The sequence below is a fragment of the Dendrobates tinctorius genome, unplaced genomic scaffold (assembly GCF_039654945.1).
Source record: "Dendrobates tinctorius isolate UK_male_01 unplaced genomic scaffold, ASM3965494v1 ptg000142l, whole genome shotgun sequence".
In the NCBI taxonomy this organism is placed as follows: domain Eukaryota; kingdom Metazoa; phylum Chordata; class Amphibia; order Anura; family Dendrobatidae; genus Dendrobates; species Dendrobates tinctorius.
Window position 1 is genome coordinate 349,972 of NW_027361809.1, and position 144,179 is coordinate 494,150.

Below are 144,179 nucleotides of genomic sequence, written 5' to 3' on the forward strand. Positions count from 1 at the left end.
CTCCCTCCCTTGTATATATGGCTCCGCTCCCACTCTCCCTCCTGTGTATATGACTCTGCTCCCATTCTCCCTCCCTTGTATATATGGCTCCGCTCCCATTCTCCCTCCTGTGTATATGGCTCCGCTCCCATTCTCCCTCCCTTGTATATATGGCTCCGCTCCCATTCTCCCTCCTGTGTATATGGCTCCGCTCCCACGCTCCCTCCTGTGTATATGGCTCCGCTCCCATTCTCCCTCCCCTGTGTATATGACTCCGCTCCCATTCTCCCTCCTGTGTATATGGCTCCGCTCCCATTCTCCCTCCCCTGTGTATATGACTCCGCTCCCATTCTCCCTCCTGTGTATATGGCTCCGCTCCCATTCTCCCTCCTGTGTATATGGCTCCGCTCCCATTCTCCCTCCCCTGTATATATGGCTCCGCTCCCATTCTCCCTCCTGTGTATATGGCTCCGCTCCCATTCTCCCTCCCCTGTGTATATGGCTCCGCTCCCACTCTCTCTCCCTCATATTTATGGCTCCGCTTGGCTCTCCCATCCCCCCCATCATACTTACCCTCACGTCGCTGAACTTCCTTCCTGTCGCTGCACGTCCCTGCATCTCGCGGTGCTTCAGCTTCTTCCTGTGCGGAGCGGTCACGTGCTACCGCTCATTAAGGTCCATGAATATGGATGCCACGCCTATGGGAGATGAGTGGCGTCCATATTCATGACCTTAAATGAGCGGTAGCACGTGACCGCTCAGCGCTGGATGAAGCCGCCGCGGGATGCAGGGTGAGTATCAGCTGCTGCACCGCCCCCCGGCTCCCCTTGTGTCCGCGGACCGGCAAGGGCACTGCAACGGCCCGGTGCTGGGCCGCGGACCGGCGGTTGGGGACCCCTGGTGTAGACAATTGTGGCGGACACACAAAACTTTGCCACATTTGGGCCATAGTGGTCTTGCCTTGTGCTGAGGCGCTGCCTCTGCTCCCTCTTTGTGCCGAGTTTCCTCCAATGGGTCGAAGCACAGAGGTGCTTTGTAAAGCACTAACACCACTGCTGTCGGGTGGAATGGAAAACATGATGGCCTGCACCAGTGTGTCTTGGTACTCCCTCTGTTTACGCTCCCGGTTCAACGTTGGTATGTGGGTTTGCAAGTTGTCCCGGTAGCGAGGATCTAGGAGGGTGTACACCCAATAATCAGCCATGGAGAGAATGTGGGCGATGCGGCGGTCGTTTCTCAGGCACTGCAGCATGAAGTCATCCATGTGCTGCAGACTCCCAACTGCCAAAGAACCGCTGTCCCCTGCTTGAGGCGTGATCTCTGCCTGCTCTTCATCACCCCACCCTCGCTGTACATACTGACTAGAGCTTTGTGTACCTCCCTCCTCTGGACAGATGTCTTCCTCCTCCATTGACTTCTCCTCATCCTACTCACAAAGTGTCCCCTGCCTAGGCCTTTGTGAGGAAGCACGTAGCGCAGACTGTCCAGAAGCAGATGGCATTTGGGACTCCTCATCCTCCACTTCTTCCAAAACCTCCTCCCTTAGTGCTTGCAGTGTTTTTTGAAGCATGCAGATAAGGGGGACAGTCATGCTGACTAGTGCATCATCTGCACTCGCCATCCACGTGGAATCATCGAAGGCACGCAAAACGAAGCAGATGTCCTTCATAGAGGCCCACTCAGTGGTGCTGAAGTGTGACCGGCGCACATTGCGATTGTTTGCGCCTGATGCAGCTGGTACTCCATGACTGCTGCCTGCTGCTCACACAACCGCTCCAACATATGTAACGTTGAATTCCACCTGGTGGGCAGGTCACATATGATGCGATGTTCCGGAAGGCGTAATGGGCGCTGCAGAGCAGCAAGGCGCAATCTTGCCGTGCTGGAACGCCACAAGTGAGCGCACTCTATGCGGACCTTGTGCAGCAGTGCATCAAGATCTGGATAGTCCCTCAGAAAGCTCTGCCCGACCAAGTTGAGCACATGTGCCAGACATGGGATGTGAGTGAGGTTGCCAAGGCCAAGAGCTGCCACCAGATTTCGGCCATTGTCACACACTACCAAGCCCGGCTGGAGATTCGCTGGCAGAAACCACACGTCGCTCTCCTGCTTGATGGCATTCCAGAGCTCCTGCGCTGTGTGGCTTCGATTCCCCAATGAAATGAATTTCAGTACGGCCTGTTGACGTTTGGCCACGGCTGTGCTCATATCGGTCGTAACAGGCTCCTGCTGCGCTGTTTCAGAGGAACTGGAGTAGGAGGAGGAGTCAATGTGTACAGACTGGATTCCTGCAATCCGTGGAGTTGGCAGAACATGTAGAGCGCCACTCTCCAGATCTGTACCCGGCTCCACAACATTGACCCAATGGGCAGTGAGGGAAAGGTATCGTCCCTGCCCATGGTTACTGGTCCATGCATCGGTGGTCAGGTGGACCTTGCTACTGACAGCGTTTAGTAGTGCATGTTTTATGTTTGCCTCTACATGTTTCTGCAGGGCAGGGACGGCTCGCCTGCTGAAATAAAAGCGGCTGGGCACAGTGTATTGTGGGACTGCCAATGCCATGAAGTCCCGGAAGGTGTCAGTCTCCACCAGCCTGAATGACAGCATTTCAAGGGCCAGTAGTTTGGCAATGCCAGCATTCAGAGCCTGTGCTCGGGGATGGTTTGCCGAGTATGGCCGCCTTTTCTCCCATGCCTGTGCTACCGATGGCTGCCGAGTGGCCTGGGAGTGTGAGGATGACTTGGAACGTGGTGCTGTGGGTGGAATGTCACAGGGTCTCCGGACAACAGTGCCAGAGGTTCTTTCTTGGCGATCCTGTGAGGAAGCCGAACCAGCTGTGTGTGAGCTGGAGGAAGAGGCCCCAACACGAGCTGAAGAGGTGGTAGGTGGTGCTGTACGTTGGCCTACATCTTCAGTGTGTCTGTGTAGCTCCAGCTCGTGCTTGGTCCGCACATGTTTCCACATATTAGTGGTATTGAGGTTGCTGACATTTTTCCCTCTTTTGACTCTCTGATAACACAGCTTTCATTTGACAAAGCAAATGTCATCTGCAACTGTGTCAAAAAAGGACCACGCACTGCAAGTCTTGGGAGCACCCTTTTTGCCTTTTGAAAGTGGAATGCACCTAACGCCGAAGTGGAGGCTACAGGCAACCAAGTCTGCCCCCTCCCTCTCCCTCCGGTTTTGGCCGTTCGGGGAATCTCTTCCTCAGAGCTGCTCCCACCACCTTCCTGTTCCTCACGCCATGATGGGTCAAGGACCTCATCATCTACACTCCCCCTCTTCAAACACCTGCTTCTCCTGGGTTGTCTCGCCAGCACCGTATGCACCAGAAAGTGGTAACTGAGTCTCGTCATCATCTGATGCGTACTGAGGTGTGCTGACCATAGGCACTGGCCCACCCGCCTCTTCAGATTCAGAGGGACAAAGAAGTTGCGCATCACTGCATACTCCCTCTTCTTCACATTCTGGAATGCTGCTTGGCTGGCCCCCTCTTTCCAAACCAACAGATTCCGAGAACAGAAGTAGAGACTGTGATGGCCCCTGTCCAGGGGTCTCTGACTGCCTGGGCACTTTGGCAGGTGGTGAAGAGACAGATGGTTGCTCTTCGGTGCTCTGGCCCTGAGAGGATGTGGAAGTAATGGAAGTCGATGCGTTAGCTGCCATCCATTCGACAACGGCTTTAATTTGTTCCTCCCGCAGCAGTGGGGTACGGTGAGGTCCTACAAAGCTGCGCATAAAGGACTGTTGCCTGCTAAAACTGGGGGATGCTGACTCACTGGTGCCAACAGCAGGCACAGAATCCCAATGTCCTCTCCCTGCATAATCCCCACGTCCTCTCCCTGCTGAAACTCCACGCCCACGGCCATGTGCCTTAAGGCCCCGTCTCACTAAGCAATCTCGGTAGCGAGATCGCTGCTGAGTCACAACTTTTGTGACATAACAGCGATCTCACCAGCGAGATCGCTGTGTGTGACAGCGATCAGCGAGCGGCCCCCCTGCCGGTATCGCTGATCGCTGGAAGAAACCTCTGGACATTTCTTTGGTCGCTGGTCTCCCGCTGGCCAGCACGCATCGCTGTGTGTGACAGTGGGAGACCAGCGATCAGGTGTAAAAAAATAATAAAAAAAAAATAAAAAATATAGTTATTCTCACCTTCCGATGTCCCGTTCAGCCATCCTGCCTCTCCATGCTCCGGTCCCAGTGATCCTTTGCATGAATGACCGCGAGACTTTGTTATCCCGCGAGACCGTGACATCTCGCAGTCATTCGTGCAAAGGATCACTGGGACCGGAGTGTGGAGAGAGGCAGGATGGCTGAACGGGATGTCGGAAGGTGAGAATAACTATATTTTTTATTTTGATACTATTTTCTACAGCGTAATACTTAGGAGAAAGAACATAAGAGCACGCAATAAATTCCATATAGAAAAAATATAAATTTTATTATTATTAAACAGTTTACAAAAAACGGATAGAAAAAGATGTGCTCATAAACAATCTGGACAATAAATCCCATGTACCGACCAAATCCCCTCAAGATGGAAAACCAGGTGAGAATATACTGAAGGCCTCAGATCAACTCCAAGAAATAAGTATCGCCCCAGCAGATGTGAAATCCATAATCATGGTAGCGGTGACTGGTATTACCAGTATCAATACACGGGATAGTTTTCAATTCAGCGGGATCAGATATCGCCCTGGCTGCGCCAATGTCCCGCACATGTTCACGTGTCCGCACCCTCAGCTCTCTCGTGGTAAGGCCCACATAAATTTTGGGGCACGGACAAGTTGCATAGTAGATAACGTTAGACGTCCCACATGATATCCGTTGTCTAATTGTGAACTCACTATTGCCATCAGAGGAGCTGAAGGTGGAACAGCGCAGGACATTAGCGCAAGCCAGGCAATGTCCACACTGAAAAGATCCCCAGACCGGGCCACTTGTCCCAAAGAAATTTCTGGGGGTGGGTACATAATGGCTCCGAACCAAGAGATCCCTTAAATTCCTGGATCTACGTGGCTGTATGACAGCTCACCAGCGATCACATAGCGACTTACCAGCGATCCTGACACCTTCATATCGGTGTCGGGATCGCTGGTGAGTCGCTTAGTGTGACGGGGCCTTTACTCCCTGCCTTCTTCATCTTGCTAGACTGAGAAAGATAGGCAGAAAAGTACAAAGGGGGGCCTTAGTGTGCTTATTCCTGAACAGCTGGTTACAGGTATAAGAAACACTAATTTTATGAAGTGTGTGTGTCGACTACACTTTAATAGGAGATAATGTGGCCTACACAACTTTCAAATGTAGTGTTTGGTGAACTTTGTTGTTTTTTTGGGGGGGAAAAAAACTATAAGGATGTGACCAAAGATTTGAAAGTCAGAGTATCATCAACTTTCTGGAGCTATTACAATGCAGGCAGGTAACCTACAATGCAAAAGATGAGGCTCCAAAAAAATTGGGTAATACTAATCTGGCTGCAGCTGAAGGACACAAGCAAGAAAAAAGGCTCCTCTATCTACTCCTATGTAGTGTTTGCAACCAACCAATGTAGATGGATATGGATGGATGCACACTAATAGGAGAAGAAAAAATGAGCCGCAATTAAAGAAATATATGTGTGAGGCAGTGACGCACGCTGAGCGGCCTACAACCAGACGTAGCTGCAGGACACTCTACTCAGCGTGAGCTGCACTCACACACAGTCAGAGACCTCTCAGACAGCCGTGAACAGTGCAGCTAAGTGGGCACTAGCACTGAAAGGCTGCAGAAAGGCTCCGCTGTCTACTACTAGTGTTTGCAACCAACGTATATGGATACGGATGGAAGCACACTAGATATAATTTTTTTAAAATAAGCAGCTCAAAAAGAAAAATATGTATGAGGCAGCAGTGAGGCACGCTGGGCGGCCTACAACCAGACGTGGCTGCAGGACCCACTCCACAGCGTGAGCTGCACTCACACAGCCCTTGCAGACAGCTGTGAACACTGCTGCTAGGGAAAAGGAAGCTACAGTGGTGGTTTATGTAGCCTGGGTTAAGCACTATATTGTTTTGAGAATCGCTATTTCTAACTGTCCCTCACAGTCTTCAACAGCAGCCTGTCCCTAACTGAATTCACAGCAGAGTGACCAGAAATGTCGGCGGCAGTGGCTTTTATAGTGCATCATGACATCATTTCAGCAGCCAATCACAGCCATGCCAATAGTTAACATGCCTACATGCCTAACAGGATGTGCCCACACTTCTGAGGAATCCCATTGGCTGAATCAAAGCGAGCGGGCTGATAGCATTATGGGAACTTCCGATTCCAGTATCCGATATGAAAAAAGTATCGGAAGTCAGTATCGGAATTCCGATACAGCTAATATTGGCCGATACCGATACTTGCGGTATCGGAAAGCTCAACACTACACGTGATTGCACAAAGGTGAGAAAGGGTACCGTATCACCGGATAACATGTATGGATAGTATAGTTTACACATTAAAAATATAAGTCTATAGATCAGGAGGCAGGCTCAGACGGTGTCAGGCCCAGTATGGATTTGACAGCCCAGACTACACAGCGGAGGCGCAGGGAGAGGTAAAGATTGCAAATGCTGGGGCCCTGCCCAAGCAAGGGGGGCCCACTCGTGGGCATCGGTACTGGCACTGGGCCCCTCATAGTATGGCGGTGTGTCTGACGGCGGGTGTGCACCCCCACCATCAGAGACACTTGATTGCACTATGAGGGACCCTGTGTCAGTGCCCGTGCCCAAGTGTCGGCCTACCCACCTGTCCAGGGCAACGGCACTCGCACGGTTGCGTGCGCTCGGTGGTGACCCCGGCCATGTGGGGGGGGAGGCAGCCCAGTTAGGGAGCTTTACAAAGTGGCATATGTTGATGTTGGACATTCAGCTGATGCAAAAGGCAAAATTGGTCACGTCCCAGGAAGAGGAGGACCAAAGCAAGCCATTTTTCTGTCAACCTATGTGTCATCAGGGGAAGGTGGGACAAAATCCTTGGAAACCCATGCATGGTTCATTTTAATCAAGGTTAGATCATCCACATTTTGGGTCGACAGACGGGTCCTTTTTTCTGTCAGGACTGATCCAGCTGCACTGAATACTCTTTCCGATAGCACACTTGCAGCTGGGCAAGCGAGCTCCTGTAACGCATATTGTGCCAATTCAGGCCAGGTGTCCAGTTTAGCGGCCATATAGTCAAAGGGGAATGACCTGTGAGGGAGAACATCGACATGGGAGGAAAAGTAGTTTGTAACCATAGTTGAAAAGTGCTGTCTCCTGTCACTTTCCATCGATGCAGTATTACCAGTCGTGTGACTTGAAAAATCAGTCCACAACATGGTCATGAAACCCCTGTCTCCAGTGCCACTTCTGATGTGTGCACCACGAACACCTCTTCAAAGCTGCCCCCAGCCCCTACGGCTCGTGTGAGAACCATCACCGCTGCTGTGTGCTGGGAATGCCTCAAGCAACCGGTTTACCAGAGTAGTTTGTTTGTTAGCCAATATTAGGTCAAGGTTCTCCTGTGGCATGATGTTTTGGAATTTGCCTTTATAGCGTGGATCCAGGATGTTGGCCAACCAGTAGTCATCATCATTCATCATTTTGGCAATGCGGGGGTCCCTTTTTAGGATCTGCAAGGCATAATCTGACATGTGGGCCAATGTTCACGGTGTCAATGATGCACTGCGAGTGCTGGGTGGAGGAGCACTTTCTGGCAAATCCACATCCCTCCAGTCATGCACAAACCCAGTACCAGACCTTGCAAAGCCAACATTTTCTCTTGCCCCACGAGAAGCAACCTCCTCCCCTAAATCATCCCCATCATCCTCCTCCTCCTCTTCTTCTTCCACCTCGTCCACGACAGTTCCCTGACCAGACAATGGCTGACTGTCATCAAGGCTTCGTTCCTCCTCTTCCTCCTCATCAACCTCGGCTGCAGACGCCTTCTCCTTAATGTGCGTCAAAGTTTGCATGAGCAGACACATAAGTGGGATGCTCATGCTTATGATGGCGTCGTCTGCGCTTACCAGCCATGTGCATTCCTCAAAACACTGAAGGACTTTACAGAGGTCTTTCAGCTTTGACCACTGCACACCTGTCAACTCAATGTCTGCCCTCAAAGTGCCTGCCCGTGTATCCTCCCACAAATGCATTACGGCCTGCCTTTGTTCGCACAGCCGCTCAACCATGTGCAGGGTGGAGTTCCACCTTGTTGCAATGTTGATAATTAGGCGGTGCTTGGGAAGGTGGAGCAATCGCTGCAGCTTATGCATACGACTGGAGGGTACCGGCGACCGGCGGATGTGTGAGCACAGTCTTCGAACCTTCTGGAGCAGGCCTGTTAACTCCGGATAATTAGTGAGGAAGCACTGCACCACCAGGTTCAAGGTGTGAGCCAAGCAAGGTATGTGTCTGAGTTTTGAAAGGGCTATGGCTGCCACAAAATTCTGGCCGTTATCACTAACTACCTTGCCTGCCTCAAGATGTAGACTGCCCAGCCATGACTCAGTTTGTCGTTGAAAGTATTCGGCCAGTACCTCCGCGGTGTGTCTGTCGCCCAAACACATCATCTGCAACTCAGCCTGCTGACGCTTTCCACTAGCTGATCGATAGGGGGACACCTCGTTTGCAACACTGTCAGCTGCGGATGCAGTGCTCATGCGACTGCTCTCTGTGGACCAGCTTTCGCTTCTGGAGGAGGAGGGTCGAAAGCCTACAGCCAACTGTTTCCTATACCATGGGCTAGGCAGCACTGTGCCACCACCGCTGTCCCCTGTGGACCCTGCATCCACCACATTAACCCAGTGCGCAGTGATGGACACGTAACGGCCCTAGCCATGCCTACTGGACCATGCATCAGTTGTGAGGTGCACCTTTCCACTCACTGACTGCTTGAGTGCATGGACAATGCGGTCCTTCACATGAAGGTGGAGGGCTGGGATGGCTTTGCGAGAAAAGAAGTGGCGACTGGGTAGTTCATGGAAAGCTGCGCTTTCAACCAACCGATAGGGCATCATCTCTAACGAGATTAGTTTACCAATGTGGGTGTTCAAACACAGTGTACGCGGATGAGAGGATGAGTACTTTTTTGTCCTACTCATAGTCTCTGGTAGGGTGAGCTGAACTTGAGAGCTGCATATGGTGGAACTAGCGGTGGACATGGCAGACTGAGAGAGGGTTGATGATGGTGATGGAGTTGGTGTTCTTTCTGATGGCCTAGATTCAGTCTTTTGTTGCAATAACAGTGTGATTCCCTGACTGATTTGCCCTTGCGACGACAACTCAACATTTGCTGCTGGTGGTGTGCTAACCGGTGGACTTACAGTGGGGGAAACAACGTTGCGTTGCTGACTACCTTCTTTGGGAGCAGTAGCACATGTGGTAGTAGTCCGTCCACGCTTGCAAGTGCATGGTGGTTAAATATCTTAGCATGCAACTGGTATTCAAATTTCTCAGATTTTTCCCTCAGCTAAAGGAATTTGCGCACTTCTTACAGATAACCTTTGCCTGATCATTAGGATTTTGTTCAAAAAAGTGCCACACTGTACTCTTCCTACTAGGTAAAACAGATTGAGGCCTTGCACGCTGTGCTATTTTGACCGTCTGGCCAAGCTGTCCTGCAATTTTTTGGGTTTTTGTAACCCGTTTTTGGACTGCTCCGGGCCTGCCATGTCGATGCCCGCTGTGGATGCTCCTCCTCCTCTTCTGAGCTATTGACTGTGGCACACTCTACCCCCAATGGATGCCAATCTGGCTCAACAACTGGGTCATCCATCACCTCCTCTTCAATGTCATGTGCACCTTCCTCTGTGTCACCGTGTATGGTGGTATAGTATGCGGGAAGGGGCACCTGAGTTTCATCTGGATCAGATTCTGGCTCAGTACACAGCGAGGACAATGTAGTGCTCTGAGTGAAAGTACCAGCAGAATCATCTATCAGTGGCTGTGCATCAGTGCACTCCATGTTAGATTCATCTTTGCCTGGGTAATTCACGATTTGACTTGATAACCTAGGCATGGTATGTGAAAACAGCTCCATGGAGTAATCTGTAGTGTGGCCTGCCGCATCCTTCAATTTTGGTAGGGGTGAAGGACACAAGGAAAGGTGTGGTTCATGACCATGAGCCTCCAATGACGACTCAGTGCTTTTATTTTTTAAAACTTCAGAAGAGGAGGCGATAGAGCTGGAGGCTGAGTCAGCAATGTAAGCCAAAACTTGTTCTTGAAGCTCCGGCTTTAGAAGCGGTTTACCTACTCCCAGAAAAGGGAGCCTTCGAGGCCTTGTGGAGCCAGACAATGATGCAGGCTCAACACCTCCTGCATTAGGTGCTATTTTGCTTTTGCCACTACCAGCAGATCCATCACCAACACTAACACCATCATTACCAGCTGCCAACCCCCGCCCACTTCCACAGACTCTTCCACCACAATTCCTCATTTTTTGGAAAAATGTACCCAAATTTCCACCAACTCTCTGGTACTTTAAAACAAGGTACAAGGTGTATATAGGACTGTGGAGAATTGGAATGTCTCTACACTTCAGGACACTGTTAGATTCAGTCAGGCCCTGTTTATTTAACACCGCAATGTGACCGGCATAAATTGCCTAGTGTATAACAAACTACAAGGTGTATATAGAATTGGGCAGAACTGGAATCTCCCTACAGTGTAGATCTGTAAGAACGGAACAACTCCTCGACTTATCCTTACAGAGTCACACACTTAGCTTCAATTTGGCCGTGATAACAGCCGTTACACGGTACTGAGAGTGGAGCGTGCACGCACACCGCTGTCCGGTGTATGTAAAATTGTCAAGCTCCGTGTTTTTGTATACGGGCTGACACACGCTGTCTCTATATAGTTTTGAATGTAATCAAACAGCAAATATACTAAACTGTTTGAAAACCAGACAAAACTATAAGGTGGAGGTCTGTAAGAACGGAACAAATCCTCGACTTATCCTTACAGAGTCACACACAGATAGCTTCACTGTGGCCGTGATAACAGCCATTACACGGTACTGTGTGAGGAGCGTACACCGCTGTACGGTGTGTGAAAAATGAATGCTCAGTAACTCACAAGGACAAAACAATAAAATCTGGATTGCTTTGAAAAAGCAGTTTGCTCAGCAGTGTGCACACAGCAATGCAGCTACCAGGTAGCCTTAAAAGGCAGCCTAATAACCAACAGAGCTGATGCACCAAAATATAGCCTCCCCTTGCACTGCACAGTGACTGGTGTGTTGTACAGGCAAAATCGCTAGCAGCAGAATCAGTTTTTGGTATCTTCTTCGCTGCCTAACGCTCTCCCTACAGAATCACCAGCAGCAGCGGCTCTCCCTATTCTGAGATCAGCATGAGTAACATGGCGGACGGCGTCCCCGCCTTTTTACACCCCCTGTGATGCCCCACAAAGCAAGCCAATCACTTGCATGCCCTTCTCCAAGATGGTGGTGACCGCTGCCTATGTCATCACGTTGCCCACAGTGTCCGTTCTTCCTGATTGGTTGCAAAAAGGGCGCTCAAGCATCTTTTGAAACGCGACTTTGGCACTAAAGTCGCCGACCTTGTGGTCGACCTCACGCTAAGGTCGGGTTTCGTTTCATAAAACCCGACTTTGGCGAAAGTCGGCGACTTTTCAATTTTTTCGACCCGTTTCGCCCAACTCTAGTGCAGAGTGTACATTAATGAGAAAAAAAAATGAACTTTTTTGAAATTGCCAAATGACTGCAAAGAAACAAAGAGTGAAAAATATAAAGTGGTCTGAATAATTTCCGTACCCACTGTATAGTACACCTACAGAACCCAGCAATTACCGTAACAAAACTTTAAAGCAATTTCCCTAAAAAACAAAAACTCCACAAAAACAGTGTTGGATACCTCCTCCCGCACTTCTTCCACTTACACTGCCACATCCATCTACACCTCTTCACTTTGGCATCTGCCTCCTGGTTCAAGATAATTATTATATTTTTTTATTCTCTGTAATTTTAAGTGAAATTGCTATCCACATTTGTTTGCAGAGCAGCTGTCCTGCTCCTAACCCAATTTTACTTCCTTTTGCAACCCCCAACCACTTTCAACCATCGTTTTACAGCAAAAAAAGTGCAGGCCTACACTGGCTTATACTGCAAGTGAGCTGGTCTTATTATGCTGGGAAGGGCCCAATAACTATGGTGCTTCACATCCTATTAATTTCAGCTCACAGTTGTCTGCTTTGCCTTTTCTAGTTATTACAAATAAGGTGGGATCCTAAATAATAAGAACAGCTCACCTTCCGCCACCAAGGATGGTTGAAATGAAGACTGTCACCAATACTGATTGCAACACCTGTGACTCTTTTATAGCAGAGCCAGCAATCACACCTGCATTATAATCATGTGCACTAAACAAAAGAAACTAGAGTGCAATGACGCTCACCACCACCGGGGGGAAAACGTAGAACAAACGACACACAGTGCAATAATCCTAATGGCCACCGGGGGCAAAAACACCTTAAGCACAGCCTAGGGAAAAAAAAAGGTTACCTGTGCTTTATATCAGTCATGATCCAGCATGGATCATGACACCATGCACATGAAAACCGCACTTGATATCTGCATTTAAACATACTGGTTGATGACCGGATCATGCAGCTTTATATGAAAACCCCTATTTATTATAATGGCTGGACCTGAAATAAGTGCTTCTCACCTATGTGCCCCTCCCAATTCCTTGTAGATTGTAAGCTTGCGAGCAGGGCCCTCACTTCTCCTGTATTGATAATTAATGACATGATAGGGTATATGATAATACAGACCAAGTGAGCATGCCACAAATCCAGCACGCGTTTCGCTTCCGCTTTGACAGGACGTGTGGTGGAGGGGTATCGGCTGGCTAATAAAGTGCGAATACAGCTGCTGCAAATGGGTCATCAGGGAAAACGTCACCTTATTGAGCGCTGCCGCGTGCGCATGGGCATGACATCTGCTGCCGGCCGGCAGCAAGAAGCGCATCAATGAAGTGCAACAATATCACGGCTCATGATGTGGGACCAGCTAGCCAGTCAGGACAGTGCACAACAATCATGGCCGCCATCTGTAACATTGGAAAAAGAGTTGGTGAAGATATTTGTGATAATATGGCTGCTGATGACTATGAACAAAGGGGAATAGTGATATTTAATGGGAAGGGGAATTGGGAGAAAGATATTGTGGAAAAAAGGAAAAATGTGACTGTAAGTGATAATGATAGTGAAACAACCTAGTAACAAGGTAGAAAGGAGAAAAGTTTCTATGTGAATATGAACCGTAAGTGCAAATGAATAAAAATGCAATTAAAGTGGAAAACAAAATAATAAAAAGAAAAAATGTGTAAAGAATGTTGGAAAAAGTCAATGACTGAATGTGAGAATGATTATTCTCCCAAATGGGAACACATTTCTGTTGTATAAAAGGACATAAAATATAATAAATGTGAGTATGTGAAAAAAAAGTGTTTTTTCCTTTTTGAGTTATTTTTCTTCTTTCCTTTTCTTTCGTTTGTATATTCTTATTATATACATTGGGAACGTTTAGTGGATGAGCCCCAATTGTGACATCACTCATGTGTAGCCCCGCCCCATGGTGTCACTCATGTGTAGCCCCGCCCACCATGATGTCACTATTGGGTTCCAGCTGTGATGTCACGGAATGCTTGGTTCTAACCAGCGATGTTGCAGTCAGACCCTTTGTCTGGAGAAGCTGATTGTGCCGCACACAGTAAGCGATATTCCTCCAGGCTCCAATGCTGCTTAGACTACGTCTAGTTCTCAGCGTGCTATTAGCACCCGCGGAAGGTGCTCCCATCTTTATCCGCAACCCTCGATCACTAGAGCAGATCAGGATTAACGAAGGTACGTGCATTACCAGATATACTCTGACTGCGGGGTTAACCCCTTCCCTTCTGCAGCCAATTTTCGTTTTTGGGCTTTTTTTCCTCCTCTCCTTCTACCAAGAGCCATAACTTTCTTCCCTTCATATGGCCGTATGAGGACTTGTTCATCTTTTTGCGGGACGAGTTGTAGTTGTGAATTACATTCTTCATTTTACCATGTAATGTGAAATTGGGGAAAGAGGCCGTTTGGCTTCCAGGGTCACATAGAGGAGACGCCGAGCATTAATCCTGTTCTCTCCGGGCTGGAGGCACCGACTACTACATGTAGCAGAAGGCGCCCACAAGAGACCGGCGATCAGCAGCTCAGAAATCAGATCTGTCCCTCACATGGAACCTTTCACCTCCGGCCCCAGACACTATTAGGATCCATGATTAGGGCCCGGTGTATGAGCGTCAGGCTCCGGGTCATTAGGGGTTCTGTCACTTCTCTTCTGTGACTGGAGAGTTAGATGACGTCACATCATACATGGAATGGAGGATTCTTCATGTGTTACTTGTAATTACAGGTGTCGTCTCCCATCATGTGTTTGTTCCCTATTCCAGAAATATAAAGGAGCAGATCTCTGTATTGTCCATTATATATTGATATGACATAAAAATAATCCACCATTTTCCACACTAAATTCCCCTCTGTTAATAGTCATACTTGGCTCCTCAGGCCGCCCGGTCCAGGGATTTGGTTCCACTTCTGAACACATTCCAGCTCTGGTTACCTGATCACTTATGTTCTTTCTCTTTTTAGAGAATGTCACCGTGCCTCCAGAACCATCTGAGGATGCCGTCTATAGGATGGTTATACCTGCCGCCATTCTCTTCGCCCTCGCAGTATTCATGCGTCCCATTGCTCTCATCTATGGGTAAGTATAGTAAGTCATGATTTATGGGCTACACAGGAGTCTGTAGAGGAAATGTCACATCTTCAGGTTACTCCAGTAATGGGAATACTTTAGTGTAGGCCTCATGTGGCTCACACACACGTCACCCTGGAGCTGTGCCCTGCGGGTAACTGATGGGCATATATTAGACTTTGTAGGGGTTCACGCTCCCAGATAGGCATTAGGTACCATTCACATAGTCAATGCTGTTCGGGTCAAACCGGTGCAGTTTTATTGCTTTCACAAAATTCCAAGGGATTCCAAACCAAAAACATCCTCTTCTAGGCACAAAGGTGTCACAGCAAATAATTCATGTAGCAGGGCCCATATGTCAGTGCGAGCTCACCTGAACAGATTACAGTCCTTTCTCCAAAAGCAAACTTCATACATAGAAGAGGCACGATCCCACCAGTCTTGGTATCCCCTTCAGTACGAGTTCCAGCAGCCTCCAGTGCCAAACAGAAGTGTTCAAGTCCTGGGCCCGGTTCATACTATACAGGCTGCAGCTGACGAACGGTTCTCTGCCGCTCCTGCACACAGACTGCTCAGCTTTCCTAGCTGACCCATGCTGTCTCCATTCACAGAGAGATCCCGGCACATCTTCCTCTCAGCTATAGCTCAAATGTTGGCTGAACACTCACTAGCTCCAGTACACTCGACTCTGCTTCATCTAGCAGACACAAATAGTGAACAGAGGTCCTGGCTGTAGTAAAAAAAAAAAGCTAAGTGGGTGCATGTAATCAAATCCTACAAAGCTCGGACTTAACCCTGTCCTACCTGGCTCTGCTACAACTTGTATATACTTTATTAAAATAACTTGTTGATTGTCCTAGACACCACAATGACTGACTGGTGATCTCTCTACAGATAGGACTAGATAACAGGTTTCATTCTTACATTCTGCAGAATACAGACATGTTTTACTTTGTGATTTACATTGTGATTTTTATTTTTTCATTATTATAGTTGTCTGAAAAAGAAGAAACCGATGAAAGATGTTGAAAGTCAAACTTGTGCCAACGACTTTATAGAGAACAACACCAATCTAAATGGTAACTGCAGCCGGATGAATCTGCAAAACTGAATCAGAGGGAGAGAGGGCCAAAAAATTACAGCAACTTACACTAAAAAAGACCCTCCTACTATATATAACATTTATATTCAAAATTATCATAAAAGGGGGGACTTATAGATATAATAGAGTCACAGGAGGGAAGTGGGCCTGGCCCTAAAGCAGCCTAAAAAAATGCCCCTACCTTTCTGCGGAGGTTCACCCCCTAATATTGTGATATGGCGCCCCCGCTTCTTGCCGGCTCTCCCTCCCAGACCCTATTATGCACCAGAAAAGTGTGATGAGGTGACAGTAATAATGAAAACAGTAACAATGTCATTTTCACGTCACAAAAAAAGAGGCCATTAATAAGATGGTTTTTGAGAATCAGCACAAAAAATTTGCATTTGGTCACGGTTACAAAAGAGGAGCAAGTTATCTCCAATAGATAAAAAATACTAAAGGGCCATAATCCCAAAAGATGGTGTTAGAATCCTTCCTGTTATAGCAATATATAGAGGAATACGGCTGATATTACTGGATAGTTTACATTTTCATGTAATACCCTGAGGATTGGGACTATAAAGGGGACAGCGCAATGCAGGATCTAAGCGCAATATTCAAAAGAGCACAAAGAAAAGGGCAAAGCTGCTGCGCTCCCCAGATTTAGGATGAAGGAACAGCGTGTTGGCCCTGGAGGAATCCCAACCAAAGTCCTGGTGACTCGGTCTGCTGCTCGGCTTCTGGCCCATGAGGTGATCCTCAATCGTCCGCAGGTGAAAGTAGAAAAGATGCAGAAAACCAGTCTGGTGCCGGTGCTCCCGAAAATTATATCACGGGTTAAAATGGCTTATTAAAAAGTTTCTGTTCTACTTATACCAAGTATAATTCACCTGATGAAGGCTTTTGCTCTTTTCAAGCAGAAACGCATTGTTTTTATACTTGGTATACGTAGAATAAAAAAACTTTCAAAAAGCCATATGAGCACATGACATAACTTTCGGGAATGCCAAATATCATCTGTCTACATATAAATAAGCATTATACCTGATGTTTTTTCAGAACATGATAAACTGTAGCTTCCAACGTGTTTCCCCCTCTATTTCAAAGGTTTCATCAGGGGTAAAGGTTTCACATTAGTGACCAAAACGATCAGAACATAGCTTTCCCTCCACTGGATTCCACTGGAAATCAGTGTCACTTCATAGTCCAGTAGACAGGCCCCGTGCTGAAGGACAGGTTTTTATGACAATTTTAGGTAAAAGTTTTGTATATACTAGGAGGTTCTTTTTTAGTGTAAGTTGTAGCTTAGCAAATCTGACATTCCAGAAGCTCTCCAGCTGCACATGTATTGTCTAATCCCTTCTAGAGATATCAGTACTTTAGTGTACAGGTGATAAAATACTATTTGCAATCTACTCTGTTTTCCAGCGCCATTCTAGTCGTCTTCTGAACCATATGACCGCAATTCAGTTTTGTCGGCTCACAAAATGTCTTATGTGTGGTTGTGGTAGTGGTTTCCTATGAGACTCAGTGTGAGGTTCCATATACTTATAATGAGAAAGCAGCTTCCAGTCCACACATAAGAAAGACATTGTGATAGCCCTAGACATAGAGAAACATGATGGAAGCTTTTATTTTAGAAATGTTGATTTCTATGTTCTGTGTTACAGGAAAACGTGAGGACTACAAACCGATTACCATTAGCGATTTGCTTCATGGACCCGGGAATGAACAGAGAGACGTCCTCACAGGCCACAAGATCTCAGTGCCTGGACCCCCTGATGTAATAATCGATATGAGCCCATATGAGGATGAGGTCACCTCCTCTGACAGTAAGTTCTCAGGGCATTCACGAGAAACATGATGGAAGCTTTTATTTTAGAAATGTTGATTTCTATGTTCTGTGTTACAGGAAAACGTGAGGACTACAAACCAATTACCATTAGTGATTTGCTTCATGGACCCGGGAATGAACAGAGAGACGTCCTCACAGGCCACAAGATCTCAGTGCCTGGACCCCCTGATGTAATAATCGATATGAGCCCATATGAGGATGAGGTCACCTCCTCTGACAGTAAGTTCTCAGGGCATTCACGAGAAACATGATGGAAGCTTTTATTTTAGAAATGTTGATTTCTATGTTCTGTGTTACAGGAAAACGTGAGGACTACAAACCGATTACCATTAGCGATTTGCTTCATGGACCCGGGAATGAACAGAGAGACGTCCTCACAGGCCACAAGATCTCAGTGCCTGGACCCCCTGATGTAATAATCGATATGAGCCCATATGAGGATGAGGTCACCTCCTCTGACAGTAAGTTCTCAGGGCATTCACGAGAAACATGATGGAAGCTTTTATTTTAGAAATGTTGATTTCTATGTTCTGTGTTACAGGAAAACGTGAGGACTACAAACCGATTACCATTAGTGATTTGCTTCATGGACCCGGGAATGAACAGAGAGACGTCCTCACAGGCAACAAGATCTCAGTGCCTGGACCTCCTGATGAAATAATCGATAACAGCCCAGATGAGGATGAGGTCACCTCCTCTGACAGTAAGTTCTCAGGGCATTCGTGAAATAGATTTAATAGACAAACAACCTAATATATAAATTAAAAAATGGTCTTCTATAGGAACTTGTCAGTGAACGAGCCGTTAATATATTGATAGCTATAGAGACTCCGCCCTTCTGTTGTCATAATTCAATGTATCATTCTAGGGGTGATAATATCAGATATCTGTAGAAAACATATTTTGCAGAGCTAACCAGTGACCACATGGAGAGACTTGACAAATCTGGTGCTGTCCCAAGCTGGCATCTCCTTGACTGACAGGTCTCTCCCATATCTTTCATTAGAGTAGACCTGTCCAGCAAGTGCAGCAGCGCAGGGGGAAGCCGACTGGGAGCCGCGTTGGGCCAGTCAGGTCTCACTTTAGTCCCGGGTGGCTCTTTAAGCTTTGCTTTCTCTGAATTGCTGGAGCTTTTCTCTGGGGATTGGGTCCCTCTTTTCTCCGTCTAATATACTATTTAGAAGTTATAATAACCTGTAAGTGTTAATAATCTTAATCACACAGAATTTTGTATTTTATTAAATCTAATTTCAATATTTTGCGTTACAGGAGAATCTGACATTTTCTGCACATCTGGAGACATTACAATGCTGCACAAGGCCAGTATAGTGGAGGTGAAAGAGTCCAAGATTAATCCGGACTTAGATGGCTACAGACAGACACCTCCGTCTATTCTAAAAGGAAGAAATCCCATGAAAAACAAAAGCAAAGGGAGAAATGTTTCCTTTCAAGAATCGGAGGATCGATATGTTTATATCTATGATTCTGAGTCCTCACAACCTGGACGACAAATGAGATATTTCCGAAACAAAGAAGGATTCTATAAAAAGAAGTAAGTGTTTTACTATCTCAGCTCAAAGTTTATCAGAAGATCATCTTAGATTTATTTCAAAAGGATTTAGGGTCCCGATTTATCAGCTCATTTACCCCAGTATTCTGACATTACAAAGCTTTGAAATGTCACAACATTTTGGTGAAACTACAGGCTGCGCTAAAATATTGTGGCTTTTGGCATTCTCACGCCATTTTCGCCCAGTTCTGATAAAGTGCCAGAGCTTGGGCAGGTTGGGTGGCGTGGCAGCCTCAGCTCGTCACATTCATGATGATCGGCGGCATTTGTTAAGCCACGAAACATGTTCCCACCATTGTGATGGGAATAGGTTCATTGATTAAAAGACTGGGGTCTTGGGTGAGGAATTATTACAGCCACTAATAGGGGGGATTTCATGGTATTTAAGGTGCAGTGTACGTGTTCTGCAAATACTGTCTCTTGTTAAATGGCTGACGTGCAATGCTTCATCGCTGTATTCCAGCAGGCCACAGGATCTAACTATTGCTGCCCTGTCCCATTATTTGGATGATTACACTTGATACAGTAAAGAAATGAGTTTGTAATTTCTTCAGTGCTTTATCTACAGTACTTAATTCTATTCTTTTTATTTTGAAAAGGAATCCAGCAGGAGGGGACAACTCCACTACAACTCCTTTACATGGTGGCTACCATGTGAGGATCAGGCAACCAGTGATGAAGCAAAACAGACACAGATTCCAGGATTGGTCTCTGCATTCACCCATGGATGTGACACTTACCAGCGTTTCTGCAGCCAGACATGTTCACGGACAAGAGACTTACCTGCTGCACAACGGGGTAGATTCCGGGATCGGTCTCTACTCTCACCCATGGATGTGACATTTACTGGACTTTCCGCAGTCAGGTGTGTTCACGGACAAGTGAATTACCTGCTGCATAAAGAGGCAGATTCCAGGCTTGGACTGCTCTCACCTATTGATATGACACTTACCGGACTTTCCACAGTCAGACGTGTTCACAGACAAGTGACTTACTTGCTGCATGAAGAGGCAGATTCCAGGCTTGGACTGCTCTCACCTATGGATATGACACTTACCGGACTTTCCACAGTCAGGCATGCTCACAGAAGAGTGACTTTCTTGCTGCATGTAGAGGCAGATTCCAGTCTTGGACTGCTCTCACCTATGGATATAACACTTACCGGACTTTCCACAGTCAGACGTGTTCACAGACAAGTGACTTACTTGCTACATGAAGAGGCAGATTCCAGGCTTGGACTGCTCTCACCTATGGATATAACACTTACCGGACTTTCCACAGTCAGACGTGTTCACAGACAAGTGACTTACTTGCTACATGAAGAGGCAGATTCCAGGCTTGGACTGCTCTCACCTATTGATATGACACTTACCGGACTTTCCACAGTCAGACATGCTCACAGAAGAGTGACTTACTTGCTGCATGAAGAGGCAGATTCCAGGCTTGGACTGCTCTCACTTATGGATATGACCCATACCGGACTTTCCACAGTCAGACGTGTTCACGGACAAGTGACTTACTTGCTACATGAAGAGGCAGATTCCAGGCTTGGACTGCTCTCACCTATGGATATGACACCGGACTTTCCACAGTCAGACGTGTTCACAGACAAGTGACTTACTTGCTGCATGAAGAGGCAGATTCCAGGCTTGGACTGCTCTCACCTATTGATATGACACTTACCGGACTTTCCACAGTCAGACATGCTCACAGAAGAGTGACTTACTTGCTGCATGAAGAGGCAGATTCCAGGCTTGGACTGCTCTCACTTATGGATATGACCCATACCGGACTTTCCACAGTCAGACGTGTTCACGGACAAGTGACTTACTTGCTGCATGAAGAGGCAGATTCCAGGCTTGGACTGCTCTCAACCAGTCGTATGACATTTACCAGACATTCAGCAGCCAAGTGTACCCACGACACAGGTGAGGTATCGGCTGTAAAAAGAGGCAGATTCCGGGCTCGGTCTCTGTTCTCACCTATCCACAGCCCAAGGGAAGGGCACTCCTTTAACCTTGGTTCCCTAGAGGTTTCCTCCACTGGGGGTTTTTCCTCTCTTGTTAAAGGACGACTCTTCAGGAGTCAAGGACCCATCATCATCAGGGCCAAATTTAAAACTACTGTCCTGACTTCTAATGGAAACTTCCTCAATATCCAACTTGAATAAAGTAATTAATGAAGTCAGTGTATATCATGTATATTTGAGCTTTCTTTTATGGATCATTACAATACAGCAGAAAATACATAGCACTGGACAACTTTGTATAGTCATTACCATTACACATGGCTGCTGATCATCCCTTTTTATTGCACACATGTAAACAAGGGTACAAGTAGTGTTGTGGTTAAAAACAATATATCCCTTTCTTGACATGCAATCTAAATGTATGTCACATGTCTAATGCACTTCTATGGAGAGAGTTCTGGAGCATAGCCCAATTCATATACTTTGGAATATAAAAGTTTGGGCACTCCTGGTCAAAATTACTGTTATAGGGAACAGTTAAGTAAGTTGAAGAGGAAATGATCTCTAAAAGGCCTAAAGTTACACATGACATATTTTCTTTGCATGTTAGGCAAAAAAATATATATAATCATCATTTACATTTTAAAAATTACAAAATTTTTCCTTGGAAAATTCTTCCAGCTTTGTGAGATTTCTGGATCGTCTTGCATGCACTGCTATTTTGAGGTCTTGCCACAGATTTTCAATAATGTTCAGATCAGAGTGCTGTGAGGGTCATTGTAAAACTTTCAGCTTCTGCCTTTTGAGATAGTCTATTTTGGATTTTGACATGTGTTTAGGATCATTATCCATTTGTAGAAGCCATCCCCTTTTAACTTCATCCTTTTTACAGATGGTGCAATGTTTCCATTAAGAATATGTTGAAATTTAATTGAATCCATTCATCCCTTTACTTGTAAAATCTTTCCCATGCCATTGGCTGCAACACAACCCCACAGCTTGATTGATCCACTCACATGCTTAACCCCTTTACCCCCAAGGGTGGTTTGCACGTTAATGACCGGGCCAATTTTTACAATTCTGACCACTGTCCCTCTATGAGGTAATAACTCTGGAACGCTTACATGGATCCCGGTGACTCTGACACTGTTTTCTTGTGACATATTGTCCTTCATGTTAGTGGTAAAATTTCATTCATATAACTTGCATTTATTTGTGAAAAAAACAGAAATTTGGCAAAAATTTTGAAAATGTTGCAATTTTCCAAATTTGAATTTTTATGCCCTTAAATCACAGAGATATGGCACACAAAAAACTTAATAAATAAAATTTGCCACATGTTTACTTTACATCAGCACCATTTGGGAACCAAAATATTTTTTGTTAGGAAGTTATAAGGGTTAAAAGTTGACCAGCAATTTCTCATTTTTACACCATTTTATTTTTAGGGACCACATCACATTTGAAGTCAACGGGTCTATATGATTTGAAATACCCAAAAGTGACACCATTCTAAAAACTGCACCCCTCAAGGTGCTCAAAACCACATTAAAGAAATGTATTAACCCTTCAAGTGCTTCACAGGAATTTTTTGAATGTTTAAAAAAAAATTGAACATTTAACTTTTTTTTCACAAAAAAATTACTTCAGGTCCAATTTTTTTTATTTTACCAAAGGTAACAGGAGAAATTGAACTGCAAACGTTATTGTGCAATTTGTTCTGAGTACGATAATACCTGATATGTGGGGGGAAACTACTGTTTCGGTGCATGACAGCGCTCAGAGAAGGGAAGGACTTTTTCAATGCAAAATTGGCTGGAATTCAGATCGGACGCCATGTCACGATTGGAGAGCCCCTGGTGTGCATAAACAGTGGAAACCCCCACAAGTGACCCATTTCGGAAACTAGACCCCCCAAGGAACTTATCTAGATGTGTGGTGAGAACGTTAAACCCCCAAGGGCTTCACAGAAGTTTATATGATACAGCTGTAAAATTAAAAAATCATATTTTTTCCACAAAAATGATCTTTTCACTCCCAATTTTAATTTTACCAAGGGTAAGCAGCGCCATTTGACTTTTTTGGCTGGAATTGAGATTGGACGCCATGTCGCATTTGGAAAGCCCCTGATGTGCCTAACCAGTGGAAACCCCACAGAAATGACACCATTTTGGAAACTAGACCCCCCCAAGGAACTTATCTAGATGTGTGGTGAGCACATTGAACCCCCAAGGGCTCCACAGACGTTTATGACGCCTTGGCGTGAAAATAAAAGAAATCAAATTTTTTCCACAAACATGATCTTTTAGTCCCCAATTTTTTTATTTTCCCAAGGGTAACAGGAGAAATTGGACCCCATACATTGTTGTTCAATTTGTCCTGAGTACGCTGATACCCAATATGTGGGAGAAATCTACTGTATGGGCACACATAGAGGCTTGGAAGGGAAGGAGTGATGTTTGGAATGCAGGCTTTGATTGAATGGTCTGCGGCTGTCATGTCGCGTTTGGAGAGCCCCTGATAAGCCTAAACTGTTGAAACCCCCCACAAGTGACCCCAATTTGGAAACTAGACCCCCAAAGGAACTTATCTTGATGTGTTGTGAGCACTTTGAACCAACAAGTGCTTCACAGAAGTTTATAACGCCCGGGCGTGAAAATAAAAAAATAATTTTTTCCACAAAAATGATATTTTAGTCCCTAATACTTTTATTTTCCCAAGGGTAACAGGAGAAATTGGACCCCAAAAGTTGTTGTACAATTTGTCCTGAGTAGGCTGATACCCCATATGTGGGGGTAAACCACTGTTTGGGCGCATGGCAGAGCTTGGAAGGGAAGGAGCACCATTTGACTTTTTCAATGCAGAATTCTCTGCAATTGAGATCAGACGCCATGTTGCATTTTGAGACCACCTGATGTGCCCAAACAGTGGAAACCCCCCCAATTCTAACTCCTACCCTAACCCCAACACACCCCTAACCCTAATCTCAGCCCTAACCATAACCCTAACCCTATCCCTAACTCCAAACCTAGCCCAGACCCTAACCCTAATGGGAAATTGGAAATAAATACTTTTTTTTAAATTTTATTATTTTTCCCTAGCTAAGGGGGTGATAACGGGGGGTTTGAATTACTATATATGGCGGTTTTTATGTTTGGCAGCTGTCATACGCTAAAAGACACTGTTTATTGTAAAAATAGTTTTTGCATCACCACATTTTGAGGGCTATAATTTTTCCATATTTTGACCCACAGAGTTATGAGAGGTCTTATTTTTTGCAGGACGAGTTGACGTTTTTATTGGTGCCATTTTCGGGCAGATTACATTTTTTGATCGCTTCTTATTCTGATTTTTGGGACGCAGAATGAACAAAAACCAGCATTTTAAGAATTTCTTTTGGGGGGTGCGTTTACACTGTTCCGCGTGTGGTAAAATTGATAAAGCAGTTTTATTCTTCGGGTCAGTACGATTACAGCGATACCTCATTTATGTCTTTTTTTATGTTTTGGTGCTTTTATGCTATGAAAACTATTTTATATAAAAAATAATTATTTTTGCATCACTTCATTCTGCAAGCTATAAATTTTTTATTTTTTCGCTAATGATGCTGTGTGGCAGCTAGATTTTTGCGGGACAAGATGACGTTTTCAGCGGTACCATGGATATTTATATCCGTCTTTTTGATCGCGCGTTACTACACTTTTTGTTCGGCGGTATGATAATAAATCATTATTTTTTTGCTTCGTTTTTTATTTTTATTTTTTAAGGGGTTTGCTTAAGGGGTTAACTATTGGGACAGTTTTATAGGGCGGGTCGTTATGGACGCGGCGATACCAAATATGTGAACTTTTATTGTTTTTGTTTTTTTTTTTCCAAAAAATGAATTTATTGGGGAATATTTTTTTTTTTAATTTATTTAGCGATTTTTTTAAAATTATTTTTACACTTTTTTTTTTTACTTTATTACAATGTCCCAGGGGGGACATAACTGTCCTGTGACAGATCGTGGATCTGTCACATCACAGATCACTGTGACAGATCAGCGATCTGTCACAGGCAGTCCAGAAAGCTTCCTCATGCCTGAGCTTCCTGCAGGCCCCCGGAGGTCCCTGCCGCCATATTGGATCCGGGGACCTGCAGGAAAGGAGACCCCCGCAGCAGCGCTGCACATTGCGCTGCCATGGGGGGCTCAGGGAAGCACGGAGGGAGCCCCCTCCCTGCCGATGCTTCCCTTTAACCCCCGATACACCGCGATCGTGTTTGATCGCGGTGTGCAAGGGGTTAATGTGTCGGGAGCGGTCCGTGACCACCCCTGACACATTGTGCCGAGTGTCAGCTGTGATAATCAGCTGACACCCGGCCGCGATCAGCGGCGCTCACCACGTGGGCACCGCTGATCGCTGTGACGTAATATTCCGTCCATGGTAATTAGGTCCAGGGTCACATGGACGGAATATTACGTCCATTGTAGGTAAGGGGTTAAATTCTCCAATAGCTCCAAAAACGGACAGTATATTACTCCATACAGTATTATGGCCACCACATAGTGCGCTATACAGAGTAATGAGGCCCATCTATTTCTCCATACAGAATCATTGGTCCCATATAATGTTTGAAACAGTATATGATGAGCTCCACATAATGCTACAGTATATGTTGGTCCCCATGGATGAAGCTCCACTGTCTTATGTGCCCAAATAATGCTCCAAACATAATGGGCCCCATTTCTAATGCTCTAGTGTATAATGGGCCCTGTAAATGCTGCTCCAGTGTCTGATGTCCACCTTTGGAATGTTCCAGTGTATGGTGGGCCCCATCTATCATTCTCCAGAGTAATAAATAATAATAATAATAATAAATTTTATTTCTATAGCGCCGGCATATTCCGCAGCACTTTACATTTCAGAGGGGATTTGTACAGACAATAGACATTACAGCATAACAATAATCACATACAGTAGATTATAACAAATACCAAGAGGAATGAGGGCCCTGCTCGCAAGCTTACAGTCTATGAGGAAAGAGGGAGACACGAAAGGTGGGTGGTAACAGTTGCCCTGATTGTATGGACCAGCCATAATGTTAAGTGTGTAACAGTACAGACACAGAGGGCTAATGGATGCATAAAGCATGTAGGAACATGATGCTGGGAACCTGGTTATGGTAAAACTTTTGGCTCTGCCACACAGGGATAGGTTAGGTTAATGTGTTGAGGCGATAGGCCAGTCTGAATAAATGTGTTTTCAGGACACGCTTAAAATTGTGGGGATTGGGGACTAATCGTATTGACCTGGGAAGTGCATTCCAAAGAATTGGCGCGGCACGTGTAAAGTCTTGGAGACGGGAGTGGGAGGTTCTGATTATTGAGGATACTAACCTCAGGTCATCAGCAGAACGGAGGGCATGGGTAGGGTGGTATACTGAAACAAGGGAGGAGATGTAAGGTGGTGCTGAGCCATGGAGGGCTTTGTGGGTGAGGGTAATAAGTTTATACTGAATTCTGGAGTGGATGGGTAGCCAGTGTAATGACTGGCACAAGGTAGAGGCATCGGTGTAACGATTGGTGAGGAATATGATCCTGGCTGCAGCATTCAAGACAGATTGGAGAGGGGAGAGTTTGGTAAGAGGGAGACCGATTAGAAGAGAGTTACAATAGTCGAGACGAGAATGAATAAGAGAAACAGTAAGAGTTTTTGCAGAGTCAAAAGTAAGAAAAGGTCGAATTCTAGAAATGTTTTTGAGGTGCAGATGACAAGAGCGAGCCAGTGATCGAATGTGGGGGGCAAAGGAAAGCTCGGAATCAAGTATGACCCCAAGACAGCGGGCATGTTGCTGGGGAGTAATAGTGGAACCACACATGGAAATGGCAATGTCGGGTGTAGGTACATTAGTAGCGGGAGGAAACACCAGGAGTTCAGTCTTTGACAGGTTCAGTTTCAGATATAGTGAGGACATGATATTAGACACAGCGTTTAGACAATCGCCAGTGTTTTCTAGAAAGGCTGGCGTGATGTCAGGAGAAGAAGCGTATAATTGGGTGTCATCAGCATAGAGATGGTACTGGAAACCAAATCTACTGATTGTTTGACCAATGGGGCAGTGTACAAGGAGAAGAGGAGGGGGCCTAGAACCGATCCTTGAGGAACCCCAACAGTAAGGGGAAGGTGAGAGGAGGAGGAACCGGCAAAAGAAACAGTAAAGGAGCGGTCGGAGAGATAGGAGGAGAACAAGGAGAGAACGGTGTCGGAGTATAGTGCTCCCCAAAAATTGCTGTCCCAACATTGAAAACAATGAAATAAGTCTCCTCGCTAGGGAATCCCTGTACTAGTCTGGACTCCTCGTCGTCCCCATCTTCCATCTCACTGCCCTTGGCTGTTTAGGCAGAGGGCGTACAGACGTGATGTCATTGCGCTCTCTGATCAGAATATCACTGTCAGGAAACGCGGAAGACGTCATGGCGGTAGAGCAGGGAGAGGTAAGTATTTCAACCTTGCAAGTGCTGTGATCCTGAGCAAGCAGGGGGGCCCACTCGTTGGTGACGGCACTGGCACAGGGCCCCTGATAGTTCGGTGGTGTGTCTGATGGCGGGTGGGCCGAACCTGCACTTTCAACTGCAGCTTCCTCTTTGTCACCGTGTAAGGTGGAACAGTATATGGGAAGGGTAACCTGAGTTTCATCAGGGTCAGATTCAGGCCGTGTAGCGTGCGAGGGGAATGTAGTGGTCTGGGTCAATGTACCAGCAGATTCATCGAGCAGTGGCTGGGCATCAGTGCACTTGTGGCTCCCCCAGGAGTACGGTCACCACAGTGGCATTACCTTCCTCCTAGGGAGTGTGATGTCATGCTTGGGAGCAACGAAGGATCTCTCTCGCAGGTTAACTGATTGGGCGGCGTTATTCTGACCTCTGCTTTGCCTGACTCTGAGTTTTCTTCCTCCTCTGAAAGCAGGACGCTAAGCCCCGCCCCCTTGCAGTCACATGACCGTTCACATGACCGTAGGTCCTGTGCCTGCTTTCTTAACTTCTACATTCAGGTCCCGTGCATCTTGATTTTCCGGCTGTTCTTGTCCCCAGGGGTCCCTACGGTGCGGGTGAGTCCCTGCTTAGTGGAGGCTGTACGCCAGCGCTGTCAGGACCCTGACATTATAACTGACCATTAAGTTTTTTGGGGGTTTGTTTGTGCAGAGAGTTATGGATCCCATACAGTCTCTGGCTGACCGGATGAAAAGTCTGAGTCAGATGTTTCAGGGTTTATCTCTGGAGCAGCAAGCTCTGGCTCGTTCTCAGCAGCAGGATTCTGAGACAGTGCGGGAGGCTTTAGCTGCTGGGTCTCTGGGGGCTGGGTCGAGTGATGTTGTTTTGGTGTCCCCAGAACCACCTGTTAAACTGCCTGACTTTTTTTCTGGAAACCAAAAGAAGTTCAGGGTCTTCATGGAGGGGTGCAAACTCTTCTTTAGTTTGAGGCCACGTTCCTCTCGGGACGAAATCAGAAGGTCGGGGTTGTTATGTCTCTTTTAAGAGGGTCCCCACAAGCTTGGGCTTTCTCCCTTTCTCCCACTGCCCCTGAGAGAGTGTCCGTGAATGCATTTTTTGAGGCCCTCGGGCACATTTATGATGAGCCTGACTGAGTGCGATTGGCAGATGACATGGTGATGAGTGTCTGTCAGGGGAAACACTCGGCTGAGTGGTTTTGTACTGAGTTCCACCGCTGGGCGGCAGAGGTCTCCTGGAGCGACGCCGCACTCCGAGGATTCTTTCGCAGAGGCTTGTCCGAGCGGCTGCAAGATGCCTTGGCGTTACATCCCCCACCTAACTCTCTCGAGGACGCCATGACCCAGGCCGTCCGGATGGACCGCAGGCTGTGGGCCAGAGGGGTGATGCAGATGGAAACTCCATTGTTGCCCAGAGGAAAAGAGACTGCCCCTGAGCTCATGGATGTAGGCGCCCTCTCCCTGAAGGATACGGAGAGGAAACGCCGGAAGGACAAGCAGTTATGCTTTTACTGCGGTAAAACTGGACATTGGAAAAGGGAGTGTCCTGATTGCCCATCTTCAAACCCGGTCGGTGGGAAACGACTAGGTCTGGGTAGTCAACGGGGAGACTGCCCAGACCCTCAGGTACCCTTTTCCTCGTTTTCTAAAGTGTTACTGCCTGTGGAACGGTTTGTAGACGGTAGTTCTTTTTCCTCTACAGCCTTCGTGGACTGCGGGTCATCGATTAATCTCATTGACTCCCAATTGGTCACACACTGCAAGATAGGGACAGTTAGGCTCAAGGTTCCGATCAAGGTGATGGCCATTGACTCCTCTCCCCTCACTAAGGAGGGAATTCTCTTTATATCTGACTCGTTTTCGCTCAGAGTGGGCGCTACTCATGTGGAAAACCTAAGTTGTTTTGTGCTGGACAATCTACCTGCAGGGTTGGTGTTGGGCATGCCCTGGTTACAACGCCATAACCCAGTTATTAACTGGAAAACGGGGGAGATTGTTCAATGGGGGTTTAATGATTTTGAGTTATGTGATAAATCCGCACTGCTGGTTGAACCTGTTAAATCTGTGCCTTTATCATCTGTCGAGCTGGAAGGTATTCCGGAATGCCTGAAGGACTTCGAAGATGTATTCTCCGAAAGCGAGGCCGAGACGTTACCGCCACATAGACCCTTTGACTGCGCTATTGAGCTGGTCCCGGGGGTTAAATTACCTAAAGCCCGTCTGTTTAATTTGTCCGGTCCTGAGCGCTTGGCTATGAAGGAGTACATTGCTGAAAGTCTGTGCAAAGGACACATACGTCCTTCAGTCTCACCTGTGGCAGCAGGTTTCTTTTTTGTAAAGAAAAAAGATGGCGGGTTACGTCCCTGTCTCGACTTCCGGGAGCTTAATCAAATTACTGTACGGAATACGTACCCCCTTCCGTTGATTCCCGATTTATGTAACCAACTATCAGGGGCAAAGTGGTTTTCTAAACTGGATCTTCGGGGGGCATATAATTTGATAAGGGTCCGAGAGGGGATGAATGGAAAACCGCGTTCCTCACGACCGAGGGACTATTTGAAAATTTAGTCATGCCGTTTGGTCTTACCAACGCCCCCGCCATATTTCAGAATTTCATCAACGTGGTATTCTCGGATCTCATTGGTCGTTTTGTCGTTATCTATTTAGATGATATTTTGATATACTCCACCGACAAGCATTCTCATTTGGAACATGTACGAACAGTTCTCCAAAGACTGAGAGAAAATCCTCTGTATGCCAAATTGGAGAAATGTGTATTCTGTGTGCAAGAATTGTCTTTTTTGGGGTTAATTGTATCCGGGGAGGGTTTTCGCATAGACCCCAAGAAGGTGCAGGCCATTGCGGATTGGGTGCAACCCCGAGATCTTAAGGGTCTTCAGCGCTTCTTGGGGTTCGCCAATTATTACCGCAAATTTATCCGGGGGTTTTCGCAAGTGGTCAAACCTCTCACGGATCTAACATGCAAAGGTGCGGATGTGAGAAATTGGTCCTCACTCGCAAAAGAGGCCTTTGCGACACTGACAAAATGTTTTATATCTGCTGCTGTCTTGATACAGCCAGATCCTTCCAAGCCATTTGTGGTGGAGGTGGATGCGTCCGAGGTGGGGGTGGGGGCGGTGTTTTCTCAAGGGCCTGCCACTCTAACCAAACTCAGGCCATGTGCCTTCTTTTCCAAGAAGTTCTCTGCTGCTGAAAGAAATTATGATGTAGGCAATAGAGAGCTTCTTGCGGTTAAGTTGGCATTTGAGGAATGGAGGCACTTTTTGGAGGGGGCAAGTCACCCGGTTACTGTGATCACTGATCACAAAAATTTGTGTTACATCGAGTCTGCTAAAAGATTAACGCCCAGACAGGCCCGTTAGTCACTTTTTTTCTTATTTCCAGTTTACTATTACATTCCGTCCAGGGTCAAAGAATGTCAAGGCTGACGCCTTATCTCGTAGTTTTCACCCTGTGTCTGCCCCTGAGCCACCGTCCTCCATTCTGCACCCTGGGGTGGTGTTAGCAGGGATCTCGTCTGAATTGGAACGGGAAATTGAGGGGGCCCAGTCGCTGGCTCCTGCGGCCAAGCCAGGGGGCAAGTTGTTTGTCCCAGAGCAACTTCGCTTTAAACTCTTGCAAGAGTTCCACGAATCCAAGTTGTGTGCTCACCCTGGTATATCAGCCACACGACTGGCGGTTGCTAGGATCTTCTGGTGGCCTACTCTGGGTTCTGATAAAAAAAAGAAATTCATTTCTGGTTGTGGGGTCTGCGCTCGTTCTAAAAGCTCCCATAGCCGGCAGGCGGGGGAGCTGATGCCCTTGGAAGTTCCCGAAAGACCGTGGACTAGAGTTGAGCGAAACGGGTCGAAAAATTTCAAAAGTCGCCGACTTTGGGCAAAGTCGGGTTTCATGAAACGAAACCCGACCCTAGGATGAGGTCGGCCACGAGGTCGGCGACTTACGCGCCAAAGTCGCGTTTCAAAAGTTTGTTTTGCGCTCTTTTTCAGCCAATCAGGATCCACGGACACTGTGGGCAACGTGATGACATAGGCAGGGGTCACCACCATCTTTCAGAAGGGCATGCAAGTGATTGGCTTGCTTTGGTGGGCGTCACAGGGGTTATAAAAGGGCGTGCACGCCGACCGCCATCTTACTTCTGCCGATCTTAGCATAGGGAGAGGTTGCTGCTGATTCTGTAGGGAGAGCGTTAGGCAGGGAAGAAGAAAAAACTGCTTCTGCTGCTAGCGATTTTGCCTGTACAACACACCAGTCACTGTGTGTGCAGTGCAAGGGAAGGCTATATTGTGGTGGATCAGCGGTGTTGGTTGTTAGGCTGCCTTCTAAGGCTTCCTGACAGCTGCATTGCTGTTTACCCACTGCTCTGCAAACTGCTTTTTTAAAAGCAATCCCAATTTTTTTTTTTGTCCTGCTGAGGTACTGAGCGTGCATTTTTTCACACCATACAGCGATGTACGCTCCTCACACAGTACCGTGTAACGGCTCTTATCACAGCCACAGTGAAGCTATCTGTGTGTCACTCTGTGAGAATAAGTCGAGGACATGTTCCGTTCTTACAGACCTGCACCTACTAGTTTTGTCTAGCTTTCAAACAGTTAAATATATTTGCTGTTTGATCACATTCAAAACTATAGAGAGACAGCGTGTGTCAGTCCGTATACTTAAAAAACACGGAGCTTGACAATTTTACGTACACCGGACAGCCGTGTACGTGCACGCTCCTCTCAGTACCGTGTAACGGCTGTTATCACGGCCACAGTGAAGCTGTGTGTCACTGTGGAAGGATAAGTGGAGGACTTGTTCCGTTCTTACAGACCTACACTCTAGGGAGATTCCTATTCTGCCCAATTCTACATACACCTTGTAGTTTGTGATACACTAGCCAATTTCTGCCTGTGACATAGCGCTCTGATATTCAGTGGGCCTCACACAATCCAAAAGTGTCCAGTGTCCACTAGTGTGTGCAGAAATTCAAAATCTCCCTTATCCTGTAGTCACTTTTTTCACACCTGTGCCATCGAGCCTGTGACATAGCGCTCTGATATTCAGTGGGCCTCACACAATCCATAAGTGTCCAGTGTCCACAAGTGTGTGCAGAAATTCAAAATCTCTGTGATCCTGTAGTCACTTTTTTCACACCTGTGCCATCGAGCCTGTGACATAGCGCTCTGATATTCAGTGGGCCTCACACAATCCAAAAGTGTCCAGTGTCCACTAGTGTGTGCAGAAATTCAAAATCTCCCTTATCCTGTAGTCACTTTTTTCACACCTGTGCCATCGAGCCTGTGACATAGCGCTCTGATATTCAGTGGGCCTCACACAATCCAAAAGTGTCCAGTGTCCACTAGTGTGTGCAGAAATTCAAAATCTCCCTTATCCTGTAGTCACTTTTTTCACACCTGTGCCATCGAGCCTGTGACATAGCGCTCTGATATTCAGTGGGCCTCACACAATCCATAAGTGTCCAGTGTCCACAAGTGTGTGCAGAAATTCAAAATCTCCCCTGTCCTATAGACACCTTGTACCTTGTTTTACATTACTATATAGTTTGTTGGATTTTGTCTACAGTTCTACAAAAAATGAGGAAGGCTGGTGGAAGAGGCCGTGGAATTGGGTGGGGGTTGGCAGCTGGTAATGATGGCGTTGGTGGTGGATCTGATGGTAGTGGCAAGAGCAAAATAGGACCGAATGCAGGAGGTGTTGAGCCTTCCCGCACACTATACCACCATACACGGTGACACAGAGGAAGGTGCACATGACATTGAAGAGGAGGTGATGGATGACCCAGTTGTTGACCCAGATTGGCATCCATTGGGGGAAGAGGGTGCTGCTTCCAATAGCTCAGATGAGGAGCATCCACAGCAGACATCGACATCGCAACAGCTGTTATCTGGCAGGCCCGGAGCACTCCAAAGACAGGTTCCAAAAATCAAAAGAGTTGCTGGACAGCTTGTCCAGAGGGTCAAAAGATCACAGCATGCTAGGCCGCAAAATGTCTGCCAAAGTAGGAAGAGTGCAGTGTGGCACTTTTTTGAACAAAATCCTCATGATCAGGCCAAGGTTATCTGTAAGAAGTGCGCAAAGACCTTTATCCGAGGGAAAAATCTGAAAAATTTGAATACCAGTTGCATGCTTAGACATTTAACCACCATGCACTTGCAAGCGTGGACACAACACCAAACCTCAAGTGCCACATGTGCAACTGATCACAAAGAAGGTAGTCAGCAACGCTACATTGTTTCCCCCACTGTAAGCCCACCGGTTAGCACAGCAGCAAATGTTGAGGTGTCGTTGCAAGGCCACAGCAGTCAGGGAATCCCACTGTTATATCAACAAAATACTGAATCTAGGCCATCAGAAAGAACACCAACTCCATCACCATCATCAACCCTCTCTCAGTCCGCCCTGTCCACCGCTACTTCCACCATATGCAGCTCTCATGTCCAGCTCACCCTCCCAGACACTATGAGTAGGTCAAGAAAGTACTCAGTCTCTCATCCACGTACACTGGGTTTGAACGCCCACATTGCCAAACTAATCTCGTTTGAGATGATGCCCTATCGGTTGGTGGAAAGCGCAGCTTTCCGCGAACTCATGGCCTATGCAGTACCACGCTATGACCTACCCAGTCGCCACTTCTCTCGCAAAGCCATCCCTGCCCTCCACCATCATGTAAAAGACCGCATTGTCCATGCACTCAAGCAGTCAGTGAGTGGAAAGGTGCACCTCACAACTGATGCATTCGTCCAGTCGGCATGGCCAGGGCCGTTACGTGTCCATCACTGCACACTGGGTTAATGTGGTGGATGCAGGGTCCACAGGGGACAGCGGTGGTGGGACAGTGCTGCCTAGCCCACGGTAAAGGAAACAGTTGGCTGTAGGCGTTCGACCCTCCTCCTCCTCCTCCAGAAGCGAAAGCTCGTCCACAGAGCGCAGTCGTACGAGCACTCCATCTGCAGCTGCCACTGTTGCACACGAGGTGTCCCCCTATCGAGCAGCTAGTGGAAAGCGTCAGCAGGCTGTGTTGCAGATGATGTGTTTGGGCGACAGACACACCGCCGAGGTGCTGGCCGAGTACTTGAAGCGACAAACTGAGTCATGGATGGGCAGTGTACATCTTGAGGCAGGCAAGGTAGTTAGTGATAACGGCCGTAATTTTGTGGCAGCCATAGCCCTTTCAAAACTCAGCCACATACCTTGCTTGGCTCACACCTTGAACCTGGTGGTGCAGTGCTTCCTCAAAAATTATCCGGAGTTAACAGCCCTGCTCCAGAAGGTGCGAAGACTGTGCGCGCACATCCGCCGGTCACCTGTACACTCCGTTCGTATGCAGAAGCTGCAGCGATTGCTCCACCTTCCCAACCACCGCCTCATTATCGACATTGCAACAAGGTGGAACTCCACCCTGCACATGGTGGAGCGGCTGTGCGAGCAGAGGCAGGCCATAATGCATTTGTGGGAGGATACACGGCCAGGCACTTTGAGAGCAGACATGGAGTTGACAGGTGTGCAGTGGTCGAAGCTGAAAGACCTCTGTAAAGTCCTTCAGTGTTTTGAGGAATGCACACGGCTGGTAAGCGCAGACGACGCCATCCTAAGCATGAGCATCCCACTTATGCGTCTGCTCATGCAAACTTTGACGCACCTTAAGGAGCAGGCGTCTGCAGCCAATGTTGACGAGGAGGAAGAGGAGGAGGGAATCCTTGATGACATTCAGCCATTGTCTGCTCAGGGACCTCTCCTGGACGAGGTGGAGGAAGAAGAGGAGGAGGAGGATGATGATGGGGATGATTACTTAGGGGAGGAGGATGCATCTCGTGGGGCAAGTGAAAATGTTGGCGTGGCAAGGTCTGGTACAGGGTTTGTGCGTGACTGGAGGGATGTGGATTTGCCAGAAAGTGCTCCTCCAACCAGCACTCGCAGTGCATCATTGACACCGGGAACATTGGCCCACATGTCAGATTATGCCTTGCAGATCCTAAAAATGATGAACGATGACGACTACTGGTTGGCCAGCATCCTGGATCCACGCTATAAAGGCAAATTACAAAACATCATGCCACAGGAGAACCTTGACCTAATATTGGCTAATAAACAAGCAACTCTGGTAAATCGGTTGCTTGAGGCATTCCCAGCACACAGCAGCGGTGATGGTTCTCACACGAGCCGTACGGGCCGGGGGCAGCTTGGCAGAGGTGTTCATGGTGCACACAGCAGAAGTGGCGTTGGAGACAGGGGTTTCATGACAATGTTGTGGACTGATTTTTCAAGTACCACTCACACAACTGGTAATACTGCATCGATGGAAAGTGACAGGAGACAGCAGTAGTCAACTATGGTTACAAACTACTTTTCCTCCCATATCGATGTTCTCCCACACAGGTCATTCCCCTTTGACTATTGGGCCGCTAAACTGGACACCTGGCCTGAATTGGGGCACAATATGCCTTACAGGAGCTCGCTTGCCCAGCTGCAAGTGTGCTATCGGAAAGAGTCTTCAGTGCAGCTGGATCAATCCTGACAGAAAAAAGGACCCGTCTGTCAACCCAAAATGTGGATGATCTAACCTTCATTAAAATGAACCATGCATGGGTTTCCAAGGATTTTGTCCCACCTTCCCCTGATGACACATAGGGTGACAGAAAAATGGCTTGCTTTGGTCCACCTCTTCCTGGGACTTGACCTATTTAACCTTTTGCATCAGCTGAATGTCCAACATCAACATATGCCACTTTCTAAAACTCCCTAACTGTGCTGCCTCCCCCCCCCATGGCCGGGATCACCACCTAGCGCACGACACCGTGCGAGTGCCGTTGCCCTGGACAGGTGGGTAGGCCGACTCTTGGGCGCGGGCACTGGCACAGGGTCCCTCATAGTGCAATCAAGTGTCTCTGACGGTGGTGGTGCACACCCGCCGTCAGACACACCGCCGTTCTATGAGGGGCCCAGTGCCAGTATCGACGCCCACGAGTGGGCCCCCCTTGCTTGGGCAGGGCCCCAGCATTTGCAATCTTTACCTCTCCCTGCTCCTCCGCTGTGTGGTCTGGGCCGTCAAATCCATACTGTGCCTGACACCGTCTGAGCCTGCCTCCTGAGACATATATTTTGAATGTGTACGCTATCCATACATGTTATCCGGGGATATGGTACCCTTTCTCACCTTTGTGCAATCACGTGCAAGCCATACTGGGCCTAACACCGTATGAGCCTGCCTCCTGATGTATAGACATATATTTTGAATGTGTACGCTATCCATACATGTTATCCGGGGATACGGTACCCTTTCTCACCTTTGTGCAATCACGTGCAATCCATACTGGGCCTAACACCGTCTGAGCCTGCCTCCTGATGTATAGACATATATTTTGAATGTGTACGCTATCCATACATGTTATCCGGGGATACAGTACCCTTTCTCACCTTTGTGCAATCACGTGCAATCCATACTGGGCCTAACACCGTCTGAGCCTGCCTCCTGATGTATAGACATATATTTTGAATGTGTACGCTATCCATACATGTTATCCAGGGATACGGTACCCTTTCTCACCTTTGTGCAATCACGTGTAATCCATACTGGGCGTGAGAACGGCTGGCGAGCTGTTAAGCAAGCTACAGCACCTGTGGTTTGCACACGTAAGTTTTTCATTTTTTCAGGAATGACGGTTAGGTCTAATTCCGGAACTGCGGTTGACCTGCACTTACTGGGAAATCATCGTTCGCGGGTAATAATTGTAATCAGTGATCCCCATCACTAACGTTGTTCAGCGGGTTATCTGCACCTGTAAGCGACAAACGCTGGCCTTTTCAGTGTAGCGCACATGCAGCCACGGACATGTAAGGGCATGACACACCAGTTATTGGCCAATCTCATGTGCCAGAGCCTCACGTGTCCCTCTAGTAAGCCGGACTCGGACCGCGGGGCATGACGGAGTCTCGTTCGTTAACGGAATTAAGCTTGCAATGTGTGCATCTTTTCTGTAGCTGGCATGGTTGAGGTTTCCCAGGTGGAGTCGAATTTAACCGTAGGCTCTACTCCTGGTGGTGCCCTTCTGGACATTCCTTTAAGGTTCAGCTTTGCAACTATACTGCCCACGTAAAACAAGCAATTTGCCTTCATGAACGCTGTTTGGAGGGTCATGACTCGTGGGAATAACGCCGCCCAATCAGTTAACCTGCTAGAGAGATCCTTCGTTGCTCCCAAGCATGACATCACACTCCCTAGGAGGAAGGTAATGCCACTGTGGCGACCGTACTCCTGGGGGCGACACAAGTGCACTGATGCCCAGCCACTGCTCGATGAATCTGCTGGTACATTGACCCAGACCACTACATTCCCCTCGCACGCTACACGGCCTGAATCTGACCCTGATGAAACTCAGGTTACCCTTCCCATATACAGTTCCATCTTACACGGTGACAAAGAAGAAGCTGCAGATGAAAGTGCAGGTTCGGCCCACCCGCCATCAGACACACCACCGTACTATCAGGGGCCCTGTGCCAGTGGCCGTCGCCAACGAGTGGGCCCCCCCTGCTTGCTCAGGATCACAGCACTTGCAAGGTTGAAATACTGTGCAGTGAGATGGAAGATGGGGACGACGAGGAGTCCAGACTAGTACAGGGATTCCCTAGCGAGGAGACTTATTTCATTGTTTTCAATGTTGGGACAGCAATTTTTGGGGAGCACTATACTCTGGAGAATGATAGATGGGGTCTACCATACACTGGAACATTCCAAAGGTGGACATCAGACACTGGAGCAGCATTTACAGGGCCCATTATACACTAGAGCATTAGAAATGGGGCCCATTATGTTTGGAGCATTATTTGGGCCCATAAGACAGTGGAGCTTCATCCATGGGGACCAACATATAATGTAGCATTATGTGGAGCTCATCATATACTGTTTCAAACATTATATGGGACCAATGATTCTGTATGGAGAAATAGATGGGCCTCGTCATGAGATGTAAAAAGTGAAGTATTTTTCATTGTACTATACCGCTATTTCTCTGCCGTATCGGAGCATGATGAGTTGTGGTATGTGTTAAAGGGGCGCTCTTTCGCCCAGGGCACATGAAAACCTGGAGCCAGCCCTACCCCCCCACAACTTTAGCCAAATAACCCCCATTTTTCAGTGCGTAACTTGTATTATGAAGTTAATTAAGGTTGACAAGCTTAAGTAAGAAGAATTGATGCTTTTGGCATTCAAATGGGCACTGTAGGTGTGTTTCCTGTCCTCCTCTCACTGCCGACTTTTATTCCCCATTGACTTACATTGGGTTTCGTGTTTCGGGACGACCCCGACTTTTCCCTATAATCGGCCGATCTTGCTCGTCCCGACTTTTGGAAAAGTCGGGTTTCACGAAACGAAACTCGACCCTAAAAAACCAAAAGTCTCTCAACTCTACCGTGGACCCATCTGTCCATGGATTTTGTTACCAATCTCCCTCCATCTAAGGGTAATACAGTGGTATGGGTAGTGGTGGACAGATTTTCTAAGCAGGCTCATTTTGTAACCCTGTCCGCATTACCTTCTGCTGAGATCTTATCCAGATTGTTTGTGCAGCATGTGTCCGCTTGCATGGGGTACCCCTGAATGTGGTGTCTGATAGTGGTGTGCAGTTTGTGGCTAAGTTTTGGCGTGCTTTCTGTAAAAAATTAGGGACATATCTGTCCTTTTCGTCTGCATACCATCCTGAGAGTAATGGTCAGACGGAACGCACTAATCAGTCTCTGGAACAGATCCTCAGATGTCTGACTTCTGCTAGACAGAATGACTGGTGTGATATACTGCCGTTGGCTGAATTCGCCTTCAATAGTCGGGTGAGTCAATCCACTGGTATGTCCCCTTTCTTCATCAACTATAGGTTCAGTCCTCATTTTGGTGAGTTTTCTCGTTTGGATTCGGGGTGCCCCGGGGCTGAGGACTCTGTTCAGCGGTTAAAAGATACATGGGCAGAAATCCAGCGGCGTATATCTAGGTCTCAAGACAGGTATAAGTTTTTCGCGGACAGGAAACGAACACCTGGTCCCATGTTTTAGGTGGGAGAGAAAGTTTGGCTCTCCACGCGAAACATTAAGTTAAAGGTTCCGTCAGCCAAGTTGGGCCCCAAATTCATTGGCCCGTACAAGATTGTGGAAAAAATCAACCCGGTAGCATACAGGCTGTGCCTTCCACCCTCTTTCAAGATCCCAAACGTCTTCCATAGATCTCTACTGAAGCCGTTTGAAGCAGTCCGGGGAGAATCCGAGTCTGCTGCTTCTCCGGTTTCGGTTGAGGGACATGTGGAATATGAGATTGGTCACATTGTAGATTCTAGGTTGGTACAGCGGTCAGTACAGTACCTAGTTCATTGGAAGGGGTATGGGCCGGAGGACAGGTCCTGGGTGCCGGCCCGGTTGATGCATGCGGATCGTCTGGTTTGGGCTTTCCATGCTAGGTACCCGGGCAAGCCTGGGGGTCCAGAGGCCCCCCGTTGAGAGGGGGGTACTGTCATGATACCAGTGCTGGGTGACCGGCACTTCTGGGGTTAATGTTCTGATCGCAGTGCAGACTCTCACCTGCACACCTGGGACCTATTAGGGTGACCTCTCATTGGTTCTGGGGAGGCTTCTTATAGCCTCAGGACGCTCCCATCCCTGTCAGTTATACTTTCGCCCTTGGCATTGTGTGGTGACCCCTGAGTGTGTTAGTGCTGTGTTCTGGTTGCTTGATTCCCTGTGTATGACTCGGTCTGTTCTCTGGATATCGCTTTGGATTCTGCTTGGTACCTTCTATGTCCGTTTGGTTTTTGATCTCTGCTTGGCCCTGATTGTCCGTTCTGTCTCATTCCTGGTACTGTATTGATATCTTGTGTATGACCTTTGGCTTTGTCTGATCTCCCGTCTGTTTATCCCTCCTGTACCTCACTTGCCTGTATTGTGCCTGACCTCTGCTTTACCCGACTCTGAGTTTTCTTCCTCCTCTGAAAGCAGGATGCTAAGCCCCGCCCCCTTGCAGTCACATGACCGTTCACATGACCGTAGGTCCTGTGCCGGCTTTCTAATCTTCTACATTCAGGTCCCATGCATCTTTATTGTCCGGCTGTTCTTGTCCCCATGGGTCCCTACGGTGCGGGTGAGTCCCTGGTTAGCGGAGGCTGTACACCGGCGCTGTCAGGACCCTGACATTTGCCTTCTCAAAGCTAAGTTTGCTCTGCTATTGATCATATGAGTTTTGGTCTGGTTACTTAGGTTTTTGTGTTCAGCCAGTCCCAGCTAGGGCTGTGCTGAATTCCCATTTTTGTCTCTGATTATTTCAGTTTGTTTTTGTCCCTGATCAGTTGATCTCTTTTGCTCAGTCTTCAGAATATACCTGAGTGCTGATATAGGGATTTGAAGTCTAGCGACTTCAGGGCTTTTTCCTATCAGACGTGTTGGACATCTATTTGGCAGGGTTTTTTTGGATTGCAGACAGCAGCTTTCCTTTCCTATCCTTTCTAGTTAGTATGGGCCCCACCGTTTGCTCAGCCTATCTTTCTATCTGTGTTTGTGTTTTCATCTTGTTTCACCGATAATACATGTTGGGGGCTGTCTATTGCTTTGGGGTCTGCTCTGGGGCAGTTTAGATTTTCCCTTTCTTTCGGCTTATTTAGTTCTCCGACCGTGACGAGGCGTCTAGGACCACCATAGGCACGCTCCACGGCTACTGCTAGTTGTTGTGGATAAGATCAGCGGTCTGCAATCTGCTAGTTACCAACCTCTCTGGTTTTCTGGGCTTAGCTTGCTTTTTGTTTTTCCTCCTCGGTGACTCATTCATAACACAAGCCCTACACAGCACCAAAGACAAGCCTGTTATGAGCTCATTTTCTGCTCCACCAGTTGAGAGTTCCCCTTCCGTTCTCCCTCTGGTGGTGACGGGAGGTGGTGAGGTTGGTTTGAGTAGTAGTGATCTGCCACCTGGTGAGGAAGATAGTGATTGGATCTCTGGAGTATCAGACTGGATATAAGACAGCCGACACCCTATCCTGTTGCTGGTGATTCAGTCTGTTTCTCAGGTCTAGGACTCAGCTCTGCTACAGTCTTCTAAAGATAAGTTTGTTTTTTGCTAATGTTCACACTTGCTCTTGTTGGTCTTTTCAGTTTTTTGTGTGGTCAACCAGCCCGGCTGGGCTGTGCTGAATTTCCACTCTTATTTGCCAAATTGCCTTTTTTTTGTCCCTTATTAGATTGGCCTCTTTTTGCTCTGTCTCAGAATATTTCAGAGTGCTGATATAGTGGGAGAAGTCTAGTGACTTCAGAGTTAATTTTGCTATCAGTTGTGTTGGACATTTTGTAGGGTTTTTTGGCAGACTGCAGACAGTGTCTTTCCTTTCCTGTCCTTTCTAGTTAGTCTGGCCCCATCGTTTGCTTGGCCTATTTTCCTGCCTTTGTTTGTGTTTTCATCTTTTTTCACCGTCAATACATGTGGGGGGCTGTCTCTCCTTTGGGGTCTGCTCTGGGGCAGTTAGTTTTCCCCTTTTCCTGCTTTAAGCTTTAAGCTTATTTAGTTTCTCCGGTTGTGACGAGGACTACCGTAGGAACATTCCACGACTGATGCTAGTTGTGTGTTAGGACCAGGGGTCTGCAGTCTGCATAGTTACCAACCTCTTTGGTATTCTGAGACTTAGCTTATGTTGTTTTTTATTTCCTCCTCGGCTACCCGTTCATAACAGAATCACCAACCATACCGCAGATTCTAGGGTACTCAAAAGCAGGGGAAAAAAAAGTGTCAGAATTTTTTTATATGCATTTTTTTCCTCTTTTTTTCTGGGGCCGTAGGAGGATTTTTTCCTTAATGGAGATTAAGCAATTGTCTGATCGTGTGGCGCAGCTCGCTGCTGAAGTGCAGGGAATTTCCGCCTATCTCGCTTAATCACATGCTGTTGAACCCAAAATCCCCACTCCTGATGTGTTTTCTGGCGATCGGTCTACATTTTTGAATTTTAAGAATAATTGTAAATTATTTCTTGCATTGAAGCCTAACTCATCGAGAAGCTCTGCGCAGCAGGTTAAAATTGTCATCTCCTTGCTGCGCGGCGATCCCCAGGATTGGGCGTTTTCTCTGACACCTGAAAATCCTTTTCTGACTAATGTGGATGCATTTTTTCAAGCCTTGGGGTTGTTGTATGATGAACCTAATTCCGTTGATCAAGCTGAGAGAACCCTGTTGGCATTAAACCAGGGTCAGGATCCTGCAGAGTTATATTGTCAAAAATTCCGAAAGTGGGCGGTCCTTACTACATGGAATGATAGTGCATTGGCAGCCCTCTTTCGGAAGGGTTTATCAGAGACCGTAAATGATGTTATGGTGGGATTTCCTGTTCCCTCTGGTCTGGATGGCTCTATGGCATTAGCCATTCAAGTTGATCGGCGTTTACGTGAACGTAAAAATACACGGGAGACGCTGCCACCTTTTGAACAAATGTCTGAACCTATGCAATGTGATGGGTTTTTGTCTAGGGCGCAACGTCGGGAGTTTAGAAGGTGTAATAAGCTGTGTTTTTTCTGTGGAGACGCCTCTCATACTATTTCTGTCTGCCCTAAACTAGAGAAACGTTTTGCACACACATTTGCTGTGGGCAGTATACAACCTAAGTTCCTTTTGGCAATTACTCTGATCTGCTCCTTGTCCACATTTTCCACTAAGGCTTTTGTGGATTCAGGAGCAGCTCTGAATCTGATGGATTTGGACTTTACTAAATGTTGTGGTTTGTCCCTGATGCCTCTGCAGACGTCTATTCCTTTGAGGGGTATTGATGCCACTCCGTTGGCGGAGAATAAACCTCAGTTATGGACCCAGGTGACAATGCGAGTTGCCCCTGACCACCAGGAAAATTGTAAATTTTTGATGCTGCATAATTTGCATGACACTATTGTTCTGGGGTTCCCCTGGTTGCAAACTCATAACCCAGTTTTGGATTGGAAATCTGTCTCTGTGGTGAGTTGGGGTTGTCAGTGTGTTCTTAGGGACACTCCTGTTTTCTTCACCTCTCCTCAGTCTCATGATGTTCCTGATTATCTGGCTGAATTCTCTGATGTATTTAGTGAGAGTAAGTCTGCGTCTTTGCCTCCTCATAGGAGTTATGACTGTGCATTTGAGTTGATGCCTGGGTGTAAATTTCCAAAGGGTCGGCTTTTTAACTTATCTGTACCCGAACATGATGCTATGCGATCCTATATTAAGGAGTCATTGGAGAAGGGTCATATTAGACCATCCTCATCACCTTTAGGTGCTGGGGTTTTTTTTGTGGCCAAGAAAGATGGTTCATTAAGACCGTGTATTGATTATCGTTCCCTTAACAAGATGACGGTTAAATATCAGTACCCGTTACCACTGATGTCTGATTTATTCTCCAGAGTTAATAGTGCCTGCTGGTTTACTAAGCTTGACCTCAGGGGGCATATAATCTTATTCGAATCAAGCACGGGGATGAATGGAAGACGGCGTTTAATACTCCGGAGGGACATTTTGAGTACCTGGTGATGCCTTTTGGGCTCTCCAATGCCCCTTCTGTCTTCCAGTCCTTTATGAATGATATTTTCCGAGACTTCGTGGATAAGTTTTTGATCATCTATCTGGATGATATTTTGATCTTTTCTATTGATTGGGATTCCCTTGTGGAACATGTTCGGACTGTGTTTCGGATTTTGAGGGAGAATTCCCTGTTTGTTAAGGGATCGAAATGTGTCTTTGGTGTACAGAGGATTTCATTTTTGGGATTTATCTTATCTCCATCGACTATTGAAATGGACCCGGCCAAGGTACAGGCCATTTATGATTAGGCTCAGCCTACTTCTTTGAAGACTCTTCAGAAGTTTTTCGGTTTTGCTAATTTCTATCGTAAATTTATAGGTAATTTTTCTAGTATTGTCAAACCACTGACTGATCTGACCAAGAAGGGAGCTGATCTGCTGAATTGGTCTCCTGAGGCTGTCTCAGCATTTCAGGAGCTTAAGCGGAGGTTTACTTCAGCTCCAGTTTTACGGCAACCTGATGTCTCACTTCCATTTCAAGTGGAGGTAGACGCTTCTGAGATTGGTGCAGGAGCTGTTTTGTCCCAGAAAGACCCTGTGACTTCTAAGATGAATCCCTGTGCCTTCTTTTCTCGAAAGTTCTCCCCATCTGAACGCAACTATCACGTAGGGAATCGGGAATTGTTGGCCATGAAATGGGCATTTGAGGAGCGGAGACATTGGTTGGAGGGAGCTAGACATCAATTTGTGGTCCTCACCGATCACAAGAATCTGACTTATCTGGAGTCGGCTAAACGCCTGAACCCTAGACAGGCTAGGTGGGCCTTGTTTTTCACGCGGTTTAATTTTGTGGTCTCTTTTCTTCCGGGCACTAAGAATGTTAAGGCAGACGCCCTTTCTAGGAGTTTCTTTGCTGATTCTCTTAATGTGACCGAGACTACTACTATCCTAGGTGAGGGGGTAGTTCTTTCTGCCATTTCGCCCGAATTGAGACGGGCCCTGGAGTAATTTCAGGAGGATAAACCTGAGCGTTGCCCTATGGGAAGATTGTATGTTCTGGACCAGTGGAGAAAGAGAGTGATGTCTGAAGTCCATTGCTCCGCATTGGCTGGTCATCCAGGTATTTTTGGTACCAGAGATTTGGTGAGTCGGTCGTTTTGGTGGCCTGTCTTATCTTGTGATGTCAGGAATTTTGTACAGTCCTGTGGGACTTGTTCTCGGTCTAAACCCTGTTCTCATTCTAGTGGGTTGCTGATGCCCCTGCTGGTGCCCAAGAGGCCATGGACCCATATCTCAATGGATTTTATTTCTGATCTTCCTGTCTCTCAGAGAATGACTGTTATCTGGGTAATTTGTGGTAGATTTTTGAAGATGGTCCATCTTGTACCACTCCCAAAGTTGCCATCTTCCGCTGAGTCGGTACCCTTGTTTTTTCAACAGGTGGTTCGGTAACACGGGATTCCTGAGAACATTGTGTCCGATAGAGGGGTCCAGTTTGTTTCCAGATTTTGGAAAGCCTTTTGTTCCAATCTGGGAATTCAGTTATCCTTCTCCTCCGGGTTTCATCCCCAGACCATTGGGCAGACTGAGAGACTGAGAGAACAAACCAGACCTTGGAGTCTTATTTAAGATGTTTTATATCTGCTGATCAAGATGATTGGGTCTCATTTTTGCCCTTGGCCGAATTTGCTCTGAACAATAGAGTTAGTTCTGCCACCTTGATGTAACCCTTTTTCTGTAATTTTGGGTTTCATCCTTGATTCTCTTCAGGGCAAGTAGAATCTTCGTCCTGCCTAGACCATTGGGCAGACTGAGAGAACAAACCAGACCTTGGAGTCTTATTTAAGATGTTTTATATCTGCTGATCAAGATGATTGGGTCTCATTTTTGCCCTTGGCCGAATTTGCTCTGAACAATAGAGTTAGTTCTGCCACCTTGATGTAACCCTTTTTCTGTAATTTTGGGTTTCATCCTCGATTCTCTTCAGGGCAAGTAGAATCTTCGTCCTGCCCAGGTGTGGACACTATGGTTGTGAGAATGCAGCAGATATGGGACCAAGAGGTGGATAAATTGTGTCTCTCTCAGGAAAAGGCCCAGCGTTTTTCCAACCGGCATAGGACCACTGGTCCCCGGTTTAAAGTGGGTGATATGGTTTGGTTGTTGTCTAAGAATATTCCTATGAAGGTTGCATCTCCAAAATTTAAGCCAAGATTTATTGGACCTTATAGGATTTTGGAGATTCTTAATCCTGTTTCTTTTCGATTGGCTCTTCCAGTTACGTTCAAAATCCATAACGTATTTCACAAATCACTGTTGAAGAGGTTTGTTGAGCCAGTAGTTCCTGTGGCGGGACCTCCTGACCCTGTCTTGGTTAAAGGCAATATGGAATATGAGGTAGAAAAAATATTGGATTCTCGTTTGGTTAGACGGAGACTCCAGTATTTGGTCAAATGGAAGGGTTATGGCCAGGAGGATAATTCTTGGGTCTCTGCCTCTGATATTCATGCCAATAAATTGGTTTGTGCGTTTCACAGGACCCATCCTGATCGGCCTGGTGGCATGGATGAGGGTTCGGTGACCCCTCCTCAAGGGGGGGTACTGTTATGAGCTTATTTTCTGCTCCCCCAGTGATCTGCCACCTGCTGAGGAAGATAGTGATTGGATCTCTGGAGTATCACACTGGATATAAGACAGCCGACGCCCTATCCTGTTGCTGGTGATTCAGTCTGTTTCTCAGGTCTAGGACTCAGCTCTGTTCCAGTCTTCTAAAGATAAGTTTGTTTTTTGCTCATGTTCACACTTGCTCTTGTTGGTCTTTTTAGTTTTTTGTGTGGTCAGCCAGCCCGGCTGGGTTGTGCTGAATTTCCACTCTTATTTGCCAAATTGCCTTTTTTTTGTCCCTTATTAGATTGGCCTCTCTTTGCTCTGTCTCACAATATTAGGTCAAGGTTCTCCTGTGGCATGATGCTTTGGAATTTGCCTTTATAGCGTGGATCCAGGATGCTGGCCAACCAGTAGTCATCATCGTTCATCATTTTAGCAATGCGGGGGTCCCTTTTTAGGATCTGCAAGGCATAATCTGACATGTTTGCCAATGTTCCCGGTGTCAATGATGCACTGCGAGTGCTGGGTGGAGGAGCACTTTCAGGCAAATCCACATCCCTTCAGTTACACTCAAACCCAGTACCAGACATTGCAAAGCCAACATTTTCTCTTGCCCCACGAGAAACATCCTCCTCCCCTAAATAATCATCCCCATCATCATCCTCCTCCTCTTCCTCTTCTTCCTCCACCTCGTCCACGACAGTTCCCTGACCAGACAATGGCTGACTGTCATCAAGGCTTCCCTCCTCTTCCTCCTCATCAACCTCGGCTGCAGACGCCTGCTCCTTAATGTGCGTCAAAGTTTGCATGAGCAGACGCATAAGTGGGATGCTCATGCTTATGATGGCGTCGTCTGCGCTTACCAGCCGTGTGCATTCCTCAAAACACTGAAGGACTTTACAGAGGTCTTTCAGCTTCGACCACTGCACACCTGTCAACTCCATGTCTGTCCTCAAAGTGCCTGCCCGTGTATCCTCCCACAAATGCATTACGGCCTGTCTTTGTTCGCACAGCCGCTCAACCATGTGCAGGGTGGAGTTCCACCTTGTTGCAACGTCGATAATTAGGCGGTGCTTGGGAAGATGGAGCAATCGCTGCAGCTTATGCATACGAATGGAGTGTACCGGCGACCGGCGGATGTGCGAGCACAGTCTTCGAACCTTCTGGAGAAGGTCTGTTAACTCCAAATAGTTAGTGAGGAAGCACTGCACCACCAGTTTCAGGGTGTGAGCCAAGCAAGGTATGTGTCTGAGTTTTGAAAGGGCTATGGCTGCCACAAAATTCCGGCCGTTATCACTAACTACCTTGCCTGCCTCAAGATGTAGACTGCCCAGCCATGACTCAGTTTGTCGCTGAAAGTAGTCGGCCAGTACCTCCGCGGTGTGTCTGTCGCCCAAACACATCATCTGCAACAAAGCCTGCTGACGCTTTCCACTAGCTGATCGATAGGGGGACACCTCATTTGCAACACTGTCAGCTGCGGATGCAGTGCTCGTGCGACTGCGCTCTGTGGACCAGCTTTCACTTCTGGAGGAGGAGGAGGGTCGAACGCCTACAGCCAACTGTTTCCTATATCGTGGGCTAGGCAGCACTGTGCCACCACCGCTGTCCCCTGTGGACCCTGCATCCACCACATTAACCCAGTGCGCAGTGATTGGCACGTATCGGCCCTGGCCATGCCTACTGGACCATGCATCAGTTGTGAGGTGCACCTTTCCATTCACTGACTGCTTGAGTGCATGGACAATGCGGCCTTTCACAAAAAAGTTGGAGGGCTGGGATGGCTTTGCGAGAAAAGAAGTGGCGACTGGGTAGTTCATAGCGTGGTACTGCGTAGGCCATTAGTTCGCGGAAAGTTGGGCTTTCAACCAATCGATAGGGCATCATCTCTAACAAGATTAGTTTGGCAATGTGGGCGTTCAAACACAGTGTATGCGGATGAGAGGATGAGTACTTTTTTGTCCTACTCATAGTCTCTGGTAGGGTGAGCTGGACTTGAGAGCTGCATATGGTGGAACTAGCGGTGGACATGGCAGACTGAGAGAGGGTTGATGATGGTGATGGAGTTGGTGTTCTTTCTGATGGCCTAGATTCAGCCTTTCGCTGCAATAACAGTGTGATTCCCTGACTGATTTTCCCTTGCGACGACAACTCAACATTTGCTGCTGGTGGTGTGCTAACCGGTGGACTTACAGTGGGGGAACCAATGTTGCGTTGCTGACTACCTTCTTTGGGAGCAGTAGCACATGTGGTACGTGAGTTTTGGTAGTCCGTCCACGCTTGCAAGTGCATGGTGGTTAAATGTCTTAGCATGCAACTGGTATTCAAATTTCTCAGATTTTTCCCTCGGCTAAAGGTCTTTGCACACTTCTTACTGATAACCTTTGCCTGATCATTAGGATTTTATTCAAAAAAGTGCCACACTGCACTCTTCCTACTAGGGAAAACAGTTTGAGGCCTTGCACGCTGTGCTATTTTGACCATCTGGCCAAGATGTCCTGCAATTTTTTTGGTTTTTGTAACCCGTTTTTGGACTGCCCCGGGGCCTGCCAGATAACAACTGTTGCGATGTCGATGCCTGCTGCGGATGCTCCTCCTCCTCTTCTGAGCTATTGACTGTGGCACACTCTACCCCCAATGGATGCCAATCTGGCTCAACAACTGGGTCATCCATCACCTCCTCTTCAATGTCATGTGCACCTTCCTCTGTGTCACCGTGTATGGTGGTATTGTATGCGAGAAGGGGCACCTGAGTTTCATCTGGATCAGATTCTGGCTCAGTACACAGCGAGGACAATGTAGTGCTGTGCATCAGTGCTCTCCATGTCAGATTCATCTTTGCCTGGGTAATTCACGATTTGACTTGATAACCCAGGCATCGTATGTGAAAACAGCTCCATGGAGTAATCTGTAGTGTGGCTTGCCGCATCCTTCAATTTTGCTAGGGGTGAAGGACACAAGGAAAGGTGTGGTTCATGACCATGAGCCTCCAATGACGATTCAGTGCTTTTATTTTTTAAAACTTCAGAAGAGGAGGTGATAGAGCTGGAGGCTGAGTCAGCAATGTAACCCAAAACTTGTTCTTGAAGCTCCGGCTTTAGAAGCGATTTACCTACTCCCAGAAAAGAGAGCCTTCGAGGCCTCGTGGAGCCAGACGATGATGCAGCCTCAACATCTCCTGCAATAGGTGCTATTTTGCTTTTGCCACTACCAGCAGATCCACCTCCAACACCAACACCATCATTACCAGCTGCCAACCCCCGCCCACTTCCACGGACTCTTCCATCACACTTCCTCATTTTTGGGAAAAATGTACCCAAATTTCCACCAATTCTCTGGTACTTTAAAACAAGGTACAAGGTGTATAGAGGACTGTGGAGAATTGGAATGTCTCTACACTTCAGGACACTGTTGGATTCAGTCAGGCCCTGTTTATGTGGCGCCCCCAGGAGTATGGTTGCCACACTGGCTTTGCCTTCCTCCAGGGGAGGGTAATGCCAGGCTTGGAAGCAGTGATGGGTCTCTCCAGCAGTTAACCTAATGCATGCAATACTGTTCCACTCCGGGCCACCAGGGGGAACTCTGAACCAGGATTCTGGAAAGGAGTGTCCTCTGAGGGCCAGGAGGAAGAAGAGGAAGAAGGTTCAGATAGTCTGCGGAGGGCGAAGTGTGCAGACGGGAGGTGCGAAGCTGAGAGGTTGAGCTGCAGAAGGCGAGCTCCCTCAGCTTGAGAGCGCACAGAACTGGAGCCTGGTCTCCACGGTGGTACGGATACTGACGGTCCTACCACAGATACCAGAGGAGTAGGAGGCTGTAAATGCCCTGCTCTCACCAAAGACTTGGGACACAACAGCAATTGAATAGAGAGCCAGGACTCAGGAGAGGAGTCCCCGAGAGAGGCTACAGCTGTCTGTCATACAAGTATAGTTCTAGGAACATCTGAAGAGAGGCATTTCAGAGTAACTAAGTACTGGAGTGTTTCACACCACAAGGAGCTAGAAGGAGACTGCACAGCCCTTCTGCTGAGAGAGAATCCTGATCTGCTTCCAGGCTAACCTGCTCCAATACCATCTGTAATCAGGACTCTGGACTGCATATACTCAGTAAAGGTACAGAAACTACAACCGCTGTCTTGTCTGTTCCCTACGCTTTCGGCACTGCTACATCCCTGTGCCAGCTACATCTACACTGCCCTGGGATTACAGCTGCACCTGTGGGGAGCTTTACCATCTAAGCTGCACATACCATCAGTCCCAGTGGATCTGTATGCAGCGTTGGCCTAACACCATATTTGCCAAACACCACGGGTGGCGTCACAAACTATTCTACCATTAACTAGATCTCCCATTGCTTAGGTGCCCAGGGCCTTGGACCGGGTCACCGCTGCTTTGACACATCCCCCTGACACCGGCCCGGTACCGAGTAACCCCACAGCCCTGGGAGGGCGACCCATTTATTTAACACCACAATGTGACCAGCAGAAATTGCCTAGTGTATGACAAACTACAAGGTGTATATAGAATTGGGCAGAACTGTAATCTCCCTAGAGTACAAACAAAAAGCACAGAATGGCAAATGTGCAAAAATACCTTGCAATAAGACATATAGCAGTAAACAACAAGTGCTGATAAAAGGTAATAACAAACACAGGGTATTTAGTCGATACTTTTTTTGCAAAAAAATGTATGCCAAACTGCTTCACCAACGTCAAGGTAACCCGTATTGAAGCAGCCCCTATCTAATGTATTTAAAACCTGAACATATGAACAGTGTCTAAATGAGCAGGATTAAGACAGGCGCTTTCTAGTATGGGCACATGGTGCAAGACAGCTCCTTATGTGCATGTCACACAAGAGAGGGGTGGGGTCTCTCAAATCATGCATAAGCATGAAAAAAACTGGATTAAAAACACACATGTGACATGCACAATGTGAACAAGTCTGTTGGACCATGTTCACACCACCCTGACTGAAACACAAACAAAAAGCACAGAATGGCAAATGTGCAAAAATACCTTGCAATAAGACATATAGCAGTAAACAGCAAGTGCTGATAAAAGGTAATAACAAACACAGGGTATTTAGTCGATACGTTTTTATGCAAATCTTTTTATCTCCCTAGAGTGTAGGTCTGTAAGAACGGAACAACTCCTCGACTTATCCTTACAGAGTCACATACTTAGCTTCACTGTGGCCGTGATAACAGCCGTTACTCGGTACTGAGAGAGGAGCGTAAAATTGTCAAGCTCCGTGTTTTTGTATACGGACTGACACACGCTGTCTCTCTATAGTTTTGAATGTAATCAAACAGCAAATATACTAAACTGTTTGAAAACCAGACAAAACTATAAGGTGGAGGTCTGTAAGAAAGGAACAACTCCTCGACTTATCCTTACAGAGTCACACACAGATAGCTTCACTGTGGCCGTGATAACAGCCGTTACATGGTACTGTGTGAGGAGCGTACACCGCTGTACGGTGTGTGAAAAATGAATGCTCAGTAACTCACAAGGACAAAACAATAAAATCTGGAGTGCTTTGAAAAAAGCAGTTTGCTCAGCAGTGTGCACACAGCAATGCAGCTACCAGGTAGCCTTAAAAGGCAGCCTAATAACCAACAGAGCTGATGCACCAAAATATAGCCTCCCCTTGCACTGCACAGTGACTGGTGTGTTGTACAGGCAAAATCGCTAGCAGCAGAATCAGTTTTTGGTATCTTCTTCCCTGTCTAACGCTCTCCCTACAGAATCATCAGCTGCAGCAGCTCTCCCTATTCTGAGATCGGCATGAGTAACATGGCGGTCGGCGTCCCCGCCCTTTTATACCCCCTGTGACGCCCCACAAAGCAAGCCAATCACTTGCATGCCCTTCTCCAAGATGGTGGGGACCGCTGCCTATGTCATCACGTTGCCCACAGTGTCCGTTCTTCCTGATTGGCTGCAAAAAGGGCGCTCAAGCATCTTTTGAAACGCGACTTTGGCACTAAAGTCACCGACCTCGTGGCCGACCTCACGCTAAGGTCGGGTTTCGATTCATGAAACCCGACTTTGGCGAAAGTCGGTGACTTTTCAATTTTTTCGACCCGTTTCGCTCAACTCTAGTGCAGAGTGTACATTAATGAGAAAAAAATGAACTTTTTTGAATTTGCCAAATGACTGCAAAGAAACAAAGAGTGAAAAATATAAAGTGGTCTGAATAATTTCCGTACCCACTGTATAGTACACCTACAGAACCCAGCAATTACCGTAACAAAACTTTAAAGCAATTTCCCTAAAAAACAAAAACTCCACAAAAACAGTGTTGGATACCTCCTCCCGCGCTTCTTCCACTTACACTGCCACATCCATCTACACCTCTTCACTTTGGCATCTGCCTCCTGGTTCAAGATAATTATTATATTTTTTTATTCTCTGTAATTTTAAGTGAAATTGCTATCCATATTTGTTTGCAGAGCAGCTGTCCTGCTCCTAACCCAATTTTACTTCCTTTTGCAACCCCCAACCACTTTCAACCATCGTTTTACAGCAAAAAAGTTCAGGCCTACACTGGCTTATACTGCAAGTGAGCTGGTCTTATTATGCTGGGAAGGGCCTAATAACTATGGTGCTTCACATCCTATTAATTTCAGCTCACAGTTGTCTGCTTTGCCTTTTCTAGTTATTACAAATAAGGTGGGACCCTAAATAATAAGAACAGCTCACCCTCCTCCACCAAGGATGGTTGAAATGAAGACTGTCACCAACACTGATTGCAACACCTGTGACTCTTTTATAGCAGAGCCAGCAATCACACCTGCATTATAATCATGTGCACTAAACAAAAGAAACTAGAGTGCAATGACGCTCACCACCACCGGGGGGAAAACGTAGAACAAACGACACACAGTGCAATAATCCTAATGGCCACCGGAGGCAAAAACACCTTAAGCATAGCCTACGGAAAAAAAAAGGTTACCTGTGCTTTATATCAGTCATGATCCAGCATGGATCATGACACCATGCACATGAAAACCGCACTTGATATCTGCATTTAAACATACTGGTTGATGACCGGATCATGCAGCTTTATATGAAAACCCCTATTTATTATAATGGCTGGACCTGAAATAACAAGTGCTTCTCCCCTATGTGCCCCTCCCAATTCCTTGTAGATTGTAAGCTTGCGAGCAGGGCCCTCACTTCTCCTGTATTGATAATTAATGACATGATAGAGTATATGATAATACAGACCAAGTGAGCATGCCACAAATCCAGCACGCGTTTCGCTTCCGCTTTGACAGGACGTGTGGTGGAGGGGTATCGGCTGGCTAATAAAGTGCGAATACAGCTGCTGCAAATGGGTCATCAGGGAAAACGTCACCTTATTGAGCGCTGCCGCGTGCGCATGGGCATGACATCTGCTGCCGGCCGGCAGCAAGAAGCGCATCAATGAAGTGCAACAATATCACGGCTCATGATGTGGGACCAGCTAGCCAGTCAGGACAGTGCACAACAATCATGGCGCCATCTGTAACATTGGAGAAAGAGTTGGTGAAGATGTTTTGTGATAATATGGCTGCTGATGACTATGAACAAAGGGGAATAGTGATATTTAATGGGAAGGGGAATTGGGAGAAAGATATTGTGGAAAAAAGGAAAATGTGACTGTAAGTGATAATGATAGTGAAAAAACCTAGTAACAAGGTAGAAAGGAGAAAAGTTTCTATGTGAATATGAACCGTAAGTGCAAATGAATAAAAATGCAATTAAAGTGGAAAACAAAATAATCAAAAGAAAAAATGTGTAAAGAATGTTGGAAAAAGTCAATGACTGAATGTGAGAATGATTATTCTCCCTAATGGGAACACATTTCTGTTGTATAAAAGGACATAAAATATAATAAATGTGAGTATGTGAAAAAAAAGTGTTTTTTCCTTTTTGAGTTATTTTTCTTCTTTCCTTTTCTTTCTTTTGTGTATTCTTATTATATACATTGGGAACGTTTAGTGGATGAGCCCCAATTGTGACATCACTCATGTGTAGCCCCGCCCCCATGGTGTCACTCATGTGTAGCCCCGCCCACCATGATGTCACTATTGGGTTCCAGCTGTGATGTCACGGAATGCTTGGTTCTAACCAGCGATGTTGCAGTCAGACCCTTTGTCTGGAGAAGCTGATTGTGCCGCACACAGTAAGCGATATTCCTCCAGGCTCCAATGCTGCTTAGACTACTTCTAGCTCTCAGCGTGCTATTAGCACCCGCGGAAGGTGCTCCCATCTTTATCCGCAACCCTCGATCACTAGAGCAGATCAGGATTAACGAAGGTACGTGCATTACCAGATATACTCTGACTACGGAGTTAACCCCTTCCCTTCTGCAGCCAATTTTCGTTTTTGGGCTTTTTTTTCTCCTCTCCTTCTTCCAAGAGCCATAACTTTCTTCCCTTCATATGGCCGTATGAGGACTTGTTCATCTTTTTGCGGGACGAGTTGTAGTTGAGAATTACATTCTTCATTTTACCATGTAATGTGAAATTGGGGAAAGAGGCCGTTTGGCTTCCAGGGTCACATAGAGGAGACGCCGAGCATTAATCCTGTTCTCTCCGGGCTGGAGGCACCGACTACTACATGTAGCAGAAGGCGCCCACAAGAGACCGGCGATCAGCAGCTCAGAACTCAGATCTGTCCCTCACATGGAACCTTTCACCTCCGGCCCCAGACACTATTAGGCTCCATGATTAGGGCCCGGTGTATGAGCGTCCGGCTCCGGGTCATTAGGGGTTCTGTCACTTCTCTTCTGTGACTGGAGAGTTAGATGACGTCACATCTTACATGGAATGGAGGATTCTTCATGTGCTACTTGTAATTACAGGTGTCGTCTCCCATCATGTGTTTGTTCCCTATTCCAGAAATATAAAGGAACAGATCTCTGTATGGTCCATTATATATTGATATGACATAAAAATAATCCACCATTTTCCACACTAAATCCCCCTCTGTTAATAGTCATACTTGGCTCCTCAGGCCGCCCGGTCCAGGGATTTGGTTCCACTTCTGAACACATTCCAGCTCTGGTTACCTGATCACTTCTGTTCTTTCTCTTTTTAGAGAATGTCACCGTGCCTCCAGAACCATCTGAGGATGCCGTCTATAGGATGGTTATACCTGCCGCCATTCTCTTCGCCCTCGCAGTATTCATGCGTCCCATTGCCATCATCTATGGGTAAGTATAGTAAGTCATGATTTATGGGCTACACAGGAGTCTGTAGAGGAAATGTCACATCTTCAGGTTACTCCAGTAATGGGAATACTTTAGTGTAGGCCTCTTGTGGCTCACACACACGTCACCCTGGAGCTGTGCCCTGCGGGTAACTGATGGGCATATATTAGACTTTGTAGGGGTTCACGCTCTCAGTGAGGCATTAGGTGCCATTCACATAGTCAATGTTGTTTGGGTCAAACCGGTGCAGTTATTGCTTTCACAAAATTCCAAGGGATTCCAAACCAAAAACATCCTCTTCTAGGCACAAAGGTGTCACAGCAAATAATTCATGTAGCAGGGCCCATATGTCAGTGCGAGCTCACCTGAACAGATTACAGTCCTTTCTCCAAAAGCAAACTTCATACATAGAAGAGGCACGATCCCACCAGTCTTGGTATCCCCTTCAGTACGAGTTCCAGCAGCCTCCAGTGCCAAACAGAAGTGTTCAACTCCTGGGCCCGGTTCATACTATACAGGCTGCAGCTGACGAACGGTTCTCTGCCGCTCCTGCACACAGACTGCTCAGCTTTCCTAGCTGACCCATGCTGTCTCCATTCACAGAGAGATCCCGGCACATCTTCCTCTCAGCTATAGCTCAAATGTTGGCTGAACACTCACTAGCTCCAGTACACTCGACTCTGCTTCATCTAGCAGACACAAATAGTGAACAGAGGTCCTGGCTGTAGTAAAAAAAAAGAAAGCTAAGTGGGTGCATCTAATCAAATCCTGCAAAGCTCGGACTTAACCCTGTCCTACCTGACTCTGCTACAACTTGTATATACTTTATTAAAATAACTTGTTGATTGTCCTAGACACCACAATGACTGACTGGTGATCTCTCTACAGATAGGACTAGATAACAGGTTTCATTCTTACATTCTGCAGAATACAGACATGTTTTACTTTGTGATTTACATTGTGGTTTTTATTTTTTCATTTTTATAGTTGTCTGAAAAAGAAGAAACCGATGAAAGATGTTGAAAGTCAAACTTGTGCCAACGACTTTATAGAGAACAACACCAATCTAAATGGTAACTACAGCCGGAAGAATCTGCAAAACTGAATCAGAGGGAGAGAGGGCCAAAAAATTACAGCAACTTACACTAAAAAAGACCCTCCTACTATATATAACATTTATATTCAAAATTATCATAAAAGGGGGGACTTATAGATATAATAGAGTCACAGGAGGGAAGTGGACCTGGCCCTAAAGCAGCCTAAAAAAATGCCCCTACCTTTCTGCGGAGGTTCACCCCCTAATATTGCGATATGGCGCCCCCGCTCCTTGTCGGCTCTCCCTCCCAGACCCTATTATGCACCAGAAAAGTGTGATGAGGGGACAGTAATAATGAAAACAGTAACAATGTCATTTTCACGTCACAAAAAAAAGAGGCCATTAATAAGATGGTTTTTGAGAATCAGCACAAAAAGTTTGCATTTGGTCACGGTTACAAAAGAGGAGCAAGTTATCTCCAATAGATAAGAATACTAAAGGGTCATAATCCCAAAAGATGGTGTTAGAATCCTTACTGTTATAGCGATATATAGAGGAATACGGCTGATATTACTGGATAGTTTACATTTTCATGTAATACCCTGAGGATTGGGACTATAAAGGGGACAGCGCAATGCAGGATCTAAGCGCAATATTCAAAAGAGCACAAAGAAAAGTGCAAAGCTGCTGCGCTCCCGAGATTTAGGATGAAGGAACAGCGTGTTGGCCCTGGAGGAATCCCAACCAAAGTCCAGGTGACTCGGTGTGCTGCTCGGCTTCTGGCCCATGAGGTGATCCTCAATCGTCCGCAGGTGAAAGTAGAAAAGATGCAGAAAACCAGTCTGGTGCCGGTGCTCCCGAAAATTATATCACGTGTTAAAATGGCTTATTAAAAAAGTTTCTGTTCTACTTATACCAAGTATAATTCACCTGATGAAGGCTTTTGCTCTTTTCAAGCCGAAACGCATTGTTTGTATACTTGGTATATGTAGAATAAAAAACTTTCAAAAACCCATTTTAGCACATGATATAACTTTCGGGAGCGCCGGCACCAGACTGGCTTTCTGCATCTTTTTTAGATAGTTTAAATGTCAGTGGTAAATCTGGTACAAACATCAAATAGACCACCTCAATCAGGTCAGATGGTGCCGATACCTCCTATATATTCAGCCAGCAAAATGCACTGTAACCAAAGGAGATTCCAGGACACAAAACAGGCAGAACACAGGATTTAGTGGATGTCGTATACTCCCACCTCCAATCTAAATATTAAGCCGGGAGGCACATGCACCATCACTTAGGATGTAATAGAAGTAAATCCGCTCCTCAGACACCTAACCATTATTAGTAAGTCTCCGGTGTGGAGGTTTGTACTCACTCGGCTGCGGTGGAGGTCGGCATAGGAAGCGGTATGGCTGAAATGTCCGGGCAGGTTTATTTAAATTGCATAAACCGCTGAGGATAGAAAGCAAAAGAACGGCCTCTTCTGGCATAAAGTGAGAGCATAAAGTAAAAAGTCCACACATCATGTAGCGGGTCCGCCCGCTCAGGAGAGTGTCCGGTTATTGAGGCTTTAGCACAGCCCAACAAACAGGAGATCCACACATCTCCGGCTCCAGACACTGAATGAGACACTCGGCCTCCATTTTATCTGCAAAACCACACCCCGGGGATGAGGATATGTGAGCGGTCATTCCCACCCATCTCTTATGACTGCTCCTAACTCCCGGCCCTGTAATAGCCTAAGAACTCTGGCAGCACTATATGTGCTGGAGCATGCTTCCGAGATCACATCACTGCGACTACGAACCGCAATGAGATATATCTCCCCTCAAGGACCCGTCCGGCGGCCATTTAACACCAGATGCAAACACAAAGAGAGACAAAGGGATAATATTCCCTAAACCTCAGATTAATGATCACTGGTTTTATGCAGATGAGTAATCAAAAAACAGTGGTGCATATATAGCATAATATAATATCATCTGTCTACATATAAATAAGCATTATACCTGATGTTTTTTCAGAACATGATAAACTGTAGCTTCCAACGTGTTTCCCCCTCTATTTCAAGGGTTTCATCAGGGGTAAAGGTTTCACATTAGTGACCAACACGATCAGGACATAGCTTTCCCTCCACTGGATTCCACTGGAAATCAGTGTCACTTAATAGTCCAGTAGACAGGCCCCGTGCTGAAGGACAGGTTTATATAACAATTTTAGGTAAAGTTTTGTATATACTAGGAGGTTCTTTTTTAGTTTAGGTTGTAGCTTAGCAAATCTGACATTCCAGAAGCTTCCAGCTGCACATGTTTTGTCTAATCCCTTCTAGAGATATCAGTAGTTTACTGTACAGGTGATAAAATACTATCTGCAATCTACTCTGTTTTCCAGCGCCATTCTAGTCGTCTTCTGAACCATATGACCGCAATTCAGTTTTGTCGGCTCACAAAATGTCTTATGTGTGGTTGTGGTAGTGGTTTCCTATGAGACTCAGTGTGAGGTTCCATATACTCATAATGAGAAAGCAACTTCCAGTCCACACATAAGAAAGACATTGTGATAGCCCTAGACATAGAGTAAAACATGATGGAAGCTTTTATTTTAGAAATGTTGATTTCTATGTTCTGTGTTACAGGAAAACGTGAGGACTACATCACAATTACCATTGATGATTCGCCTCATGGACCCGGGAATGAACAGAGAGACGTCCTCACAGGCAACAAGATCTCAGTGCCTGGACACCCTGATGTAATAATCGATATGAGCCCATATGAGGATGAGGTCACCTCCTCTGACAGTAAGTTCTCAGGGCATTCACGAGAAACATGATGGAAGCTTTTATTTTAGAAATGTTGATTTCTATGTTCTGTGTTACAGGAAAACGTGAGGACTACATACCGATTACGATTAGTGATTTGCTTCATGGACCTGGGAATGAACAGAGAGACGTCCTCACAGGCAGCAAGATCTCAGTGCCTGGACCCCCTGATGTAATAATCGATATGAGCCCATATGAGGATGAGGTCACCTCCTCTGACAGTAAGTTCTCAGGGCATTCACGAGAAACATGATGGAAGCTTTTATTTTAGAAATGTTGATTTCTATGTTCTGTGTTACAGGAAAACGTGAGGACTACAAACCGATTACCATTAGTGATTTGCTTCATGGACCCGGGAATGAACAGAGAGACGTCCTCACAGGCAACAAGATCTCAGTGCCTGGACCCCCTGATGAAATAAACAATAACAGCCCAGATGAGGATGAGGTCTCCTCCTCTGACAGTAAGTTCTCAGGGCATTCACGAGAAACATGATGGAAGCTTTTATTTTAGAAATGTTGATTTCTATGTTCTGTGTTACAGGAAAACGTGAGGACTACAAACCAATTACCATTGATGATTTGCTTCATGGACCCGGGAATGAACAGAGAGACGTCCTCACAGGCAACAAGATCTCAGTGCCTGGACCCCTTGATGTAATAATTGATATGAGCCCAGATGAGGATGAGGTCACCTCCTCTGACAGTAAGTTCTCAGGGCATTCTGTTGTGAGTTCATTTTTCCCTTCACCGTTGAGGTCTGATGAACTCCCTCCTCTGGTGAAGGAAGGTAGTGAGGCTGATTACCAAACACCTGGGCAGCTAGATGATGACTGGGTGGCTGGAATTGAGGACTGGATATAAGGCAGCCGACGCTCTTCTGCCTTGCTGGTGATCCTGCTGGATTCTTGGAGACCAGTCTGATTCCTGCATCTCAAAGCTAAGTTTTTCTGCTCTGCTTTGTACACTTCAGTCTTGTTTTTGTTTTGCCTTGTTTTTTGGGAGTTCTGCCATCCCCGGGAGGGGATGAGCTGAATTCCATTTTTGTCTCTGATCTGTTGATCTTTTTCTCTCTCTTCAGAATATACCTGAGTGCTGATTTAGTCTTCTGAAGCCTAGCGACTTCAGGGCCTGTTTTTCCTATCAGTCGGTTGGCACATTTTGGATAGGGTTTTTGCGGATGGCAGACAACAGCTTTCCTATTCTGTCCTATCTTAGTTAGCTTGGGCCCCATCATTTGCTCAACCTATCTTTCTATCTGTGTTAGTGTTTTCATCTTGCTTCACCGTCATTATATGTTGGGGGCTGCCTATTGCTTTGGGGTCTGCTCTGGGGCAGTTTAGTTTTTCCCCTTTCTGTCTTTAGGCTATGTAGTTCTCCGGCTGTGATCGAGGGGTCTAGGGCACCGTAGGAACCCCCCACGGCTACTGCTAGTTGTTGTAGATAGGTTCAGGGGTCTGCAATCCGATAGCTGCCAACCTCTCTGGTTTTTCTGGACTTAGCTTGTATTTTGCTTTTTCCTTCTTTGGTGACTCATCATAACAGCATTCACGAGAAACATGATGGAAGCTTTTATTTTAGAAATGTTGATTTCTATGTTCTGTGTTACAGGAAAACGTGAGGACTACAAACCGATTACCATTAGTGATTTGCTTCATGGACCCGGGAATGAACAGAGAGACGTCCTCACAGGCAACAAGATCTCAGTGCCTGGACCCCCTGATGTAATAATCGATAACAGCCCAGATGAGGATGAGGTCACCTCCTTTGACAGTAAGTTCTCCGAGCATTCGTGAAATAGATTTATTAGACAAACAACCTAATTTATAAATAAAAAAAATGGTCTTCTATAGGAACTTGTCAGTGAACGAGCCGTTAATATATTGATAGCTATAGAGACTCAGCCCTTCTGTTGTCATAATTCAATGTATCATTCTAGGGGTGATAATATCAGATATCTGTAGAAAACATATTTTGCAGAGCTGACCAGTGACCACATGGAGAGACTTGACAAATCTGGTGCTGTCCCAAGCTGGCATCTCCTTGACTGACAGGTCTCTCCCATATCTTTCATTAGAGTAGACCTGTCCAGCAAGTGCAGCAGCGCAGGGGGAAGCCGACTGGGAGCAGCGTTGGGCCAGTCAGGTCTCACTTTAGTCCCGGGTGGCTCTTTAAGCTTTGCTTTCTCTGAATTGCTGGAGCTTTTCTCTGGGGATTGGGTCCCTCTTTTCTCAGTCTAATATACTATTTAGAAGTTATAATAACCTGTAAGTGTTAATAATCTTAATCACATAGAATTTTGTATTTTATTAAATCTGATTTCAATATTTTGTGTTACAGGAGAATCTGACATTTTCTGCACATCTGGAGACATTACAATGCTGCACAAGGCCGGTATAGTGGAGGTGAAAGAGTCCAAGATTAATCCGGACTTAGGTGGCTACAGACAGACACCTCCGTCTATTCTAAAAGGAAGAAATCCCATGAAAAATAAAAGCAAAGGGAGAAATGTTTCCTTTCAAGAATCGGATGATCGATATGTTTATATCTATGATTCTGAGTCCTCACAACCTGGACGTCAAATGAGATATTTCCGAAACAAAGAAGGATTCTATAAAAAGAAGTAAGTGTTTTACTATCTCAGCTCAAAGTTTATCAGAAGATCATCTTAGATTTATTTCAAAAGGATTTAGGGTCCCGATTTATCAACTCATTTACCCCAGTATTCTGACATTACAAAGCTTTGAAATGTCACAACATTTTGGTGAAACTCCAGGCTGCGCTAAAATATTGTGGCTTTTGGCATTCTCACGCCATTTTCGCCCAGTTCTGATAAAGTGCCAGAGCTTGGGCAGGTTGGGTGGCGTGGCAGCCTCAGCCCGTCACATTCATGATGATCGGCGGCATTTGTTAAGCCACGAAACATGTTCCCACCATTGTGATGGGAATAGGTTCATTGATTAAAAGACTGGGGTCTTGGGTGAGGAATTATTACAGCCACTAATAGGGGAGATTTCATGGTATTTAAGGTGCAGTGTACGTGTTCTGCAAATACTGTCTCTTGTTAAATGGCTGACGTGCAATGCTTCATCGCTGTATTCCAACAGGCCACAGGATGTAACTATTGCTGCCCTGTCCCATTATTTGGATGATTACACTTGATACAGTAAAGAAATGAGTTTGTAATTTCTTCAGTGCTTTATCTACAGTACTTAATTCTATTCTTTTTATTTTGAAAAGGAATCCAGCAGGAGGGGACAACTCCACTACAACTCCTTTACATGGTGGCTACCATGTGAGGATCAGGCAACCAGTGATGAAGCCAAACAGACACAGATTCCAGGATTGGTTTCTGCATTCACCCATGGATATGACACTTACCAGCGTTTCTGCAGCCAGACATGTTCACGGACAAGAGACTTACCTGCTGCACAACGGGGTAGATTCCGGGATCGGTCTCTACTCTCACCCATGGATGTGACATTTACTGGACTTTCCGCAGTCAGGTGTGTTCACGGACAAGTGAATTACCTGCTGCATAAAGAGGCAGATTCCAGGCTTGGACTGCTCTCACCTATGGATATAACACTTACCGGACTTTCCACAGTCAGACGTGTTCACAGACAAGTGACTTACTTGCTGCATGAAGAGGCAGATTCCAGGCTTGGACTGCTCTCACCTATGGATATGACACTTACCGGACTTTCCACAGTCAGGCATGCTCACAGAAGAGTGACTTTCTTGCTGCATGAAGAGGCAGATTCCAGTCTTGGACTGCTCTCACCTATGGATATAACACTTACCGGACTTTCCATAGTCAGACGTGTTCACAGACAAGTGACTTACTTGCTGCATGAAGAGGCAGATTCCAGGCTTGGACTGCTCTCACCTATGGATATGACACTTACCGGACTTTCCACAGTCAGGCATGCTCACAGAAGAGTGACTTTCTTGCTGCATGAAGAGGCAGATTCCAGGCTTGGACTGCTCTCACCTATGGATATGACACTTACCGGACTTTCCACAGTCAGACGTGTTCACAGACAAGTGACTTACTTGCTGCATGAAGAGGCAGATTCCAGGCTTGGACTGCTCTCACCTATTGATATGACACTTACCGGACTTTCCACAGTCAGACATGCTCACAGAAGAGTGACTTACTTGCTGCATGAAGAGGCAGATTCCAGGCTTGGACTGCTCTCACTTATGGATATGACCCATACCGGACTTTCCAGTCAGACGTGTTCACGGACAAGTGACTTACTTGCTGCATGAAGAGGCAGATTCCAGGCTTGGACTGCTCTCAACCAGTCGTATGACATTTACCAGACATTCAGCAGCCAAGTGTACCCACGACACAGGTGAGGTATCGGCTGTAAAAAGAGGCAGATTCCGGGCTCGGTCTCTGTTCTCACCTGTCCACAGCCCAAGGGAAGGGCACTCCTTTAACCTTGGTTCCCTAGAGGTTTCCTCCACTTGGGGTTTTTCTTCTCTTCTTAAAGGACGACTCTTCAGGAGTCAAGGACCCATCATCATCAGGGCCAAATTTAAAACTACTGTCCTGACTTCTAATGGAAACTTCCTCAATATCCAACTTGAATAAAGTAATTAATGAAGTCAGTGTATATCATGTATATTTGAGCTTTCTTTTATGGATCATTACAATACAGCAGAAAATACATAGCACTGGACAACTTTGTATAGTCATTACCATTACACATGGCTGCTGATCATCCCTTTTTATTGCACACATGTAAACTAGGGTACAAGTAGTGTTGTGGTTAAAAACAATATATCCCTTTCTTGACATGCAATCTAAATGTATGTCACATGTCTAATGCACTTCTATGGAGAGAGTTCTGGAGCATAGCCCAATTCATATACTTTGGAATATAAAAGTTTGGGCACTCCTGGTCAAAATTACTGTTATAGGGAACAGTTAAGTAAGTTGAAGAGGAAATGATCTCTAAAAGGCCTAAAGTTACACATGACATATTTTCTTTGCATGTTAGGCAAAAAAATATATATAATCATCATTTACATTTTAAAAATTACAAAATTTTTCCTTGGAAAATTCTTCCAGCTTTTGTGAGATTTCTGGATCGTCTTGCATGCACTGCTATTTTGAGGTCTTGCCACAGATTTTCAATAATGTTCAGATCAGAGTGCTGTGAGGGTCATTGTAAACCTTTCAGCTTCTGCCTTCTGAGATCGTCTGTTTTGGATTTTGACATGTGTTTAGGATCATTATCCATTTGTAGAAGCCATCCCCTTTTAGCTTCATCCTTTTTACAGATGGTGTAATGTTTCCATTAAGAATATGTTGAAATTTAATTGAATCCATTCATCCCTTTACTTGTAAAATCTTTCCCATGCCATTGGCTGCAGCACAACCCCACAGCTTGATTGATCCACTCACATGCTTAACCCCTTTACCCCCAAGGGTGGTTTGCACGTTAATGACCGGGCCAATTTTTACAATTCTGACCACTGTCCCTCTATGAGGTAATAACTCTGGAGCGCTTCCATGGATCCCGGTGACTCTGACATTGTTTTCTTGTGACATATTGTACTTCATGTTAGTGGTAAAATTTCATTCATATAACTTGCGTTTATTTGTGAAAAAAACAGAAATTTGGCAAAAATTTTGAAAATGTTGCCATTTTCCAAATTTGAATTTTTATGCCCTTAAATCACAGATATGGCACACAAATAACCTAATAAATAAAATTTGCCACATGTTTACTTTACATCAGCACAATTTGGGAACCAAAATATTTTTGTTAGGACGTTATAAGGGTTAAAAGTTGACCAGCGATTTCTCATTTTTACAACACCATTTTATTTTTAGGACCACATCACATTTGAAGTCACTTTGAGGGGTCTATATGATAAGAAATACCCAAAAGTGACACCATTCTAAAAACTGCACCCCTCAAGGTGCTCAAAACCACATTCAAGAAATTTATTAACCCTTCAAGTGCTTCACAGGAATTTTTTGAATGTTTAAAAAAAATTGAACATTTAACTTTTTTTTCACAAAAAAATTACTTCAGGTCCAATTTTTTTTATTTTACCAAAGGTAACAGAGAAACTGAACTGCAAACGTTATTGTGCAATTTGTTCTGAGTACGATAATACCTGATATGTGGGGGGAAACCACTGTTTCGGTGCATGACAGCGCTCAGAGAAAGGAAGGACTTTTTCAATGCAAAATTGGCTGGAATTCAGATCGGACGCCATGTCACGACTGGAGAGCCCCTGGTGTGCATAAACAGTGGAAACCCCCACAAGTGACCCATTTTGGAAACTAGACCCCCCAAGGAACTTATCTAGATGTGTGGTGAGAACTTTAAACCCCCAAGGGCTTCACAGAACTTAATATGTTACAGCCGTAAAATTAAAAAATCATATTTTTTCCCCAAAAATGATCTTTTCACTCCCAATTTTAATTTTACCAAGGGTAAGCAGCAATATTTTAACATTTTTGGCTGGAATTGAGATTGGGCACCATGTCGCATTTGGAAAGCCCCTGATGTGCCTAACCAGTGGAAACCCCACAGAAATGACACCATTTTGGAAACTATACCCCCCCAAGGAACTTATCTAGATGTGTGGTGAGCACATTGAACCCCCAAGGGCTCCACAGACGTTTATGACGCCTTGGCGTGAAAATAAAAGAAATCATATTTTTTCCACAAACATAATCTTTTAGTCCCCAATTTTTTTATTTTCCCAGGGGGAACAGGAGAAATTGGACCCCATACATTGTTGTTCAATTTGTCCTGAGCACGCTGATACCCAATATGTGGGAGAAATCTACTGTATGGGCACACATAGAGGCTTGGAAGGGAAGGAGTGATGTTTGGAATGCAGGCTTTGATTGAATGGTCTGCGGCTGTCATGTCGCGTTTGGAGAGCCCCTGATAAGCCTAAACTGTTGAAACCCCCCACAAGTGACCCCAATTTGGAAACTAGACCCCCAAAGGAACTTATCTTGATGTGTGGTGAGCACTTTGAACCAACAAGTGCTTCACAGAAGTTTATAACGCCCGGGCGTGAAAATAAAAAAATAATTTTTTCCACAAAAATGATATTTTAGTCCCTAATACTTTTATTTTCTCAAGGGTAACAGGAGAAATTGGACCCCAAAAGTTGTTGTACAATTTGTCCTGAGTAGGCTGATACCCCATATGTGGGGGTAAACCACTGTTTGGGCGCATGGCAGAGCTTGGAAGGGAAGGAGCACCATTTGACTTTTTCAATGCAGAATTCTCTGCAATTGAGATCAGACGCCATGTTGCATTTTGAGACCACCTGATGTGCCCAAACAGTGGAAACCCCCCCAATTCTAACTCCTACCCTAACCCCAACACACCCCTAACCCTAATCTCAGCCCTAACCATAACCCTCACCCTATCCCTAACTCCAAACCTAGCCCAGACCCTAACCCTAATGGGAAATTGGAAATAAATACTTTTTTTTAAATTTTATTATTTTTCCCTAGCTAAGGGGGTGATAACGGGGGGTTTGAATTACTATATATGGCGGTTTTTATGTTTGGCAGCTGTCATACGCTAAAAGACACTGTTTATTGTAAAAATAGTTTTTGCATCACCACATTTTGAGGGCTATAATTTTTCCATATTTTGACCCACAGAGTTATGAGAGGTCTTATTTTTTGCAGGACGAGTTGACGTTTTTATTGGTGCCATTTTCGGGCACATTACATTTTTTGATCGCTTCTTATTCTGATTTTTGGGATGCAGAATGAACAAAAACCACCATTTTAAGAATTTCTTTTGGGGGGTGCATTTACACTGTTCCGCGTGTGGTAAAATTGATAAAGCAGTTTTATTCTTCGGGTCAGTACGATTACAGCGATACCTCATTTAGGTCGTTTTTTTATGTTTTGGTGCTTTTATGCTATGAAAACTATTTTATATAAAAAATAATTATTTTTGCATCACTTCATTCTGCAAGCTATAACTTTTTTATTTTTTCGCTAATGATGCTGTGTGGCAGCTAGATTTTTGCGGGACAAGATGACGTTTTCAGCGGTACCATGGATATTTATATCCGTCTTTTTGATCGCGCGTTATTACACTTTTTGTTCGGCGGTATGATAATAAATCATTATTTTTTTGCTTCGTTTTTTATTTTTATTTTTTAAGGGGTTTGCTTAAGGGGTTAACTATTGGGACAGTTTTATAGGGCGGGTCGTTATGGACGCGGCGATACCAAATATGTGTACTTTTATTGTTTTTGTTTTTTTTTTTCCAAAAAATGAATTTATTGGGGAATATTTTTTTTTTTAATTTATTTAGCGATTTTTTTAAAATTATTTTTACACTTTTTTTTTTTACTTTATTACAATGTCCCAGGGGGGACATAACTGTCCTGTGACAGATCGTGGATCTGTCACATCACAGATCACTGTGACAGATCAGCGATCTGTCACAGGCAGTCCAGAAAGCTTCCTCATGCCTGAGCTTCCTGCAGGCCCCCGGAGGTCCCTGCCGCCATATTGGATCCGGGGACCTGCAGGAAAGGAGACCCCCGCAGCAGCGCTACACATTGCGCTGCCATGGGGGGCTCAGGGAAGCACGGAGGGAGCCCCCTCCCTGCCGATGCTTCCCTTTAACCCCCGATACACCGCGATCGTGTTTGATCGCGGTGTGCAAGGGGTTAATGTGTCGGGAGCGGTCCGTGACCACCCCTGACACATTGTGCCGAGTGTCAGCTGTGATAATCAGCTGACACCCGGCCGCGATCAGCGGCGCTCACCACGTGGGCACCGCTGATCGCTGTGACGTAATATTCCGTCCATGGTAATTAGGTCCAGGGTCACATGGACGGAATATTACGTCCATTGTAGGTAAGGGGTTAAATTCTCCAATAGCTCCAAAAACGGACAGTATATTACTCCATACAGTATTATGGCCACCACATAGTGCGCTATACAGAGTAATGAGGCCCATCTATTTCTCCATACAGAATTATTGGTCCCATATAATGTTTGAAACAGTATATGATGAGCTCCACATAATGCTACAGTATATGTTGGTCCCCATGGATGAAGCTCCACTGTCTTATGTGCCCAAATAATGCTCCAAACATAATGGGCCCCATTTCTAATGCTCTAGTGTATAATGGGCCCTGTACATGCTGCTCCAGTGTCTGATGTCCACCTTTGGAATGTTCCAGTGTATGGTGGGCCCCATCTATCATTCTCCAGAGTAATAAATAATAATAATAATAATACATTTTATTTCTATAGCGCCGGCATATTCCGCAGCACTTTACATTTCAGAGGGGATTTGTACAGACAATAGACATTACAGCATAACAATAATCACATACAGTAGATTATAACAAATAACAAGAGGAATGAGGGCCCTGCTCGCAAGCTTACAGTCTATGAGGAAAGAGGGAGACACGAAAGGTGGGTGGTAACAGTTGCCCTGATTGTATGGACCAGCCATAATGTTAAGTGTGTAACAGTACAGACACAGAGGGCTAATGGATGCATAAAGCATGTAGGAACATGATGCTGGGAACCTGGTTATGGTAAAACTTTTGGCTCTGCCACACAGGGATAGGTTAGGTTAATGTGTTGAGGCGATAGGCCAGTCTGAATAAATGCGTTTTCAGGACACGCTTAAAATTGTGGGGATTGGGGACTAATCGTATTGACCTGGGAAGTGCATTCCAAAGAATTGGCGCGGCACGTGTAAAGTCTTGGAGACGGGAGTGGGAGGTTCTGATTATTGAGGATACTAACCTCAGGTCATCAGCAGAACGGAGGGCACGGGTAGGGTGGTATACTGAAACAAGGGAGGAGATGTAGGGTGGTGCTGAGCCATGGAGGGCTTTGTGGGTGAGGGTAATAAGTTTATACTGAATTCTGGAGTGGATGGGTAGCCAGTGTAATGACTGGCACAAGGTAGAGGCATCGGTGTAACGATTGGTGAGGAATATGATCCTGGCTGCAGCATTCAAGACAGATTGGAGAGGGGAGAGTTTGGTAAGAGGGAGACCGATTAGAAGAGAGTTACAATAGTCGAGACGAGAATGAATAAGAGAAACAGTAAGAGTTTTTGCAGAGTCAAAAGTAAGAAAAGGTCGAATTCTAGAAATGTTTTTGAGGTGCAGATGACAAGAGCGAGCCAGTGATCGAATGTGGGGGGCAAAGGAAAGCTCGGAATCAAGTATGACCCCAAGACAGCGGGCATGTTGCTGGGGAGTAATAGTGGAACCACACACAGAAATAGCAATGTCGGGTATAGGTACATTAGTAGCGGGAGGAAACACCAGGAGTTCAGTCTTTGACAGGTTCAGTTTCAGATATAGTGAGGACATGATATTAGACACAGCGTTTAGACAATCGCCAGTGTTTTCTAGAAAGGCTGGCGTGATGTCAGGAGAAGAAGCGTATAATTGGGTGTCATCAGCATAGAGATGGTACTGGAAACCAAATCTACTGATTGTTTGACCAATGGGGCAGTGTACAAGGAGAAGAGGAGGGGGCCTAGAACCGATCCTTGAGGAACCCCAACAGTAAGGGGAAGGTGAGAGGAGGAGGAACCGGCAAAAGAAACAGTAAAGGAGCGGTCGGAGAGATAGGAGGAGAACCAGGAGAGAACGGTGTCGGAGTATAGTGCTCCCCAAAAATTGCTGTCCCAACAATTGAAAACAATGAAATAAGTCTCCTCGCTAGGGAATCCCTGTACTAGTCTGGACTCCTCGTCGTCCCCATCTTCCATCTCACTGCCGTTGGCTGTTTAGGCAGAGGGCGTACAGACGTGATGTCATTGCGCTCTCTGATCAGAATATCACTGTCAGGAAACGCGGAAGACGTCATGGCGGTAGAGCAGGGAGAGGTAAGTATTTCAACCTTGCAAGTGCTGTGATCCTGAGCAAGCAGGGGGGGCCCACTCGTTGGTGACGGCACTGGCACAGGGCCCCTGATAGTTCGGTGGTGTGTCTGATGGCGGGTGGGCCGAACCTGCACTTTCATCTGCAGCTTCCTCTTTGTCACTGTGTAAGATGGAACTGTATATGGGAAGGGTAACCTGAGTTTCATCAGGGTCAGATTCAGGCCGTGTAGCGTGCGAGGGGAATGTAGTGGTCTGGGTCAATGTACCAGCAGATTCATCGAGCAGTGGCTGGGCATCAGAGCACTTGTGGCGCCCCCAGGAGTACGGTCACCACAGTGGCATTACCTTCCTCCTAGGGAGTGTGATGTCATGCTTGGGAGCAACGAAGGATCTCTCTCGCAGGTTAACTGATTGGGCGGCGTTATTCTGACCTCTGCTTTGCCTGACTCTGAGTTTTCTTCCTCCTCTGAAAGCAGGACGCTAAGCCCCGCCCCCTTGCAGTCACATGACCGTTCACATGACCGTAGGTCCTGTGCCTGCTTTCTAAACTTCTACATTCAGGTCCCGTGCATCTTGATTTTCCGGCTGTTCTTGTCCCCAGGGGTCCCTACGGTGCGGGTGAGTCCCTGCTTAGTGGAGGCTGTACGCCAGCGCTGTCAGGACCCTGACATTATAACTGACCATTAAGTTTTTTGGGGGTTTGTTTGTGCAGAGAGTTATGGATCCCATACAGTCTCTGGCTGACCGGATGAAAAGTCTGAGTCAGATGTTTCAGGGTTTATCTCTGGAGCAGCAAGCTCTGGCTCGTTCTCAGCAGCAGGATTCTGAGACAGTGCGGGAGGCTTTAGCTGCTGGGTCTCTGGGGGCTGGGTCGAGTGATGTTGTTTTGGTGTCCCCAGAACCACCTGTTAAACTGCCTGACTTTTTTTCTGGAAACCAAAAGGAGTTCAGGGTCTTCATGGAGGGGTGCAAACTCTTCTTTAGTTTGAGGCCACGTTCCTCTCGGGACGAAATCAGAAGGTCGGGGTTGTTATGTCTCTTTTAAGAGGGTCCCCACAAGCTTGGGCTTTCTCCCTTTCTCCCACTGCCCCTGAGAGAGTGTCCATGAATGCATTTTTTGAGGCCCTCGGGCACATTTATGATGAGCCTGTCACGTCCGCCATGTCTGCCATGTCTGTTTGTCTCAAGAACTCCTGGAGCGATGTGCATGCGCATGTTTTGTCTGCTGTCCTGCATGTTCGCTAGAGCTGTGTGCAGACTCACCTCATGTCTGAGCTGCAGGATCCCTGCGTTTCTGCTCTGCCTTCTGTGATCTTCTCGTCATGTCTGGAGTCCTTGATCATGTGACGTTTCTTAAGATCCTGCACTGTCTGGTTCTGCAATCATCTCGTCATGTCTAGAATCCCGGATCATGTGTTCTTCCTAGGATCCTGCACTGGTTGGTTCGGTGATCATCTCGTCATGTCTGAAACCCTGATCATGTGACGTTTCCTAAGATCCTGCACTGTCTGGTTCTGCTATCATCTCGTCATGTCTAGAATCCCGGAAGTTCTCCCCTGGTCCTGACCTGGAGGAGGAGGTGCTATGCCCTATATCAGGCCGCCTCTTCCTATGCTCAGGGCCTGATTATTGTGTTGCTTCCCTGCAAGGCTCTGGGTCTGTGGGGTTGCTCCCTCTATTCTGTGCCCTTGCACTTTGCTCTGTAGTGCGTCTCTGCACATGCTCCGTGCTCGTATTCCGCCTCTTGTCTTGTGCCATGTCTTGTGTTGTCTCTCGTGCCATGTTTGTCTTTGCCTTGTAGTCCTTCTGCTGTTCTTTGTCTTAGTCTGTTTTGCTATGTCTCGCCTTAGCTATGCTTTGACTTGTAGTCCTTCCTTTGTTCTCTGCCTCGCCTGTTTTGCCATGTCTTGCTTTTGCTATGCTTTGACTTGTAGTCCTCCCTGTGTTCTCTGCCTTGCTATTCCTTGCTTTGTGTTCCTCCCTATGGTCTCAGTCTTTGCTTGCTCTGCCTCGCTCTCTCCTATGGTGCTCTGTAGTGCTCCCTGGCACACGCACCATTTCTCCTCTCCTTAGTGCTCGTTTCTTTGTCTAGTCCCAAGGTCTTCCCTTGGCCCGGCTCTGGGCTTCTGCCTACGCTCCGCTGCTAGACTCTGTCCTCTCTCTGACCTGGCTCTGTTTCTGCCTGTATTCCTTGCCTTGTTCCCTGCCTTGTCCTTGCATTGAACCCCGGCGTGGGTTCCCCTTGGCCGTCTCCTGTGCCGTGGTAAGTGCCACGTGTTTGTGTACAGCCGTGTGTACTGGCCAGTGTGGCGTGCCCCCTGCGTGGCTCCTAGCACGCAGCCCTTCCTTGTGCCCTGGCGTGGCTCCTAGCACGCACCCTGCCTTGAACCCTGGCGTGGCTCCTAGCACGCACCCTGCCTTGAACCCTGGCGTGGCTCCTAGCACGCACCCTGCCTTGAACCCTGGCGTGGCTCCTAGCACGCACCCTGCCTTGAACCCTGGCGTGGCTCCTAGCACGCACCCTGCCCTGAACCTGGCGTGGCTCCTAGCACGAAGGTTCCTTTGCCCCCTCCTGTGCCTTAGTCGTGCCTCGTGCTGGAGTTACAGCCGTGTGCATTGGCCAGTGAGGTGTGCGTCCCTGCGTAGCTCCTAGCACGCAGCCCTGCTCTGAACCCTGGCGTGTCTCTACACGCACTCTGTCTTGTGCCTTGGCGTGTCTCTACACGCACTCTGTCTTGTACCTTGGCGTGTCTCTACACGCACTCTGTCTTGTACCTTGAACCTTGGCGTGTCTCTACACGCACTCTGTCTTATACCTTGTACCTTGGCGTGTCTCTACACGCACTGTCTTATTCTATGCTTTGGCGTGGCTACACACGCACCCTGTCTCGTTTGCGAACCTTGGCGTGTCCCCTACACACGCACCTCGCTTTGAACCCTGGCGTGTCCCCTACACACGCACCTTGCCTTGCACCTAGTCTTGAACCCTGGTGTGTCCCCTACACACGCACCTAGCCTTGGACCCTGGCGTGTCCCCTACACACGCACCTAGCCTTGGACCTTGGCGTGTTCCCTAAACACGCACCCTGCTTGGATATCTGTCGTGCCTCCTTGCCTGAACCCTGGTTTGCCTGCCGGATGCCCGGAACCTGCCGACCGTTGCCAGAGGTCCGGAACCAGATGACTACGGCCTGATGTCCGGAGCTGACGTCCGCAGCCTGATCCCTGGACCCTGTCGGTTTGCCAGCAGTCCGGAGTCCGATGCCATCTTGCCATGACCTGTGCCTAGGCGTGCCATCTGGCACGTACCATGTTATGGACCTTGGCGTGCCCACGCGCGCACCTTGCACGTTTTGCTTGTTTTCTCTGTATGTGATCTTGTGTTATTCTAATGAAGATACCTTGCACCTACGTCTAGTCTCGTCTAGTGTCCCCTGAGCCGGCCGTCTGGTCCCAGCAGTCATGGTGGCTCACCCCCTTGGTCTTGCCCCTGACACTCCCTGTATAGGGGGTGGATTCTCACAAGGTCAGCTCGCCCTCGGTGGGTGGGTGCCACGACCCAGAGGGTCCACTCAAAAAATGGGCTCAGCAGGAGCTGAGTCCGTCACAGTTAATCAGGCCATGGACTCCGCTGGTACCTCGGCTACCCGTCTGATGACCCGTCTGTTATAGATTCTGATCTGCTCTGTCTCCTGGACTCTCCTGAATATGGCGGTACCCCGGCCACTCTTCTGATGTAAATCAGACCTGGCCCTTGACCTCTGGACTCATTTGGAAATGATGGCAGCCAGAGTAAGAAGACTTGCTTGTCTAACCGCAGTCCTCCCCACTGGATCTTCATGTCTCGTTAGCGGCTCCTGTGTCTTGACCGGTGCAGGTGTCCGTTTCAGATGTCGGATCAACATTGTTGGAGTGGTTTGTACTAAACTCTGGTTTCTGCCGAAGAAAATTTTTTTTTTTTTTCTTCTTTCCAGCCCCGGTGAGAGGGGGCTTAAAGAGGGGGGTACTGTCACGTCCGCCATGTCTGCCATGTCTGTTTGTCTCAAGAACTCCTGGAGCGATGTGCATGCGCATGTTTTGTCTGCTGTCCTGCATGTTCGCTAGAGCTGTGTGCAGACTCACCTCATGTCTGAGCTGCAGGATCCCTGCGTTTCTGCTCTGCCTTCTGTGATCTTCTCGTCATGTCTGGAGTCCTTGATCATGTGATGTTTCTTAAGATCCTGCACTGTCTGGTTCTGCAATCATCTCGTCATGTCTAGAATCCCGGATCATGTGTTCTTCCTAGGATCCTGCACTGGTTGGTTCGGTGATCATCTCGTCATGTCTGAAACCCTGATCATGTGATGTTTCCTAAGATCCTGCACTGTCTGGTTCTGCTATCATCTCGTCATGTCTAGAATCCCGGAAGTTCTCCCCTGGTCCTGACCTGGAGGAGGAGGTGCTATGCCCTATATCAGGCCGCCTCTTCCTATGCTCAGGGCCTGATTATTGTGTTGCTTCCCTGCAAGGCTCTGGGTCTGTGGGGTTGCTCCCTCTATTCTGTGCCCTTGCACTTTGCTCTGTAGTGCGTCTCTGCACACGCTCCGTGCTCGTATTCCGCCTCTTGTCTTGTGCCATGTCTTGTGTTGTCTCTCGTGCCATGTTTGTCTTTGCCTTGTAGTCCTTCTGCTGTTCTTTGTCTTAGTCTGTTTTGCTATGTCTCGCCTTAGCTATGCTTTGACTTGTAGTCCTTCCTTTGTTCTCTGCCTCGCCTGTTTTGCCATGTCTTGCTTTTGCTATGCTTTGACTTGTAGTCCTCCCTGTGTTCTCTGCCTTGCTATTCCTTGCTTTGTGTTCCTCCCTATGGTCTCAGTCTTTGCTTGCTCTGCCTCGCTCTCTCCTATGGTGCTCTGTAGTGCTCCCTGGCACACGCACCATTTCTCCTCTCCTTAGTGCTCGTTTCTTTGTCTAGTCCCAAGGTCTTCCCTTGGCCCGGCTCTGGGCTTCTGCCTACGCTCCGCTGCTAGACTCTGTCCTCTCTCTGACCTGGCTCTGTTTCTGCCTGTATTCCTTGCCTTGTTCCCTGCCTTGTCCTTGCATTGAACCCCGGCGTGGGTTCCCCTTGGCCGTCTCCTGTGCCGTGGTAAGTGCCACGTGTTTGTGTACAGCCGTGTGTACTGGCCAGTGTGGCGTGCCCCCTGTGTGGCTCCTAGCACGCAGCCCTTCCTTGTGCCCTGGCGTGGCTCCTAGCACGCACCCTGCCTTGAACCCTGGCGTGGCTCCTAGCACGCACCCTGCCTTGAACCCTGGCGTGGCTCCTAGCACGCACCCTGCCTTGAACCCTGGCGTGGCTCCTAGCACGCACCCTGCCTTGAACCCTGGTGTGGCTCCTAGCACGCACCCTGCCCTGAACCTGGCGTGGCTCCTAGCACGAAGGTTCCTTTGCCCCCTCCTGTGCCTTAGTCGTGCCTCGTGCTGGAGTTACAGCCGTGTGCATTGGCCAGTGAGGTGTGCGTCCCTGCGTAGCTCCTAGCACGCAGCCCTGCTCTGAACCCTGGCGTGTCTCTACACGCACTCTGTCTTGTGCCTTGGCGTGTCTCTACACGCACTCTGTCTTGTACCTTGGCGTGTCTCTACAAGCACTCTGTCTTGTACCTTGAACCTTGGCGTGTCTCTACACGCACTCTGTCTTATACCTTGTACCTTGGCGTGTCTCTACACGCACTGTCTTATTCTATGCTTTGGCGTGGCTACACACGCACCCTGTCTCGTTTGCGAACCTTGGCGTGTCCCCTACACACGCACCTCGCTTTGAACCCTGGTGTGTCCCCTACACACGCACCTTGCCTTGCACCTAGTCTTGAACCCTGGTGTGTCCCCTACACACGCACCTAGCCTTGGACCCTGGCGTGTCCCCTACACACGCACCTAGCCTTGGACCTTGGCGTGTTCCCTAAACACACACCCTGCTTGGATATCTGTCGTGCCTCCTTGCCTGAACCCTGGTTTGCCTGCCGGATGCCCGGAACCTGCCGACCGTTGCCAGAGGTCCGGAACCAGATGACTACGGCCTGATGTCCGGAGCTGACGTCCGCAGCCTGATCCCTGGACCCTGTCGGTTTGCCAGCAGTCCGGAGTCCGATGCCATCTTGCCATGACCTGTGCCTAGGCGTGCCATCTGGCACGTACCATGTTATGGACCTTGGCGTGCCCACGCGCGCACCTTGCACGTTTTGCTTGTTTTCTCTGTATGTGATCTTGTGTTATTCTAATGAAGATACCTTGCACCTACGTCTAGTCTCGTCTTGCTTCCTGCTTGTCGTCAGACACTCGTCTAGTGTCCCCTGAGCCGGCCGTCTGGTCCCAGCAGTCGTGGTGGCTCACCCCCTTGGTCTTGCCCCTGACACTCCCTGTATAGGGGGTGGATTCTCACAAGGTCAGCTCGCCCTCGGTGGGTGGGTGCCATGACCCAGAGGGTCCACTCAAAAAATGGGCTCAGCAGGAGCTGAGTCCGTCACAGAGCCTGACTGAGTGCGATTGGCAGATGACATGGTGATGAGTGTCTGTCAGGGGAAACACTCGGCTGAGTGGTTTTGTACTGAGTTCCACCGCTGGGCGGCAGAGGTCTCCTGGAGCGACGCCGCACTCCGAGGATTCTTTCGCAGAGGCTTGTCCGAGCGGCTGCAAGATGCCTTGGCGTTACATCCCCCACCTAACTCTCTCGAGGACGCCATGACCCAGGCCGTCCGGATGGACCGCAGGCTGTGGGCCAGAGGGGTGATGCAGATGGAAACTCCATTGTTGCCCAGAGGAAAAGAGACTGCCCCTGAGCTCATGGATGTAGGCGCCCTCTCCCTGAAGGATACAGAGAGGAAACGCCGGAAGGACAAGCAGTTATGCTTTTACTGCGGTAAAACTGGACATTGGAAAAGGGAGTGTCCTGATTGCCCATCTTCAAACCCGGTCGGTGGGAAACGACTAGGTCTGGGTAGTCAACGGGGAGACTGCCCAGACCCTCAGGTACCCTTTTCCTCGTTTTCTAAAGTGTTACTGCCTGTGGAACGGTTTGTAGACGGTAGTTCTTTTTCCTCTACAGCCTTCGTGGACTGCGGGTCATCGATTAATCTCATTGACTCCCAATTGGTCACACACTGCAAGATAGGGACAGTTAGGCTCAAGGTTCCGATCAAGGTGATGGCCATTGACTCCTCTCCCCTCACTAAGGAGGGAATTCTCTTTATATCTGACTCGTTTTCGCTCAGAGTGGGCGCTACTCATGTGGAAAACCTAAGTTGTTTTGTGCTGGACAATCTACCTGCAGGGTTGGTGTTGGGCATGCCCTGGTTACAACGCCATAACCCAGTTATTAACTGGAAAACGGGGTAGATTGTTCAATGGGGGTTTAATGATTTTGAGTTATGTGATAAATCCGCACTGCTGGTTGAACCTGTTAAATCTGTGCCTTTATCATCTGTCGAGCTGGAAGGTATTCCGGAATGCCTGAAGGACTTCGAAGATGTATTCTCCGAAAGCGAGGCCGAGACGTTACCGCCACATAGACCCTTTGACTGCGCTATTGAGCTGGTCCCGGGGGTTAAATTACCTAAAGCCCGTCTGATTAATTTGTCCGGTCCTGAGCGCTTGGCTATGAAGGAGTACATTGCTGAAAGTCTGTGCAAAGGACACATACGTCCTTCAGTCTCACCTGTGGCAGCAGGTTTCTTTTTTGTAAAGAAAAAAGATGGCGGGTTACATCCCTGTCTCGACTTCCGGGAGCTTAATCAAATTACTGTACGGAATACGTACCCCCTTCCGTTGATTCCCGATTTATGTAACCAACTATCAGGGGCAAAGTGGTTTTCTAAACTGGATCTTCGGGGGGCATATAATTTGATAAGGGTCCGAGAGGGGATGAATGGAAAACCGCGTTCCTCACGACCGAGGGACTATTTGAAAATTTAGTCATGCCGTTTGGTCTTACCAACGCCCCCGCCATATTTCAGAATTTCATCAACGTGGTATTCTCGGATCTCATTGGTCATTTTGTCGTTATCTATTTAGATGATATTTTGATATACTCCACCGACAAGCATTCTCATTTGGAACATGTACGAACAGTTCTCCAAAGACTGAGAGAAAATCATCTGTATGCCAAATTGGAGAAATGTGTATTCTGTGTGCAAGAATTGTCTTTTTTGGGGTTAATTGTATCCGGGGAGGGTTTTCGCATAGACCCCAAGAAGGTGCAGGCCATTGCGGATTGGGTGCAACCCCGAGATCTTAAGGGTCTTCAGCGCTTCTTGGGGTTCGCCAATTATTACCGCAAATTTATCCGGGGGTTTTCGCAAGTGGTCAAACCTCTCACGGATCTAACATGCAAAGGTGCGGATGTGAGAAATTGGTCCTCACTCGCAAAAGAGGCCTTTGCGACACTGACAAAATGTTTTATATCTGCTGCTGTCTTGATACAGCCAGATCCTTCCAAGCCATTTGTGGTGGAGGTGGACGTCTCCGAGGTGGGGGTGGGGGCGGTGTTTTCTCAAGGGCCTGCCACTCTAACCAAACTCAGGCCATGTGCCTTCTTTTCCAAGAAGTTCTCTGCTGCTGAAAGAAATTATGATGTAGGCAATAGAGAGCTTCTTGCGGTTAAGTTGGCATTTGAGGAATGGAGGCACTTTTTGGAGGGGGCAAGTCACCCGGTTATTGTGATCACTGATCACAAAAATTTGTGTTACATCGAGTCTGCTAAAAGATTAACACCCAGACAGGCCCGTTAGTCACTTTTTTTCTTATTTCCAGTTTACTATTACATTCCGTCCAGGGTCAAAGAATGTCAAGGCTGACGCCTTATCTCGTAGTTTTCACCCTGTGTCTGCCCCTGAGCCACCGTCCTCCATTCTGCACCCTGGGGTGGTGTTAGCAGGGATCTCGTCTGAATTGGAACGGGAAATTGAGGGGGCCCAGTCGCTGGCTCCTGCGGCCAAGCCAGGGGGCAAGTTGTTTGTCCCAGAGCAACTTCGCCTTAAACTCTTGCAAGAGTTCCACGAATCCAAGTTGTGTGCTCACCCTGGTATATCAGCCACACGACTGGCGGTTGCTAGGATCTTCTGGTGGCCTACTCTGGGTTCTGATAAAAAAAAGAAATTCATTTCTGGTTGTGGGGTCTGCGCTCGTTCTAAAAGCTCCCATAGCCGGCAGGCGGGGGAGCTGATGCCCTTGGAAGTTCCCGAAAGACCGTGGACTAGAGTTGAGCGAAACGGGTCGAAAAATTTCAAAAGTCGCCGACTTTGGGCAAAGTCGGGTTTCATGAAACGAAACCTGACCCTAGGATGAGGTCGGCCACGAGGTCGGCGACTTACGCGCCAAAGTCGCGTTTCAAAAGTTTGTTTTGCGCTCTTTTTCAGCCAATCAGGATCCACGGACACTGTGGGCAACGTGATAACATAGGCAGGGGTCACCACCATCTTTCAGAAGGGCATGCAAGTGATTGGCTTGCTTTGGTGGGCGTCACAGGGGTTATAAAAGGGCGTGCACGCCGACCGCCATCTTACTTCTGCCGATCTTAGCATAGGGAGAGGTTGCTGCTGATTCTGTAGGGAGAGCGTTAGGCAGGGAAGAAGAAAAAACTGCTTCTGCTGCTAGCGATTTTGCCTGTACAACACACCAGTCACTGTGTGTGCAGTGCAAGGGGAGGCTATATTGTGGTGGATCAGCGGTGTTGGTTGTTAGGCTGCCTTCTAAGGCTTCCTGACAGCTGCATTGCTGTTTACCCACTGCTCTGCAAACTGCTTTTTTAAAAGCAATCCCAATTTTTTTTTTGTCCTGCTGAGGTACTGAGCGTGCATTTTTTCACACCATACAGCGATGTACGCTCCTCACACAGTACCGTGTAACGGCTCTTATCACAGCCACAGTGAAGCTATCTGTGTGTCACTCTGTGAGAATAAGTCGAGGACATGTTCCGTTCTTACAGACCTGCACCTACTAGTTTTGTCTAGCTTTCAAACAGTTAAATATATTTGCTGTTTGATCACATTCAAAACTATAGAGAGACAGCGTGTGTCAGTCCGTATACTTAAAAAACACGGAGCTTGACAATTTTACGTACACCGGACAGCCGTGTACGTGCACGCTCCTCTCAGTACCGTGTAACGGCTGTTATCACGGCCACAGTGAAGCTGTGTGTCACTGTGGAAGGATAAGTGGAGGACTTGTTCCGTTCTTACAGACCTACACTCTAGGGAGATTCCTATTCTGCCCAATTCTACATACACCTTGTAGTTTGTGATACACTAGCCAATTTCTGCCTGTGACATAGCGCTCTGATATTCAGTGGGCCTCACACAATCCAAAAGTGTCCAGTGTCCACTAGTGTGTGCAGAAATTCAAAATCTCCCTTATCCTGTAGTCACTTTTTTCACACCTGTGCCATCGAGCCTGTCACATAGCGCTCTGATATTCAGTGGGCCTCACACAATCCATAAGTGTCCAGTGTCCACAAGTGTGTGCAGAAATTCAAAATCTCTGTGATCCTGTTGTCACTTTTTTCACACCTGTGCCATCGAGCCTGTGACATAGCGCTCTGATATTCAGTGGGCCTCACACAATCCAAAAGTGTCCAGTGTCCACTAGTGTGTGCAGAAATTCAAAATCTCCCTTATCCTGTAGTCACTTTTTTCACACCTGTGCCATCGAGCCTGTGACATAGCGCTCTGATATTCAGTGGGCCTCCCACAATCCATAAGTGTCCAGTGTTCACAAGTGTGTGCAGAAATTCAAAATCTCCCCTGTCCTATAGACACCTTGTACCTTGTTTTACATTACTATATAGTTTGTTGGATTTTGTCTACATTTCTACAAAAAAATGAGGAAGGCTGGTGGAAGAGGCCGTGAAATTGGGTGGGGGTTGGCAGCTGGTAATGATGGCGTTGGTGGTGGATCTGATGGTAGTGGCAAGAGCAAAATAGGACCGAATGCAGGAGGTGTTGAGCCTGCGTCATCGTCTGGCTCCATAAGGCTTCGAAGACTTAGTTTTCTAGGAGTTGGCAAACCGCTTTTAAAGCCAGAGCTTCAGGAAAAAGTTTTGTCTTACATTGCTGACTCAGCATCCAGCTCTATCTCCTCCTCTTCTGAAGTTGTAAAAAGTAAAAGCACTGAGTCGTCATTGGAGGCTCATGTTAATGAACCACACCTTTCCTTGTGTCCTTCACCCCAACCAAGATTGAAGGATGACGCAGGCCATACTACTGATTACTCCATGGAGCTGTTTTCACATACCATGCCTGGATTATCAAGTGAAATGGTGAATTACTCAGGCCAAGATGAATCTGACATGGAGTGCACTGATGCACAGCCGCTGATAGATGATTCTGCTGGTACACTCACTCAGAGCACTACATTGTCCTCGCAGTGTACAGAGCCAGATTCTGACCCTGATGAGACTCAGGTGCCCCTTCCCGCACACTATACCACCATACACGGTGACACAGAGGAAGGTGCACATGACATTGAAGAGGAGGTGATGGATGACCCAGTTGTTGACCCAGATTGGCATCCATTGGGGGAAGAGGGTGCTGCTTCCAATAGCTCAGATGAGGAGCATCCACAGCAGACATCGACATCGCAACAGCTGTTATCTGGCAGGCCCGGAGCACTCCAAAGACAGGTTCCAAACATCAAAAGAGTTGCTGGACAGCTTGTCCAGAGGGTCAAAAGATCACAGCATGCTAGGCCGCAAAATGTCTGCCAAAGTAGGAAGAGTGCAGTGTGGCACTTTTTTGAACAAAATCCTCATGATCAGGCCAAGGTTATCTGTAAGAAGTGCGCAAAGACCTTTATCCGAGGGAAAAATCTAAAAATTTGAATACCAGTTGCATGCTTAGACATTTAACCACCATGCACTTGCAAGCGTGGACACAACACCAAACCTCAAATGCCACATGTGCAACTGATCACAAAGAAGGTAGTCAGCAACGCTACATTGTTTCCCCCACTGTAAGCCCACCGGTTAGCACAGCAGCAAATGTTGAGGTGTCGTTGCAAGGCCACAGCAGTCAGGGAATCCCACTGTTATATCAACAAAATACTGAATCTAGGCCATCAGAAAGAACACCAACTCCATCACCATCATCAACCCTCTCTCAGTCCGCCCTGTCCACCGCTACTTCCACCATATGCAGCTCTCATGTCCAGCTCACCCTCCCAGACACTATGAGTAGGTCAAGAAAGTACTCAGTCTCTCATCCACGTACACTGGGTTTGAACGCCCACATTGCCAAACTAATCTCGTTTGAGATGATGCCCTATCGGTTGGTGGAAAGCGCAGCTTTCCGCGAACTCATGGCCTATGCAGTACCACGCTATGACCTACCCAGTCGCCACTTCTTCTCTCGCAAAGCCATCCCTGCCCTCCACCATCATGTAAAAGACCGCATTGTCCATGCACTCAAGCAGTCAGTGAGTGGAAAGGTGCACCTCACAACTGATGCATTCGTCCAGTCGGCATGGCCAGGGCTGTTACGTGTCCATCACTGCACACTGGGTTAATGTGGTGGATGCAGGGTCCACAGGGGACAGCGGTGGTGGGACAGTGCTGCCTAGCCCACGGTATAGGAAACAGTTGGCTGTAGGCGTTCGACCCTCCTCCTCCTCCTCCTCCTCCAGAAGCGAAAGCTCGTCCACAGAGCGCAGTCGTACGAGCACTCCATCTGCAGCTGCCACTGTTGCACACGAGGTGTCCCCCTATCGAGCAGCTAGTGGAAAGCGTCAGCAGGCTGTGTTGCAGATGATGTGTTTGGGCGACAGACACACCGCCGAGGTGCTGGCCGAGTACTTGAAGCGACAAACTGAGTCATGGATGGGCAGTGTACATCTTGAGGCAGGCAAGGTAGTTAGTGATAACGGCCGTAATTTTGTGGCAGCCATAGCCCTTTCAAAACTCAGCCACATACCTTGCTTGGCTCACACCTTGAACCTGGTGGTGCAGTGCTTCCTCAAAAATTATCCGGAGTTAACAGCCCTGCTCCAGAAGGTGCGAAGACTGTGCGCGCACATCCGCCGGTCGCCTGTACACTCCGTTCGTATGCAGAAGCTGCAGCGATTGCTCCAACTTCCCAACCACCGCCTCATTATCGACATTGCAACAAGGTGGAACTCCACCCTGCACATGGTGGAGCGGCTGTGCGAGCAGAGGCAGGCCATAATGCATTTGTGGGAGGATACACGGCCAGGCACTTTGAGAGCAGACATGGAGTTGACAGGTGTGCAGTGGTCGAAGCTGAAAGACCTCTGTAAAATCCTTCAGTGTTTTGAGGAATGCACACGGCTGGTAAGCGCAGACGACGCCATCCTAAGCATGAGCATCCCACTTATGCGTCTGCTCATGCAAACTTTGACGCACCTTAAGGAGCAGGCGTCTGCAGCCAATGTTGACGAGGAGGAAGAGGAGGAGGGAATCCTTGATGACATTCAGCCATTGTCTGCTCAGGGACCTCTCCTGGACGAGGTGGAGGAAGAAGAGGAGGAGGAGGATGATGATGGGGATGATTACTTAGGGGAGGAGGATGCATCTCGTGGGGCAAGTGAAAATGTTGGCGTGGCAAGGTCTGGTACAGGGTTTGTGCGTGACTGGAGGGATGTGGATTTGCCAGAAAGTGCTCCTCCAACCAGCACTCGCAGTGCATCATTGACACCGGGAACATTGGCCCACATGTCAGATTATGCCTTGCAGATCCTAAAAAGGGACCCCCGCATTGCCAAAATGATGAACGATGACGACTACTGGTTGGCCAGCATCCTGGATCCACGCTATAAAGGCAAATTACAAAACATCATGCCACAGGAGAACCTTGACCTAATATTGGCTAATAAACAAGCAACTCTGGTAAATCGGTTGCTTGAGGCATTCCCAGCACACAGCAGCGGTGATGGTTCTCACACGAGCCGTACGGGCCGGGGGCAGCTTGGCAGAGGTGTTCATGGTGCACACAGCAGAAGTGGCGTTGGAGACAGGGGTTTCATGACAATGTTGTGGACTGATTTTTCAAGTACCGCTCACACAACTGGTAATACTGCATCGATGGAAAGTGACAGGAGACAGCAGTAGTCAACTATGGTTACAAACTACTTTTCCTCCCATATCGATGTTCTCCCAAACAGGTCATTCCCCTTTGACTATTGGGCCGCTAAACTGGACACCTGGCCTGAATTGGGGCACAATATGCCTTACAGGAGCTTGCTTGCCCAGCTGCAAGTGTGCTATCGGAAAGTGTCTTCAGTGCAGCTGGATCAATCCTGACAGAAAAAAGGACCCGTCTGTCAACCCAAAATGTGGATGATCTAACCTTCATTAAAATGAACCATGCATGGGTTTCCAAGGATTTTGTCCCACCTTCCCCTGATGACACATAGGGTGACAGAAAAATGGCTTGCTTTGGTCCACCTCTTCCTGGGACTTGACCTATTTCACCTTTTGCATCAGCTGAATGTCCAACATCAACATATGCCACTTTCTAAAACTCCCTAACTGTGCTGCCTCCCCCCCCATGGCCGGGGTCACCACCTAGCGCACGACACCGTGCGAGTGCCGTTGCCCTGGACAGGTGGGTAGGCCGACTCTTGGGCGCGGGCACTGGCACAGGGTCCCTCATAGTGCAATCAAGTGTCTCTGACGGTGGTGGTGCACACCCGCCGTCAGACACACCGCCGTACTATGAGGGGCCCAGTGCCAGTACCGACGCACACGAGTGGGCCCCCCTTGCTTGGGCAGGGCCCCAGCATTTGCAATCTTTACCTCTCCCTGCTCCTCCGCTGTGTGGTCTGGGCCGTCAAATCCATACTGTGCCTGACACCGTCTGAGCCTGCCTCCTGAGACATATATTTTGAATGTGTACGCTATCCATACATGTTATCCGGGGATACGGTACCCTTTCTCACCTTTGTGCAATCACGTGCAAGCCATACTGGGCCTAACACCGTCTGAGCCTGCCTCCTGATGTATAGACATATATTTTGAATGTGTACGCTATCCATACATGTTATCCGGGGATACGGTACCCTTTCTCACCTTTGTGCAATCACGTGCAATCCATACTGGGCCTAACACCGTCTGAGCCTGCCTCCTGATGTATAGACATATATTTTGAATGTGTACGCTATCCATACATGTTATCCGGGGATACGGTACCCTTTCTCACCTTTGTGCAATCATGTGCAATCCATACTGGGCCTAACACCGTCTGAGCCTGCCTCCTGATGTATAGACATATATTTTGAATGTGTACGCTATCCATACATGTTATCCGGGGATACGGTACCCTTTCTCACCTTTGTGCAATCACGTGTAATCCATACTGGGCGTGAGAACGGCTGGCGAGCTGTTAAGCAAGCTACAGCACCTGTGGTTTGCACACGTAAGTTTTTCATTTTTTCAGGAATGACGGTTAGGTCTAATTCCGGAACTGCGGTTGACCTGCACTTACTGGGAAATCATCGTTCGCGGGTAATAATTGTAATCAGTGATCCCCATCACTAACGTTGTTCAGCGGGTTATCTGCACCTGTAAGCGACAAACGCTGGCCTTTTCAGTGTAGCGCACATGCAGCCACGGACATGTAAGAGCATGACACACCAGTTATTGGCCAATCTCATGTGCCAGAGCCTCACGTGTCCCTCTAGTAAGCCGGACTCGGACCGCGGGGCATGACGGAGTCTCGTTCGTTAACGGAATTAAGCTTGCAATGTGTGCATCTTTTCTGTAGCTGGCATGGTTGAGGTTTCCCAGGTGGAGTCGAATTTAACCGTAGGCTCCACTCCTGGTGGTGCCCTTCTGGACATTCCTTTAAGGTTCAGCTTTGCAACTATACTGCCCACGTAAAACAAACACTTTGCCTTCATGAACGCTGTTTGGAGGGTCATGACTCGTGGGAATAACGCCGCCCAATCAGTTAACCTGCTAGAGAGATCCTTCGTTGCTCCCAAGCATGACATCACACTCCCTAGGAGGAAGGTAATGCCACTGTGGCGACCGTACTCCTGGGGGCGACACAAGTGCACTGATGCCCAGCCACTGCTCGATGAATCTGCTGGTACATTGACCCAGACCACTACATTCCCCTCGCACGCTACACGGCCTGAATCTGACCCTGATGAAACTCAGGTTACCCTTCCCATATACAGTTCCATCTTACGCGGTGACAAAGAAGAAGCTGCAGATGAAAGTGCAGGTTCGGCCCACCCGCCATCAGACACACCACAGTACTATCAGGGGCCCTGTGCCAGTGCCGTCGCCAACGAGTGGGCCCCCCCCTGCTTGCTCAGGATCACAGCACTTGCAAGGTTGAAATACTGTGCAGTGAGATGGAAGATGGGGACGACGAGGAGTCCAGACTAGTACAGGGATTCCCTAGCGAGGAGACTTATTTCATTGTTTTCAATGTTGGGACAGCAATTTTTGGGGAGCACTATACTCTGGAGAATGATAGATGGGGTCCACCATACACTGGAACATTCCAAAGGTGGACATCAGACACTGGAGCAGCATTTACAGGGCCCATTATACACTAGAGCATTAGAAATGGGGCCCATTATGTTTGGAGCATTATTTGGGCCCATAAGACAGTGGAGCTTCATCCATGGGGACCAACATATACTGTAGCATTATGTGGAGCTCATCATATACTGTTTCAAACATTATATGGGACCAATGATTCTGTATGGAGAAATAGATGGGCCTCGTCATGAGATGTAAAAAGTGAAGTATTTTTCATAGTACTATACCGCTATTTCTCTGCCGTATCGGAGCATGATGAGTTGTGGTATGTGTTAAAGGGGCGCTCTTTCGCCCAGGGCACATGAAAACCTGGAGCTAGCCCTACCCCCCCACAACTTTAGCCAAATAACCCCCATTTTTCAGTGCGTAACTTGTATTATGAAGTTAATTAAGGTTGACAAGCTTAAGTAAGAAGAATTGATGCTTTTGGCATTCAAATGGGCACTGTAGGTGTGTTTCCTGTCCTCCTCTCACTGCTGACTTTTATTCCCCATTGACTTACATTGGGTTTCGTGTTTCGGGACGACCCCGACTTTTCCCTATAATCGGCCGATCTTGCTCGTCCCGACTTTTGGAAAAGTCGGGTTTCACGAAACGAAACTCGACCCTAAAAAAACAAAAGTCGCTCAACTCTACCGTGGACCCATCTGTCCATGGATTTTGTTACCAATCTCCCTCCATCTAAGGGTAATACAGTGGTATGGGTAGTGGTGGACAGATTTTCTAAGCAGGCTCATTTTGTACCCCTGTCCGCATTACCTTCTGCTGAGATCTTATCCAGATTGTTTGTGCAGCATGTGGTCCGCTTGCATGGGGTACCCCTGAATGTAGTGTCTGATAGTGGTGTGCAGTTTGTGGCTAAGTTTTGGCGTGCTTTCTGTAAAAAATTAGGGACATATCTGTCCTTTTCGTCTGCATACCATCCTGAGAGTAATGGTCAGACGGAACGCTCTAATCAGTCTCTGGAACAGATCCTCAGATGTCTGACTTCTGCTAGACAGAATGACTGGTGTGATATACTGCCGTTGGCTGAATTCGCCTTCAATAGTCGGGTGAGTCAATCCACTGGTATGTCCCCTTTCTTCATCAACTATGGGTTCAGTCCTCATTTTGGTGAGTTTTCTCGTTTGGATTCGGGGTGCCCCGGGGCTGAGGACTCTGTTCAGCGGTTAAAAGATACATGGGCAGAAATCCAGCAGCGTATATCTAGGTCTCAAGACAGGTATAAGTTTTTTGCGGACAGGAAACGAACACCTGGTCCCATGTTTTAGGTGGGAGAGAAAGTTTGGCTCTCCACGCGAAACATTAAGTTAAAGGTTCCGTCAGCCAAGTTGGGCCCCAAATTCATTGGCCCGTACAAGATTGTGGAAAAAATCAACCCGGTAGCATACAGGCTGTGCCTTCCACCCTCTTTCAAGATCCCTAACGTCTTCCATAGATCTCTACTGAAGCCGTTTGAAGCAGTCCGGGGAGAATCCGAGTCTGCTGCTTCTCCGGTTTCGGTTGAGGGACATGTGGAATATGAGATTGGTCACATTGTAGATTCTAGGTTGGTACAGCGGTCAGTACAGTACCTAGTTCATTGGAAGGGGTATGGGCCGGAGGACAGGTCCTGGGTGCCGGCCCGGTTGATGCATGCGGATCGTCTGGTTTGGGCTTTCCATGCTAGGTACCCGGGCAAGCCTGGGGGTCCAGAGGCCCCCCGTTGAGAGGGGGGTACTGTCATGATACCAGTGCTGGGTGACCGGCACTTCTGGGGTTAATGTTCTGATCGCAGTGCAGACTCTCACCTGCACACCTGGGACCTATTAGGGTGGCCTCTCATTGGTTCTGGGGAGGCTTCTTATAGCCTCAGGACGCTCCCATCCCTGTCAGTTATACTTTCGCCCTTGGCATTGTGTGGTGACCCCTGAGTGTGTTAGTGCTGTGTTCTGGTTGCTTGATTCCCTGTGTATGACTCGGTCTGTTCTCTGGATATCGCTTTGGATTCTGCTTGGTACCTTCTATGTCCGTTTGGTTTTTGATCTCTGCTTGGCCCTGACTGTCCGTTCTGTCTCATTCCTGGTACTGTATTGATATCTTGTGTATGACCTTTGGCTTTGTCTGATCTCCCGTCTGTTTATCCCTCCTGTACCTCACTTGCCTGTATTGTGCCTGACCTCTGCTTTACCCGACTCTGAGTTTTCTTCCTCCTCTGAAAGCAGGATGCTAAGCCCCGCCCCCTTGCAGTCACATGACCGTTCACATGACCGTAGGTCCTGTGCCGGCTTTCTAATCTTCTACATTCAGGTCCCATGCATCTTTATTGTCTGGCTGTTCTTGTCCCCAGGGGTCCCTACGGTGCGGGTGAGTCCCTGGTTAGCGGAGGCTGTACACCGGCGCTGTCAGGACCCTGACATTTGCCTTCTCAAAGCTAAGTTTGCTCTGCTATTGTTCATAAGAGTTTTGGTCTGGTTACTTAGTTTTTTGTGTTCAGCCAGTCCCAGCTGGGGCTGTGCTGAATTCCCATTTTTGTCTCTGATTATTTCAGTTTGTTTTTGTCCCTGATCAGTTGATCTCTTTTGCTCAGTCTTCAGAATATACCTGAGTGCTGATATAGGGATTTGAAGTCTAGCGACTTCAGGGCTTTTTCCTATCAGACGTGTTGGACATCTTTTTGGCAGGGTTTTTTTGGATTGCAGACAGCAGCTTTCCTTTCCTATCCTTTCTAGTTAGTATGGGCCCCACCGTTTGCTCAGCCTATCTTTCTATCTGTGTTTGTGTTTTCATCTTGTTTCACCGATAATACATGTTGGGGGCTGTCTATTGCTTTGGGGTCTGCTCTGGGGCAGTTTAGATTTTCCCTTTCTTTCTTTAGGCTTATTTAGTTCTCCGACCGTGACGAGGCGTCTAGGACCACCATAGGCACGCTCCACGGCTACTGCTAGTTGTTGTGGATAAGATCAGCGGTCTGCAATCTGCTAGTTACCAACCTCTCTGGTTTTCTGGGCTTAGCTTGCTTTTTGTTTTTCCTCCTCGGTGACTCATTCATAACACAAGCCCTACACAGCACCAAAGACAAGCCTGTTATGAGCTCATTTTCTGCTCCACCAGTTGAGAGTTCCCCTTCCGTTCTCCCTGTGGTGGTGACGGGAGGTGGTGAGGTTGGTTTGAGTGGTAGTGATCTGCCACCTGGTGAGGAAGATAGTGATTGGATCTCTGGAGTATCAGACTGGATATAAGACAGCCGACGCCCTATCCTGTTGCTGGTGATTCAGTCTGTTTCTCAGGTCTAGGACTCAGCTCTGCTCCAGTCTTCTAAAGATAAGTTTGTTTTTTGCTAATGTTCACACTTGCTCTTGTTGGTCTTTTCAGTTTTTTGTGTGGTCAACCAGCCCGGCTGGGCTGTGCTGAATTTCCACTCTTATTTGCCAAATTGCCTTTTTTTTGTCCCTTATTAGATTGGCCTCTTTTTGCTCTGTCTCAGAATATTTCAGAGTGCTGATATAGTGGGAGAAGTCTAGTGACTTCAGAGTTAATTTTGCTATCAGTTGTGTTGGACATTTTGTAGGGTTTTTTGGCAGACTGCAGACAGTGTCTTTCCTTTCCTGTCCTTTCTAGTTAGTCTGGCCCCATCGTTTGTTTGGCCTATTTTCCTGCCTTTGTTTGTGTTTTCATCTTTTTTCACCGTCAATACATGTGGGGGGCTGTCTCTCCTTTGGGGTCTGCTCTGGGGCAGTTAGTTTTCCCCTTTTCCTGCTTTAAGCTTTAAGCTTATTTAGTTTCTCCGGTTGTGACGAGGACTACCGTAGGAACACTCCACGACTGATGCTAGTTGCGTGTTAGGACCAGGGGTCTGCAGTCTGCATAGTTACCAACCTCTTTGGTATTCTGAGACTTAGCTTATGTTGTTTTTTATTTCCTCCTCGGCTACCCGTTCATAACAGAATCACCAACCATACCGCAGATTCTAGGGTACTCAAAAGCAGGGGAAAAAAAAGTGTCAGAATTTTTTTATATGCATTTTTTCCTCTTTTTTTCTGGGGCCGTAGGAGGATTTTTTCCTTAATGGAGATTAAGCAATTGTCTGATCGTGTGGCGCAGCTCGCTGCTGAAGTGCAGGGAATTTCCGCCTATCTCGCTCAATCACATGCTGTTGAACCCAAAATCCCCACTCCTGATGTGTTTTCTGGCGATCGGTCTACATTTTTGAATTTTAAGAATAATTGTAAATTATTTCTTGCATTGAAGCCTAACTCATCGGGAAGCTCTGCGCAGCAGGTTAAAATTGTCATCTCCTTGCTGCGCGGCGATCCCCAGGATTGGGCGTTTTCTCTGACACCTGAAAATCCTTTTCTGACTAATGTGGATGCATTTTTTCAAGCCTTGGGGTTGTTGTATGATGAACCTAATTCCGTTGATCAAGCTGAGAGAACCCTGTTGGCATTAAACCAGGGTCAGGATCCTGCAGAGTTATATTGTCAAAAATTCCGAAAGTGGGCGGTCCTTACTACATGGAATGATAGTGCATTGGCAGCCCTCTTTCGGAAGGGTTTATCAGAGACCGTAAATGATGTTATGGTGGGATTTCCTGTTCCCTCTGGTCTGGATGGCTCTATGGCATTAGCCATTCAAGTTGATCGGCGTTTACGTGAACGTAAAAATACACGGGAGACACTGCCACCTTTTGAACAAATGTCTGAACCTATGCAATGTGATGGGGTTTTGTCTAGGGCGCAACGTCGGGAGTTTAGAAGGTGTAATAAGCTGTGTTTTTTCTGTGGAGATGCCTCTCATACTATTTCTGTCTGCCCTAAACTAGAGAAACGTTTTGCACACACATTTGCTGTGGGCAGTATACAACCTAAGTTCCTTTTGGCAATTACTCTGATCTGCTCCTTGTCCACATTTTCCACTAAGGCTTTTGTGGATTCAGGAGCAGCTCTGAATCTGATGGATTTGGACTTTGCTAAATGTTGTGGTTTGTCCCTGATGCCTCTGCAGACGTCTATTCCTTTGAGGGGTATTGATGCCACTCCGTTGGCGGAGAATAAACCTCAGTTATGGACCCAGGTGACAATGCGAGTTGCCCCTGACCACCAGGAAAATTGTAAATTTTTGATGCTGCATAATTTGCATGACACTATTGTTCTGGGGTTCCCCTGGTTGCAAACTCATAACCCAGTTTTGGATTGGAAATCTGTCTCTGTGGTGAGTTGGGGTTGTCAGTGTGTTCTTAGGGACACTCCTGTTTTCTTCACCTCTCCTCAGTCTCATGATGTTCCTGATTATCTGGCTGAATTCTCTGATGTATTTAGTGAGAGTAAGTCTGCGTCTTTGCCTCCTCATAGGAGTTATGACTGTGCAATTGAGTTGATGCCTGGGTGTAAATTTCCAAAGGGTCGGCTTTTTAACTTATCTGTACCCGAACATGATGCTATGCGATCCTATATTAAGGAGTCATTGGAGAAGGGTCATATTAGACCATCCTCATCACCTTTAGGTGCTGGGTTTTTTTTTGTGGCCAAGAAAGATGGTTCATTAAGACCGTGTATTGATTATCGTTCCCTTAACAAGATGACGGTTAAATATCAGTACCCGTTACCTCTGATGTCTGATTTATTCTCCAGAGTTAATAGTGCCTGCTGGTTTACTAAGCTTGACCTCAGTGGGGCATATAATCTTATTCGAATCAAGCACGGGGATGAATGGAAGACGGCGTTTAATACTCCGGAGGGACATTTTGAGTACCTGGTGATGCCTTTTGGGCTCTCCAATGCCCCTTCTGTCTTCCAGTCCTTTATGAATGATATTTTCCGAGACTTCGTGGATAAGTTTTTGATCATCTATCTGGATGATATTTTGATCTTTTCTATTGATTGGGATTCCCTTGTGGAACATGTTCGGACTGTGTTTCGGATTTTGAGGGAGAATTCCCTGTTTGTTAAGGGATCGAAATGTGTCTTTGGTGTACAGAGGATTTCATTTTTGGGATTTATCTTATCTCCATCGACTATTGAAATGGACCCGGCCAAGGTACAGGCCATTTATGATTAGGTTCAGCCTACTTCTTTGAAGGCTCTTCAGAAGTTTTTCGGTTTTGATAATTTCTATCGTAAATTTATAGGTAATTTTTCTAGTATTGTCAAACCACTGACTGATCTGACCAAGAAGGGAGCTGATCTGCTGAATTGGTCTCCTGAGGCTGTCTCAGCATTTCAGGAGCTTAAGCGGAGGTTTACTTCAGCTCCAGTTTTACGGCAACCTGATGTCTCACTTCCATTTCAAGTGGAGGTAGACGCTTCTGAGATTGGTGCAGGAGCTGTTTTGTCCCAGAAAGACCCTGTGACTTCTAAGATGAATCCCTGTGCCTTCTTTTCTCGAAAGTTCTCCCCATCTGAACGCAACTATGACGTAGGGAATCGGGAATTGTTGGCCATGAAATGGGCATTTGAGGAGTGGAGACATTGGTTGGAGGGAGCTAGACATCAATTTGTGGTCCTCACCGATCACAAGAATCTGACTTATCTGGAGTCGGCTAAACGCCTGAACCCTAGACAGGCTAGGTGGGCCTTGTTTTTCACGCGGTTTAATTTTGTGGTCTCTTTTCTTCCGGGCACTAAGAATGTTAAGGCAGACGCCCTTTCTAGGAGTTTCTTTGCTGATTCTCTTAATGTGACCGAGACTACTACTATCCTAGGTGAGGGGGTAGTTCTTTCTGCCATTTCGTCCGAATTGAGACGGGCCCTGGAGGAATTTCAGGAGGATAAACCTGAGCGTTGCCCTATGGGAAGATTGTATGTTCCGGACCAGTGGAGAAAGAGAGTGATGTCTGAAGTCCATTGCTCCGCATTGGCTGGTCATCCAGGTATTTTTGGTACCAGAGATTTGGTGAGTCGGTCGTTTTGGTGGCCTGCCTTATCTCGTGATGTCAGGAATTTTGTACAGTCCTGTGGGACTTGTTCTCGGTCTAAACCCTGTTCTCATTCTAGTGGGTTGCTGATGCCCCTGCTGGTGCCCAAGAGGCCATGGACCCATATCTCAATGGATTTTATTTCTGATCTTCCTGTCTCTCAGAGAATGACTGTTATCTGGGTAATTTGTGGTAGATTTTTGAAGATGGTCCATCTTGTACCACTCCCAAAGTTGCCATCTTCCGCTGAGTTGGTACCCTTGTTTTTTCAACAGGTGGTTCGGTAACACGGGATTCCTGAGAACATTGTGTCCGATAGAGGAGTCCAGTTTGTTTCCAGATTTTGGAAAGCCTTTTGTTCCAATCTGGGAATTCAGTTATCCTTCTCCTCCGGGTTTCATCCCCAGACCATTGGGCAGACTGAGAGACTGAGAGAACAAACCAGACCTTGGAGTCTTATTTAAGATGTTTTATATCTGCTGATCAAGATGATTGGGTCTCATTTTTGCCCTTGGCCGAATTTGCTCTGAACAATAGAGTTAGTTCTGCCACCTTGATGTAACCCTTTTTCTGTAATTTTGGGTTTCATCCTTGATTCTCTTCAGGGCAAGTAGAATCTTCGTCCTGCCTAGACCATTGGGCAGACTGAGAGAACAAACCAGACCTTGGAGTCTTATTTAAGATGTTTTATATCTGCTGATCAAGATGATTGGGTCTCATTTTTGCCCTTGGCCGAATTTGCTCTGAACAATAGAGTTAGTTCTGCCACCTTGATGTAACCCTTTTTCTGTAATTTTGGGTTTCATCCTCGATTCTCTTCAGGGCAAGTAGAATCTTCGTCCTGCCCAGGTGTGGACACTGTGGTTGTGAGAATGCAGCAGATATGGGACCAAGAGGTGGATAAATTGTGTCTCTCTCAGGAAAAGGCCCAGCGTTTTTCCAACCGGCATAGGACCATTGGTCCCCGGTTTAAAGTGGGTGATATGGTTTGGTTGTTGTCTAAGAATATTCCTATGAAGGTTGCATCTCCAAAATTTAAGCCAAGATTTATTGGACCTTATAGGATTTTGGAGATTCTTAATCCTGTTTCTTTTCGATTGGCTCTTCCAGTTACGTTCAAAATCCATAACGTATTTCACAAATCACTGTTGAAGAGGTTTGTTGAGCCAGTAGTTCCTGTGGCGGCACCTCCTGACCCTGTCTTGGTTAAAGGCAATATGGAATATGAGGTAGAAAAAATATTGGATTCTCGTTTGGTTAGACGGAGACTCCAGTATTTGGTCAAATGGAAGGGTTATGGCCAGGAGGATAATTCTTGGGTCTCTGCCTCTGATATTCATGCCAATAAATTGGTTTGTGCGTTTCACCGGACCCATCCTGATCGGCCTGGTGGCATGGATGAGGGTTCGGTGACCCCTCCTCAAGGGGGGGTACTGTTATGAGCTTATTTTCTGCTCCACCAGTGATCTGCCACCTGCTGAGGAAGATAGTGATTGGATCTCTGGAGTATCACACTGGATATAAGACAGCCGACGCCCTATCCTGTTGCTGGTGATTCAGTCTGTTTCTCAGGTCTAGGACTCAGCTCTGTTCCAGTCTTCTAAAGATAAGTTTGTTTTTTGCTCATGTTCACACTTGCTCTTGTTGGTCTTTTCAGTTTTTTGTGTGGTCAGCCAGCCCGGCTGGGTTGTGCTGAATTTCCACTCTTATTTGCCAAATTGCCTTTTTTTTGTCCCTTATTAGATTGGCCTCTTTTTGCTCTGTCTCACAATATTAGGTCAAGGTTCTCCTGTCTGATGCTTTGGAATTTGCCTTTATAGCGTGGATCCAGGATGCTGGCCAACCAGTAGTCATCATCGTTCATCATTTTAGCAATGCGGGGGTCCCTTTTTAGGATCTGCAAGGCATAATCTGACATGTTTGCCAATGTTCCCGGTGTCAATGATGCACTGCGAGTGCTGGGTGGAGGAGCACTTTCAGGCAAATCCACATCCCTTCAGTCACACTCAAACCCAGTACCAGACCTTGCAAAGCCAACATTTTCTCTTGCCCCACGAGAAACATCCTCCTCCCCTAAATAATCATCCCCATCATCATCCTCCTCCTCTTCCTCTTCTTCCTCCACCTCGTCCACGACAGTTCCCTGACCAGACAATGGCTGACTGTCATCAAGGCTTCCCTCCTCTTCCTCCTCATCAACCTCGGCTGCAGACGCCTGCTCCTTAATGTGCGTCAAAGTTTGCATGAGCAGACGCATAAGTGGGATGCTCATGCTTATGATGGCGTCGTCTGCGCTTACCAGCCGTGTGCATTCCTCAAAACACTGAAGGACTTTACAGAGGTCTTTCAGCTTCGACCACTGCACACCTGTCAACTCCATGTCTGTCCTCAAAGTGCCTGCCCGTGTATCCTCCCACAAATGCATTACGGCCTGTCTTTGTTCGCACAGCCGCTCCACCATGTGCAGGGTGGAGTTCCACCTTGTTGCAACGTCGATAATTAGGCGGTGCTTGGGAAGATGGAGCAATCGCTGCAGCTTATGCATACGACTGGAGTGTACCGGCGACCGGCGGATGTGCGAGCACAGTCTTCGAACCTTCTGGAGAAGGTCTGTTAACTCCAAATAATTAGTGAGGAAGCACTGCACCACCAATTTCAGGGTGTGAGCCAAGCAAGGTATGTGTCTGAGTTTTGAAAGGGCTATGGCTGCCACAAAATTCCGGCCGTTATCACTAACTACCTTGCCTGCCTCAAGATGTAGACTGCCCAGCCATGACTCAGTTTGTCGCTGAAAGTAGTCGGCCAGTACCTCCGCGGTGTGTCTGTCGCCCAAACACATCATCTGCAACAAAGCCTGCTGACGCTTTCCACTAGCTGATCGATAGGGGGACACCTCATTTGCAACACTGTCAGCTGCGGATGCAGTGCTCGTGCGACTGCGCTCTGTGGACCAGCTTTCACTTCTGGAGGAGGAGGAGGGTCGAACGCCTACAGCCAACTGTTTCCTATATCGTGGGCTAGGCAGCACTGTGCCACCACCACTGTCCCCTGTGGACCCTGCATCCACCACATTAACCCAGTGCGCAGTGATTGGCACGTATCGGCCCTGGCCATGCCTACTGGACCATGCATCAATTGTGAGGTGCACCTTTCCATTCACTGACTGCTTGAGTGCATGGACAATGCGGCCTTTCACAAAAAAGTTGGAGGGCTGGGATGGCTTTGCGAGAAAAGAAGTGGCGACTGGGTAGTTCATAGCGTGGTACTGCGTAGGCCATTAGTTCGTGGAAAGTTGGGCTTTCAACCAATCGATAGGGCATCATCTCTAACGAGATTAGTTTGGCAATGTGGGCGTTCAAACACAGTGTACGCGGATGAGAGGATGAGTACTTTTTTGTCCTACTCATAGTCTCTGGTAGGGTGAGCTGGACTTGAGAGCTGCATATGGTGGAACTAGCGATGGACATGGCAGACTGAGAGAGGGTTGATGATGGTGATGGAGTTGGTGTTCTTTCTGATGGCCTAGATTCAGCCTTTCGCTGCAATAACAGTGTGATTCCCTGACTGATTTTCCCTTGCGACGACAACTCAACATTTGCTGCTGGTGGTGTGCTAACCGGTGGACTTACAGTGGGGGAACCAATGTTGCGTTGCTGACTACCATCTGTGGGAGCAGTAGCACATGTGGTACGTGAGTTTTGGTAGTCCGTCCACGCTTGCAAGTGCATGGTGGTTAAATGTCTTAGCATGCAACTGGTATTCAAATTTCTCAGATTTTTCCCTCGGCTAAAGTTCTTTGCGCACTTCTTACCGATAACCTTTGCCTGATCATTAGGATTTTATTCAAAAAAGTGCCACACTGCACTCTTCCTACTAAGGAAAACAGTTTGAGGCCTTGCACGCTGTGCTATTTTGACCATCTGGCCAAGCTGTCCTGCAATTTTTGGGGTTTTTGTAACCCGTTTTTGGACTTCCCCGGGGCCTGCCAGATAACAACTGTTGCGATGTCGATGCCTGCTGCGGATGCTCCTCCTCCTCTTCTGAGCTATTGGTAGTGGCACACTCTACCCCCATTGGATGCCAATCTGGGTCAACAACTGGGTCATCCATCACCTCCTCTTCAATGTCATGTGCACCTTCCTCTGTGTCACCGTGTATGGTGGTATTGTATGCGAGAAGGGGAACCTGAGTTTCATCTGGATCAGATTCTGGCTCAGTACACAGCGAGGACAATGTAGTGCTGTGCATCAGTGCTCTCCATGTCAGATTCATCTTTGCCTGGGTAATTCACGATTTGACTTGATAACCCAGGCATCGTATGTGAAAACAGCTCCATGGAGTAATCTGTAGTGTGGCTTGCCGCATCCTTCAATTTTGCTAGGGGTGAAGGACACAAGGAAAGGTGTGGTTCATGACCATGAGCCTCCAATGACGATTCAGTGCTTTTATTTTTTAAAACTTCAGAAGAGGAGGTGATAGAGCTGGAGGCTGAGTCAGCAATGTAAGCCAAAACTTGTTCTTGAAGCTCCGGCTTTAGAAGCGATTTACCTACTCCCAGAAAAGAGAGCCTTCGAGGCCTCGTGGAGCCAGACGATGACGCAGCCTCAACACCTCCTGCAATAGGTGCTATTTTGCTTTTGCCACTACCAGCAGATCCACCTCCAACACCAACACCATCATTACCAGCTGCCAACCCCCGCCCACTTCCACGGACTCTTCCATCACACTTCCTCATTTTTGGGAAAAATGTACCCAAATTTCCACCAACTCTCTGGTACTTTAAAACAAGGTACAAGGTGTATAGAGGACTGTGGAGAATTGGAATGTCTCTACACTTCAGGACACTGTTGGATTCAGTCAGGCCCTGTTTATGTGGCGCCCCCAGGAGTATGGTTGCCACACTGGCTTTGCCTTCCTCCAGGGGAGGGTAATGCCAGGCTTGGAAGCAGTGATGGGTCTCTCCAGCAGTTAACCTAATGCATGCAATACTGTTCCACTCCGGGCCACCAGGGGGAACTCTGAACCAGGATTCTGGAAAGGAGTGTCCTCTGAGGGCCAGAAGGAAGAAGAGGAAGAAGGTTCAGATAGTCTGCGGAGGGTGAAGTGTGCAGACGGGAGGTGCGAAGCTGAGAGGTTGAGCTGCAGAAGGCGAGCTCCCTCAGCTTGAGAGCGCACAGAACTGGAGCCTGGTCTCCACGGTGGTACGGATACTGACGGTCCTACCACAGATACCAGAGGAGTAGGAGGCTGTAAATGCCCTGCTCTCACCAAAGACTTGGGACACAACAGCAATTGAATAGAGAGCCAGGACTCAGGAGAGGAGTCCCCGGGAGAGGCTACAGCTGTCTGTCATACAAGTATAGTTCTAGGAACATCTGAAGAGAGGCATTTCAGAGTAACTAAGTACTGGAGTGTTTCACACCACAAGGAGCTAGAAGGAGACTGCACAGCCCTTCTGCTGAGAGAGAATCCTGATCTGTTTCCAGGCTAACCTGCTCCAATACCATCTGTAATCAGGACTCTGGACTGCATATACTCAGTAAAGGTACAGAAACTACAACCGCTGTCTTGTCTGTTCCCTACGCTTTCGGCACTGCTACATCCCCGTGCCAGCTACATCTACACTGCCCTGGGATTACAGCTGCACCTGTGGGGAGCTTTACCATCTAAGCTGCACATACCATCAGTCCCAGTGGATCTGTATGCAGCGTTGGCCTAACACCATATTTGCCAAACACCACGGGTGGCGTCACAAACTATTCTACCATTAACTAGATCTCCCATTGCTTAGGCGCCCAGGGCCTTGGACCGGGTCACCGCTGCTTTGACACATCCCCCTGACACCGGCCCGGTACCGAGTAACCCCACAGCCCTGGGAGGGCGACCCATTTATTTAACACCACAATGTGACCAGCAGAAATTGCCTAGTGTATGACAAACTACAAGGTGTATATAGAATTGGGCAGAACTGTAATCTCCCTAGAGTACAAACAAAAAGCACAGAATGGCAAATGTGCAAAAATACCTTGCAATAAGACATATAGCAGTAAACAACAAGTGCTGATAAAAGGTAATAACAAACACAGGGTATTTAGTCGATACGTTTTTTTGCAAAAAAACGTATGCCAAGCTGCTTCACCAACGTCAAGGTAACCCGTATTGAAGCAGTCCCTATCTAATGTATTTAAAACCTGAACATATGAACAGTGTCTAAATGAGCAGGATTAAGACAGGCGCTTTCTAGTATGGGCACGTGGTGCAAGACAGCTCCTTATGTGCATGTCACACAAGAGAGGGGTGGGGTCTCTCAAATCATGCATAAGCATGAAAAAAACTGGATTAAAAACACACATGTGACATGCACAATGTGAACAAGTCTGTTGGACCATGTTCACACCACCCTGACTGAAACACAAACAAAAAGCACAGAATGGCAAATGTGCAAAAATACCTTGCAATAAGACATATAGCAGTAAACAGCAAGTGCTGATAAAAGGTAATAACAAACACAGGGTATTTAGTCGATACGTTTTTTTGCAAATCTTTTTATCTCCCTAGAGTGTAGGTCTGTAAGAACGGAACAACTCCTCGACTTATCCTTACAGAGTCACATACTTAGCTTCACTGTGGCCGTGATAACAGCCGTTACACGGTACTGAGAGAGGAGCGTAAAATTGTCAAGTTCCGTGTTTTTGTATACGGACTGACACACGCTGTCTCTCTATAGTTTTGAATGTAATCAAACAGCAAATATACTAAACTGTTTGAAAACCAGACAAAACTATAAGGTGGAGGTCTGTAAGAACGGAACAACTCCTCGACTTATCCTTACAGAGTCACACACAGATAGCTTCACTGTGGCCGTGATAACAGCCGTTACATGGTACTGTGTGAGGAGCGTACACCGCTGTACGGTGTGTGAAAAATGAACGCTCAGTAACTCACAAGGACAAAACAATAAAATCTGGAGTGCTTTGAAAAAAGCAGTTTGCTCAGCAGTGTGCACACAGCAATGCAGCTACCAGGTAGCCTTAAAAGGCAGCCTAATAACCAACAGAGCTGATGCACCAAAATATAGCCTTCCCTTGCACTGCACAGTGACTGGTGTGTTGTACAGGCAAAATCGCTAGCAGCAGAATCAGTTTTTGGTATCTTCTTCCCTGTATAACGCTCTCCCTACAGAATCATCAGCTGCAGCAGCTCTCCCTATTCTGAGATCGGCATGAGTAACATGGCGGTCGGCGTCCCCACCCTTTTATACCCCCTGTGATGCCCCACAAAGCAAGCCAATCACTTGCATGCCCTTCTCCAAGATGGTGGTGACCGCTGCCTATGTCATCACGTTGCCCACAGTGTCCGTTCTTCCTGATTGGCTGCAAAAAGGGCACTCAAGCATCTTTTGAAACGCGACTTTGGCACTAAAGTCACCGACCTCGTGGCCGACCTCACGCTAAGGTCGGGTTTCGATTCATGAAACCCGACTTTGGCGAAAGTCGGCGACTTTTCAATTTTTTCGACCCGTTTCGCTCAACTCTAGTGCAGAGTGTACATTAATGAGAAAAAAAATGAACTTTTTTGAATTTGCCAAATGGCTGCAAAGAAACAAAGAGTGAAAAATATAAAGTGGTCTGAATAATTTCCGTACCCACTATATAGTACACCTACAGAACCCAGCAATTACCGTAACAAAACTTTAAAGCAATTTCCCTAAAAAACAAAAACTCCACAAAAACAGTGTTGGATACCTCCTCCTATGCTTCTTCCACTTACACTGCCACATCCATCTACACCTCTTCACTTTGGCATCTGCCTCCTGGTTCAAGATAATTATTATATTTTTTTATTCTCTGTAATTTTAGGTGAAATTGCTATCCACATTTGTTTGCAGAGCAGCTGTCCTGCTCCTAACCCAATTTCACTTCCTTTTGCAACCCCCAACCACTTTCAACCATCATTTTACAGCAAAAAAGTTCAGGCCTACACTGGCTTATACTGCAAGTGAGCTGGTCTTATTATGCTGGGAAGGGCCCAATAACTATGGTGCTTCACATCCTATTAATTTCAGCTCACAGTTGTCTGCTTTGCCTTTTCTAGTTATTACAAATAAGGTGGGACCCTAAATAATAAGAACAGCTCACAACTGTCTGCTTTCCATTTGCTGGTTATTAAAAATAGGGGAACCCACATTGTTTTTTTCATTTATTTATTAACAAATACAGTAAAATACACTCACAAGGAACTGCTCTACTTCTCAACTTGGACTTCCGCCTTTTGGTTTAAGATTTTTTTTAAATATTTTGTTATTTTAAGTAATTTCTCCATCTACATTTGTTTGCAGGGCGATTGTCGTGCTCTTACCCCCATTTTACCTACTTAAGTGAACCCGTAGCCCTTACTAAGACCATTTTACAGCATCAAAGTTCAGATCCCCATTGACTAATATGAGGTTCAGGTCCGGGGTCAAGCTTTGGTCAGGTTCTGGCACTCGAACCAAACTTTGGACTAAAGTTTGTCTGAAACTAACAAACCCGAACTCCCATGAGTCCTGCTCATCTTAATATTAACCTACATTATTACATGATGCCATGCATAAAGCAGCCCAGGATAATAAATGCTCCCTCCTGTTCATCTGACTCCACAGGCTCCATGCACATGAAAACCGCACTTGATATCTGCATTTAAACATACTGGTTGATGACCGGATCAGGCAGCTTTATATGAAAACCCCTATTTATTATAATGGCTGGACCTGAAATAACAAGTGCTTCTCACCTATGTGCCCCTCCCAATTCCTTGTAGATTGTAAGCTTGTGAGCAGGGCCCTCACTTCTCCTGTATTGATAATTAATGACATGATAGAGTATATGATAATACAGACCAAGTGAGCATGCCACAAATCCAACACGCGTTTCGCTTCCGCTGTGACAGGACGTGTGGTGGAGGGGTATCGGCTGGCTAATAAAGTGCGAATACAGCTGCTGCAAATGGGTCATCAGGGAAAACGTCACCTTATTGAGCGCTGCCGCGTGCGCATGGGCATGACATCTGCTGCCGGCCGGCAGCAAGAAGCGCATCAATGAAGTGCAACAATATCACGGCTCATGATGTGGGACCAGCTAGCCAGTCAGGACAGTGCACAACAATCATGGCGCCATCTGTAACATTGGAAAAAGAGTTGGTGAAGATATTTGTGGTAATATGGCTGCTGATGACTATGAACAAAGGGGAATAGTGATATTTAATGGGAAGGGGAATTGGGAGAAAGATATTGTGGAAAAAAGGAAAATGTGACTGTAAGTGATAATGATAGTGAAAAAACCTAGTAAAAAGGTAGAAAGGAGAAAAGTTTCTATGTGAATATGAACCGTAAGTGCAAATGAATAAAAATGCAATTAAAGTGGAAAACAAAATAATGAAAAGAAAAAATGTGTAAAGAATGTTGAAAAAAGTCAATGACTGAATGTGAGAATGATTATTCTCCCTAATGGGAACACATTTCTGTTGTATAAAAGGACATAAAATATAATAAATGTGAGTATGTGGAAAAAAAGTGTTTTTTCCTTTTTGAGTTATTTATTTTCCTTCTTTCCTTTTCTTTCTTTTGTATATTCTTATTATATACATTGGGAACGTTTAGTGGATGAGCCCCAATTGTGACATCACTCATGTGTAGCCCCGCCCCCATGGTGTCACTCATGTGTAGCCCCGCCCACCATGATGTCACTATTGGGTTCCAGCTGTGATGTCACGGAATGCTTGGTTCTAACCAGCGATGTTGCAGTCAGACCCTTTGTCTGGAGAAGCTGATTGTGCCGCACACAGTAAGCGATATTCCTCCAGGCTCCAATGCTGCTTAGACTACTTCTAGTTCTCAGCGTGCTATTAGCACCCGCGGAAGGTGCTCCCATCTTTATCCGCAACCCTCGATCACTAGAGCAGATCAGGATTAACGAAGGTAAGTGCATTACCAGATATACTCTGACTACGGGGTTAACCCCTTCCCTTCTGCAGCCAATTTTCGTTTTTGGGCTTTTTTTTCTCCTCTCCTTCTTCCAAGAGCCATAACTTTCTTCCCTCCATATGGCCGTATCAGGACTTGTTCATCTTTTTGCGGGACGAGTTGTAGTTGTGAATTACATTCTTCATTTTACCATGTAATGTGGAATTGGGGAAAGAGGCCGTTTGGCTTCCAGGGTCACATAGAGGAGACGCCGAGCATTAATCCTGTTCTCTCCGGGCTGGAGGCACCGACTACTACATGTAGCAGAAGGCGCCCACAAGAGACCGGCGATCAGCAGCTCAGAAATCAGATCTGTCCCTCACATGGAACATTTCACCTCCGGCCCCAGACACTATTAGGCTCCATGATTAGGGCCCGGTGTATGAGCGTCAGGCTCCGGGTCATTAGGGGTTCTGTCACTTCTCTTCTGTGACTGGAGAGTTAGATGACGTCACATCATACATGGAATGGAGGATTCTTCATGTGTTACTTGTAATTACAGGTGTCGTCTCCCATCATGTGTCTGTTCCCTATTCCAGAAATATAAAGGAACAGATCTCTGTATTGTCCATTATATATTGATATGACATAAAAATAATCCATCATTTTCCACACTAAATCCCCCTCTGTTAATAGTCATACTTGGCTCCTCAGGCCGCCCGGTCCAGGGATTTGGTTTCCACTTCTGAACACATTCCAGCTCTGGTCACCTGATCACTTATGTTCTTTCTCTTTTTAGAGAATGTCACCGTGCCTCCAGAACCATCTGAGGATGCCGTCTATAGGATGGTTATACCTGCCGCCATTCTCTTCGCCCTCGCAGTATTCATGCGTCCCATTGCTCTCATCTATGGGTAAGTATAGTAAGTCATGATTTATGGGCTACACAGGAGTCTGTAGAGGAAATGTCACATCTTCAGGTTACTCCAGTAATGGGAATACTTTAGTGTAGGCCTCTTGTGGCTCACACACGTCACCCTGGAGCTGTGCCCTGCGGGTAACTGATGGGCATATATTAGACTTTGTAGGGATTCACGCTCTCAGAGAGGCATTAGGTACCATTCACATAGTCAATGCTGTTTGGGTCAAACCGGTGCAGTTTTATTGCTTTCACAAAATTCCAAGGGATTCCAAACCAAAAACATCCTCTTCTAGGCACAAAGGTGTCACAGCAAATAATTCATTTAGCAGGGCCCATATGTCAGTGCGAGCTCACCTGAACAGATTACAGTCCTTTCTCCAAAAGCAAACTTCATACATAGAAGAGGCACGATCCCACCAGTCTTGGTATCCCCTTCAGTACGAGTTCCAGCAGCCTCCAGTGCCAAACAGAAGTGTTCAACTCCTGGGCCTGGTTCATACTATACAGGCTGCAGCTGACGAACGGTTCTCTGCCGCTCCTGCACACAGACTGCTCAGCTTTCCTAGCTGACCCATGCTGTCTCCATTCACAGAGAGATCCCGGCACATCTTCCTCTCAGCTATAGCTCAAATGTTGGCTGAACACTCACTAGCTCCAGTACACTCGACTCTGCTTCATCTAGCAGACACAAATAGTGAACAGAGGTCCTGGCTGTAGTAAAATAAAAAAAGCTAAGTGGGTGCATCTAATCAAATCCTGCAAAGCTCGGACTTAACCCTGTCCTACCTGACTCTGCTACAACTTGTATATACTTTATTAAAATAACTTGTTGATTGTCCTAGACACCACAATGACTGACTGGTGATCTCTCTACAGATAGGACTAGATAACAGGTTTCATTCTTACATTCTGCAGAATACAGACATGTTTTACTTTGTAATTTACATTGTGATTTTTATTTTTTCATTTTTATAGTTGTCTGAAAAAGAAGAAACCGATGAAAGATGTTGAAAGTCAAACTTGTGCCAACGACTTTATAGAGAACAACACCAATCTAAATGGTAACTACAGCTGGATGAATCTGCAAAACTGAATCAGAGGGAGAGAGGGCCAAAAAATTACAACAACTTACACTAAAAAAGACCCTCCTACTATATATAACATTTATATTCAAAATTATCATAAAAGGGGGGACTTATAGATATAATAGAGTCACAGGAGGGAAGTGGACCTGGCCCTAAAGCAGCCTAAAAAAATGCCCCTACCTTTCTGCGGATTTCACCCCCTAATATTGCGATATGGCGCCCCGCTCCTTGCCGGCTCTCCCTCCCAGACCCTATTATGCACCAGAAAAGTGTGATGAGGTGACAGTAATAATGAAAACAGTAACAATGTCATTTTCACGTCACAAAAAAAAGAGGCCATTAATAAGATGGTTTTTGAGAATCAGCACAAAAAATTTGCATTTGGTCACGGTTTCAAAAGAGGAGCAAGTTATCTCCAATAGATAAAAATACTAAAGGGTCATAATCCCAAAAGATGGTGTTAGAATCCTTACTGTTATAGCGATATATAGAGGAATACGGCTGATATTACTAGATAGTTACATTTTCATGTAATACCCTGAGGATTGGGACTATAAAGGGGACAGCGCAATGCAGGATCTAAGCGCAATATTCAAAAGAGCACAAAGAAAAGGGCAAAGCTGCTGCGCTCCCCAGATTTAGGATGAAGGAACAGCGTGTTGGCCCTGGAGGAATCCCAACCAAAGTCCTGGTGACTCGGTCTGCTGCTCGGCTTCTGGCCCATGAGGTGATCCTCAATCGTCCGCAGGTGAAAGTAAAAAAGATGCAGAAAACCAGTCTGGTGCCGGTGCTCCCGAAAATTATATCACGTGTTAAATTGGCTTATTAAAAAGTTTCTGTTCTACTTATACCAAGTATAATTCACCTGATGAAGGCTTTTGCTCTTTTCAAGCCGAAACGCATTGTTTTTATACTTGGTATACGTAGAATAAAAAACTTTCAAAAACCCATTTTAGCACATGATATAACTTTCGGGAGCGCCGGCACCAGACTGGCTTTCTGCATCTTTTTTAGATAGTTTAAATGTCAGTGGTAAATCTGGTACAAACATCAAATAGACCACCTCAATCAGGTCAGATGGTCCCGATACATCCGATATATTCAGCCAGCAAAATACACTGTAACCAAAGGAGATTCCAGGACACAAAACAGGCAGAACACAGGATTTAGTGGATGTCGTATACTCCCACCTCCAATCTAAATATTAAGCCGGGAGGCACATGCACCATCACTTAGGATGTAATAGAAGTAAATCCGCTCCTCAGACACCTAACCATTATTAGTCAGTCTCCAGTGTGGAGGTTTGTACTCACTCGGCTGCGGTGGAGGTCGGCATAGGAAGCGGTATGGCTGAAATGTCCGGGCAGGTTTATTTAAACTGCATAAACCGCTGAGGATAGCAAAGCTAAAGAACGGCCTCTTCTGGCATAAAGTGAGAGCATAAAGTAAAAAGTCCACACATCATGTAGCGGGTCCGCCCGCTTTGGAGAGTGTCCGGTTATTGAGGCTTTAGCCCAACAAACAGGAGATCCACACATCTCCGGCTCCAGACACTGAATGAGACACTCGGCCTCCATTTTATCTACAAAACCACACCCCGGGGATGAGGATATGTGAGCGGTCATTCCCACCCATCTCTCATGACTGCTCCTAAATCCCGGCCCTGTAATAGCCTAAGAACTCTGGCAGCACTATATGTGCTGGAGCATGCTTCCGAGATCACATCACTGCGACTACGAGCCGCAATGAGATATATCTCCCCTCAAGGACCCGTCCGGCGGCCATTTAACACCAGATGCAAACACAAAGAGAGACAAAGGGATAATATTCCCTAAACCTCAGATTAATGATCACTGGTTTTATGCAGATGAGTAATCAAAAAACAGTGGTGCATATATAGCATAATATAATATCATCTGTCTACATATAAATAAGCATTATACCTGATGTTTTTTCAGAACATGATAAACTGTAGCTTCCAACGTGTTTCCCCCTCTATTTCAAGGGTTTCATCAGGGGTAAAGGTTTCAAATTAGTTGACCGACACGATCAGGACATAGCTTTCCCTCCACTGGATTCCACCGGAAATCAGTGTCACTTCATAGTCCAGTAGACAGGCCCCGTGCTGAAGGACAGGTTTATATAACAATTTTAGGTAAAGTTTTGTATATACTAGGAGGTTCTTTTTTAGTTTAAGTTGTAGCTTAGCAAATCTGACATTACAGAAGCTTCCAGCTGCACATGTATTGTCTAATCCCTTCTAGAGATATCAGTAGTTTACTGTACAGGTTATAAAATACTATTTGCAATCTACTCTGTTTTCCAGCGCCATTCTAGTCGTCTTCTGAACCATATGACCGCAATTCAGTTTTGTCGGCTCACAAAATGTCTTATGTGTGGTTGTGGTAGTGGTTTCCTATGAGACTCAGTGTGAGGTTCCATATACTCATAATGAGAAAGCAGCTTCCAGTCCACACATAAGAAAGACATTGTGATAGCCCTAGACATAGAGTAAAACATGATGGAAGCTTTTATTTTAGAAATGTTGATTTCTATGTTCTGTGTTACAGGAAAACGTGAGGACTACATACCGATTACGATTAGTGATTTGCTTCATGGACCCGGGAATGAACAGAGAGACGTCCTCACAGGCAGCAAGATCTCAGTGCCTGGACCCCCTGATGTAATAATCGATATGAGCCCATATGAGGATGAGGTCACCTCCTCTGACAGTAAGTTCTCAGGGCATTCACGAGAAACATGATGGAAGCTTTTATTTTAGAAATGTTGATTTCTATGTTCTGTGTTACAGGAAAACGTGAGGACTACAAACCGATTACCATTAGTGATTTGCTTCATGGACCCGGGAATGAACAGAGAGACGTCCTCACAGGCAACAAGATCTCAGTGCCTGGACCCCTTGATGTAATAATCGATATGAGCCCATATGAGGATGAGGTCACCTCCTCTGACAGTAAGTTCTCAGGGCATTCACGAGAAACATGATGGAAGCTTTTATTTTAGAAATGTTGATTTCTATGTTCTGTGTTACAGGAAAACGTGAGGACTACAAACCGATTACCATTGATGATTTGCTTCATGGACCCGGGAATGAACAGAGAGACGTCCTCACAGGCAACAAGATCTCAGTGCCTGGACCCCTTGATGTAATAATCGATATGAGCCCAGATGAGGATGAGGTCACCTCCTCTGACAGTAAGTTCTCAGGGCATTCTGTTGTGAGTTCATTTTTCCCTTCACCGTTGAGGTCTGATGAACTCCCTCCTCTGGTGAAGGAAGGTAGTGAGGCTGATTACCAAACACCTGGGCAGCTAGATGATGACTGGGTGGCTGGAATTGAGGACTGGATATAAGGCAGCCGACGCTCTTCTGCCTTGCTGGTGATCCTGCTGGATTCTTGGAGACCAGTCTGATTCCTGCATCTCAAAGCTAAGTTTTTCTGCTCTGCTTTGTACACTTCAGTCTTGTTTTTGTTTTGCCTTGTTATTTGGGAGTTCGGCCATCCCCGGCAGGGGATGAGTTGAATTCCATTTTTGTCTCTGATCTGTTGATCTTTTTCTCTCTCTTCAGAATATACCTGAGTGCTGATTTAGTCTTCTGAAGCCTAGCGACTTCAGGGCCTGTTTTTCCTATCAGTCGGTTGGCACATTTTGGTTAGGGTTTTTGCGGATGGCAGACAACAGCTTTCCTATTCTGTCCTATCTTAGTTAGCTTGGGCCCCATCATTTGCTCAACCTATCTTTCTATCTGTGTTAGTGTTTTCATCTTGCTTCACCGTCATTATATGTTGGGGGCTGCCTATTGCTTTGGGGTCTGCTCTGGGGCAGTTTAGTTTTTCCCCTTTCTGTCTTTAGGCTATGTAGTTCTCTGGCTGTGATCGAGGGGTCTAGGGCACCGTAGGAACCCCCCACGGCTACTGCTAGTTGTTGTAGATAGGTTCAGGGATCTGCAATCCGATAGCTGCCAACCTCTCTGGTTTTTCTGGACTTAGCTTGTATTTTGCTTTTTCCTTCTTTGGTGACTCATCATAACAGCATTCACGAGAAACATGATGGAAGCTTTTATTTTAGAAATGTTGATTTCTATGTTCTGTGTTACAGGAAAACGTGAGGACTACAAACCGATTACCATTAGTGATTTGCTTCATGGACCCGGGAATGAACAGAGAGACGTCCTCACAGGCAACAAGATCTCAGTGCCTGGACCCCCTGATGAAATAATCGATAACAGCCCAGATGAGGATGAGGTCACCTCCTTTGACAGTAAGTTCTCCGAGCATTCGTGAAATAGATTTAATAGACAAACAACCTAATTTATAAATAAAAAAAATGGGCTTCTATAGGAACTTGTCAGTGAACGAGCCGTTAATATATTGATAGCTATAGAGACTCAGCCCTTCTGTTGTCATAATTCAACGTATCATTCTAGGGGTGATAATATCAGATATCTGTAGAAAACAAATTTTGCAGAGCTGACCAGTGACCACATGGAGAGACTTGACAAATCTGGTGCTGTCCCAAGCTGGCATCTCCTTGACTGACAGGTCTCTCCCATATCTTTCATTATAGTAGACCTGTCCAGCAAGTGCAGCAGCGCAGGGGGAAGCCGACTGGGAGCAGCGTTGGGCCAGTCAGGTCTCACTTTAGTCCCGGGTGGCTCTTTAAGCTTTGCTTTCTCTGAATTGCTGGAGCTTTTCTCTGGGGATTGGGTCCCTCTTTTCTCAGTCTAATATACTATTTAGAAGTTATAATAACCTGTAAGTGTTAATAATCTTAATCACATAGAATTTTGTATTTTATTAAATCTAATTTCAATATTTTGCGTTACAGGAGAATCTGACATTTTCTGCACATCTGGAGACATTACGATGCTGCACAAGGCCGGTATAGTGGAGGTGAAAGAGTCCAAGATTAATCCGGACTTAGATGGCTACAGACAGACACCTCCGTCTATTCTAAAAGGAAGAAATCCCATGAAAAATAAAAGCAAAGGGAGAAATGTTTCCTTTCAAGAATCGGAGGATCGATATGTTTATATCTATGATTCTGAGTCCTCACAACCTGGACGACAAATGAGATATTTCCGAAACAAAGAAGGATGGTATAAAAAGAAGTAAGTGTTTTACTATCTCAGCTCAAAGTTTATCAGAAGATCATCTTAGATTTATTTCAAAAGGATTTAGGGTCCCGATTTATCAACTCATTTACCCCAGTATTCTGACATTAAAAAGCTTTGAAATGTCACAACATTTTGGTGAAACTCCAGGCTGCGCTAAAATATTGTGGCTTTTGGCATTCTCACGCCATTTTCGCCCAGTTCTGATAAAGTGCCAGAGCTTGGGCAGGTTGGGTGGCGTGGCAGCCTCAGCTCGTCACATTCATGATGATCGGCGGCATTTGTTAAGCCACGAAACATGTTCCCACCATTGTGATGGGAATAGGTTCATTGATTAAAAGACTGGGGTCTTGGGTGAGGAATTATTACAGCCACTAATAGGGGAGATTTCATGGTATTTAAGGTGCAGTGTACGTGTTCTGCAAATACTGTCTCTTGTTAAATGGCTGACGTGCAATGCTTCATCGCAGTATTCCAGCAGGCCACAGGATTTAACTATTGCTGCCCTGTCCCATTATTTGGATGATTACACTTGATACAGTAAAGAAATGAGTTTGTAATTTCTTCTGTGCTTTATCTACAGTACTTAATTCTATTTTTTTTATTTTGAAAAGGAATCCAGCAGGAGGGGACAACTCCACTACAACTCCTTTACATGGTGGCTACCATGTGAGGATCAGGCAACCAGTGATGAAGCAAAACAGACACAGATTCCAGGATTGGTTTCTGCATTCACCCATGGATATGACACTTACCAGCGTTTCTGCAGCCAGACATGTTCACGGACAAGAGACTTACCTGCTGCACAACAGGGTAGATTCCGGGATCGGTCTCTACTCTCACCCATGGATGTGACATTTACTGGACTTTCCGCAGTCAGGTGTGTTCACGGACAAGTGAATTACCTGCTGCATAAAGAGGCAGATTCCAGGCTTGGACTGCTCTCACCTATGGATATAACACTTACCGGACTTTCCACAGTCAGACGTGTTCACAGACAAGTGACTTACTTGCTGCATGAAGAGGCAGATTCCAGGCTTGGACTGCTCTCACCTATGGATATGACACTTACCGGACTTTCCACAGTCAGGCATGCTCACAGAAGAGTGACTTTCTTGCTGCATGAAGAGGCAGATTCCAGTCTTGGACTGCTCTCACCTATGGATATAACACTTACCGGACTTTCCACAGTCAGACGTGTTCACAGACAAGTGACTTACTTGCTACATGAAGAGGCAGATTCCAGGCTTGGACTGCTCTCACCTATGGATATAACACTTACCGGACTTTCCACAGTCAGACGTGTTCACAGACAAGTGACTTACTTGCTGCATGAAGAGGCAGATTCCAGGCTTGGACTGCTCTCACCTATTGATATGACACTTACCGGACTTTCCACAGTCAGACATGCTCACAGAAGAGTGACTTACTTGCTGCATGAAGAGGCAGATTCCAGGCTTGGACTGCTCTCACTTATGGATATGACCCATACCGGACTTTCCACAGTCAGACGTGTTCACGGACAAGTGACTTACTTGCTGCATGAAGAGGCAGATTCCAGGCTTGGACTGCTCTCAACCAGTCGTATGACATTTACCAGACATTCAGCAGCCAAGTGTACCCACGACACAGGTGAGGTATCGGCTGTAAAAAGAGGCAGATTCCGGGCTCGGTCTCTGTTCTCACCTATCCACAGCCCAAGGGAAGGGCACTCCTTTAACCTTGGTTCCCTAGAGGTTTCCTCCACTGGGGGTTTTTCCTCTCTTGTTAAAGGACGACTCTTCAGGAGTCAAGGACCCATCATCATCAGGGCCAAATTTAAAACTACTGTCCTGACTTCTAATGGAAACTTCCTCAATACCCAACTTGAATAAAGTAATTAATGAAGTCAGTGTATATCATGTATATTTGAGCTTTCTTTTATGGATCATTACAATACAGCAGAAAATACATAGCACTGGACAACTTTGTATAGTCATTACCATTACACATGGCTGCTGATCATCCCTTTTTATTGCACACATGTAAACTAGGGTACAAGTAGTGTTGTGGTTAAAAACAATATATCCCTTTCTTGACATGCAATCTAAATGTATGTCACATGTCTAATGCACTTCTATGGAGAGAGTTCTGGAGCATAGCCCAATTCATATACTTTGGAATATAAAAGTTTGGGCACTCCTGGTCAAAATTACTGTTATAGGGAACAGTTAAGTAAGTTGAAGAGGAAATGATCTCTAAAAGGCCTAAAGTTACACATGACATATTTTCTTTGCATGTTAGGCAAAAAAATATATATAATCATCATTTACATTTTAAAAATTACAAAATTTTTCCTTGGAAAATTCTTCCAGCTTTGTGGGATTTCTGGATCGTCTTGCATGCACTGCTATTTTGAGGTCTTGCCACAGATTTTCAATAATGTTCAGATCAGAGTGCTGTGAGGGTCATTGTAAACCTTTCAGCTTCTGCCTTTTGAGATAGTCTATTTTGGATTTTGACATGTGTTTAGGATCATTATCCATTTGTAGAAGCCATCCCCTTTTAACTTCATCCTTTTTACAGATGGTGTAATGTTTCCATTAAGAATATGTTGAAATTTAATTGAATCCATTCCTCCCTTTACTTGTAAAATCTTTCCCATGCCATTGGCTGCAGCACAACCCCACAGCTTGATTGATCCACTCACATGCTTAACCCCTTTACCCCCAAGGGTGGTTTGCATGTTAATGACCGGGCCAATTTTTACAATTCTGACCACTGTCTCTTTATGAGGTAATAACTCTGGAGCTTCCATGGATCCCGGTGACTCTGACGCTGTTTTCTCGTGACATATTGTCCTTCATGTTAGTGGTAAAATTTCATTCATATAACTTGCGTTTATTTGTGAAAAAAACAGAAATTTGGCAAAAATTTTGAAAATGTTGCCATTTTCCAAATTTGAATTTTTATGCCCTTAAATCACAGATATGGCACACAAAAAACCTAATAAATAAAATTTGCCACATGTTTACTTTACATCAGCACAATTTGGGAACCAAAATATTTTTGTTAGGACGTTATAAGGGTTAAAAGTTGACCAGCGATTTCTCATTTTTACAACACCATTTTATTTTTAGGGACCACATCACATTTGAAGTCACTTTGAGGGGTCTATATGATAAGAAATACCCAAAAGTGACACCATTCTAAAAACTGCACCCCTCAAGGTGCTCAAAACCACATTCAAGAAATTTATTAACCCTTCAAGTGCTTCACAGGAATTTTTTGAATGTTTAAAAAAAATTGAACATTTAACTTTTTTTTCACAAAAAAATTACTTCAGGTCCAATTTTTTTTATTTTACCAAAGGTAACAGAGAAACTGAACTGCAAACGTTATTGTGCAATTTGTTCTGAGTACGATAATACCTGATATGTGGGGGGAAACCACTGTTTTGGTGCATGACAGCGCTCAGAGAAGGGAAGGACTTTTTCAATGCAAAATTGGCTGGAATTCAGATCGGACGCCATGTCACGACTGGAGAGCCCCTGGTGTGCATAAACAGTGGAAACCCCCACAAGTGACCCATTTTGGAAACTAGACCCCCCAAGGAACTTATCTAGATGTGTGGTGAGAACTTTAAACCCCCAAGGGCTTCACAGAACTTAATATGTTACAGCCGTAAAATTAAAAAATCATATTTTTTCCCCAAAAATGATCTTTTCACTCCCAATTTTAATTTTCCCAAGGGTAAGCAGCACCATTTGACTTTTTTGGCTGGAATTGAGATTGGACGCCATGTCGCGTTAGGAAAGCCCCTGATGTGCCTAACCAGTGGAAACCCCACAGAAATGACACCATTTTGGAAACTAGACCCCCCCAAGGAACTTATCTAGATGTGTGGTGAGCACATTGAACCCCCAAGGGCTCCACAGACATTTATGACGCCTTGGCGTGAAAATAAAAGAAATCATATTTTTTCCACAAACATGATCTTTTAGTCCCCAATTTTTTTATTTTCCCAAGGGTAACAGGAGAAATTGGACCCCATACATTGTTGTTCAATTTGTCCTGAGCACGCTGATACCCAATATGTGGGAGAAATCTACTGTATGGGCACACATAGAGGCTTGGAAGGGAAGGAGTGATGTTTGGAATGCAGGCTTTGATGGAATGGTCTGCGGCTGTCATGTCGCGTTTGGAGAGCCCCTGATAAGCCTAAACTGTTGAAACCTCCCACAAGTGACCCCAATTTGGAAACTAGACCCCCAAAGGAACTTATCTTGATGTGTTGTGAGCACTTTGAACCAACAAGTGCTTCACAGAAGTTTATAACGCCCGGGCGTGAAAATAAAAAAATAATTTTTTCCACAAAAATGATATTTTAGTCCCTAATACTTTTATTTTCCCAAGGGTAACAGGAGAAATTGGACCCCAAAAGTTGTTGTACAATTTGTCCTGAGTAGGCTGATACCCCATATGTGGGGGTAAACCACTGTTTGGGCGCATGGCAGAGCTTGGAAGGGAAGGAGCACCATTTGACTTTTTCAATGCAGAATTCTCTGCAATTGAGATCAGACGCCATGTTGCATTTTGAGACCACCTGATGTGCCCAAACAGTGGAAACCCCCCCAATTCTAACTCCTACCCTAACCCCAACACACCCCTAACCCTAATCTCAGCCCTAACCATAACCCTAACACTATCCCTAACTCCAAACCTAGCCCAGACCCTAACCCTAATGGGAAATTGGAAATAAATACTTTTTTTTAAATTTTATTATTTTTCCCTAGCTAAGGGGGTGATAACGGGGGGTTTGAATTACTATATATGGCGGTTTTTATGTTTGTCAGCTGTCATACGCTAAAAGACACTGTTTATTGTAAAAATAGTTTTTGCATCACCACATTTTGAGGGCTATAATTTTTCCATATTTTGACCCACAGAGTTATGAGAGGTCTTATTTTTTGCAGGACGAGTTGACGTTTTTATTGGTGCCATTTTCGGGCACATTACATTTTTTGATCGCTTCTTATTCTGATTTTTGGGATGCAGAATGAACAAAAACCAGCATTTTAAGAATTTCTTTTGGGGGGTGCATTTACACTGTTCCGCGTGTGGTAAAATTGATAAAGCAGTTTTATTCTTCGGGTCAGTACGATTACAGCGATACCTCATTTAGGTCGTTTTTTTATGTTTTGGTGCTTTTATGCTATGAAAACTATTTTATATAAAAAATAATTATTTTTGCATCACTTCATTCTGCAAGCTATAACTTTTTTATTTTTTCTCTAATGATGCTGTGTGGCAGCTAGATTTTTGCGGGACAAGATGACGTTTTCAGCGGTACCATGGATATTTATATCCGTCTTTTTGATCGCGCGTTACTACACTTTTTGTTCGGCGGTATGATAATAAATCATTATTTTTTTGCTTCGTTTTTTATTTTTATTTTTTAAGGGGTTTGCTTAAGGGGTTAACTATTGGGACAGTTTTATAGGGCGGGTCGTTATGGACGCGGCGATACCAAATATGTGTACTTTTATTGTTTTTGGTTTTTTTTTTCCAAAAAATGAATTTATTGGGGAATATTTTTTTTTTTAATTTATTTAGCGATTTTTTTAAAATTATTTTTACACTTTTTTTTTTTACTTTATTACAATGTCCCAGGGGGGACATAACTGTCCTGTGACAGATCGTGGATCTGTCACATCACAGATCACTGTGACAGATCAGCGATCTGTCACAGGCAGTCCAGAAAGCTTCCTCATGCCTGAGCTTCCTGCAGGCCCCCGGAGGTCCCTGCCGCCATATTGGATCCGGGGACCTGCAGGAAAGGAGACCCCCGCAGCAGCGCTGCACATTGCGCTGCCATGGGGGGCTCAGGGAAGCACGGAGGGAGCCCCCTCCCTGCCGATGCTTCCCTTTAACCCCCGATACACCGCGATCGTGTTTGATCGCGGTGTGCAAGGGGTTAATGTGTCGGGAGCGGTCCGTGACCACCCCTGACACATTGTGCCGGGTGTCAGCTGTGATAATCAGCTGACACCCGGCCGCGATCAGCGGCGCTCACCACGTGGGCGCCGCTGATCGCTGTGACGTAATATTCCGTCCATGGTAATTAGGTCCAGGGTCACATGGACGGAATATTACGTCCATTGTAGGTAAGGGGTTAAATTCTCCAATAGCTCCAAAAACGGACAGTATATTACTCCATACAGTATTATGGCCACCACATAGTGCGCTATACAGAGTAATGAGGCCCATCTATTTCTCCATACAGAATCATTGGTCCCATATAATGTTTGAAACAGTATATGATGAGCTCCACATAATGCAACAGTATATGTTGGTCCCCATGGATGAAGCTCCACTGTCTTATGTGCCCAAATAATGCTCCAAACATAATGGGCCCCATTTCTAATGCTCTAGTGTATAATGGGCCCTGTAAATGCTGCTCCAGTGTCTGATGTCCACCTTTGGAATGTTCCAGTGTATGGTGGGCCCCATCTATCATTCTCCAGAGTAATAAATAATAATAATAATAATAATAAATTTTATTTCTATAGCGCCGACATATTCCGCAGCACTTTACATTTCAGAGGGGATTTGTACAGACAATAGACATTACAGCATAACAATAATCACATACAGTAGATTATAACAAATAACAAGAGGAATGAGGGCCCTGCTCGCAAGCTTACAGTCTATGAGGAAAGAGGGAGACACGAAAGGTGGGTGGTAACAGTTGCTCTGATTGTATGGACCAGCCATAATGTTAAGTGTGTAACAGTACAGACACAGAGGGCTAATGGATGCATAAAGCATGTAGGAACATGATGCTGGGAACCTGGTTATGGTAAAACTTTTGGCTCTGCCACACAGGGATAGGTTAGGTTAATGTGTTGAGGCGATAGGCCAGTCTGAATAAATGCGTTTTCAGGACACGCTTAAAATTGTGGGGATTGGGGACTAATCGTATTGACCTGGGAAGTGCATTCCAAAGAATTGGCGCGGCACGTGTAAAGTCTTGGAGACGGGAGTGGGAGGTTCTGATTATTGAGGATACTAACCTCAGGTCATCAGCAGAACGGAGGGCACGGGTAGGGTGGTATACTGAAACAAGGGAGGAGATGTAGGGTGGTGCTGAGCCATGGAGGGCTTTGTGGGTGAGGGTAATAAGTTTATACTGAATTCTGGAGTGGATGGGTAGCCAGTGTAATGACTGGCACAAGGTAGAGGCATCGGTGTAACGATTGGTGAGGAATATGATCCTGGCTGCAGCATTCAAGACAGATTGGAGAGGGGAGAGTTTGGTAAGAGGGAGACCGATTAGAAGAGAGTTACAATAGTCGAGACGAGAATGAATAAGAGAAACAGTAAGAGTTTTTGCAGAGTCAAAAGTAAGAAAAGGTCGAATTCTAGAAATGTTTTTGAGGTGCAGATGACAAGAGCGAGCCAGTGATCGAATGTGGGGGGCAAAGGAAAGCTCGGAATCAAGTATGACCCCAAGACAGCGGGCATGTTGCTGGGGAGTAATAGTGGAACCACACACAGAAATAGCAATGTCGGGTATAGGTACATTAGTAGCGGGAGGAAACACCAGGAGTTCAGTCTTTGACAGGTTCAGTTTCAGATATAGTGAGGACATGATATTAGACACAGCGTTTAGACAATCGCCAGTGTTTTCTAGAAAGGCTGGCGTGATGTCAGGAGAAGAAGCGTATAATTGGGTGTCATCAGCATAGAGATGGTACTGGAAACCAAATCTACTGATTGTTTGACCAATGGGGCAGTGTACAAGGAGAAGAGGAGGGGGCCTAGAACCGATCCTTGAGGAACCCCAACAGTAAGGGGAAGGTGAGAGGAGGAGGAACCGGCAAAAGAAACAGTAAAGGAGCGGTCGGAGAGATAGGAGGAGAACCAGGAGAGAACGGTGTCGGAGTATAGTGCTCCCCAAAAATTGCTGTCCCAACATTGAAAACAATGAAATAAGTCTCCTCGCTAGGGAATCCCTGTACTAGTCTGGACTCCTCGTCGTCCCCATCTTCCATCTCACTGCCCTTGGCTGTTTAGGCAGAGGGCGTACAGACGTGATGTCATTGCGCTCTCTGATCAGAATATCACTGTCAGGAAACGCGGAAGACGTCATGGCGGTAGAGCAGGGAGAGGTAAGTATTTCAACCTTGCAAGTGCTGTGATCCTGAGCAAGCAGGGGGGCCCACTCGTTGGTGACGGCACTGGCACAGGGCCCCTGATAGTTCGGTGGTGTGTCTGATGGCGGGTGGGCCGAACCTGCACTTTCAACTGCAGCTTCCTCTTTGTCACCGTGTAAGGTGGAACAGTATATGGGAAGGGTAACCTGAGTTTCATCAGGGTCAGATTCAGGCCGTGTAGCGTGCGAGGGGAATGTAGTGGTCTGGGTCAATGTACCAGCAGATTCATCGAGCAGTGGCTGGGCATCAGTGCACTTGTGGCTCCCCCAGGAGTACGGTCACCACAGTGGCATTACCTTCCTCCTAGGGAGTGTGATGTCATGCTTGGGAGCAACGAAGGATCTCTCTCGCAGGTTAACTGATTGGGCGGCGTTATTCTGACCTCTGCTTTGCCTGACTCTGAGTTTTCTTCCTCCTCTGAAAGCAGGACGCTAAGCCCTGCCCCCTTGCAGTCACATGACCGTTCACATGACCGTAGGTCCTGTGCCTGCTTTCTAAACTTCTACATTCAGGTCCCGTGCATCTTGATTTTCCGGCTGTTCTTGTCCCCAGGGGTCCCTACGGTGCGGGTGAGTCCCTGCTTAGTGGAGGCTGTACGCCAGCGCTGTCAGGACCCTGACATTATAACTGACCATTAAGTTTTTTGGGGGTTTGTTTGTGCAGAGAGTTATGGATCCCATACAGTCTCTGGCTGACCGGATGAAAAGTCTGAGTCAGATGTTTCAGGGTTTATCTCTGGAGCAGCAAGCTCTGGCTCGTTCTCAGCAGCAGGATTCTGAGACAGTGCGGGAGGCTTTAGCTGCTGGGTCTCTGGGGGCTGGGTCGAGTGATGTTGTTTTGGTGTCCCCAGAACCACCTGTTAAACTGCCTGACTTTTTTTCTGGAAACCAAAAGGAGTTCAGGGTCTTCATGGAGGGGTGCAAACTCTTCTTTAGTTTGAGGCCACGTTCCTCTCGGGACGAAATCAGAAGGTCGGGGTTGTTATGTCTCTTTTAAGAGGGTCCCCACAAGCTTGGGCTTTCTCCCTTTCTCCCACTGCCCCTGAGAGAGTGTCCGTGAATGCATTTTTTGAGGCCCTCGGGCACATTTATGATGAGCCTGACTGAGTGCGATTGGCAGATGACATGGTGATGAGTGTCTGTCAGGGGAAACACTCGGCTGAGTGGTTTTGTACTGAGTTCCACCGCTGGGCGGCAGAGGTCTCCTGGAGCGACGCCGCACTCCGAGGATTCTTTCGCAGAGGCTTGTCCGAGCGGCTGCAAGATGCCTTGGCGTTACATCCCCCACCTAACTCTCTCGAGGACGCCATGACCCAGGCCGTCCGGATGGACCGCAGGCTGTGGGCCAGAGGGGTGATGCAGATGGAAACTCCATTGTTGCCCAGAGGAAAAGAGACTGCCCCTGAGCTCATGGATGTAGGCGCCCTCTCCCTGAAGGATACGGAGAGGAAACGCCGGAAGGACAAGCAGTTATGCTTTTACTGCGGTAAAACTGGACATTGGAAAAGGGAGTGTCCTGATTGCCCATCTTCAAACCCGGTCGGTGGGAAACGACTAGGTCTGGGTAGTCAACGGGGAGACTGCCCAGACCCTCAGGTACCCTTTTCCTCGTTTTCTAAAGTGTTACTGCCTGTGGAACGGTTTGTAGACGGTAGTTCTTTTTCCTCTACAGCCTTCGTGGACTGCGGGTCATCGATTAATCTCATTGACTCCCAATTGGTCACACACTGCAAGATAGGGACAGTTAGGCTCAAGGTTCCGATCAAGGTGATGGCCATTGACTCCTCTCCCCTCACTAAGGAGGGAATTCTCTTTATATCTGACTCGTTTTCGCTCAGAGTGGGCGCTACTCATGTGGAAAACCTAAGTTGTTTTGTGCTGGACAATCTACCTGCAGGGTTGGTGTTGGGCATGCCCTGGTTACAACGCCATAACCCAGTTATTAACTGGAAAACGGTGGAGATTGTCCAATGGGGGTTTAATGATTTTGAGTTATGTGATAAATCCGCACTGCTGGTTGAACCTGTTAAATCTGTGCCTTTATCATCTGTCGAGCTGGAAGGTATTCCGGAATGCCTGAAGGACTTCGAAGATGTATTCTCCGAAAGCGAGGCCGAGACGTTACCGCCACATAGACCCTTTGACTGCGCTATTGAGCTGGTCCCGGGGGTTAAATTACCTAAAGCCCGTCTGTTTAATTTGTCCGGTCCTGAGTGCTTGGCTATGAAGGAGTACATTGCTGAAAGTCTGTGCAAAGGACACATACGTCCTTCCGTCTCACCTGTGGCAGCAGGTTTCTTTTTTGTAAAGAAAAAAGATGGCGGGTTACGTCCCTGTCTCGACTTCCGGGAGCTTAATCAAATTACTGTACGGAATACGTACCCCCTTCCGTTGATTCCCGATTTATGTAACCAACTATCAGGGGCAAAGTGGTTTTCTAAACTGGATCTTCGGGGGGCATATAATTTGATAAGGGTCCGAGAGGGGATGAATGGAAAACCGCGTTCCTCACGACCGAGGGACTATTTGAAAATTTAGTCATGCCGTTTGGTCTTACCAACGCCCCCGCCATATTTCAGAATTTCATCAACGTGGTATTCTCGGATCTCATTGGTCGTTTTGTCGTTATCTATTTAGATGATATTTTGATATACTCCACCGACAAGCATTCTCATTTGGAACATGTACGAACAGTTCTCCAAAGACTGAGAGAAAATCCTCTGTATGCCAAATTGGAGAAATGTGTATTCTGTGTGCAAGAATTGTCTTTTTTGGGGTTAATTGTATCCGGGGAGGGTTTTCGCATAGACCCCAAGAAGGTGCAGGCCATTGCGGATTGGGTGCAACCCCGAGATCTTAAGGGTCTTCAGCGCTTCTTGGGGTTCGCCAATTATTACCGCAAATTTATCCGGGGGTTTTCGCAAGTGGTCAAACCTCTCACGGATCTAACATGCAAAGGTGCGGATGTGAGAAATTGGTCCTCACTCGCAAAAGAGGCCTTTGCGACACTGACAAAATGTTTTATATCTGCTGCTGTCTTGATACAGCCAGATCCTTCCAAGCCATTTGTGGTGGAGGTGGATGCGTCCGAGGTGGGGGTGGGGGCGGTGTTTTCTCAAGGGCCTGCCACTCTAACCAAACTCAGGCCATGTGCCTTCTTTTCCAAGAAGTTCTCTGCTGCTGAAAGAAATTATGATGTAGGCAATAGAGAGCTTCTTGCGGTTAAGTTGGCATTTGAGGAATGGAGGCACTTTTTGGAGGGGGCAAGTCACCCGGTTACTGTGATCACTGATCACAAAAATTTGTGTTACATCGAGTCTGCTAAAAGATTAACGCCCAGACAGGCCCGTTAGTCACTTTTTTTCTTATTTCCAGTTTACTATTACATTCCGTCCAGGGTCAAAGAATGTCAAGGCTGACGCCTTATCTCGTAGTTTTCACCCTGTGTCTGCCCCTGAGCCACCGTCCTCCATTCTGCACCCTGGGGTGGTGTTAGCAGGGATCTCGTCTGAATTGGAACGGGAAATTGAGGGGGCCCAGTCGCTGGCTCCTGCGGCCAAGCCAGGGGGCAAGTTGTTTGTCCCAGAGCAACTTCGCTTTAAACTCTTGCAAGAGTTCTACGAATCCAAGTTGTGTGCTCACCCTGGTATATCAGCCACACGACTGGCGGTTGCTAGGATCTTCTGGTGGCCTACTCTGGGTTCTGATAAAAAAAAGAAATTCATTTCTGGTTGTGGGGTCTGCGCTCGTTCTAAAAGCTCCCATAGCCGGCAGGCGGGGGAGCTGATGCCCTTGGAAGTTCCCGAAAGACCGTGGACTAGAGTTGAGCGAAACGGGTCGAAAAATTTCAAAAGTCGCCGACTTTGGGCAAAGTCGGGTTTCATGAAACGAAACCCGACCCTAGGATGAGGTCGGCCACGAGGTCGGCGACTTACGCGCCAAAGTCGCGTTTCAAAAGTTTGTTTTGCGCTCTTTTTCAGCCAATCAGGATCCACGGACACTGTGGGCAACGTGATGACATAGGCAGGGGTCACCACCATCTTTCAGAAGGGCATGCAAGTGATTGGCTTGCTTTGGTGGGCGTCACAGGGGTTATAAAAGGGCGTGCACGCCGACCGCCATCTTACTTCTGCCGATCTTAGCATAGGGAGAGGTTGCTGCTGATTCTGTAGGGAGAGCGTTAGGCAGGGAAGAAGAAAAAACTGCTTCTGCTGCTAGCGATTTTGCCTGTACAACACACCAGTCACTGTGTGTGCAGTGCAAGGGGAGGCTATATTGTGGTGGATCAGCGGTGTTGGTTGTTAGGCTGCCTTCTAAGGCTTCCTGACAGCTGCATTGCTGTTTACCCACTGCTCTGCAAACTGCTTTTTTAAAAGCAATCCCAATTTTTTTTTTGTCCTGCTGAGGTACTGAGCGTGCATTTTTTCACACCATACAGCGATGTACGCTCCTCACACAGTACCGTGTAACGGCTCTTATCACAGCCACAGTGAAGCTATCTGTGTGTCACTCTGTGAGAATAAGTCGAGGACATGTTCCGTTCTTACAGACCTGCACCTACTAGTTTTGTCTAGCTTTCAAACAGTTAAATATATTTGCTGTTTGATCACATTCAAAACTATAGAGAGACAGCGTGTGTCAGTCCGTATACTTAAAAAACACGGAGCTTGACAATTTTACGTACACCGGACAGCCGTGTACGTGCACGCTCCTCTCAGTACCGTGTAACGGCTGTTATCACGGCCACAGTGAAGCTGTGTGTCACTGTGGAAGGATAAGTGGAGGACTTGTTCCGTTCTTACAGACCTACACTCTAGGGAGATTCCTATTCTGCCCAATTCTACATACACCTTGTAGTTTGTGATACACTAGCCAATTTCTGCCTGTGACATAGCGCTCTGATATTCAGTGGGCCTCACACAATCCAAAAGTGTCCAGTGTCCACTAGTGTGTGCAGAAATTCAAAATCTCCCTTATCCTGTAGTCACTTTTTTCACACCTGTGCCATCAAGCCTGTGACATAGCGCTCTGATATTCAGTGGGCCTCACACAATCCATAAGTGTCCAGTGTCCACAAGTGTGTGCAGAAATTCAAAATCTCTGTGATCCTGTAGTCACTTTTTTCACACCTGTGCCATCGAGCCTGTGACATAGCGCTCTGATATTCAGTGGGCCTCACACAATCCAAAAGTGTCCAGTGTCCACTAGTGTGTGCAGAAATTCAAAATCTCCCTTATCCTGTAGTCACTTTTTTCACACCTGTGCCATCGAGCCTGTGACATAGCGCTCTGATATTCAGTGGGCCTCACACAATCCAAAAGTGTCCAGTGTCCACTAGTGTGTGCAGAAATTCAAAATCTCCCTTATCCTGTAGTCACTTTTTTCACACCTGTGCCATCGAGCCTGTGACATAGCGCTCTGATATTCAGTGGGCCTCACACAATCCATAAGTGTCCAGTGTCCACAAGTGTGTGCAGAAATTCAAAATCTCCCCTGTCCTATAGACACCTTGTACCTTGTTTTACATTACTATATAGTTTGTTGGATTTTGTCTACATTTGTACAAAAAATGAGGAAGGCTGGTGGAAGAGGCCGTGGAATTGGGTGGGGGTTGGCAGCTGGTAATGATGGTGTTGGTGGTGGATCTGATGGTAGTGGCAAGAGCAAAATAGGACCGAATGCAGGAGGTGTTGAGCCTGCGTCATCGTCTGGCTCCATAAGGCTTCGAAGGCTTAGTTTTCTAGGAGTTGGCAAACCGCTTTTAAAGCCAGAGCTTCAGGAAAAAGTTTTGTCTTACATTGCTGACTCAGCATCCAGCTCTATCGCCTCCTCTTCTGAAGTTGTAAAAAGTAAAAGCACTGAGTCGTCATTGGAGGCTCATGTTAATGAACCACACCTTTCCTTGTGTCCTTCACCCCAACCAAGACTGAAGGATGACGCAGGCCATACTACTGATTACTCCATGGAGCTGTTTTCACATACCATGCCTGGATTATCAAGTGAAATGGTGAATTACTCAGGCCAAGATGAATCTGACATGGAGTGCACTGATGCACAGCCGCTGATAGATGATTCTGCTGGTACACTCACTCAGAGCACTACATTGTCCTCGCAGTGTACAGAGCCAGATTCTGACCCTGATGAGACTCAGGTGCCCCTTCCCGCACACTATACCACCATACACAGTGACACAGAGGAAGGTGCACATGACATTGAAGAGGAGGTGATGGATGACCCAGTTGTTGACCCAGATTGGCATCCATTGGGGGAAGAGGGTGCTGCTTCCAATAGCTCAGATGAGGAGCATCCACAGCAGACATCGACATCGCAACAGCTGTTATCTGGCAGGCCCGGAGCACTCCAAAGACAGGTTCCAAAAATCAAAAGAGTTGCTGGACAGCTTGTCCAGAGGGTCAAAAGATCACAGCATGCTAGGCCGCAAAATGTCTGCCAAAGTAGTAAGAGTGCAGTGTGGCACTTTTTTGAACAAAATCCTCATGATCAGGCCAAGGTTATCTGTAAGAAGTGCGCAAAGACCTTTATCCGAGGGAAAAATCTGAAAAATTTGAATACCAGTTGCATGCTTAGACATTTAACCACCATGCACTTGCAAGCGTGGACACAACACCAAACCTCAAGTGCCACATGTGCAACTGATCACAAAGAAGGTAGTCAGCAACGCTACATTGTTTCCCCCACTGTAAGCCCACCGGTTAGCACAGCAGCAAATGTTGAGGTGTCGTTGCAAGGCCACAGCAGTCAGGGAATCCCACTGTTATATCAACAAAATACTGAATCTAGGCCATCAGAAAGAACACCAACTCCATCACCATCATCAACCCTCTCTCAGTCCGCCCTGTCCACCGCTACTTCCACCATATGCAGCTCTCATGTCCAGCTCACCCTCCCAGACACTATGAGTAGGTCAAGAAAGTACTCAGTCTCTCATCCACGTACACTGGGTTTGAACGCCCACATTGCCAAACTAATCTCGTTTGAGATGATGCCCTATCGGTTGGTGGAAAGCGCAGCTTTCCGCGAACTCATGGCCTATGCAGTACCACGCTATGACCTACCCAGTCGCCACTTCTTCTCTCGCAAAGCCATCCCTGCCCTCCACCATCATGTAAAAGACCGCATTGTCCATGCACTCAAGCAGTCAGTGAGTGGAAAGGTGCACCTCACAACTGATGCATTCGTCCAGTCGGCATGGCCAGGGCCGTTACGTGTCCATCACTGCACACTGGGTTAATGTGGTGGATGCAGGGTCCACAGGGGACAGCGGTGGTGGGACAGTGCTGCCTAGCCCACGGTAAAGGAAACAGTTGGCTGTAGGCGTTCGACCCTCCTCCTCCTCCTCCAGAAGCGAAAGCTCGTCCACAGAGCGCAGTCGTACGAGCACTCCATCTGCAGCTGCCACTGTTGCACACGAGGTGTCCCCCTATCGAGCAGCTAGTGGAAAGCGTCAGCAGGCTGTGTTGCAGATGATGTGTTTGGGCGACAGACACACCGCCGAGGTGCTGGCCGAGTACTTGAAGCGACAAACTGAGTCATGGATGGGCAGTGTACATCTTGAGGCAGGCAAGGTAGTTAGTGATAACGGCCGTAATTTTGTGGCAGCCATAGCCCTTTCAAAACTCAGCCACATACCTTGCTTGGCTCACACCTTGAACCTGGTGGTGCAGTGCTTCCTCAAAAATTATCCGGAGTTAACAGCCCTGCTCCAGAAGGTGCGAAGACTGTGCGCGCACATCCGCCGGTCGCCTGTACACTCCGTTCGTATGCAGAAGCTGCAGCGATTGCTCCACCTTCCCAACCACCGCCTCATTATCGACATTGCAACAAGGTGGAACTCCACCCTGCACATGGTGGAGCGGCTGTGCGAGCAGAGGCAGGCCATAATGCATTTGTGGGAGGATACACGGCCAGGCACTTTGAGAGCAGACATGGAGTTGACAGGTGTGCAGTGGTCGAAGCTGAAAGACCTCTGTAAAGTCCTTCAGTGTTTTGAGGAATGCACACGGCTGGTAAGCGCAGACGACGCCATCCTAAGCATGAGCATCCCACTTATGCGTCTGCTCATGCAAACTTTGACGCACCTTAAGGAGCAGGCGTCTGCAGCCAATGTTGACGAGGAGGAAGAGGAGGAGGGAATCCTTGATGACATTCAGCCATTGTCTGCTCAGGGACCTCTCCTGGACGAGGTGGAGGAAGAAGAGGAGGAGGAGGATGATGATGGGGATGATTACTTAGGGGAGGAGGATGCATCTCGTGGGGCAAGTGAAAATGTTGGCGTGGCAAGGTCTGGTACAGGGTTTGTGCGTGACTGGAGGGATGTGGATTTGCCAGAAAGTGCTCCTCCAACCAGCACTCGCAGTGCATCATTGACACCGGGAACATTGGCCCACATGTCAGATTATGCCTTGCAGATCCTAAAAATGATGAACGATGACGACTACTGGTTGGCCAGCATCCTGGATCCACGCTATAAAGGCAAATTGCAAAACATCATGCCACAGGAGAACCTTGACCTAATATTGGCTAATAAACAAGCAACTCTGGTAAATCGGTTGCTTGAGGCATTCCCAGCACACAGCAGCGGTGATGGTTCTCACACGAGCCGTACGGGCCGGGGGCAGCTTGGCAGAGGTGTTCATGGTGCACACAGCAGAAGTGGCGTTGGAGACAGGGGTTTCATGACAATGTTGTGGACTGATTTTTCAAGTACCACTCACACAACTGGTAATACTGCATCGATGGAAAGTGACAGGAGACAGCAGTAGTCAACTATGGTTACAAACTACTTTTCCTCCCATATCGATGTTCTCCCACACAGGTCATTCCCCTTTGACTATTGGGCCGCTAAACTGGACACCTGGCCTGAATTGGGGCACAATATGCCTTACAGGAGCTCGCTTGCCCAGCTGCAAGTGTGCTATCGGAAAGAGTCTTCAGTGCAGCTGGATCAATCCTGACAGAAAAAAGGACCCGTCTGTCAACCCAAAATGTGGATGATCTAACCTTCATTAAAATGAACCATGCATGGGTTTCCAAGGATTTTGTCCCACCTTCCCCTGATGACACATAGGGTGACAGAAAAATGGCTTGCTTTGGTCCACCTCTTCCTGGGACTTGACCTATTTAACCTTTTGCATCAGCTGAATGTCCAACATCAACATATGCCACTTTCTAAAACTCCCTAACTGTGCTGCCTCCCCCCCCCATGGCCGGGATCACCACCTAGCGCACGACACCGTGCGAGTGCCGTTGCCCTGGACAGGTGGGTAGGCCGACTCTTGGGCGCGGGCACTGGCACAGGGTCCCTCATAGTGCAATCAAGTGTCTCTGACGGTGGTGGTGCACACCCGCCGTCAGACACACCGCCGTTCTATGAGGGGCCCAGTGCCAGTATCGACGCCCACGAGTGGGCCCCCCTTGCTTGGGCAGGGCCCCAGCATTTGCAATCTTTACCTCTCCCTGCTCCTCCGCTGTGTGGTCTGGGCCGTCAAATCCATACTGTGCCTGACACCGTCTGAGCCTGCCTCCTGAGACATATATTTTGAATGTGTACGCTATCCATACATGTTATCCGGGGATATGGTACCCTTTCTCACCTTTGTGCAATCACGTGCAAGCCATACTGGGCCTAACACCGTATGAGCCTGCCTCCTGATGTATAGACATATATTTTGAATGTGTACGCTATCCATACATGTTATCCGGGGATACGGTACCCTTTCTCACCTTTGTGCAATCACGTGCAATCCATACTGGGCCTAACACCGTCTGAGCCTGCCTCCTGATGTATAGACATATATTTTGAATGTGTACGCTATCCATACATGTTATCCGGGGATACGGTACCCTTTCTCACCTTTGTGCAATCACGTGCAATCCATACTGGGCCTAACACCGTCTGAGCCTGCCTCCTGATGTATAGACATATATTTTGAATGTGTACGCTATCCATACATGTTATCCAGGGATACGGTACCCTTTCTCACCTTTGTGCAATCACGTGTAATCCATACTGGGCGTGAGAACGGCTGGCGAGCTGTTAAGCAAGCTACAGCACCTGTGGTTTGCACACGTAAGTTTTTCATTTTTTCAGGAATGACGGTTAGGTCTAATTCCGGAACTGCGGTTGACCTGCACTTACTGGGAAATCATCGTTCGCGGGTAATAATTGTAATCAGTGATCCCCATCACTAACGTTGTTCAGCGGGTTATCTGCACCTGTAAGCGACAAACGCTGGCCTTTTCAGTGTAGCGCACATGCAGCCACGGACATGTAAGGGCATGACACACCAGTTATTGGCCAATCTCATGTGCCAGAGCCTCACGTGTCCCTCTAGTAAGCCGGACTCGGACCGCGGGGCATGACGGAGTCTCGTTCGTTAACGGAATTAAGCTTGCAATGTGTGCATCTTTTCTGTAGCTGGCATGGTTGAGGTTTCCCAGGTGGAGTCGAATTTAACCGTAGGCTCCACTCCTGGTGGTGCCCTTCTGGACATTCCTTTAAGGTTCAGCTTTGCAACTATACTGCCCACGTAAAACAAGCAATTTGCCTTCATGAACGCTGTTTGGAGGGTCATGACTCGTGGGAATAACGCCGCCCAATCAGTTAACCTGCTAGAGAGATCCTTCGTTGCTCCCAAGCATGACATCACACTCCCTAGGAGGAAGGTAATGCCACTGTGGCGACCGTACTCCTGGGGGCGACACAAGTGCACTGATGCCCAGCCACTGCTCGATGAATCTGCTGGTACATTGACCCAGACCACTACATTCCCCTCGCACGCTACACGGCCTGAATCTGACCCTGATGAAACTCAGGTTACCCTTCCCATATACAGTTCCATCTTACACGGTGACAAAGAAGAAGCTGCAGATGAAAGTGCAGGTTCGGCCCACCCGCCATCAGACACACCACCGTACTATCAGGGGCCCTGTGCCAGTGCCGTCGCCAACGAGTGGGCCCCCCCTGCTTGCTCAGGATCACAGCACTTGCAAGGTTGAAATACTGTGCAGTGAGATGGAAGATGGGGACGACGAGGAGTCCAGACTAGTACAGGGATTCCCTAGCGAGGAGACTTATTTCATTGTTTTCAATGTTGGGACAGCAATTTTTGGGGAGCACTATACTCTGGAGAATGATAGATGGGGTCCACCATACACTGGAACATTCCAAAGGTGGACATCAGACACTGGAGCAGCATTTACAGGGCCCATTATACACTAGAGCATTAGAAATGGGGCCCATTATGTTTGGAGCATTATTTGGGCCCATAAGACAGTGGAGCTTCATCCATGGGGACCAACATATAATGTAGCATTATGTGGAGCTCATCATATACTGTTTCAAACATTATATGGGACCAATGATTCTGTATGGAGAAATAGATGGGCCTCGTCATGAGATGTAAAAAGTGAAGTATTTTTCATTGTACTATACCGCTATTTCTCTGCCGTATCGGAGCATGATGAGTTGTGGTATGTGTTAAAGGGGCGCTCTTTCGCCCAGGGCACATGAAAACCTGGAGCCAGCCCTACCCCCCCACAACTTTAGCCAAATAACCCCCATTTTTCAGTGCGTAACTTGTATTATGAAGTTAATTAAGGTTGACAAGCTTAAGTAAGAAGAATTGATGCTTTTGGCATTCAAATGGGCACTGTAGGTGTGTTTCCTGTCCTCCTCTCACTGCCGACTTTTATTCCCCATTGACTTACATTGGGTTTCGTGTTTCGGGACGACCCAGACTTTTCCCTATAATCGGCCGATCTTGCTCGTCCCGACTTTTGGAAAAGTCGGGTTTCACGAAACGAAACTCGACCCTAAAAAACCAAAAGTCTCTCAACTCTACCGTGGACCCATCTGTCCATGGATTTTGTTACCAATCTCCCTCCATCTAAGGGTAATACAGTGGTATGGGTAGTGGTGGACAGATTTTCTAAGCAGGCTCATTTTGTAACCCTGTCCGCATTACCTTCTGCTGAGATCTTATCCAGATTGTTTGTGCAGCATGTGTCCGCTTGCATGGGGTACCCCTGAATGTGGTGTCTGATAGTGGTGTGCAGTTTGTGGCTAAGTTTTGGCGTGCTTTCTGTAAAAAATTAGGGACATATCTGTCCTTTTCGTCTGCATACCATCCTGAGAGTAATGGTCAGACGGAACGCACTAATCAGTCTCTGGAACAGATCCTCAGATGTCTGACTTCTGCTAGACAGAATGACTGGTGTGATATACTGCCGTTGGCTGAATTCGCCTTCAATAGTCGGGTGAGTCAATCCACTGGTATGTCCCCTTTCTTCATCAACTATAGGTTCAGTCCTCATTTTGGTGAGTTTTCTCGTTTGGATTCGGGGTGCCCCGGGGCTGAGGACTCTGTTCAGCGGTTAAAAGATACATGGGCAGAAATCCAGCGGCGTATATCTAGGTCTCAAGACAGGTATAAGTTTTTCGCGGACAGGAAACGAACACCTGGTCCCATGTTTTAGGTGGGAGAGAAAGTTTGGCTCTCCACGCGAAACATTAAGTTAAAGGTTCCGTCAGCCAAGTTGGGCCCCAAATTCATTGGCCCGTACAAGATTGTGGAAAAAATCAACCCGGTAGCATACAGGCTGTGCCTTCCACCCTCTTTCAAGATCCCTAACGTCTTCCATAGATCTCTACTGAAGCCGTTTGAAGCAGTCCGGGGAGAATCCGAGTCTGCTGCTTCTCCGGTTTCGGTTGAGGGACATGTGGAATATGAGATTGGTCACATTGTAGATTCTAGGTTGGTACAGCGGTCAGTACAGTACCTAGTTCATTGGAAGGGGTATGGGCCGGAGGACAGGTCCTGGGTGCCGGCCCGGTTGATGCATGCGGATCGTCTGGTTTGGGCTTTCCATGCTAGGTACCCGGGCAAGCCTGGGGGTCCAGAGGCCCCCCGTTGAGAGGGGGGTACTGTCATGATACCAGTGCTGGGTGACCGGCACTTCTGGGGTTAATGTTCTGATCGCAGTGCAGACTCTCACCTGCACACCTGGGACCTATTAGGGTGGCCTCTCATTGGTTCTGGGGAGGCTTCTTATAGCCTCAGGACGCTCCCATCCCTGTCAGTTATACTTTCGCCCTTGGCATTGTGTGGTGACCCCTGAGTGTGTTAGTGCTGTGTTCTGGTTGCTTGATTCCCTGTGTATGACTCGGTCTGTTCTCTGGATATCGCTTTGGATTCTGCTTGGTACCTTCTATGTCCGTTTGGTTTTTGATCTCTGCTTGGCCCTGACTGTCCGTTCTGTCTCATTCCTGGTACTGTATTGATATCTTGTGTATGACCTTTGGCTTTGTCTGATCTCCCGTCTGTTTATCCCTCCTGTACCTCACTTGCCTGTATTGTGCCTGACCTCTGCTTTACCCGACTCTGAGTTTTCTTCCTCCTCTGAAAGCAGGATGCTAAGCCCCGCCCCCTTGCAGTCACATGACCGTTCACATGACCGTAGGTCCTGTGCCGGCTTTCTAATCTTCTACATTCAGGTCCCATGCATCTTTATTGTCCGGCTGTTCTTGTCCCCATGGGTCCCTACGGTGCGGGTGAGTCCCTGGTTAGCGGAGGCTGTACACCGGCGCTGTCAGGACCCTGACATTTGCCTTCTCAAAGCTAAGTTTGCTCTGCTATTGTTCATATGAGTTTTGGTCTGGTTACTTAGTTTTTTGTGTTCAGCCAGTCCCAGCTGGGGCTGTGCTGAATTCCCATTTTTGTCTCTGATTATTTCAGTTTGTTTTTGTCCCTGATCAGTTGATCTCTTTTGCTCAGTCTTCAGAATATACCTGAGTGCTGATATAGGGATTTGAAGTCTAGCGACTTCAGGGCTTTTTCCTATCAGACGTGTTGGACATCTTTTTGGCAGGGTTTTTTTGGATTGCAGACAGCAGCTTTCCTTTCCTATCCTTTCTAGTTAGTATGGGCCCCACCGTTTGCTCAGCCTATCTTTCTATCTGTGTTTGTGTTTTCATCTTGTTTCACCGATAATACATGTTGGGGGCTGTCTATTGCTTTGGGGTCTGCTCTGGGGCAGTTTAGATTTTCCCTTTCTTTCTTTAGGCTTATTTAGTTCTCCGACCGTGACGAGGCGTCTAGGACCACCATAGGCACGCTCTATGGCTACTGCTAGTTGTTGTGGATAAGATCAGCGGTCTGCAATCTGCTAGTTACCAACCTCTCTGGTTTTCTGGGCTTAGCTTGCTTTTTGTTTTTCCTCCTCGGTGACTCATTCATAACACAAGCCCTACACAGCACCAAAGACAAGCCTGTTATGAGCTCATTTTCTGCTCCACCAGTTGAGAGTTCCCCTTCCGTTCTCCCTCTGGTGGTGACGGGAGGTGGTGAGGTTGGTTTGAGTGGTAGTGATCTGCCACCTGGTGAGGAAGATAGTGATTGGATCTCTGGAGTATCAGACTGGATATAAGACAGCCGACGCCCTATCCTGTTGCTGGTGATTCAGTCTGTTTCTCAGGTCTAGGACTCAGCTCTGCTCCAGTCTTCTAAAGATAAGTTTGTTTTTTGCTAATGTTCACACTTGCTCTTGTTGGTCTTTTCAGTTTTTTGTGTGGTCAACCAGCCCGGCTGGGCTGTGCTGAATTTCCACTCTTATTTGCCAAATTGCCTTTTTTTTGTCCCTTATTAGATTGGCCTCTTTTTGCTCTGTCTCAGAATATTTCAGAGTGCTGATATAGTGGGAGAAGTCTAGTGACTTCAGAGTTAATTTTGCTATCAGTTGTGTTGGACATTTTGTAGGGTTTTTTGGCAGACTGCAGACAGTGTCTTTCCTTTCCTGTCCTTTCTAGTTAGTCTGGCCCCATCGTTTGCTTGGCCTATTTTCCTGCCTTTGTTTGTGTTTTCATCTTTTTTCACCGTCAATACATGTGGGGGGCTGTCTCTCCTTTGGGGTCTGCTCTGGGACAGTTAGTTTTCCCCTTTTCCTGCTTTAAGCTTTAAGCTTATTTAGTTTCTCCGGTTGTGACGAGGACTACCGTAGGAACACTCCACGACTGATGCTAGTTGCGTGTTAGGACCAGGGGTCTGCAGTCTACATAGTTACCAACCTCTTTGGTATTCTGAGACTTAGCTTATGTTGTTTTTTATTTCCTCCTCGGCTACCCGTTCATAACAGAATCACCAACCATACCGCAGATTCTAGGGTACTCAAAAGCAGGGGAAAAAAAAGTGTCAGAATTTTTTTATATGCATTTTTTCCTCTTTTTTTCTGGGGCCGTAGGAGGATTTTTTCCTTAATGGAGATTAAGCAATTGTCTGATCGTGTGGCGCAGCTCGCTGCTGAAGTGCAGGGAATTTCCGCCTATCTCGCTCAATCACATGCTGTTGAACCCAAAATCCCCACTCCTGATGTGTTTTCTGGCGATCGGTCTACATTTTTGAATTTTAAGAATAATTGTAAATTATTTCTTGCATTGAAGCCTAACTCATCGGGAAGCTCTGCGCAGCAGGTTAAAATTGTCATCTCCTTGCTGCGCGGCGATCCCCAGGATTGGGCGTTTTCTCTGACACCTGAAAATCCTTTTCTGACTAATGTGGATGCATTTTTTCAAGCCTTGGGGTTGTTGTATGATGAACCTAATTCCGTTGATCAAGCTGAGAGAACCCTGTTGGCATTAAACCAGGGTCAGGATCCTGCAGAGTTATATTGTCAAAAATTCCGAAAGTGGGCGGTCCTTACTACATGGAATGATAGTGCATTGGCAGCCCTCTTTCGGAAGGGTTTATCAGAGACCGTAAATGATGTTATGGTGGGATTTCCTGTTCCCTCTGGTCTGGATGGCTCTATGGCATTAGCCATTCAAGTTGATCGGCGTTTACGTGAACGTAAAAATACACGGGAGACGCTGCCACCTTTTGAACAAATGTCTGAACCTATGCAATGTGATGGGGTTTTGTCTAGGGCGCAACGTCGGGAGTTTAGAAGGTGTAATAAGCTGTGTTTTTTCTGTGGAGACGCCTCTCATACTATTTCTGTCTGCCCTAAACTAGAGAAACGTTTTGCACACACATTTGCTGTGGGCAGTATACAACCTAAGTTCCTTTTGGCAATTACTCTGATCTGCTCCTTGTCCACATTTTCCACTAAGGCTTTTGTGGATTCAGGAGCAGCTCTGAATCTGATGGATTTGGACTTTGCTAAATGTTGTGGTTTGTCCCTGATGCCTCTGCAGACGTCTATTCCTTTGAGGGGTATTGATGCCACTCCGTTGGCGGAGAATAAACCTCAGTTATGGACCCAGGTGACAATGCGAGTTGCCCCTGACCACCAGGAAAATTGTAAATTTTTGATGCTGCATAATTTGCATGACACTATTGTTCTGGGGTTCCCCTGGTTGCAAACTCATAACCCAGTTTTGGATTGGAAATCTGTCTCTGTGGTGAGTTGGGGTTGTCAGTGTGTTCTTAGGGACACTCCTGTTTTCTTCACCTCTCCTCAGTCTCATGATGTTCCTGATTATCTGGCTGAATTCTCTGATGTATTTAGTGAGAGTAAGTCTGCATCTTTGCCTCCTCATAGGAGTTATGACTGTGCAATTGAGTTGATGCCTGGGTGTAAATTTCCAAAGGGTCGGCTTTTTAACTTATCTGTACCCGAACATGATGCTATGCGATCCTATATTAAGGAGTCATTGGAGAAGGGTCATATTAGACCATCCTCATCACCTTTAGGTGCTGGGTTTTTTTTTGTGGCCAAGAAAGATGGTTCATTAAGACCGTGTATTGATTATCGTTCCCTTAACAAGATGACGGTTAAATATCAGTACCCGTTACCTCTGATGTCTGATTTATTCTCCAGAGTTAATAGTGCCTGCTGGTTTACTAAGCTTGACCTCAGGGGGGCATATAATCTTATTCGAATCAAGCACGGGGATGAATGGAAGACGGCGTTTAATACTCCGGAGGGACATTTTGAGTACCTGGTGATGCCTTTTGGGCTCTCCAATGCCCCTTCTGTCTTCCAGTCCTTTATGAATGATATTTTCCGAGACTTCGTGGATAAGTTTTTGATCATCTATCTGGATGATATTTTGATCTTTTCTATTGATTGGGATTCCCTTGTGGAACATGTTCGGACTGTGTTTCGGATTTTGAGGGAGAATTCCCTGTTTGTTAAGGGATCGAAATGTGTCTTTGGTGTACAGAGGATTTCATTTTTGGGATTTATCTTATCTCCATCGACTATTGAAATGGACCCGGCCAAGGTACAGGCCATTTATGATTAGGTTCAGCCTACTTCTTTGAAGGCTCTTCAGAAGTTTTTCGGTTTTGCTAATTTCTATCGTAAATTTATAGGTAATTTTTCTAGTATTGTCAAACCACTGACTGATCTGACCAAGAAGGGAGCTGATCTGCTGAATTGGTCTCCTGAGGCTGTCTCAGCATTTCAGGAGCTTAAGCGGAGGTTTACTTCAGCTCCAGTTTTACGGCAACCTGATGTCTCACTTCCATTTCAAGTGGAGGTAGACGCTTCTGAGATTGGTGCAGGAGCTGTTTTTTCCCAGAAAGACCCTGTGACTTCTAAGATGAATCCCTGTGCCTTCTTTTCTCGAAAGTTCTCCCCATCTGAACGCAACTATGACGTAGGGAATCGGGAATTGTTGGCCATGAAATGGGCATTTGAGGAGTGGAGACATTGGTTGGAGGGAGCTAGACATCAATTTGTGGTCCTCACCGATCACAAGAATCTGACTTATCTGGAGTCGGCTAAACGCCTGAACCCTAGACAGGCTAGGTGGGCCTTGTTTTTCACGCGGTTTAATTTTGTGGTCTCTTTTCTTCCGGGCACTAAGAATGTTAAGGCAGACGCCCTTTCTAGGAGTTTCTTTGCTGATTCTCTTAATGTGACCGAGACTACTACTATCCTAGGTGAGGGGGTAGTTCTTTCTGCCATTTCGCCTGAATTGAGACGGGCCCTGGAGGAATTTCAGGAGGATAAACCTGAGCGTTGCCCTATGGGAAGATTGTATGTTCCGGACCAGTGGAGAAAGAGAGTGATGTCTGAAGTCCATTGCTCCGCATTGGCTGGTCATCCAGGTATTTTTGGTACCAGAGATTTGGTGAGTCGGTCGTTTTGGTGGCCTGCCTTATCTCGTGATGTCAGGAATTTTGTACAGTCCTGTGGGACTTGTTCTCGGTCTAAACCCTGTTCTCATTCTAGTGGGTTGCTGATGCCCCTGCTGGTGCCCAAGAGGCCATGGACCCATATCTCAATGGATTTTATTTCTGATCTTCCTGTCTCTCAGAGAATGACTGTTATCTGGGTAATTTGTGGTAGATTTTTGAAGATGGTCCATCTTGTACCACTCCCAAAGTTGCCATCTTCCGCTGAGTTGGTACCCTTGTTTTTTCAACAGGTGGTTCGGTAACACGGGATTCCTGAGAACATTGTGTCCGATAGAGGAGTCCAGTTTGTTTCCAGATTTTGGAAAGCCTTTTGTTCCAATCTGGGAATTCAGTTATCCTTCTCCTCCGGGTTTCATCCCCAGACCATTGGGCAGACTGAGAGACTGAGAGAACAAACCAGACCTTGGAGTCTTATTTAAGATGTTTTATATCTGCTGATCAAGATGATTGGGTCTCATTTTTGCCCTTGGCCGAATTTGCTCTGAACAATAGAGTTAGTTCTGCCACCTTGATGTAACCCTTTTTCTGTAATTTTGGGTTTCATCCTTGATTCTCTTCAGGGCAAGTAGAATCTTCGTCCTGCCTAGACCATTGGGCAGACTGAGAGAACAAACCAGACCTTGGAGTCTTATTTAAGATGTTTTATATCTGCTGATCAAGATGATTGGGTCTCATTTTTGCCCTTGGCCGAATTTGCTCTGAACAATAGAGTTAGTTCTGCCACCTTGATGTAACCCTTTTTCTGTAATTTTGGGTTTCATCCTCGATTCTCTTCAGGGCAAGTAGAATCTTCGTCCTGCCCAGGTGTGGACACTGTGGTTGTGAGAATGCAGCAGATATGGGACCAAGAGGTGGATAAATTGTGTCTCTCTCAGGAAAAGGCCCAGCGTTTTTCCAACCGGCATAGGACCATTGATCCCCGGTTTAAAGTGGGTGATATGGTTTGGTTGTTGTCTAAGAATATTCCTATGAAGGTTGCATCTCCAAAATTTAAGCCAAGATTTATTGGACCTTATAGGATTTTGGAGATTCTTAATCCTGTTTCTTTTCGATTGGCTCTTCCAGTTACGTTCAAAATCCATAACGTATTTCACAAATCACTGTTGAAGAGGTTTGTTGAGCCAGTAGTTCCTGTGGCGGCACCTCCTGACCCTGTATTGGTTAAAGGCAATATGGAATATGAGGTAGAAAAAATATTGGATTCTCGTTTGGTTAGACGGAGACTCCAGTATTTGGTCAAATGGAAGGGTTATGGCCAGGAGGATAATTCTTGGGTCTCTGCCTCTGATATTCATGCCAATAAATTGGTTTGTGCGTTTCACCGGACCCATCCTGATCGGCCTGGTGGCATGGATGAGGGTTCGGTGACCCCTCCTCAAGGGGGGGTACTGTTATGAGCTTATTTTCTGCTCCACCAGTGATCTGCCACCTGCTGAGGAAGATAGTGATTGGATCTCTGGAGTATCACACTGGATATAAGACAGCCGACGCCCTATCCTGTTGCTGGTGATTCAGTCTGTTTCTCAGGTCTAGGACTCAGCTCTGTTCCAGTCTTCTAAAGATAAGTTTGTTTTTTGCTCATGTTCACACTTGGTCTTGTTGGTCTTTTCAGTTTTTGTGTGGTCAGCCAGCCCGGCTGGGTTGTGCTGAATTTCCACTCTTATTTGCCAAATTGCCTTTTTTTTGTCCCTTATTAGATTGGCCTCTTTTTGCTCTGTCTCACAATATTAGGTCAAGGTTCTCCTGTCTGATGCTTTGGAATTTGCCTTTATAGCGTGGATCCAGGATGCTGGCCAACCAGTAGTCATCATCGTTCATCATTTTAGCAATGCGGGGGTCCCTTTTTAGGATCTGCAAGGCATAATCTGACATGTTTGCCAATGCTCCCGGTGTCAATGATGCACTGCGAGTGCTGGGTGAAGGAGCACTTTCAGGCAAATCCACATCCCTTCAGTCACACTCAAACCCAGTACCAGACCTTGCAAAGCCAACATTTTCTCTTGCCCCACGAGAAACATCCTCCTCCCCTAAATAATCATCCCCATCATCATCCTCCTCCTCTTCCTCTTCTTCCTCCACCTCGTCCACGACAGTTCCCTGACCAGACAATGGCTGACTGTCATCAAGGCTTCCCTCCTCTTCCTCCTCATCAACCTCGGCTGCAGACGCCTGCTCCTTAATGTGCGTCAAAGTTTGCATGAGCAGACGCATAAGTGGGATGCTCATGCTTATGATGGCGTCGTCTGCGCTTACCAGCCGTGTGCATTCCTCAAAACACTGAAGGACTTTACAGAGGTCTTTCAGCTTCGACCACTGCACACCTGTCAACTCCATGTCTGTCCTCAAAGTGCCTGCCCGTGTATCCTCCCACAAATGCATTACGGCCTGTCTTTGTTTGCACAGCCGCTCCACCATGTGCAGGGTGGAGTTCCACCTTGTTGCAACGTCGATAATTAGGCGGTGCTTGGGAAGATGGAGCAATCGCTGCAGCTTATGCATACGACTGGAGTGTACCGGCGACCGGCGGATGTGCGAGCACAGTCTTCGAACCTTCTGGAGAAGGTCTGTTAACTCCAAATAATTAGTGAGGAAGCACTGCACCACCAGTTTCAGGGTGTGAGCCAAGCAAGGTATGTGTCTGAGTTTTGAAAGGGCTATGGCTGCCACAAAATTCCGGCCGTTATCACTAACTACCTTGCCTGCCTCAAGATGTAGACTGCCCAGCCATGACTCAGTTTGTTGCTGAAAGTAGTCGGCCAGTACCTCCGCGGTGTGTCTGTCGCCCAAACACATCATCTGCAACACAGCCTTCTGACGCTTTCCACTAGCTGATCGATAGGGGGACACCTCGTTTGCAACACTGTCAGCTGCGGATGCAGTGCTCGTGCGACTGCGCTCTGTGGACCAGCTTTCACTTCTGGAGGAGGAGGAGGGTCGAACGCCTACAGCCAACTGTTTCCTATATCGTGGGCTAGGCAGCACTGTGCCACCACCGCTGTCCCCTGTGGACCCTGCATCCACCACATTAACCCAGTGCGCAGTGATGGACACGTAACGGCCCTGGCCATGCCTACTGGACCATGCATCAGTTGTGAGGTGCACCTTTCCATTCACTGACTGCTTGAGTGCATGGACAATGCGGCCTTTCACAAAAAAGTTGGAGGGCTGGGATGGCTTTGCGAGAAAAGAAGTGGCGACTGGGTAGTTCATAGCGTGGTACTGCGTAGGCCATTAGTTCGCGGAAAGTTGGGCTTTCAACCAATCGATAAGGCATCATCTCTAACGAGATTAGTTTGGCAATGTGCGCGTTCAAACACAGTGTACGCGGATGAGAGGATGAGTACTTTTTTGTCCTACTCATAGTCTCTGGTAGGGTGAGCTGGACTTGGGAGCTGCATATGGTGGAACTAGCGATGGACATGGCAGACTGAGAGAGGGTTGATGATGGTGATGGAGTTGGTGTTCTTTCTGATGGCCTAGATTCAGCCTTTCGCTGCAATAACAGTGTGATTCCCTGACTGATTTTCCCTTGCGACGACAACAACATTTGCTGCTGTTGGTGTGCTAACCGGTGGACTTACAGTGGGGGAACCAATGTTGCGTTGCTGACTACCTTCTTTGGGAGCAGTAGCACATGTGGTACGTGAGTTTTGGTAGTCCGTCCACGCTTGCAAGTGCATGGTGGTTAAATGTCTTAGCATGCAACTGGTATTCAAATTTCTCAGATTTTTCCCTCGGCTAAAGTTCTTTGCGCACTTCTTACTGATAACCTTTGCCTGATCATTAGGATTTTATTCAAAAAAGTGCCACACTGCACTCTTCCTACTAAGGAAAACAGTTTGAGGCCTTGCACGCTGTGCTATTTTGACCATCTGGCCAAGCTGTCCTGCAATTTTTGGGGTTTTTGTAACCCGTTTTTGGACTGCCCCGGGGCCTGCCAGATAACAACTGTTGCGATGTCGATGCCTGCTGCGGATGCTCCTCCTCCTCTTCTGAGCTATTGGTAGTGGCACACTCTACCCCCATTGGATGCCAATCTGGGTCAACAACTGGGTCATCCATCACCTCCTCTTCAATGTCATGTGCACCTTCCTCTGTGTCACCGTGTATGGTGGTATTGTATGCGAGAAGGGGCACCTGAGTTTCATCTGGATCAGATTCTGGCTCAGTACACAGCGAGGACAATGTAGTGCTGTGCATCAGTGCTCTCCATGTCAGATTCATCTTTGCCTGGGTAATTCACGATTTGACTTGATAACCCAGGCATCGTATGTGAAAACAGCTCCATGGAGTAATCTGTAGTGTGGCTTGCCGCATCCTTCAATTTTGCTAGGGGTGAAGGACACAAGGAAAGGTGTGGTTCATGACCATGAGCCTCCAATGACGATTCAGTGCTTTTATTTTTTAAAACTTCAGAAGAGGAGGTGATAGAGCTGGAGGCTGAGTCAGCAATGTAAGCCAAAACTTGTTCTTGAAGCTCCGGCTTTAGAAGCGATTTACCTACTCCCAGAAAAGAGAGCCTTCGAGGCCTCGTGGAGCCAGACGATGACGCAGCCTCAACACCTCCTGCAATAGGTGCTATTTTGCTTTTGCCACTACCAGCAGATCCACCTCCAACACCAACACCATCATTACCAGCTGCCAACCCCCGCCCACTTCCACGGACTCTTCCATCACACTTCCTCATTTTTGGGAAAAATGTACCCAAATTTCCACCAACTCTCTGGTACTTTAAAACAAGGTACAAGGTGTATAGAGGACTGTGGAGAATTGGAATGTCTCTACACTTCAGGACACTGTTGGATTCAGTCAGGCCCTGTTTATGTGGCGCCCCCAGGAGTATGGTTGCCACACTGGCTTTGCCTGCCTCCAGGGGAGGGTAATGCCAGGCTTGGAAGCAGTGATGGGTCTCTCCAGCAGTTAACCTAATGCATGCAATACTGTTCCACTCCGGGCCACCAGGGGGAACTCTGAACCAGGATTCTGGAAAGGAGTGTCCTCTGAGGGCCAGGAGGAAGAAGAGGAAGAAGGTTCAGATAGTCTGCGGAGGGTGAAGTGTGCAGACGGGAGGTGCGAAGCGGAGAGGTTGAGCTGCAGAAGGCGAGCTCCCTCAGCTTGAGAGCGCACAGAACTGGAGCCTGGTCTCCACGGTGGTACGGATACTGACGGTCCTACCACAGATACCAGAGGAGTAGGAGGCTGTAAATGCCCTGCTCTCACCAAAGACTTGGGACACAACAGCAATTGAATAGAGAGCCAGGACTCAGGAGAGGAGTCCCCGAGAGAGGCTACAGCTGTCTGTCATACAAGTATAGTTCTAGGAACATCTGAAGAGAGGCATTTCAGAGTAACTAAGTACTGGAGTGTTTCACACCACAAGGAGCTAGAAGGAGACTGCACAGCCCTTCTGCTGAGAGAGAATCCTGATCTGCTTCCAGGCTAACCTGCTCCAATACCATCTGTAATCAGGACTCTGGACTGCATATACTCAGTAAAGGTACAGAAACTACAACCGCTGTCTTGTCTGTTCCCTACGCTTTCGGCACTGCTACATCCCCGTGCCAGCTACATCTACACTGCCCTGGGATTACAGCTGCACCTGTGGGGAGCTTTACCATCTAAGCTGCACATACCATCAGTCCCAGTGGATCTGTATGCAGCGTTGGCCTAAAACCATATTTGCCAAACACCACGGGTGGCGTCACAAACTATTCTACCATTAACTAGATCTCCCATTGCTTAGGCGCCCAGGGCCTTGGACCGGGTCACCGCTGCTTTGACACATCCCCCTGACACCGGCCCGGTACCGAGTAACCCCACAGCCCTGGGAGGGCGACCCATTTATTTAACACCACAATGTGACCAGCAGAAATTGCCTAGTGTATGACAAACTACAAGGTGTATATAGAATTGGGCAGAACTGTAATCTCCCTAGAGTACAAACAAAAAGCACAGAATGGCAAATGTGCAAAAATACCTTGCAATAAGACATATAGCAGTAAACAACAAGTGCTGATAAAAGGTAATAACAAACACAGGGTATTTAGTCGATACGTTTTTTTGCAAAAAAACGTATGCCAAGCTGCTTCACCAACGTCAAGGTAACCCGTATTGAAGCAGTCCCTATCTAATGTATTTAAAACCTGAACATATGAACAGTGTCTAAATGAGCAGGATTAAGACAGGCGCTTTCTAGTATGGGCACGTGGTGCAAGACAGCTCCTTATGTGCATGTCACACAAGAGAGGGGTGGGGTCTCTCAAATCATGCATAAGCATGAAAAAAACTGGATTAAAAACACACATGTGACATGCACAATGTGAACAAGTCTGTTGGACCATGTTCACACCACCCTGACTGAAACACAAACAAAAAGCACAGAATGGCAAATGTGCAAAAATACCTTGCAATAAGACATATAGCAGTAAACAGCAAGTGCTGATAAAAGGTAATAACAAACACAGGGTATTTAGTCGATACGTTTTTATGCAAATCTTTTTATCTCCCTAGAGTGTAGGTCTGCAAGAACGGAACAACTCCTCGACTTA